This window comes from Lithobates pipiens, unplaced genomic scaffold (genome assembly GCF_037356315.1).
Source record: "Lithobates pipiens isolate NorthernLeopardFrog02 unplaced genomic scaffold, aLitPip1_a1.2 Scaffold_18, whole genome shotgun sequence".
NCBI classification, from domain to species: Eukaryota; Metazoa; Chordata; class Amphibia; order Anura; family Ranidae; genus Lithobates; species Lithobates pipiens.
In genome coordinates this window covers 123,372,264-123,516,442 of record NW_027507758.1, presented here as the reverse complement: position 1 = coordinate 123,516,442, position 144,179 = coordinate 123,372,264, and the positions used below count along the sequence as shown (strand labels likewise).

The 144,179-nt window shown below is 44.0% G+C and overlaps 1 protein-coding gene across 1 annotated transcript; it reads right to left on the bottom strand.

Annotated features, from left to right (window-relative positions):
* Positions 1-45,945: 45,945 nt before the first annotated feature.
* PAPOLG (poly(A) polymerase gamma) lies at positions 45,946-114,510 on the bottom strand. The gene is made up of 23 exons (XM_077486059.1): positions 114,311-114,510; positions 97,304-97,462; positions 97,078-97,144; positions 92,672-92,753; positions 92,460-92,569; positions 91,626-91,679; positions 83,022-83,133; positions 81,193-81,282; positions 79,515-79,653; positions 79,361-79,433; positions 76,326-76,446; positions 76,101-76,185; positions 74,540-74,593; positions 68,979-69,098; positions 62,039-62,148; positions 60,956-61,077; positions 60,316-60,491; positions 58,478-58,660; positions 56,483-56,562; positions 56,155-56,381; positions 53,845-53,913; positions 53,674-53,733; positions 45,946-47,711 (listed from the first exon to the last, which is right to left on the bottom strand). Exons 1-23 carry the CDS (start codon positions 114,322-114,324, stop codon positions 47,613-47,615), a joined length of 2,406 nt encoding a protein of 801 aa, XP_077342185.1. The 5' UTR covers positions 114,325-114,510; the 3' UTR covers positions 45,946-47,612.
* Positions 114,511-144,179: the final 29,669 nt, after the last annotated feature.

Below are 144,179 nucleotides of genomic sequence, written 5' to 3'. Positions count from 1 at the left end.
CCAAGGAAATCTGCATTGCCGCTGTAGTCGAGCCCCACGTGCAGTGGGGACTGGAGCCTGTAGGCAGGCTGATGACATCACTCAGCCAATCAGAGGAAGCTTTGTATTCATTCACAGAATACAAAGCTGTCTCTGAATGTCTAAGCGCCACTCAGACTGACTGTTTTGTTTTGGGTGTGAGACAGGAAGTCTCTGTCTCACAGCCAGAACTCAGCACTGTGTACTGTAAGCTATACAGCTCATACAGCACTTAGAGCCAATGGAGATCAGCTTTAAAATTTTGTGTACCCCCCATATATACCTTAGAATAACTATTTGCATTTATTTCCTTTAAGCCTGTGTCTACAATCCATCCTGCTTTCTGAATATCCCCCTTTGTAGCCACCCATTCAGATGCATTGAATGCAGAGAGTGTAAGGCACGATTCACATTAATGCATTTTTTTGATGTATGAGAAATGCATAAGAAATGCATGGAATGTTTTTTAACATGGTTCCTATGGAACACGTTCACATCAATGCATTTTTGTGCCTCTGCATTTTGGGAAAGGGTCAGGGACTTTTTTCCTGCAAACATCCGAAACGCAAGTATCGCGTTTTTAGTGCATTTTTGCAGCGATTTGCATTTTTTTACACTGTATTTAGCTGATTGCTAAGGAGAGGGCCGGCTTCCCCGCTGATAGCTGAATGTACAACAACAAAAAAAATTGCTGGCTAAAAAAAAAACTGTGAAAAAAGACAGAGTGGGGTCCCCCAAAAATCCATACCAGACCCTTATCTGAGCATGCAGCCCGGCAGGTCAGGAAAGGGAGGGGACGAGCGAGCACCCCCCCGAACCAAACCAGTCCGTATGCCCTCAACATGAGGGGGGGGGCAGGGGGCTCTGCTTATCGGAATCTGGAAGCCCCCTTTAACAGGGGGGCCCCAGATCCTGGCCTCCCCCCATGTGAATGGATATCGGTTACATCGTAGCCCTACCCATTCACCAAAAAAAAAAGTAGTGATTTGGGACAAAAGACAATAGACAGTTTTTGAAAGGGTACTTTATTAAAAATGTCTTCTTCTGCCCTGCTTCTTCCTCCTCCAGGCTTCTCACACTTCTTTCTCCAGTCTTCTCCTTCTTCCTTCAGTCTTTTCCTTCTCCCGATTCTTCTTCTGGTCTTCTTCTTTCTCCTGTCTTCTTTGTCCAGTGTTCTCCTTCCGCTGCCACTCCCGCAGAAGACCCTTCTCTGATGCCGTGTCACGCTGGTCTGTCCGCGCCAATGTCAAGCATTTCTTAGATAAATATGGGGCGTGGCCATCGGATTATGTCATCCAGAGGCCCCACCCCCTTGTGACTTCACCACCCTGGGGAATGATGGGTCCGTGACATCACGGGGGGGCCTCTGGATCATGTCATCCGATGGCCACTCCCCATAGTTAACTAAGAAATGCTTGACATCGGCCCGGACAGATCAGCAGGATGCAGCATTGGAGGAGGGTCGTTGGCGGGAGCAGCGATGGAGGAGGAAGAACACCGGACAAAGAAGACCGGAGAAAGAAGAAGACCGGAAGAAGAAGCAAGAGAAGGAGAAGACCAGAGGAAGAAAGAGAAGACTGGAGAGAAGCCCGGAGGAGGAAGAAGCAGGAGAAGCCCAGAGGAGGAATAATGCCGCGTACACACGAGCGGACTTTTGAACATCCAAAGTCCGACGGAATGATTCCGTCAGACTATTCGATCGTGTGTGGGCTGCAACGGACTTTTGATTCGCAAAAGTCTGACGGACTTTAGAAATGGAACATGCTTCAAATTTTTCCGTCGGAACTCCGCCGGACCCAGTTCCTCCCGAAAAATTCGCTCGTGTGTATGCTATTCCGACGGACTAAAACCGACGCTAGGGGAGCTATTGGCTACTGGCTATGAACTTCCTTATTCGAGTCCAGTCGTACGTCATCACGTTCGAATCCGTCAGAGTTTAGTGTGATTGTGTGTGGCCAAGTCCGCTCAGTCGAAAAGTCCGTCAGAACTCTGTCGGAACTCCGGCAGAACTCCTTCGGAAGTCTGTCGGACATAAGTCCTCTCGTGTGTACGGGGCTTAAGGGAATAAGACATTTTTAATAAAGGACTTGTCAAAAACTGTCTATTGTCTTTTGTCACACTACACTACTTTTTTTTGGTGAATGGTTAGGGGTACGATGTACCCGATATCCAGTCACATAGGGGGGGAGGCCGGGATCTGGGGGCCCCCTTGTTAGAGGTGGCTTTTAGATTCCGATAAGCAGAGACCCCCGGCCCCAAAGCACCCACCCCCCCATGATGAGGGCTTGCGGACTGGTATGGTTTGGGGGGGCACTCGCTCATCCCCTCCCTTTCCTGATCTGCCCGGCTGCATGCTCAGATAAGGGTCTTGTATGGATTTGGGGGGGGGGGTTTCCTCCAAATCCATACTAGACCCAATGGCCTGGTGTGGACCTGGGGTTGGACCCCACGCTGTTTTTTTCACAATTTTTTAGCTGTAAATAGCAACCAGCTATGTACAGTGTAAATAAAAAAACGCAACTCACAAAATCGTGGTATAATTGCGGTAAAAGCATGTGTCCAAAAACGCATCAAGCACCCCAAAAAGCACTGCAGAAATGCTCAAAAGCAATATGCAGTGATGTGAATCGAGCCTAATTGATGACAGGCGATGAGCATAAATGAAAGAACACATCCCCAACATTCCAGCATGTTTCTCACTGCTGGCCACTGGATGGTGCAGTGCCGATCAGTTGCTTGATTACTGTTCTAGATGTAGATCTGATAGGCTAGAATCAAGCAGCTGATGGGAAGACTTCACAGATACAGTAACTTCTATAGACCATTCAGTGGTCAGCCCACTCATTGGAACATGCATGTCTGAAGGGTGTCTCTTCAGACATGCATAACTAGCTAGCTTTTAAAATAAGCAGGAATACTAAAAAACAAAAAAACAGAACCTGCAGGGATGGGTCCGTGACATCACGGGGTAAACTATTTGATACTATTTGATAAACTATTTAATAGTAAACTATTTGTTAAAATTCTTACCCCAGCACTTGCAGTTTACATCCTTTAATGTTGCTGGCTCCTGTTCTCTCAGTCCTGCTACCCTGAACTTCCAGTCTTCATAGGAAAGAGTGGAAACCTTTTTTTTTTTCTTGTATTGTATTATATGCCCTTTTATGGACTTTTTACCTAAAAAAGATATGACCACCCTCACGGGGCATTATTCAGGGGCACTAGAGAACTTTGTTAGGAATATATTGAAGAGGCCATCAAGTACTGCTCAAATGTTTCATTTAGCTACATCAGCAAAATATTTTTGTTGCTTCTTTGAATTGCCTGGTTTGAAGTCATTAAAGGGGTGAATTTAAGGTGTATCAAAAGAACAGGGCTTACAACAGGGAACTGGAGAGGTTAGAGAAGATACAGTACAGAAGTCTAACGAGCAGAGACGCTGTCTTATGGAGGCTATATTGCCATTACTAAGGACTACCATATTTGTGTCAATTGCTAAGTCAATCCACAAGCCAGGAAACAGGTGACTTGGCAGGAGTAATGGATGCTCTGGTAGTGAAGGAGTGTTATGCTTGGTCCCTTCACTAGCAACCGGTTCCCTATATATTAGGACTGATCTCGCGGCACAGAGTACCTAGGGACCAAGCCTGGAGTCACAGAGAGAGATGTAGTAGGGGTCCTGACTCCTGGGAGGAGAACAAGCATGGAGTTATGGAAAAGTATGTTTTCTGCATCCATTTATAACATAAAGAACATTGTCACTGGGAGTGAAGTGATGAGATTGCTGGGATGGTGGAGACCAGTACACGCTCATCAATACCAGCTTGGAAATCCTGTACACCTGAGAAGAGCTGATCTCTAAACGAAGTTGTATCCACAGTGCATTAGTGGCACGTGGAATGTGGCAATGGTTGTTGGTGACAGACATGCTGGTCTGAGTATTTCAAAAACAACATGAAAGCATGGATCCATCCTGCCTTGTATCAACGGTTCAGTCTGGTGGTGATGTAATAGTGTGGAGGATATTTTCTTCGCACACTTTGGACCCCTTAGTACCAACTGAGCATCGTGTAAACGCCAAGGCCTACCTGAGTATTATTGCTGACCATGTCCATCCCTTTATGACTACAGTGTACCCAACTTCTGATGGCTACTTCCAGCAGGATAATGCACCATTTCACAAAGCTCAAATCATCTCATCACTGGTTTCTTGAACATGACAATGAGGTCACTGTACTCCGATGGCCTCCACAGTCACCAGATCTCAATCCAATAGAGCACCTTTGGGATGTGGTAGAACGGGAGATACGCATCATGGATGTGCAGCTGATAAATCCGCAGCAACTACGTGATGCTGTCATGTCAATATGGACCAAAATCTCTGAGGAATGTTTACAACACCTTGTTGAATCTATGCCATGAAGAATTAAGGCAGTTCTGAAGGCAAAAGGGGGTCGAACCTGGTACAAGCAAGGTGTATATAAAAAAGTGCCTGGTGAGTTTTTATAGGAGGTCGCATGGAATTGCTTTATAAACTACAACAAATCCACATTTTTTATAGGGTTCTGCTGTGCTTATATATCAAAATGTTGCATAGACTAACAACTGAAATTCAACATCATGTTATACACATAACGTTGCACCACTACTTACATAAGAATTTTTATATATATATATATATATATATATATATATATATATATATATATATATATATATATATATATATATATATCTATATATAGATATAGATATATATATATCTATATATATATATATATATATATATAGTGCTATCAATTAACAACATATTTTTTAATATGCTTTTAATATTTATTTTAAGAGAGACAATATAAGCCACCTGCCAAACATATTTGGCACACACATTATTGCACGTGTCTGCTGAGTTGTATACAAGTATTAGAAGCAGTGCACTCTTTCATTTTTAACTCACCTTTCTTGTTCTTCATTGGTTAGATAAAGGTCAAAAGAAAGCAACGCCACTTAGTAAGGTGTAACCTGCAGCGACCACGACGAGGCATCTTACATCACTGACTGTATATTACACTCACCTCACATTTATCCACCCACACGCACGTCTTCTGCACTGAACCAGAAGGTGACAGGGAAGACCTATAGTAGACGTCATCTTTCTGTGCAGAGTATGCTATAGGTACATGCAACAAGTCTAGCAAAGAAAGACACAAAGAAAAAATCTATTAAATGAAAGGAAAAGAATAAATAAAGTTTAGGTCTCCTTTTCTGCACACTTCCAACAACCTTCTTCCCCTATCTCTATGCATTTCTGCATCCCCAGCTTTGCATACCAGAGTCCTTGTTCATCTCCATGCAGTGCATAGAAATAAAGCAGACCTTCATCCATAAACCAGATTTCCTGAAAAAAAAAACAATAAAATACAGTTTTTCCTTTTTTAAATTTAGGCTTTGCTTCCTGCATCATTGTCTAGAGAAGGATGACGTATTCCACTGGCGTCCCTAGGGGGTGGCTTTTGGGGCTATAGCCTCGAATCTGGGGCCCATAGCCCCGAGTCTCTGCAGGGGTCCCCACGGGGAAGGGAGGCTCTCCTCAAGGACCCTGGATTCTAAGGAAGAGGCTCTCGGGGACCCTGATTTAAGGGGGAGGCTCTCTGGGGACCCTTATTTAAAGGGGGGCTCTCTGGGAACCCTTATGTAAGTGGGGGAGCTCTCTGGGGACCCTGATGTAAGGAGGAGGCTCTCTGGGGACACTGATGTAAGTGGGGGCTCTCTGGGGACCCTGATGTAAGGAGGAGGCTCTCTGGGGACCCTAATGTAACTGGGGGCTCTCTGGGGACCCTGATGTAAGGGGGGCTCTCTGGGGACCCTGATGTAAGGGGGGGTCTCTGGGGACCCTGATGTAAGGGGGGCTCTCTGGGGACCCTGATGTAAGGGGGGCTCTCTGAGGACCCTGATGTAAGTGGGGGCTCTCTGGGGACTCTGATGTAAGGAGGAGGCTCTCTGGGGACCCTGATGTAAGTGGGGGCTCTCTGGGGACCCTGATGTAAGGGGGGGTCTCTGAGGACCCTGATATAAAGGGGGCTCTCTGGGGACCCTGATGTAAAGGGGGCTCTCTGAGGACCCTAATGTAAGTGGGGGGCTCTCTGGGGATATACACACACACCCACGTATATTACTCTATATACATGTGTATGCCCGCCCAAGCGTATGACTTTCTTTACTATGCTGCTATAGGTTCTAGCCTCAGATCTTTTGTAGATCTAGCAATGCCCCTGGAGTATCCAGTGTGATACAGCAGGATATCCTGCAATGTAAAGTTATGCCAAGGGTCTATAGGAGCTGACAGAGACCTATGGCTTGTCTGTTCATGTGCAAAAGCCTGAGATCCCCCACACATGCACAGACATGGTCCCAGTCCTATAGACACTTGCTATCTGCGCATGCAAGGGGAATTTTCTGGAATTTGGGCATGCCCAGATATGGCGAAGATGCCAGGTCCAATAAACCTGGCAAGAGACCCACAGAGTATCTGCGCACACACCGGATGTTGTTCCAAGATGGTTGCACAGGAGCAAAGTTACAAATAGGAAGTTTGAGCTGGAAGAAAGACAAAGCTGGACTTTATGGGCTAGTAAGTACAGTGCCTTGAAAAAGTATTTATACCCCTTGACATTTTCCACATTTTGTCATGTTACAACCAGTAAGGTAAATGTACTATATTGGGATTTTATGTGATAGACCAACACAAAGTGGCCCATAATTGTGAAGTGGAAGGAAAATGATAAATGGTTTTAAAAATTAGTAAAAAAAATAAATATGTGAAAAGTGTGTGCATTTGTATTCAGTCCCCTTTACTCTTGTTAGGTGTGACCTCAACAAGTCACCTATTTGTCAGGTTATGTTACCGTTTCCCAATTGTTAGTTAGAGTTCTTATCTAAGCAAAGAGACACGGAGGTACTCAGTATTTCTGCTCAGAAGTCCGTGCTTAACTCTGACTCTGAGGTTCTTTATTACATCTCTTTTATAGACAGAAAAAGGCAAGCATCAGCAATGTAAAAAAAAACAACAATTTGCAAAGAAAAGGCAATTCTCCGGGTGTTATCAGCTGATAAGACAATCTTCTGGGCGTAGACTGCTTTTTAGGGCTGATGTGGCCTCTTCTTATGCGTACGTGACTAAAGATGATGAGTCCTTATATTACTGAGAAGGATAAAGATAGACAAGTATTTTAGTAAAACATACTGTCAACCATTTTGTTTCCACATACCTTGATCCTTACATTTCCCCCTTTGACATCACCCCTCCCTCTTGCCCTGGGTCCACCTGAACAAGTTCTAGTCGGCCTATATCCAGAGTACTCTCCCTGACCGCGAGTTGTCAGAGGGGTATACACCCATCCCCCTGGACAGTACCAACATCTAAAATTCAGGAAGAGTGGCTTTTCTGCAAGATGGGTGATGTCAAGAAACTAAATCCACCTATCTTATCCAACTTATCAACTTACAAAAGTTCCATCTTTTCTACAGCATTTACCTTGGCTTTCTTGCAAAAGCACATAAACAACTTAAAGCATGCATAAAAGAAAAATACGAATAAGAGCACCACTATAATCGTCATTGCTGCCTTCTTAACCCAAGAGAATAACCCTGAGAAACTAAAAGTTTCACCAAACGGATCCCAGTCGCGACCAATATTTCGGGCCTTCTCTTGTAAATTCTTTACTTCCGTACGGTGTTGTGCAATGATGTCATAATAATCAGGTACCTCAATGCTGGTGTTATGTATCCAAGTACAGCACTCATAGTCCTCAGTAGTTTCACAGAGTCCTGTCAGTGCTGCACTCATACTTTCAATTGCTAATTCATGTAATTCTAATTGTTGTCTGATGGCTCTGGTCTCCAGATTTAACTTAGTAATGTCATCAGAGTTTTTCTCCAAAACATCATTAATAATTCCTGTATAGTTATTTAGTCGTTTCATTAAGTCTATACCCCATCCTGTCCAGGACGGGAACCAAGCCCATGCCATGTCCTTCTTCAGGAATATTTCTCTTTTACTACGATACCTGAGGGGATACCTAGGGTGCATGCTAGCTTCTAATAGGTGATCACCTCGTTCATCACCTACTACTCCCATTACTGGTACTAAACTTGCGAGGTAGCACCATCCCTGAGCTCTTCTAGGTATCCAAGTATAACATTTATCCTCACAACAGATATATATATTATTTCCCAGTGCTACTGATCTACTACCGATATTATTTCTATAAAGGGAGGTGTATCCATAAAGAGATAGCTTACTCACTAACCACCTGGTGTTGTTGTCTGAAATATTACCGAGGAACTCAGCTAACGATTGGTGTGTGTGGGTTATACTAGGGTAGAAGACCGTGTTTTTCCCAGGAGTAGCTTCTGGTATGAAAATGGACAAGTTAAATTTGCTGTCTTGGCATTCTCCATTTCCTCCCGTTGTGTTCCCTAGGTTGAAACACCAATCAGGGGAAAAGGCGAGGCCATTTGACTTAAACATTACTGTCTCGCTGGTATTTGTTCTAATTATGTTAATGCTACTGTTAGCAAGATCAGTATAGTTTATAGGAACTGCCATCAGTGGTATACTTGCTGTACTGGGGTGTAATTTGCTACAAATCCAACATTTCTCATATCCTGACTTCTGGGCATAAGCATATTTAAACTTCAGTAATAACATTTTTTTAGAAAATCCTTCATCCTTGTGTATTTTATTCTGTGAGGTAACCAAACTATTAGCCAGGATTACTGAAACAAAAAGAATAAAAAGATACATGTTGTCATTTGCCAACTGGCTCCTTTTTACAATGAGAAGCGTGGATCCAGGTAGGTTTCCCTTCCAATTTCACTGAGGTTGCTGTAATCAATAGCACCTGGAAAGGACCTTCAAACCTTGGTTCCAGTGTCTTCCTGGTATGTTTCTTTACATACACATAGTCTCCTGGTTGTAGATCGTGTGTACCTGTGACAGAATTAGGGTCTGGAAGAGAAGAATACACACTCTTGTGGATTTTAGTCAGACGCTGTTGCAACTGTATTACATACGTAGTTAAACTATCACATTGCAATTGCATACTTTGAGGAAAATATAAACCTAATCTAGGTGCACTTCCAAACAGTATTTCATATGGGGATAACCCGGTTTTTCCTGTTGGGGTGTACCTAATAGAGAACAAAGCTAAGGGTAGGCACTCAGGCCATGGTTTGTTCAACTCCTGCATGGCCTTTTGTATTTTCAGCTTGATTGTACCATTTACTCTTTCTACTGATCCTGAACTCTGTGGGTGGTAAGGAGTATGAAAACTTTGTTGAACCCCTAACATTGCCATCACATTTTGCATTATTTCTCCCGTGAAATGTGTCCCCCTATCTGATTCTATTGTTTCTGGGAGACCAAACCTAGGTATCAGCTCAGTAATCAGTTTCTTGGCGGTGGCTTTTGCCGTAGCTGATTTTACAGGATAACTTTCGGGCCAGCCTGAAAATAGGCAGATGCACACGAGAACAAATTCAAAGGGGCCGCTCTTAGGCATTTGTATGTAGTCAATCTGCAGTCTCTGAAAGGGATATTGGGCCCGGACCTGATGTTTACGTGGGGTTTTCACTCTCTGTCCTGGGTTATTAATCAGACAGATTTGGCATGCAGCACAGTAGTTCCTTGCAGTACTACTGAATCCAGGGGCTAGCCATCCTTGGCTTACAATCCTATACATAGAATTGGAGCTGACATGAGTGGGTAAGTGGACAGCCGCTGCCATTGCGGGGTATAGAGAAGCGGGTAGACATATTTTGTCTCCTTCTCTCCATACATTGTCAAGGCCTGGTGCAGCTCCCTCCTTAACCCAACGGTCCTTCTCAATAGCCCCTGCTTGTTCCTGTAGTTCGATTAGCTGCTGCCATGTGGTTTCGGGCATACTCACCTGTACCGTGGCTAAGGTCTCAGGGCTTACTTCCCCTAGAGCTGCCTTCTTTGCAGTTAAATCTGCAAATGCGTTTCCTTTTGCCTCAGTTGTTTTTGCGCTCGTGTGTGCCGCTATCTTCATGATGGCTACTCTTTTAACCTTTTGAAGATTGTTCAGGACTCTTTTGATTCCTTCACCATGTTTAACAGGTGTGCCTGCTGCTGTAAGGTAACCTCTAGCTTTCCATATTTGGCCATAATCATGTGCAACTCCGTAGGCGTATGCGGAATCAGTGTAAACGTTCCCTTCTTGTCCCTCCAAGTGTTCTAAGGCTTTCTCCAGAGCGGTTAGTTCCGCTTCTTGTGCCGACATGTGTGCTGGTAGTGACTTTGCCTCAATTACCTGTGTGTCCGTTACCACAGCATAACCTGTGTGATATTTACCTTTGTCATCGGCAAATCTACTACCATCTATGTACAGTGTGTGTTCTGCATTTGCAATGGGTATGTCTGTGACATGTGGGAACCCCGTGGTTTCTTGTTCCATAAGTTGGAAACAATCGTGTTCATCAGATGTTATGTCCTGAAACGAAAGTGTGTCAGAATCCTGAGTATCTTGTGCTGTGTCTACACCATTATCATCATTACTCCCCCCTGTCAAATCTGTCTGTAATGGTAAAAGCTGTGCTAAGTTAAAAGAAGTGCATCGCTGAAAGGTAACATTGGGGGGTAGGAGCAAGGTGCATTGTAGACGCAGCTGCCTTGCCATTGATATGTGTTTTGGCTGGACCTGTGACAAGATGGCGTGTATGTCATGTGTGGTATGTACCACTACAGGATTGTCTAAGACAATTTCTGAGGATTTGTCAATGATAATTGACACTGCTGCAACTGCTCGTACACAGGACGGTGATCCTCTAGAGACAGGATCGAGAGCCGCCGAGAAGTATGCTACCGGCCTTTGTTTGATGTGTTGTTGTGTCAACACCCCTGTTGCGTGTCCCGTGATTTCAGCAATGTACAAATGAAATGTTTTGGTATAATCAGGGATCCCGATCGCAGGTGCCGAAATTAGTAACCTTTTTAAGGTGCTAAAAGATTCATGACCTGCTTCTGTGAGTACATAGGGTACTATTTTCAAGCAATCATATAATGGCTGCATCAGAGAACTGGCATGTGGTATCCATTGTCTACAATATGACACCATTCCCAGAAACATACGAAGTTGCTTAAAGTTGCGTGGGACATTCATTTGTCTTATGGCCTGGACTCGTTCTTCAGTGAGGTGTCGAGTACCCTGGGATATACAGTGGCCCAAAAAGACAACCTTTTTCTGACATACCTGTAACTTAGTTCTATTCACCTTGCACCCTTTTTCAGCCAGGAATTGTAACAATGATAGAACAAACACAATTTAGTAAATGCACCTTTTTAGTTCATTAGTACAAGTCTTGGCTCAGGTCATTTGCATGTCAATACAGTTTGCTTTACATTCTCACTGACCTGGTCAGAAAGAAGGGGGGGTCATTTGAATGGGCTGTCAGCAGCTGTGAACAAACTTCACAGGACACATCAGTATTGCATACTCCACACCCCCCACACTCACAAAATTAGGTCAAAGATGACCTCTAGATATGACACCTACTAACATGTTTTCTATCAGAACCTGTACTTCTTGTTAAACCCATAACGTCTGTTTGGTAAGTTTGAAATTCTTTCCGAGATCCATCCATTCCAAATTTCTTGAGAACCCTATTCGTGCCCTGTGCCTTGTCCTTCCCATACAACATTGTAATTATATCTTTAACAGTATAACATTTCTGAGATTCCTCCTGGGGTATACCATGTGTCTGACCCATTTTGACAGTCTTGCCTAGGTGGCGTTTGGATCACTTACTAAGTGTCTCGTTGCCTTCTCCTCCTAGGGTGCCAAAATACTAAAAACCTCTCCTAGATGAGATTTCTGAAATCGAATTACTTTATATGCTAGCCAACTGACAAATATTATGACCAGACTGACGGCTACAACATATACAAGCATTCCCTTTTGGTGGCCAAACACATATGACTAGGTCTCCGGGACTTTGTGGAGACCTTATTCCCTTCCCATTACCATGGAATCTCTCAGCATTCGTTTCTTATTCCTGCTTTATCGAGGCAGTCAGGACTTATACTTTCAACCCGTTTTTAGGCTTATGAATCAAAAGGCATATATCAAACGTAAGTGTCAGACCCCCAAAGTACTCTTACGAGTTAAGGGCGCATTCCGTTACCCATTGGGATGATATATGTTTCAATTCACACCATACAAACAGGGCTTATTTCATTCACAACAGACAGATGACAAGTAGACAGACAAGAAACAACGGTAACATAAGCCAAAATATTAAGTTCAAGACCCGCTTACTACAGAGGTTGGTGTTTACCTGAAGAACAATTCAGACAGATCAGGTGGGCACAAATCTAAGAAGCACAGAGTTTATAAGAAAATAAAGCTTTTCTTACCTGCGCAGGTTTTTGTCTGTGGTTCTTGATGTGCCCGACCTCTTTGTTCCGTCCTTATGTTCGTTCGCCTCTTGTAGTTTCTTTTAGCAAAGTCCCTGTTCGCGGCGCCAGAAATGTTAGGTGTGACCTCAACAAGTCACCTATTTGTCAGGTTATGTTACCGTTTCCCAATTGTTAGTTAGAGTTCTTATCTAAGCAAAGAGACACGGAGGTACTCAGTATTTCTGCTCAGAAGTCCGTGCTTAACTCTGACTCTGAGGTTCTTTATTACATCTCTTTTATAGACAGAAAAAGGCAAGCATCAGCAATGTAAAAAAAAACAACAATTTGCAAAGAAAAGGCAATTCTCCGGGTGTTATCAGCTGATAAGACAATCTTCTGGGTGTAGACTGCTTTTTAGGGCTGATGTGGCCTCTTCTTATGCGTACGTGACTAAAGATGATGAGTCCTTATATTACTGAGAAGGATAAAGATAGACAAGTATTTTAGTAAAACATACTGTCAACCATTTTGTTTCCACATACCTTGATCCTTACACTCTGATACCCCTAACTAAAATCTAGTGGAACCAATTGCCCTCAGAAGTCACCTAATTAGTAAATAGAGTCCATCTGTGTGTAATTTAATCTCAGTATAAATACAGTTGTTCTGTAAAGCCCTCAGAGGTTTGTTAGAGGACCTTAGTGAACAAACAGCACCATGAAGGCCAAGGAACACACCAGACAAGTCAGAGATAACATTATGGAGAAGTTTAAAGCAGGGTTAGGTTATAAAAAAAATATCCCAAGCTTTGAACATCTCACAAAACACTGTTAAATCTATCATCTGAAAATGGAAAGACTTTGGGGTCAATTCACTAAGAATTAAATAACAGCTAATAAAATGCAGTATAATACCGCATGCGGTAACAATTGTGCAAGTGTTCAATTCATTAAGAATTTTGAGTTAAATACTGCATGCAGTTCGATTTAGTGGTAATTATGGTCTTAGTTAATGCAGTAATTTACTGAATTGAGCTGGTTGCTAAGGAGCGGCCCGGGAAGCCAGCTGGACCCCCCCCCCCCCAATGCAAACCAGGCCCTTCGGGTCTGGTATTGGTTTTAAGGGAAAACCCCACGCCAATATGTTTAAAAAAAACAGTGGTTATCTAAGCATGCACCCCGGCAGGTCAGGAAAGGGGGGGCAAGCAAGCGCCCCCCCCCCTCCTGAACCATACGAGGCCACATGCTCTCAACATGGGAGGGTGGGTGCTTTGGGGTAGAATGGGCTCAGCCTTTCCTGACCTGCCAGGCTGCATGCTCGGATAAGGGTCTGGTATCGATTTTGGGGGGGACCCCACGGCGTTTAAAAAAAATAATACATTGACATGGGGTTCCCATTAACCACTTTCAGACCGGACCAATTTGCTGGTCAAAGACCAGACCACTTTTTGCGATTCGGCACTGCGTCGCTTTAATTGACAATTGCGCGGTCATGCGATGTGGCTCCCAAACAAAATTGACGTCCTTTTTTTCCCACAAATAGAGCTTTCTTTTGGTGGTATTTGATCACCCCTGCGGTTTTTATTTTTTGCGCTATAAACAAAAATAGAGCGACAATTTTGAAAAAAACGCATTATTTTTTATTTTTTGTTATAATAAATATCCCCCAAAAATATATAAAAAAACATTTTTTTCCCTCAGTTTAGGCCGATACGTATTCTTCTACATATTTTTGGTAAAAAAATCGCAATAAGCGATTATTGATTGGTTTGCGCAAAAGTTATAGCGTTTACAAAATAGGGATAGTTTTATGGCATTTTTATTAATAATTTTTTATTATTTTTTTTTTTTACTAGTAATGGTGGCGATCAGCGATTTTTATTGTGACTGCGACATTGTGGGGGACCCATCGGACATTTTTGACACATTTTTGGGACCATTGTCATTTATACAGTAATCACTGCTATATAAATGCAGTGATTCCTGTGTAAATGACACTGGCAGTGAAGGGGTTAACCAGTGGGTGGCAGTGTAGGGGTTAAGTGTTCCTAGGGGTGTGTTACTAACTGTGGGGGGGTTGGGCTTTCATTTATTGAACACTGATCTCTGCTCCAATCACATGGAGCAGAGATCAGCGTCACTAGTTGCTAGGCAGAATGGAGAAATGCTGTTTACAACGGCATTTCTTCATTTGGACTCACGGGGGTCCCGACCGATGGCAGGGCGGCAAATTTAAAGGGACGTACATGTACGCCCATTTGCCTACCCGTGCCATTCTGTCGACATACATCGTAGTGCGCTGGTCGGCAAGTGGTTAAAATCGATACCAGACCTGAAGGCAAAAGCTTTTTTAATGCTCTGGTCAGTTTGTGAATTGGACTTAAGAGCTTTTTATGCGGTATTTACCGCCACATAATTTTTTTCCGGTTTATACCGCATAATCAGTTTTTGTTTTTTTGTTAATTGGACTTAGTTTACCGCATGCGATAATGTATGCAAATTAGTAATATGATACCCTTATCACATGCGGTAAAGCTTTGTGATTTGACCCCATTGCCAAAAGTATTGGGACACCTGCCTTTACACACATGAACTTTAATGTCATCCCAGTCTTAGTCCGTAGGGTTCAATAATAAGTTGGCCCACCCTTTGCAGCTATAACAGCTTCAACTCTTCTGGGAAGGCTGTCCACAAGGTTTCAGAGTGTGTCTATGGGAATGTTTAACCATTTTTCCAGAAGCGCATTCGTGGGTCAAGTACTGATGTCTGACGAGAAGGCCTGGCTCGCAATCTCTGCTCTAATTCATCCCAACGCTGTTCTATCAGATTGAGGTGAGGACTCTGTGCAGGCCAGTCAAGTTCCTCCACCTCAAACTCACTCATCCATGTCTATTTGACGCCTTTAGAATTCCCTTTACTGAAACTAGGGGGCCAAGCCCAACCCCTGAAAAACAACCTCACACCATAATCCTCCCTCCACCAAATGATCTGGACCAGTGCAGAAAGCAAGGTCCATAAATACATGGATGAGTTTGGGGTGGAGGTACTTGACTGGCCTGCACAGAGTCCTGACCTCAACTTTATAGAACTCCTTTGGGATGAATTAGAGTGGAGACTGAGAGCCAGGCATTCTCATCCACATCAGTGCCTGACCTCACAAATGCTCTTCTAGAAGAATGATCAAACATTCCCATAGACACACTCCTAAATCTTGTGGACAGCCTTCCCAGAAGAGTTGAAGCTGTTATAGCTGCAAAGGGTGGGCCAACCCAATATTGGGAGACTGGGATGCCATTAAAGTTCATGTGCGTGTAAAGGCAGGTGTCCCAATACTTTTGGCAAAATAGTGTATATGATAAAAGTCAAAATTGTACTTCACTTAGTAGGGTTCATTATATGCTGCTATAAAAAGGCAGAAAACAGGATGGACAATGTGGCATTAGTTCCATCTAATTGGGAAGAGGTGTAGATTATTTGCATTAAGAGCGGTAAGCTGCAGACTATTTTACAACATGAAGTAATAATGGTTAATGCAATAGTGGGATTTAATAAAAAGATTATGTTTTCCTTGCAATTAGTTATACCCTAATCATTACTAAAGGCCAAGCACATGGTTGGTCACTGCTGTGTTACCAACTGCTGCAAGGACAAGCAAAGCAAGCAATTGCTTGGGGTCCCGAGCTGGCCTTGGGCCCCAGCCGCGCCGCTCGCCGCAGCTTCCTATAAGCTTCCTATAAGCTTCCTATAAGCGTGGCCGAGCTCCTCTTCCTTCCTCCTGCAGTCCGAAGATTCCGTTTCCTGTTCCCGGCCGGACTGACAGGAAGTGCACACACTGAGTGCTCACTTCCTTTCAGTTCGGCCGGCCGGGAACAGAAAACTGAATCTCCTGCCGCGCGGTACGCGGTAGGCAGGGGGGGTTAAAAAGAACACGGGGGGGAGTAGTAAGGGGGGGAGGCAGTCATCAAGACCCATTTAGTAATAAAAATATGGTAGCTTGCTGACCATAATAAAAACAATTATCAGAGCTTTATTTCCATTTTCTTTCTTTACCATCCCATTTCCATCTTATTGCTTCTTATTTGAATCGGGTAATATTTATTAAAGCTTTTTGCAAAAATTTACAAAGCAGAGAAAAGACTCTACAGTACACTGTGGCTAATGTTCAAATTTTATGCACATTATATGCAACAGCAGTATTTGCACTGTAAACCTTTTTTATTTCTATAAAGTGTTGGTGAACTTAAATTATGCTGTGAGGCTTTGCGTGCGTGCGGGGGGAGGGGGCCTCCATGTGCATTTTGCTTGGGGACCCCCAAATTCCTTCAAACGGCCCTGGCTGTGAGGTGCTTTAGGGGAATAAGGGGAATTAGGGGATAGGTAGGAAGTGAATGGGGGCAACTTGAAATGAATGTCAAAGTACAACCTTATTTGATCCCAGGTTAGGATTAAACCCATATCAATAGACTCCTCAAATTTGCTTCCTTTTGGTCTGTTCATTTATAGCATTGAAAGCAAACACAGAAATGCATCCGCTCAGGGCTGTGCACATGCCAGAATAACAATGCTTTGCAGCTAAAGCCAAAAAAATAGGATTTTTAAAACAGCTTGCCTGTAAAATCCTTTTCTTTGATGTACATCAGGGGACACAGAGCCATAGTAATAACTATATGGGTTATATCGGCGTATCAGGTGCCGGACACTGGCACACCCCTTAAGGTGTGAACTTCCCCCATATAACCCCTCCTACTACTGGGAGTCCACTTTTCCAGTTTTGTAGCCAAGCAATATAAGTGTATAAGAAGAAGGGAGGGACCTTTGTGTCCCCTGATGTACATCAAAGAAAAGGATTTTACAGGTAAGCTGTTTTAAAAATCCTATTTTCTTTTCTTACATCAGGGGACACAGAGCCATAGTAATAACTATGTGGGATGTCCCATAGCAATGGCAACTGAAGGGGGGGAGATAGAACAAAACATAGGAGGCCAGAGGACTTGTACTGCAGCCTGCAGTATATGCTGTGCCCAAAGGCAATATCCTCATGACCTTTAATATCCATTTGATAAAATCGGATAAACGTATGAACCGAAGACCAAGTTGCGGTCTTACAGATCTGAGCCATAGAGGCCTGATGATGCACCACCCAAGAGGCACTAATCGCCCTGGATGAGTGTGCTCTTAATATGAGAAGGAAGAATTTTCTTCCTTAAGCTGAAGCTTGAACAATCACTTTGACAAATCCATTTGGAAAACACATTTTGGACCCTCTGGCAGTACAAACAAAACCTGTGTTTTGCGAACCTGAGCGGTCGCCTTTACATGGACTCTGATCGCTCTTACTACATCAAGAGAATGTAGTGCTTTCTCTTCCCCAGATTAAGGCTCTGGGGAGAAAGAAGGTAGAATAATATCTTGGTTAAAATTAAAACCTGTTACCTCCTTTGGTAAGAATTCACCACTTCATCCTTATGCATGATGAAATATGGCTCTTACAAGACAGAGCCATTCTGATACTCTTCTAGTAGAAGAAATGGCAAGCAGAAAAGATTATCTTTCTTGTCAAAGAACCAAGGGAATTTCTTGTAAGGTTCAAACAGCTGATTCAGCAAGATAAGACCAATTTTAAATCACAAGGAATTAGAGGTGCCTTGATAGGGGGAATAAACCGTGTTACCCCCTGAGTAAGCTACACCCCAAGAGTGGGAAGCAAGAGGCCAAAGGAAAAATTCTTACAAGGCCAGGATCTGGCTCTGATAGAAGTCAAGTCCAGCTTCATTTCAGATCCTATATGCAGGACATCAGGAATCCTGCCTATTGACATACTTCCTGGGGTGCCAACCCCCGAATTCACACCAAGAAACCTATGCCTTCCAGACTCTAAAGTAAGTGAATTCTGGAAGCCGGCTTCCTGGCATTAGACAAAGTAGAAACTACCAAAGGAGATGACCCATGATCTTTTATAGAGTGGGATTCAACAGTCAAACCTGTTAAACCTTTTTCCCGTAAGGTACGATGAAATACCGGACCTTGTGTAAGAAGGTCTGCCTATAATGGCAGAGTCCGAAGGACTCCTTCTGCCATCTTTATGATCTCGGTAAATTAAGATCTTCTGGCACCTGCTGGGGCCCTCAGAATCACCTCCTTTTGTTCCTGCTTAATCCTGCGGAGAAGGCGTGGAAGTAATAGAACTGGAGTAAATACATAGATCAATGAAAACTGATCCCATGGGAAGACTAAAGCATCTGTTCCGCCTGCTAGCGGACCCCTTGTTCGACATTAAGTTGTCAGCCTTGTTAATGAATCTGGACGCGAATAGGTCCATATCCGGAATACCCCACCTGACATCTTGCTAGGAAGATGTTGGGGTGAAGAGATCATTCTCCCGGAACTAATTGTTGGCGTCTCAAGTAGTGCGCCTGAAAAATTAGAATTGCCGATAGGCAAGGAATGTTGTGTTCTGCCAAAGTTAGAACATTACTCACCTCTTTTTGGGCTGCATGACCTCTCATGCCTCCCCTGGTGATTGATGTAAGCCACTCCGTGGCCTTGTCAGACTGAATCCTGTCAGGACAGTCCTGTAGTCTGACTGCCAAGATTCTAGGGCCAGATGTACTGCCTGAAACTTCCAAAAAAAAGTTGATAGGCAAGGTCCTCTAACCTGGACCATCTCCCCTGGACAGAATCTTCTTCCAGGACTGCTCCCCAGCCTAGAAGGCTGCCACCTTCCAGAATAAAGATTTTCCCTTTTGCTGGATAAAAACCACCAATTTAGGCTCTGACCTATGTTGGGAGCCAAGCGTATTGGAAACAAACAAGGCCTGAATCTTCTTTATTGCAGACCGACGGGATGGTGTCTTGAAGCAGTCTTTGAGTAAAACTGCGCGTAAGGGATGGCCTTGAAGGAGGCCCCCTAAAAATCTCCTGCACAGCCGAATGAAGGAATTTTCCTTTGTTTTGATAAATTGAATTAATCCTACATAATCCTATGGAACCGATTCTCGTCTGGGGTAAGAATACCTTCTTCTGTATGGTATCTATAACCAGCCCCTGAGTACCCTAATCTCCTTGGTGGTTTTAAGGAGAATCTTCCTAGTTTTAGAATCCAACCTAGAGATTTCAGATATTTACGGCTGAGATCAGACTCTGGTTTTAGACCTGAGACTGAATGATCTATTAAAAGTAGATCTTCTAATAGGCTAGGACCGCTATGCCTTGAGCCCTTAACCTGGCTTAAGGAGGTGCCAGAATCTTTCAGAACTCGTGGTGCTGTGGCTAAGCCTAATGGCAGGGCCACAACTGAAAAAATAATTTAAAATTTTAAACCGCAGAAATTTCTGGTCAGTGGGAAACTTTGGCACATAGAGATATGCAACTCCGCTCCTTGCAGGATGGACACAGCCGATCGAATTATGAAAGGATCGGATGTTTAAGTGCCCATTCAGATCTTCAAGCTCTATTTGGCTCTGGCACCCTAAAATGTTTGAGCCAAAAAACCCCTGTTCCACTAAGGGAATCTCTGATATCACTGACTGGGATAACAGCTGATCCAGAGGCCAGAACGAGAGACTTCTCCTTTTTCTCTGGATCCTTAGGAACATTCTCTGAGGAGACAGAAAATCTTGCATAAAGACTGCCGCATCAGCAGCTCAAGGACTCCACAGGCAGCACCCAAACAGGGACCCGAATCCCGGACCCTCAGATCAAAAGCCAAATGAGCCATCCGGGCTCTTGGAACTCTAGTCGTAACCTAGAGAAAAGATTGCAGAAATCCCTCTGCTCTTGACATTGTTCCTGCCAGATTTTGAGAATTGCAGGACCTTTCCCCTCACCCAAACGAGTGGGGGTGCTCCTTCATAAGAAGGCTTTTATCATTCTGCTTTATGGGCTCTCTGCCCCCCAAGATCCTGGTGCTGCCCTTGGGAACTTTCTCCTGAACCTGATGAATGAGACCGTCGAGACTACCTAAAGGCAGATGCCCCAGGCTTAGGAGAGGCCGCAGAATAAAGGCGACATGTTTAACCTCCTTTTACTGGTAAAGAGAGCTTTACCCTTTTGGATGTACTTATCCACTCTAAATAGCCGTACCCCAGGAAAGGACACAAACTGGCTAAGGGTTTTCACATGCTTCGGCTGATCAATATTTCAGCCACGGACCTCTGCGAGAATGCACTAGTCCAAGTATAAGCCATAAGGCTTAAATGATCAAGTCCTTCATAGCATCTGTGAGACACAGTGCGTCAAATACACCAGCTCATTGCCGGGCCTGCCGATCAGGCAAAATTTCAGGTCTCTCACAACCTATTCCTTAACCCTTTGGAGTCCACATTTTTCAATGCATTAGCGTGACTCAAAATGTGCTCCACCAAAATATTGGAGCAGACGTTAAAGGGTTAATGGACTGAGATACTCCAATTGCAGCAAAAATTGCAAAAGACATCCTGTCTTTAAAAGGAAAATCCAACCTTAATTTGCTGGATCCTTTAACATCAGTGCATTATCCACCGAACATGTGAGACTCTGCTCACTGAGGTGATTGCAGCATTAATAGCTGGAACCCCCCATTTCTTCATAGAAATGTTCCCATTCAGAATACATAAGCTATGCATGAATAGGAAAACACATCCCCAGGTGGGGGAGGCTCAAATGAACCTTATTAGAGGTAGATACCTCAAAAGCCTGTGCTGCAGGTACAAAAAAACGGTTAAGTAAGGGAGTAAACAAACACCTGACTTGTGCGGTTACGCCCTCCCTGTTAGGATCCTCCGAAGAGGAAAGATAAGTATCTTCCAATATTTGGGAAGATTTACCTGATCCTCAGCCTCCTGCACCTCAACAAAAGGGCCCTGGGGACTGGATGGTAATCTGCTATGTTTAGTCCTACTATGGACCTCATAGCCCAAATTTTTTTTTAAATGGTAGAAGAAAAAACCCGTTTGTATGAAATACACAGGGGCAGAAGTGTTCTACCCTTGACGGCTCATCTGACTGGCTGTATACCTCTCATGGGAGGATGACATTCTTTTGGAAGGGTTTTTAGCTTGTTCTATACCATTAACCCCTTAGAACCCTTAGCCCTTGTACACACAGTCGGACATTCTGACAACAAAATCCGTCAGATTTTTTATGACAGATTTTGTCCGAAACTGGTGTTGCATACACATGGTCGGACAAAGTAGTCGGAAAATTCGATCGTTCGGAATCTGATGACGTTATTTCGTTACGAGGCTAGTAGCCAATAGCTTTGGTCTAGGAATTTGATCTTAGCATGCGTGGCACTTTGTCTGATCGGAATTCTCTACAAACGATTGGACAAAGTCCGATCGGATCATGTTGTTGGAAAATTTTTATATCCAGCACTCAAACTTTGTTGGTCGGACATTCCGACGGAAAAAGTCAGATGAAGCCCACACACGGTCGGATTACCCGACAACGCGGTCCGATCGGACATTTTCCGTCGGAATGTCCGACCGTGTGTAGAAGGGCTTAGAGGAGTTCCTGGTCCCTTTGCCACTCATAACTTACAGCACAAAGCAGAGGCACTACCAGCAAAAGAATGTAAAAACTTTCTAGGCTATAGTAGAGTACAATAACTGCTATTAATCCTAGCTATACAGTACAATGTTGTCAAAAGGGAAATGCCTGTGTCACCAAACCTGACCAGCCAACCTCTCTGCTCTGTCCCTCCACCACCAAGCAGCAGCTTCTCTCCCAGTGCACAAAACACTTCCTGCACGTGTGGCCGGCATCTGACGCCGTTAACCTTGCCCCCCCCGCGGAATACGGCCCCCCCCTCCTTTTTCAAAAAGGAACTACCCACGTGAGCGTCCTGCAGCATGGCGGGGGGGGGGGTAAATCCCCTGCTCTAGCGAGCGGCCAGCTGGTCTGGCATGCATATAAGAAAAAAATGCCAATCTGGGGACCCAGGAAGAGATCAGACCCCCCTTTCTCATACCAGAGGGTCTCAGCCGGCTTGAAGGAGAGGAGAGAGAAAGCTTTTGCTGTTTTTCAGCGTCAGCATGGTTAGTGCTCAATACAGCCCCCAGTGGTGACACATAGACATGACAACACAATACATAGAAGGAGAGATTCCGGAGAAAATCTCCCCTACCTTATCCTCGCAGCAGGGTTTTATCAGAGATAAAAAATCCAATCTTTGCCCTTCACGGTAGACACCGAGACCTTAAAGGAAACCTTCAGGAACCGGGGAACACTCAGGTTGACCCACAATCCTGGACCTGCGACAGGACCTGGCCAGTAAACTTTTATTGGCCTCACTACCAAAAAGTACTGGATCCCAGGGCCCAGCTCTCAAAGAGAAGCATCCGCAAGCAAAACCTAGTTTCTTCGGATTACGAGGCCTGGGTACCATTCATTTAGCCCATTACAAAGATATCAGAATGGATCCAGTCAGGATGGCTGACTCTCATCAAGGATTACTGCCCGTGGAGCTCAGTACAACACATCCTTACTCGTGCCCAACACCTTAGACACTGGCGAAAAAACTGAGGACTCCCGGTAGTGGGAGGGGTTATATGGGGGAAGTTCACACCTTAAGGGGCGTGCCAGTGTCCAGCACTTGATACGCTGATATAACCCATATAGTTATTACTATGGCTCTGTGTCCCCTGATGTAAGAAAATAAATAAACAGCATGTTGCATTCGGCAAGCGGTACCCGTCACCAAACGTGACTCATCCAAGTGAATGGAGCCATGCTGCTACTGCCCTGCAACCACCGGGTGCAAAAAAAAACAAAAAAAAAATGTTACTCATGTCAGAAATTCAGAGTTGTCCTGTGTTATTTCAAAGTGCCTAATTAGCCCTCCCAGTTCTTATTTTGGACTGTTGTCTATGTGGGGGGAATGAGGACAGTGGGAGGGTTTCAGCAGTTTATCTAAAGACAGCTGGGCAATGCTGACAACATTCAGTCTGCTGTTAACTGGTATTTTTCTGTACTCACAGTGTGTTTAACCTCTTGAGATCCGCGCTATAGCCGAATGACGGCTACAGCGCGGACCTCCTTTGCCGGGACGACGTCTATTGATGTCGTCCCGTGCATGAGCGGCCTGCGCGCCCCCTGAGGGGCGCGCGCGGCGCGCTCTGTGATCGGCGAGTCAGTGAGACTCGCCTGATCACCGATCCGAGCAAGGGGTCGTTCCCGACCCCTTACCACGTGATCAGCTGTCAGCCAATGACAGCTGATCATGTGACAAAACAGAGCCGTAATCGGCTATTTTTCCTTGCTGACAGCACGAGGAGAGAAAAAAAAAGCCGATCACCGGCGGCCGTGATCGGGACATCAGTCCCGATCATGGCCAGTGTATCAGTGCCCACCTGCCCCCTGCCAGTAACACCCAGAGCATTAATAAAGTGCCACCCAGCAGTGCCCATAATGCCACCCAGCAGTGCCATACATCAGTTCCCACAGTGCCCACAGTGCCATACATCAGTACCCACAGTGCCATACATCAGTACCCACAGTGCCACCTATCAGTGCCCACAGTGCCACCTATCAGTGCCCACAATCTGCCTCAACAACATTGCTGCACCTCAGTGCCACATATCCGTGCCCATCAGTGCCACCTATCAGTGCCCATCAGTCCCATCTATCAGTGGTACCTATCAGTGCCCCTTAGTGCCACCCATCCGTGCCACCTATCAGTGCCCATCAGTGCCGCCTTATCTGTGCCCATCAGTACTGCCTTATCTGTGCCTATCGGTGCCACCTTATCTGTGCCCATTAGTGTCGCCTTAACTGTGCCTAATAGTGCCCACCAGTGCCGCCCATCAGTGCCCACCAGTGCCGCCCATCAGTGCCCACCAGTGCCGCCTCATCAGCGCATTTCAATGAAGGAGAAAAATGACCTGTTTGCAAAATTTTATAACAAACTATTAAACATGATTTTTTTATTTTTTTTTATTTTGCATCTTTTTTGGTTTGTTTAGCAAAAAATAAAACTCCCAGCTGTAATTAAATACAACCAAAAGAAAGCTCTATTTGTGGGAAAAAAATAATAAAAATTTCATTTGGGTACAGTGTTGTATGACCGCGCAATTGTCATTCAAAGTGCATCAGCGCTGAAAGCTGAAAATTGGTCTGGGCAGGAGGGGGGTTTAAGTGCCCAGTAAGCAAGTGGTTAAAGGAATAAGACATGAGCTCTGTCACAGAGATGTACTGCACTATTCTTTTTTTTACATTTATTTTACCCTGACACACTTTAGTCCTTCCCCTTTTGGCTGCCAGGGCTCACATCTGTGGTTCAGCTGTAGTTTGATCTAAATATTCCAGAATTATATCAGCTGTAAGAGACTCTGCCAAACAGGTTACATTGATTGCATTGTCCTCAGGTGGCAATCAGAACATCTAAATATGGGTGTACCACATCCTATGTAAACTATAAATGCTAAATGGAGGAATAATGGACTTTGTAGGCACATATAAAAAAAGATACACATTTTATTAATTCACATGAAATACATACATATACAACACAAAATTTATGTTAAAGCTATATGGGACACAGTGGTTGATCCCGGAGGTGGCGCTACGAAAATATTTCCTGTGTGGCACTATTGGAAAAAAAAGCCCACACTGCGATGTAGCGTCCCTCTTGGTAATTCCCTCCAGTCTAGATGAATGTTGAGACGTTAAGCACCATATTTTTGGTACGTTCACATACATACACACACCTGTACTACCATTGTAATCTTGTACCTTTTTAGCTTGAGTGTAATTCTTGAAATAGAATTACTGAAGCTCCTGAAGAAGCGCTAACAGGTTGCGAAACATGTAGAGCGAGCAATTTTTTCTAATCTACGAGGACTGTGGGAATTACCAAGAGGGATGCTACATCAGTGTGGGCATTTTTTCCAATATTGCCACACAGGAAGTATTTTCGTAGTGCTATTTCTGGGATCAAACACTGTGTCCCATATAGCTTTAACATAAATTTTGTGTGGTATATGTATGTATTTCATGTGATTTATTAAAATTTGTATATATTTTTTATATGTGCCTACGAAGTCCATTATTCCCCCATTTAGCATTTATAGCTAATAGGAAAAGGGTTTAATCAATTAGCCAGAAGTTGAGTTGCCCATCGTAGCCAATCAAAATCTAGTAGAGGTTTCCAGGGAGCTGAATGGTTGAAAGAAGGCAAATCATCCCCCCAGAATGTAATAAACCCAATTAATTAATTAATAATATAACATTTTTAGATTTATCTACTTTCTATAGTAAAAAAAAAAACTTACATTTTAATTGCTGTTTGTTTTACATTCAAAAAAATTGCATACGTCAGCTCTAAAAAAAAGTTCCAGTTGGTAGGAAATTCCAAATATTTTGTTAGATATGAAGAAGAATAACTATTAGGAGGAGGAAGTTTATACATACAATAAAAAATAAATAACAAAAACCCCCAAAAAACACGAACGACATGGCAGACTAAATAAAGGCTTGTAGAGAAAAAGATTACATGGGGTTATTTTATGTTAAAAAGAGTTCAAACTTTTGAGAGATTACTGTCTATGAATTAATGTAAATTATTCATGTTAATGTTTTAAAGCAGTGTTTCAATTTCATTGTTGTATAAAAATAGAAATACACATTAACTACTTAAGGACCGGAAGGTTTTTGCCCCCTTAACGACCAGGCCATTACTTGCGATACAGCACTGTGTCGCTTTAACTGACAATTGCGCAGATGTGCGACGCTGTACCGGAATAAAATGTCCCTTTTTCCCACAAATAAAGCTTTCTTTTGGTGATATTTGATCAACTGTGCGGTTTTTATTTTTTGCGCTATAAACAAAAAAAAGAAACAGTTTTGAAAAAAAAATATATTTTTTACTTTTTGTTATAATAAATATCCCCCAAAAAATGTAAAAAATGAATTTCTTTCTCAGTTTAGGCCAATATGTATATATACATATTTTTTGTAAAAAAAATCACAATAAGCGGGTATTGATTGGTTTGCACAAAAGTTATAGCGTCTACAATATATGGGATAGATTTATAGCATTTTTTTTTTTTACTAGTAATAGCGGTGAACTATGCTTTTTAGCGGGACTATGACATTGCAGCGGACAGATCGGACATTTTTTGGGACCATTTATACAGCGATCAGAGATAAAAATAGCCACTGATTACTGTATACATGTCACTGGCAGGGAAGGGGTTAACACTAGGGGGAGATCAAGGGGTTAAGTGTGTTCCCTGGGAGGTGTTGCTAACCGTATGGGGGGGGTGGGCTGACTGGAGAAGGAGAGAGATCGTCTGCTCCTAATTACTAGCAACAGACGATCTCTCTCTCCTCCCCTGACAGAATGGGGATCTGTTTGTTTACACTGACAAATCCCTGTTCTGCCTATTTCTGGAGCGATCTGGAGCTGGTTGGCTCCCCTGCTCACGAATGGGCATGCGCACCCACAAATCACCATGTATGCGCCCGATGTACAATGGCGCTGATTCGCGCTGGGGAGCCAACCTGCCGCAGTACAACTGTGGTGGCAGTCTGTAACTAGTTGAGGCAGTATTAAACCCAAAAGCAAACATTTATTATATTGCAGTTTACCAATTCTTAGATGTGGTTGCTGCATTCATTTTCTTTTTTTAGGTTTTCTTTATTTTCAACTGGTGATCCAGGCAGTAAGTCTGTTGCTCTACAAAAGAACAAGCTCTCCTGCAGATGTAGCAGTTACAGGGATGAGAAAAAACATTTACCACTGACAGGGTTGCTTACAGTGATCGGATTTTATTTATTTATGTGTTCCCAAAAGGAACAAGAACTGTTTGCTGTAACTGATTATAAAGTGTTAGCTGTAGTTTGATTTTAATTTGTTGGTTTATTTAAATCTGCTAGTCCATCTAAAGGGCCTTATACACAGGCCATAATAGATTAATTAGTTTAATAAAACCCGGCTGACATTCAGCCCATTTGTAAGGCAGCCGGTTCGGATTCTGTAGAAGGGGCGGGGCCACAAAAGGTCTGCTGGTCGGCATCCGACCAGTGCTCTCAGCCAATGGTGGGAGAGATAGCACAGTGGGGGAGATTGCTGTACTAACATCAGACTGTTAGTACAAGATCTCCTCCCGAGCTCTTCCGTCTTTTTGTTTTTTTCGTTCAACCTGCTGGGGTGTACCAGGCACAGGCTTAACACTACCCTTCTCCCAGACAGACAATGCTGCTATCCAAAGGTTTCTCTGTTGCTCCTTCATCTAGAGTGGAGGCACTCTAATACAGGAGGTGTTACTGGCCAGATCATCAGGTGAAAACAGAGGGGGGGAAAAAAAAGTCTAAAAAAATAAAAATAAAATACAGCCACCACATCTAATGATTGGTAAGCTGCAATATATTAAATTTTTGGTTTTGGGTTTAATATGGCATTAACAAAAGTAAAATAAAACACGAAACCCATAGCCTTTCTTTTTGAAGTATAACGTTTTATTTGATTTATAATGATGACAATCACACAGATTTGACAGTCCATAGGGAGTACAGAGACAAAGAACTAGCCACTGTGGTTTTCCATTGAAATCCCTTAATCACAATGTGCACAATGTAAGTAAATTGTCACTACCCTTGGTATTGAAGCCTTGTCAGTATGCTTCATAAATGAGTAGTGCACAGGGTGTGAAATCATTTTTAGGCTCCATTCACACTTGTGCAACTTGTCATGCAACTTTGGACATCAAAGTTGCATGACAAGTCATTCCTCATGTTGTCCAATGATACCCATTCATATATGCACGACTTAAAGTTGCAGTAACTTCAAAGTAGTTTATGCACTACTTTGGTCGGACTTTCATGCAACTTGAGGACCATGGACTTCAATGGTAAGCCCAGGGCCGACCCTACAATGGGTCCCAGTGAGTCCATTGGATTCGGGCGGCAGTTTCAGAGGGGTGGCACATTGATGCCAAAGAAGATGGTGGCAGAACTCCCACCTGCTCGCTCCACTCCGTCCGCCCTGCTACTTATTTCACTGTGAGGGTGGCCTGGTGCCGCTGCTGTTAGAGGTAATGGCAGAGCACTCACTGCCATACCCGCACAGCAGACAGAAAGCCTGCCCACCATCTCCACGGTTCCCCTCATTGCTGCTGACGGATGCCATGTCGGGACATGAGAAAGTCAGCTGACTGCCAACAGCCTGAAGGGGCAGGAGCTGTTGTGCATGGAGAAGAGGCATCGCTGAAGACACAGCTGACACTGAGAGTAAGTAAGTGCCAGCGCCATTGATCCCATCTCCACCACCTCTGCCTGTGTCTACTCCCCACCACCCCAGTCTGTGTCTAACTCCCCCACCATCCCTGCCTGTGTCTAAATCTCCCCACCACCCCTGCCTGCGTCTAAACCCCCCATCATCCCTGCCTGTATCTCAACCCCCCCAACACCCCTGCCTGCATCTAAACCCCCCCACAAACCCTGCCTGTGTCAACCCCCACCCCCCCCCCCCACCATCCCTGCCGGTGTCTAAACCCCCCTGCCACACCTAATAAAAATAAAACCTGTCTCTCTCCCCTCTAAGCCCTCGCTAGCTATAATCTTCCTTCCATATCCGATCCAAAATCAGCCAACCACCTTCTCCATATAATCTCGAACTTCCCTGAGCAGTCTCGATGCAAAAACACATATTTCTCTTTTAGCAGACTTTCGCTAATTTGTGTTCTCCACTCTTCCACTGTTGGGGCGTATATTGATATCCATTTTTGAGCTATTAATTTACGCGCCTGAAACAGGCTTCCCAATATTGTAATATAATCACCATTCGAGATCCCGACTTGTTACATCATATTTAACAGGCACAAACCTGGATTTAGTGGCAACTCCATTCCTAACAAGCTGTTAATAGTCTCAATTACCCCCCGCCAGTGCCGTTTAAGTTTAGGAAATTTCCATAACATATGAATGAGGTTCGTTGGTTCGCCCTTGCATCGAGCACAGAGAGGGGAGTCCCTTAGTTTCCATTTAAATAATTACTATTGATCATCTGATATTGGACCCAGATCAGGTACCATTAAGCCCTTGATGGTATAACTACTAGTTCTTGAAATTTATTACACAGTACTCCATATAGTCGTGATATAAGTCCTTTTCTATGTACCTTAGAATCTAATAACAAGATGATTGTTGACTTATTTAATTTTAAAATAATGTTTTGAAAAAAAAAAACTTAAAAAAATGTACTGAAAAAACGTATTCTTCGGGATTTCATATTCTTTCATTATTTTAAGTAAGTATCCTCCTGAAATAGTTGCCTCAGGTACCTTACCCCGTTTTTGCCATAAATTGAATCCTTCCAGTTTTCCCAATTCCTCATAATATGTATTTCCCCATATTGGGCTAACGGATGTATACCCTTTCATATTGGTGATAGTTTTAATTTCAAGCCATGTACACTATCAAATAATTTGCCCATCATAAACCCTTTTACCCTTCGAAAATTCCCTGCCAAGTGAATAATCCCTGCGTAATGGCAGCAACATGCCCTGTATAGGGTCAGACTCCGATATTTACATCCAACCCAAGAATTGCTGTAATTTCGAGGCTAAAAAATAACTTTTTATATGTGGAATAGCGAGCCCTCCTGCATCTTTAGCTAGCATTAGCGAGGTTCATTTTATACGAGATTGTTTTTTCTGCCAAACTGGGGAATTATGAAGGCTATAGAGTAGCTACAGGGTCCAGATCATCTTAATAAGGTTTGCTCTGCCTACCACTGTCAGTGGAAGTTCATACCAATTCCAACATTTATCCCTAAATTTGAGCATTAATGGTTTAAGATTCAAATCAATATAATCCTTCAAATTTCTAGTAACCTCAACCCCCAGGTATTTAACCCTATGTTTTATTTGTATTTGTATTAATTAATTTGGAGGCCCGAGAATGGCCCAAACACAGAGATGAGTGTCATTAGTTCTACCAGAGAACCTGAGGTATCTCCCAAAAATATCAAAGCATCATCTGCGTAAAGGGCAATTTTGTCCTCCCTGCCTGAGCGACAAAACCCTGCTATCCCTTTTGCCACTCTGATGGCGATAGCCAAAGGCTCTATAGCCAATGCAAACAGCATAGGGGACAGAGGACAGCCCTGTCTGGTTCCTCTAGATCAGTGGTCTCCAAACGGCGGCCCAGGGGCCAGATGTGGCCCTTTGTTTGCTTCTATCCAGCCCTCAGGACACTATTCCTCCAACTGACAACAATGATGAGGCACCATTCCTCCCACTGATACCATCAATGGGGCACTATTCCTCCTATGAAGACCAATGATGGGGCACTATTCCTCCTACTGACACCAATAATTGGGCACTATTCCTCCCACTGACACCGTCTATGGGGCACTGCTTCCCCTACTAGGACCAATTATGGGGCACTATTCCTCCCACTGACACCATTCACGGGGCACTGTTCCTCCTACTATGACCAATGATGGGACATCATTCCTCCTACTAAGACCAATGTTGGGGCATAATTCCTCCCACTGACACCATCTATGGGGCACTGTTCCTCCTATGAAGACCAATGATGGGGCACTATTCCTCCCACTGACACCAATAATTCGGCACTATTCCTCCCACTGACACCGTCTATGAGGCACTGCTTCCCCTACTAGGACCAATTATGGGGCACTATTCTTCCCACTGACACCATTCACAGGGCACTGTTCCTCCTACTATGACCAATGATGGGGCATCATTCCTCCCACTGACATCATTGATAGGGCACTGTTTCTCCTACTAAGACCAATATTGGGGGCATCATTCCTCCCACTGACACCATCAATTGAGCGCTATTCCTCCTGTTAAAACCAATAGGGGAACAGTTTTTATTTCCACTGATGCCGGGACTATTTCTATTCACACTGGCCAAAGTCCGGCCCCCCTGAAAAACGAAGAACAGTAAACTGGCCCTTTATTTAAAAGTTTGGAGACCCCTGCTCTAGAGAATGGAAAGAATGGGGACATTGTATTATTGATTCTCAACCTTGCCTTAGGATCCTTGTACAACAATCACAGCCAGGCTAAGAATCCCAGAGGCGATAATACAGACTGTAAATATTAAAAAATAAAATCAACTACCAATATCAAAAGCCTTCTGGGCATCCAGACACAATATGGCACTAGTCCCGCCATTATCCCTGGGTAGTTGCATGTTTAAAAAACCTCTGCGGATATTTATTGAAGCTTCTCTAGTGGGGATGAATCCTGTTTGTCCTTATAAATCAAAGAATTCAAAAGAATCCCAGAAACAATACAGACCGTAAATATAAAAAAATAAAATCAACTACCATATCAAAAGCCGTCTGGGCATCCAGACACAATATGGCACTAGTCCTGCCATTATCCTTGGGTAGTTGCATGTTCAAAAAAAGTCTGCGGATATTTATTGAAGCTTCTCTAGTGGGGATGAATCCCGTTTGGTCCTTATGAATCAAAGAATTAATGTACATAGTCTATTTGTGAGTACCCTAGCTAAAATATTAACGTCAGAGGCAAGTAGAGAAATAGGATCAAATCTTACAGTCGAGACCCAAGGGACAATAATAGATATCAAATAAACCCATATCAGAAATTACAATACAAAAAAGTCACCCAATGTATCAAAGTCACATCCACTCGTAGAGTGGTATAAATCACACTTGTTTAACCACTAGAGACCACGCTATAGCCGAATGACAGCTACAGCGCGGACCTGCTTTGCCGGGACGACGTCTATTGACGTCGTCCCATGCACGAGCAGCCTGCGCGCCCCCTGAGGGGCACGCGCCGCGCTCTGTGATCGGCGAGTCTGTGAGACTCGCCTGATCACGGATCGGAGCAAGGGGTCGATCCCGACTCCTTACCACGTGATCAGCTGACAGCTGATCATGTGACACAACAGAGCCAGTAATCAGCTATTTTTCCTCCTCGCGCTGACAGCGCAAAGAGAAACAAAAAGCCGATCACCGGCGGCCGTGATCGGGACATCAGTCCTGATCACGGCCAGCTTATCAGTGCCCACCTGCCCCCTGCCAGTGCCACCTAAATAATAAAAAAGTACCCCCCAGCAGTGCCACCCATCAGTGCCCACAATCTGCCTCAACAACAGTGCTGCACCCCAGTGCCACATATCCGTGCCCATCAGTGTCATCTACCAGTGCCCATCAGTGCCACCCATCAGTGCCACCTATCAGAGCCACCTATCAGTGCCATCTATCAGTGCCCATCAATCAGTGGTACCTATCAGTGCCCCTTAGTGACACCCATCCATGCCATTTTATCTGCGCCCATCAGTACTGCCTTATCTGTGCCTATCGGTGCCACCTTATCTGTGCCTATTAGTGCCACCTTAACTGTGCCTATCAGTGCCCACCAGTGCAGCCTATCAGTGCCCACCAGTGCCGCCTCATCAGCGCATTTCAATGAAGGAGAAAAATGACCCGTTTGCAAAATTTTATAACAAACTATGAAACCAGATTTTTTTATTTTTTTTATTTTGCATCTTTTTTTGTTTGTTTAGCAAAAATAAAACTACCATCTGGAATTAAATACCACCAAAAGAAAGCTCTATTTGTGGGAAAAAAATTGAATTTGGGTACAGTATTGTATGACCACGCAATTGTCATTCAAAGCGCATCAGCGATGAAAGCTGAAAATTGGTTTGGGCAGGAGGGGGGTTTAAGTGCCCAGTAAGCAAGTGGTTAATAATAAAAGTAAAAAGAACAAACGTAGTCAAAACATAGCCAAAGTTCAGTAATGCCGCGTACACACGATAAGACAAAGTCCGGCGGACAATCCGCCAGACTTTGCAGCGGAGGTCCGCCGGAATTTCTGAACGAGCGGACTTGCCCACACATGACCGGACTTTTCCGGCGGACAATCTGACGGACTTTTGGTGGAGGTCCGCCGGACTTTAGAAATGAACGGACTTGCCCACATACAGAGTAAAGTCCGTTCATTTTGCACATGACTCCATGTAGACGGGACTAGCGAAGGAAGTCAATGTCGCCACCTCCTTCGGAGAGATTGACACCTCACAAGCCCCGTCGCCTGGTATGGATTTAAAGGGGAACCCCTACGCCTAAAAAACGTCCATACCAGACCCTTATCCGAGCACGCAGCCCGACCGGTCAGGAAAGGGGGTGGGGACGAGCGAGCGCTCCGCCGATCCGTACCAGGCCACGTGCCCTCAACATGGGGGGGGTGAGTGCTTTGGGGAAGGGGGCGCTATCCGGGGGTCTTCTTCCAACTTCGGGGGTCTTCTCCCAACTTCGGGGGTCTTGTCCCGCTCTTCGCTTCTTTCGCCTCCGCTATCTTCTTACAGCTCTTTTGGTAGCGTTGGCCTGGTCTTGTTGCTGTCGCCACCTTCTTCCTCTCCTTCTGATGTTGACACGACGCTCTCTCCTTCCACAATGCCAGGGACGCGTTGTGCGGTGACTTATATAGGCATAAGGGACGGGGTCACAGGGTGATGTCACATGGTGACCCCGCCCCTTATGTCGTCACTGTCCCAGCATCCACCTAGCACACAGACGTCCAGCCAATTTTGAGTCAAGAGTTCTTTCTAAGTCTGCCCAGGCCTTACAAATACGTTATTAAAATCTCCTATAAGAAGCATTGGGGTAGCCGACCATTGTGCGATTTTTTTAAACACTATTTTCAATACATCATCTTTATAAGTAGGAGGTATGTAAATATTTACCAGTAAAAAAAAAAATTCCCTCCAAAGTACACAGAAGCATTAAATAACAACCATCAGGGTCTTAAATGCTCTGTATACATGCAAATTGGAGAGAACTAGAGATCAGAACACTTACTCCTCGTGAATATGTAGAATAGGTGGAATGGCAGGGGTGTGGCCTGGAGAGCAATGGAGTAGGACGTGGATAGCGGGTGCCCCTCTTGCCGTTTCTCCTGCCTAACATCCTGACCACAAATCCGGATATCTACCTACATACAAAGCCTTCTACAGATACGGGGAGCAAAGGACATGTTGCCGCCGAAAAAGGTGACGAAAATGGTGGATATTAGCTAAATATCGCCGCCAAGACAAAGACGTGCAGGCCAAAGATGGTGTCGACACATGTCCAGATGAGGAGCGCCATACAGCAGACACTGCTAAAGTGCTGGACGCAATAGCCACGCTTCAAGGCACCCTTACAGCCAAAATTGATGAAGTGAAGATTGATATATCACTCCTGCGGCAGGACCTTTCCAAACTTAAAAATAGGGTTACCGAGATACAAACCCACATTGGCACAGCATGCCACCGAAGACATGAAAAGACAGATTCAACAGCTCCACTCACACCAAGATGACATGGAGAATAGAATATGCAGATGCAATCTCCGGTTCATAGGATTGCCAGAACGTATGGAAGGTAAAGACACGGCCGAGTACCTAGAGAACCTCCTTATAACAAACTATGGCAGGGAGGGCTTCTCAGTCATGTTTGCGGTAGAGCAGGCACACCGAATACCGGTAAAACCTCCGCCAGCAGGAGCGTCCCCCCGAACTTTTATTGCTAAATTCTTGAATTTCAGAGACTGGGACAAAATCATAAGGCTCACCAGAGAAAAAGGTAATATACAAGTGGGCAACAGCCACGTGGCGGTCTTTCCTGATTTCACTAATGAAGTGCAAAGGAAGAGATCACAGTTCCAGGATGTCAAACACCACCTCCAAATATTACACCTCAAGTATGCCATGTTATTTCCAGTCTCAGAGTGGAGGAGGACAGCCGGGTACAATTCTTTGAGGATCCAGTCATGGCTGCGGCCAGGATAGATCGACGGGAGAGGAAAAACCTAGCTGATACACAGAATGAACATCCCAGTAAGTACAATTGCTGCACCCCCCTGAAAGCTGGTATCCCCACCCCCTTGATGCACTGCGTTTTATCTCTCCTCGTTTGGATATGGAGCCAGAGAATCCTATACCACATAGCCTGTGATACTCATATAAACTATGTGTGCCTTCATTCTTGGACTGGTGGAGCATCTTTCGGTTCTTCCCTTTATGGTTTCTTGCCCCATGCTGATACAAACACTAAACCTACTGCCAGGCTTGTCATACTGCATCTTTCATTTTGGAAGCAAGAGAGCAACAGACTCCCAAATAGCATTGTTCTCCCCCCACTAATTTACCACGCACTGTGCAGCGAAGAATCACCGCCCCCCCCCCCCAGAAACTAAGCTTATTATTGCTCTATACCAAATACCTGTTTTAACCACAAGCCGTTGTCAGCCTAAGAACCAGAGGTCTTTTTACAATTTAACACTGCACTGCTTTAACTGGTAATTGCGCGGTCCTGCAATGTTGTACCCAAACGAAATTTGCGTCCTTTTCTTCCCACAAATAGAGCTTTATTTTGATGGTATTTGATTGCCTCTGCGATTTTTATTTTTTGTGATATAAACGGAAAAAGACTGAAAATTTTGAAAAAAAAGGATATTTTCTACTTTTGTTATAAGAGAAATCTAATAAACTCAATTTTAGTCATACATTTAGGCCAAAATGTATTCAGCCACGTCTTTAGTAAAAAAAAATGTCAATAAGCGTATATTTATTGGTTTGCGCAAAAGTTGTAGCGTCTACAAACTAGAGTACATTTTCTGGAATTTACACAGCTTTTAATTTATGACTGCCTATCTCATTTCTTGAGGTGCTAAAATGGCAGGGTAATACAAATCCCACCCCCCCCCATGACCCCATTTTGGAAAGTAGACACCCCCAAGGAAATTGCTGAGAGGCATGTTGAGCCCATTGAATATTTTTTTTTTGTCCCAAGTGATTGAATAATGACAAAAAAAAAAAAAAAGGTTTACAAAAAGTTGTCACTAAATGATATATTGCTCACACATGCCATGGTTATATGTGGAATTGCACCCCAAAATACATTTTGCTGCTTCTCCTGAGTACGGAGATATCACATGTGTGGGACCTTTTGGAAGCCTAGTCGCGTACGGCACCCCAAAAAGCAATCACCACCTTCAGGATTTCTAAGGGTGCAAATTTTTGATTTCACTGCTCACAACCTATCACAGTTTCGAAGGCCATAAAATGCCAAAATTGTACAAACCCCCCCCCCCCCCCCATGACCCCATTTTGGAATGTGGACACCCCAAGCTATTTCCTGAGAGGCCTGTTAAGTCCATGGAATATTTTATATTTTGCCATAAATTCTGGGAATATTACAAACTTTTTTTTTTTTTTTTTGCACAAAGTTGTCACTAAATGATATATTGCTCACACATGCCATGGGCATATGTGAATTTACACCCCAAAATACATTCTGCTGCTTCTCTTGAGTACGGGGATACCACATGTGTGGGACTTTTTGGGAGCCTAGCCACATACGGGACCCTGAAAACCAATCACCGCCTTCAAGATTTCTAAGGGCATATATTTTTGATTTCACACCTCACTACCTATCACAGTTTCAAAGGCCATAAAATGGCAAAATAGCACAAAACTGTTAAAAAGGGTCATTTGGGGGGGGGGGGGGGGGGGTTTGAACTGTCCTGGCATTTTATGTACAACATTTAGAAGCTTATGTCACACATTACCCACTCTTCTAACCACTTGATTCTGGGAATATTACAAACTTTTTTTTTTTTTTTTTGCACAAAGTTGTCACTAAATGATATATTGCTCACACATGCCATGGGCATATGTGAATTTACACCCCAAAATACATTCTGCTGCTTCTCTTGAGTACGGGGATACCACATGTGTGGGACTTTCTAAGGGCATATATTTTTTGGCACCCCAAAAAGCAATCACCACCTTCAGGATTTCTAAGGGTGCAAATTTTTGATTTCACTGCTCACAACCTATCACAGTTTCGAAGGCCATAAAATGCCAAAATTGTACAAACCCCCCCCCCCATGACCCCATTTTGGAATGTGGACACCCCAAGCTATTTCCTGAGAGGCATGTTAAGTCCATGGAATATTTTATATTTTGCCATAAATTCTGGGAATATTACAAACTTTTTTTTTTTTTTTTTTTGCACAAAGTTGTCACTAAATGATATATTGCTCACACATGCCATGGGCATATGTGAATTTATACCCCAAAATACATTCTGCTGCTTCTCTTGAGTACGGGGATACCACATGTGTGGGACTTTTTGGGAGCCTAGCCACATACGGGACCCTGAAAACCAATCACCGCCTTCAAGATTTCTAAGGGCATATATTTTTGATTTCACACCTCACTACCTATCACAGTTTCAAAGGCCATAAAATGGCAAAATAGCACAAAACTGTTAAAAAGGGTCATTTGGGGGGGGGGGGGGGGGGGTTTGAACTGTCCTGGCATTTTATGTACAACATTTAGAAGCTTATGTCACACATTACCCACTCTTCTAACCACTTGAAGACAAAGCCCTTTCTGACACTTTTTGTTTACATGAAAACATTTAATTTTTTTTGCAAGAAAATTATGTTGAACCCCCAAACATTATATATATTTTTTAAAGCAAAGGCCCTACAGATTAAAATGGTGGGAATTAAAAAATTTTCCCCACACAGTATCTGCGCAGCGATTTTTCAAATGCATTTTTTTTTTTTTAAATACACTTTTTAAAATTTTAATGCACTAAAACACTATGTTGCCCACATTTTTGATGAAATAAAAAAGATGATCTTAGGCCGAGTACATGGATACCAAGCATGACATGCTTTAAAATTGCGTACAAACGCGCAGTGGCGACAAACTGCATACATTTTTAAAAGCCTTTACAGGTTACCACATTAGACTTACAGAGGAGGTCTACTGCTAAACTTACTGCCCTCGATCTGACCTTCGCGGTGATACCTCACATGCATGGTGCAATTGCTGTTTACATATGATGCCAGACCGACGCTTGCGTTCGCTTTTGTGCAAGAGCAGGGGGGACAGGGGTGCTTTTTTTTTTTTTTTTGCTTTTTTTAATTTTTAAACTGTTCCTTCCATTTTTTTAATTTATTTTTTATCATTTCTATTGTTATCTTGGGGAATGTAAATATCCCCTATGATAGCAATAGGTAGTGACGGGTAATCTTTTTTTGAAAAAAATTGGGTCTATTAGACCCTAGATCTTTCCTCTGTCCACCGTTCTGTGTGATAAAATGCTTTCCCAATTGTGCTGTTTATATCCGGGAGGGGGGACATTTCCTCCCACTGCTTGTAAAAGCAGTCTAGAGGTTAATTAGCCGCTAGGATTGCTTTTACACGAAAGCCGATCACTGGCTTAAAAGAATGATACCAAGATGATACCTAAACCCACAGGCATCATTCTGGTATAACCAAACTCCAGCAACATACCAGTACGTTGCTGGTCCTTGTTGGACATATATTGTAATCTTTTTTTTTTAATGCAGCCCGTTGGCTGAATGAAAAAAAAGAGATTGATCGGTGGGTATGCCCACCATTAGAATACCTCCCTTCATCCACCCACTTCTAATGATGGGCATACATGCAGCATTTATATATTCCGAACCATGGGGGCATCATCCCACAAAAAAGTTATGTCGCGTACACATGGTCGAACTTTTCCATGGGCAAGCCCTCCGTTGGAATTTCGACCGTATGTACACGGCATTAGGAGAAAAATCACTCCTCCGCTCCTGCTGCACCTATGCTTCGGCACATATGCTCTTTTTATTTTTTATTTTTTTAACTGTGGTGGTGAAATCACCTCCTACAGTGTTGGAGTCACGGCTTTATGTATCGTGGGAGCAAACGCTGTTGCTGTCAAGATAAATAAATCCACGCTGCAGCTGAATGGCGCACCTGAAAACCAAAAATGGTTAACAATAACACACAGTAAACGGTAAAGTATAAATAAAAATGACGAACTTGAAAAGCAAGCATGATAAACCATAAAATATTGCAGAATACAGTAATAAAGAGCAACAATAGAGAGAAAATATAGAGAGAACAATAAAACTACAATTATTTTTGGTTTTCATATTTTATGGTTTTTTTTTTACACTTTTTTTTGTAACTGTAACAACTGTAGCGGTTCGGGTCTCTCAAAATGGGATGGCATCTTTGGAGACCCTGTGTAAGTGTGTCCTAGCCTGTGAAATGCTGTACCCTATGCTAAAACTTCACTAGTGTGTGGTAGCGTTCAAAACATTCACCAATGCAAAGACCAGGATTGCCAGGACAGCGTGGACAATAATAACGGGTGTCATGCCTATATCCGCGCTTGGTACAGACACATCTTCTTTGGGGGTTCGTTGGGTAGGGGTACTTGGGATGACATATGGAAAATGCTTCTCCTGCAGCCAGCTTACTGCATTTGGTTGGGAATGGTGAGGTGCAGAGCCGCCTGGATACAGAAGGTCTGTAACAATATCTTTCTGGAATAAAAGAAAGGATAAAGTCCCACCTGAAGCTCTGTATAGCATATGAGCGTTCAGCAAAGCCAATTGAAATAAGTAAACAGACAACAGACTTTGTACAAGCGTCTGGCCTTATGGGCAACTAGATACGGCACCAACAATTGGTCATTGAGGTCCACCCCTCCCATATTTTGGTTATATTCGTGGACACAGAGGGGTTTCTCCACAACACCAGTCGTCGTAGTCATTTGGACTGTCGTGTCTGCATGAAGGGAGGTAAGAACGAAAACATTCTTATTATCCCTCAACTTCATAGCAAGCAAGTTATTACACTGCAAGCAGGCTCTCTCCCCCAGTCTAAGATGAGAATCTACAAGCCCCTAGGGAAAGCCCCGCCAATTAGGTCGCACGGTGCCACATGCTCCAATCTGCTGATCAAACAAATGACTAAACAGTGGTACGCTTGTGTAATAATTGTCCACGTACAAGTGGTACCCCTTTCCGAATCAGGGTGACACCAAGTTCCACACTATCTTGCCAGCTCTCCCTATGTAATCTGGGCAGTTCTCTGGCTCTACACAACTATCTTTTCCCTCATAAACCGTAAAGCTCCATGTATAGCCTGTTGACCTGTCACAGAACTTATAGAGCTTGACCCCGTATCTGGCACACTTGTTGGGAATGTACTGTTTGAATGACAAGCGGCCACAAAATTGAATCAGTGACTCATTAACGCAGACAACTTGATGGGGAATAAACAAGGCTGCAAAACGTTGGATGAAGTGGTTTATGAGGGGCCGAATTTTGAAGAGCCGATCATATTCAGGGTCTCGTATCGTTTCCTGGACATGGAGGTAGAGAAAACAGGCATATGGTCAATTGGATGCATGGACCAATACATCCGCAACATCATGAATTTATGTATGGCCATGTTGAGGGAAAGGCCCAGACAGGTCTTAGATTCGGAAACGGTAATTGGTTTCCAATCTCTGGCAAGGGATGGCAACTGGGGATTAGCGGCGATTAGCCAGCATATAAATTAGTTTGGTTCACAATAGATCTATAGAGATCTTCCGTGAAAAACAGCGAATAAAAATCAAGTGGCATAAAATCAATGTTTCCACCCGAATACCGGGTTAGTCAGTGAATGGGGGAAGTACGGGTTCTGCAGAAGAGGTGGGCATCCAATCAGGATTGGCGAATTCTGCAGGAAGGGCACTATGGGAACGACGGGCCTGCCTTTGTCTTCTTCTTGGTGGCAGTGGGACACTACTTGTGCTTGCCACCTCGCCAGCTTGAACTGCACTTATGGGACTCGCCACGTCACCACGTGTTACTGCAGTGCTGGATGTACATCCAGGGTGTACTAGGCTGCTGGTGCTTGCCAGAAGGATGAGCGGCGCTAGTACTGGCTCTCTGCTCCATGCGAGGGATCTGCGGTTCTTGCACAACATCATCAGAAGATCGGGGTCTGGTATGCTTGACCTTAGCAGGGACCTCACCTTTTGTCGTCAGAGCTATCTGTCATGGAGCCGCTGTCCTCTACAGGATCGTATTCTGAGCCTGAATCCGCTTCACTATCTGTCATGCTCAGAAACGTGTAGGCCTCTTCATTAGTGTACCTTCGATTTGCCATTTTGGGCTCTAAATTTAGTAGTACACTAGCGAGATTCACAGGTGAAAAAGCACCTAGGCTGCCAGCGACTGTATAAAACGCTACCAAAAAAAAAAAAAAACTGTTAGCGATAGGAAGGATCAGGCCTGACTCTGCGAACGCTGCAGTTATGTGTGTTGTGTTTTGTAAGTGACAGTGATCGATCGATACTGCACTTGGGTGGGCTGGGCGGAGGGGCAAAACGCAGGTGCTAGCAGGTATCTGGGCTGATCCCACTAACAATGCGTTTTTTGGAACCTGAAACTGCTGGGGACGCTAGTATAGATCTGATCAGATCAGATACTATGCCACTAAGGGAGGTGTATGCTTTGCGCGTTGGTGTTAGCGGTACTGGTACTAACCTGGGGCGACGCAGACCCTAAAACCTAATTGATATCACCCGCCGGGCGATAAGGGGGTTAAACCTTTATTGGGTAATAAATGGCAGGTGCCCTGATGCTATAGAAAGCAAACTAACTAACCAGCGTCACCCATAACACTTATACTGTGATCACTGGTGAAAAGGGGGTTAACTAGGGGCAATCAGGGGGTTAAAACCTTTATTAGGTAGTATATGAGGGTACCTGACGCTATATAAAAACCTGACAGGGAACATAACTAACCAGCGTCACCAGTGACTCTTATACGGAGATCAAAGGTGAAAGGGTTAACTCTAGGGGGCAATCAGGGGGTTAAAACCTGGCGGTGAACCTAAAAAAATAAACGAAACTAGCTACCTAGCGGCACCAGTGACACGAAAACAATCGCTTAGTGACTGGCAAAAGGGGGTGAAAGGGTTACCTGGGGAGCAATCAAGGGGTTAAACCTTTATGGGGGGGGGTAGGGGGCTACCCTGGACCTAAAGGGGCCTAACACTAACTGCCCTGACACTTTTTACAGTCACAACTGACACTAAATGCAGTGATCAGTAAATAAATGACCACTGCAATCAGTGACCATGTAAGGGGGGGGGGGGGATTGGGCAGGGGGGGTGACTGGGGTGAAAAGCGTGCCTATGTGTTAGTGTAGTGTTGGTGCACTTACTTGGATGTCTTCTCTCCTCGCCGTCCAGTCAAAAAGACCGCCATGAGGAGAGTGACATCACTTCCTCCTGCCTGTGTTTACACTACACAGGCAGGGGAAGCTTCTCATTCAACAGGAACAATCGCGAGGGGGTGGCCAGAAGCCAACGGCCATCCCCTCATCACGGATTGAAGCCAAACGTACTGCCACCGCCAGCAGGAGAGGATGCGATCAGACTCCACCCGCTGGAAGGCAGGCACGTGGTTGTGCCTGTCCGTGGCATTGTGCCGACATATAGCTACAGGCAGCGGACCTTAACTGGTTAAGATATGCACTTCTAGTCAGGATAATCTGCTGGATGACCGTTCTCATGTTTGTTTTTGGGTACAATATGCTCTAACCAAGTTGGGGAGGTGTGGAGCTGGGAGGGAGGGATGTTGCCCAAGTACGGGACCAAAGTTCTGGAACGATCTGTAACATTGAATGCAAGTTATGATTTTGGGATGGACTTTTAAACGAATATGGGTACAATGTATATTTTATAAGTTTTAGAAATTATGATATGATTAATGCTGCCTTCCTGGTCTGTTTCTCTATAGGTGACCCACACTGGAGGATATTTTCGAAGGAGTCAAGACAGCATCCCCTAAACTCTCAGACAGACTGACACAACTGTACATAATACACCGTGCAGATCTAACACCAATGCAACTAGCCAAGCTCCAATGCACAAGAACTACAATGCGCCTCCTGTGTGCACTGGCCCCTGGCTCATTTTACCATCTGATATGGAGCTGCCCAAACATACTGGATGCAGGTGGTGTGCTTTCTCCATGGCAATACGGGCTACCAAGTGGTCCTTGACCCAAAGCTATGCTTGTTGGGTATACTGCCTGACACGGAAGTAGACAAATACCAAGCTATATTTCTATAGGAGACCTTATTCACAGCAGGAAAAGGTATGGCTGCAGGCATTACCCTCTACAATCCAGAGATGGAAGAAATTAATGATGCCCTTCCATATAGGAAAATTATATATACTCAGAGGCTGTACACAAAAATACTCCAGAGTTCGGGATAGAGGGGTGGAGGACAGTGAAACATGTACCTAATCAAGCCGCACCTAGGTGTGGGGGAATATAGCAATATGGATACTGTAAAGCTTATATACCTATTACACAAGCTGTATAGTTTAGTAAATTTACATTGAATTCACTCATGTTTACATCTCAATAAAGCTTTTTTTTTTTTTTTTTTAATTGGGGGGGAGGGGAATAGGTGGCATGAGTCTCCTGCAAACATACTATTTCTGGTTTATATAATTCAATTGATTCCAATACTGCTTGTTTATTCCTGTCCCCCAAGCCTCTCACATCCCAGGACATCAACATTTTACTTGATGTCAGTATCTTCTAGCAAACCAGTGGATCCTTGGTCACAGGTACATCCCTGCATTTTATGGAAAGAGCCAGGGACCAGCTAGTTTTGTTTTTGGTTCCATAAACTTCAATGGATCAAAAACGTGTATTGAAAAACGCAAAATGCACCTGAAATATGCGTCAACTGCAACGGTGTGAATCAGGCCTTAGAAAGCACACAAGACACTTTTGCAAAATCTGTGCCAAGGTCTCTCTGTACACCAAGATAGTTGGTATTGTTTAGCTCCACTTTCATAAGATAGCAACTGTTAGTATTTTATTTTAATTTGACACAAGCGTTGTGTGTCACAATGTAAAAGTGGCACATTTTAGAACTACCTAAACGAGCCAGAAGCAAAACTGTTGCAGATGCAACATGAATATGGAGCCCATTAACAATAGCAATGAATACAAGAAAAGTGGTACAGCAGCTTTACTGAATTTGTCACCCATATTAGTTTGCAACTTACAATTGAGTAATACAGAGTGTGGCCATGCTTGCCTGTGCAAAGGAGGAAGTGGTTGGACCACACATTAGGTTATCCAGGAAGTGAAGATTATGGAACACTGCCACCCTGTGGGGAGGAGAGGGTAAGCTGTGCAGTGAAAGCTGCCGTTTCTATATCTGTATAGGATTAGAAAACATTGGAAACTGGTAAAATTGGAGTCAGGCTGTAATTTTAAGGAATTTGCTTTGCCTACTAGCAGGTTTCTGCTTCCAGCTGCAGCACAGCATTAACCGGCATAGAGATAATTGTTTCTGCCTGTGGATAGCCAAACATTGATCTAAATCTAGGTCTTGGCTGATAATGTGAGAATAGACAAAGTCCATATGCTACGTACGGTCTTCATTCTAAATACTAAGAAATACAACAAAAGCAAAGCTTGGACATAAGAGGAGGGAGGGGAGGGAACTATCCTGCTACTTGACTCATGCACGCGGTGCCTAAAGTTGATGTTCTGAAAAGCTTATAGTTATTGCATTGCTGCTTGCCCAACCCCTTTTGCATTTTCTACTGCAACACTGCATTACTGCCCATGAACCTAAACCTTCCAGTGAGATAGTGGATAAATCCATCTACAGACCTTCTGGCTAAATATATATTTTTTATAATAAAAAGGAATGCCGAGAATGCCATCAGATGAGCGTGCTCTCAGCCTTAAAGGGTCACCAAATCCACATCATAAAAAAACAAATCAGTAAATGGTTGTACATGCTGTTCATACTCGGTCACTATGAATTATTTTTTTTACAGAAAATTAAACACCTGGTTGGTCCTGCTGTTCTCTAATCGCCTTCAGTTCACGTCCCCAGTGCTCATCTTTAATTTGCGTTTCCATGCTGGGCATTTCCTCCCCATCACATCTGAGCAGCCCATGTGGGCATATACGGAGTGATAAATGGGACAGCCTACTCCCTCTTCCCTCCTCCATGCCCACTAACCAGCTAAACACAATAGGGGTGAGATACTACATGTAGATTGCTAAAAGGCTTCACCCCTCCTGCTTATTCTTAGACACAGGCTGGAGTGGCATGACACCGCCTGCGACTGGCAGAAGCCTACCCATACCATGTTATTAGCAAAAAATAATCATTTTATTTCAAATATATATTTGTATGCCAATTTAAAAATACAGAGTATAATACTATTTTGAACATGTGACCAGCAGCAGAGGACTAGAGGCTCCTCCTGTTTCCCTGCAGACAGTGAAAGACCCAGGTCATGTGATATCAATTAGGAAAGAAAAAAAAAAAAATAGTACTTTGATTTTTTTTCTAAAATAATTGCAGTGCCATCATCCATTTACAGAAAGAAGAGACAAGGTAAATTAAACAGTGTGCATTTTGTATCACTTTAAAATCTCCTACAGAGATGGACTGTATTCGGTCTGCCTCTTGCCATTCCCAACAGGACTCCACCATTTGATTTATATGATCTAGCCACTGATGTTTCTAGGTTAGAGGTCTACTATACAAATGTTACTACTGAAAGCTCATGACCGTGGATTATATGGTTTTACCACAAGGCATTTTAAATGTTAACATGTAAAATAAAATATAAATATGTAATTTATCACTAAAAAATAAATAAAAACACAACCAAAAGTAGGGGGGAGTAGTTTATTTTTATTGTCATGTTTGAAAGATGGATATACAAAAAATAGACTGAATATATGACTTACATTATAGTAGGATTTATTTGGCAGTACATTAGGACATGACATACAGTAGACTTACAAAATAGTTCATATGGGTGATGGGGTGGGGGGGGAGGGGGAGAAGAGCTCTAAAAATAAATGAAAAGCATAATAAAAGATTATCAGCACAAGACGATTTTAATTCTGAAGATTTTAAACGGTTCCTGAGGCAATTATGAAAGAATACTTTTTCTGACAAAAAAAAAAAAGCCTGAACTTTAGCAGCCATAGGATTTTATGCAATAGTCAAAAAAGATTAATTGTTTTTGCTTCAGAATACCTTCTCTGAAATAAACCTACACCCACTCTCCTACTTGCTGTGTAAAATAAAAGATGACTAAAGTCATTCCATATTGGATAGGCCATCAAATGATTTTTCTTGCATGTTTGTGCCTATAGGGAAGGGAGGTAGGAGTTGTGCAGGTGCTGGCTGTCTCAAATAAAACAATGAATGGCCAGAAAAATCCATCCTGGCCATCAATCTTTCCCTGAGCAGGCTTAGCCATGGTCATGAAGGTGCCTAAAATAGGAACATTCCCCCCCAATTTGATCATGAATGACTGGGCCAAGCAGATGTTCCCCTAGGTCTGTAGGTCAGAGAGGTACTTGTGTGAACCGATATCAGTTTTCACCTGCAGATGAAACTGGAAACGAGGGCTTCGGTTCCATGAGGAAATGCAAACTGGTGTGCAACTATCAAGATTAGGAGGAAAGGGGTTTTGAAATTTAAATTACGTAAACCCTATACCTGTGGGAATAGGTTTTTTGTTTTACTATTGGCCATTTTAGAGGTCACATCTGTATGTTATGGACACAGACATAACATGCCAAGACATTAATCTATAGTTAATGGGATGGATGTCCCAATCTGAATTTATATTTAGAGTTTCCTGATAAATTAAGGGAAGTTGGGGATCTATCCAAATATTGTTCTGAACATTAATGGCAACTTACCCTTTAAGTCTCCACGGGAGACAGTTTACCTTTGTATTCCAGATAGAAATTAAAATCTTTATCTGCGTTGAAAGCAGATTATGAAGTGTTGGCAAGCCCACAGAAAACAAGGCTTTAGTTTACTACCCAGGAAAAACTAACAACCCAGATAGTGAGGTAAATTAAATCAATACAAGTTGGAACACAAATCTGATTCCAGAACAAAAAAGGACACAGACACACAAAACAAAAGGCTCTCAACAGCTTTGCATACAAATACAACATAATTTTTCTTTGTTTTTAAATATTTTAAACAATTTTGAGAATACACTGACTGAAAAAAGAAAAACAGAACACAACATCATAAATGGAAAAAAAAAAATATTACAATTACTTTTTTTTTACTTTTTACGTTTTTTTGCAAAAAAGAAAAGTGAAAGGGGACTTTAAAAAGACTAAAATTGTGTGCAGAAAGTGTTGGCAGTACACCGCTTTGGGCTGGAAACAGGAGGTGGTTTGCATCCCTACCATTCTTCGATGATGCATACAAACCAGCATGTATAAGCAGCTATGCACGGGCATTTGTCAAAAAAATACCTTGTGAGCTGCTCGGTTATTGCTTCAGACATCCAGAAGAGTGGAGTTACCGGTTTAATGTAAGTCTAATAGAATTTTTAGCCAATCGCACTCTACTGGTTGGTACAGGTGAAGATGCATCAGGCAGCTCGTTACTCTGTAGCCTCTAAACATGACGGAAAGAAAGAAAGAAGAAAAAAAAAAAAAGTTACAATGGTAGATTACACAGCATTTTAAAAAGTTACTGAACTGTATACTTCAGGAGTCTATATGTAACAAAAGCAGGGGAATCGCTGTTCTATTAGAATAACTAAAGTCAAACAGTTTCAAGTTACAGTAGATCCAGTAAGCAAATATTGTAAATCTGTTTATTAAAAACTGAAAGACACACGCTTTTACTTCTAAAATCATTTTATACTCCATACTCATGACTACCTGGGCTGCCACCTTTAGGTGAATGGACACCATCCCAAAGAAAGGCAGGAGCCCTAACCTAGGCATAACCGCTCCCAGATCAGCCAAGCCTCAGTTTTGTAGCAATGAGAAGATAAAGGGAAGGGATTCCCCATTGTCCTTTGCTGTACTCGGATAAGGATTTTACATGCATACCAAAAATCATACATCACAGGATACTAAAGGACTTAATATTCATGACTACCTGGGATGTCTCAAAAGCACTGAGCATGAGAAGTGGGCAACAAGGTCAAACACACCCACAACTCAAAAATCGAACGGTGGGATCCCACTACAAAGCCATCAGAAATACCTTTAACAAAGATAAAATATATTGTATAACTGGTAGAACTTAGTAAGTTTTAGAGAAGACCAGGTAACAGTCTTAACACTTGATCAGAGGCTTGATGCTGAAACAACCAGGAAGCACTGACACAACTGACGGAATGGGCCTCGACCAGGATAACAGACCTAGGAATCAGCTGCCAAATCTACCTAGAAATAGTGGATCAAGAAGCAGGCTGACTTGCAAGGAGAACAGGGAATCAGACTGTCAAACACAAAGCTGAGGACTTCAGATAAACTCAAATATCAGAGTGAAGCACCATCTTTGGATTAGGACAAAAAGATGGCAACACAATGTCCCGATTTAGCTAGAAGAAACCACCTTCGGTAAGAAAGGGATAAAAGGCCTCAATACAACATTATCTTGATAAAGAACAAGGAATGGTTCCTTGTAGGAAAGCACAACCAGCTCCAAGGGATCATGCAAGCTGAAGTAATGGCAAACGAAAGATAACCTTGCGCAACAAGGGAATCTCTTGGAAAGGTTCAAAAAGCAGACAAGAACAAATTAACTTCCCATGGAGACAAGGAGGGTTGCGTATGCAGAGAAATCTGTGTGAAACGCTGTATAAAGGCTTTTTACCAAGAAACTAAATGGGCTAGGCCTTTGAAAACAGAACGTCCCCTGAAAGTAAGCATTTTCTTGTCCAGAGGAGGGTAAGGATTACAGTTAGAAGCATCTCTATGCCTCAGGCTTCAACAGCAATGCTGTCAAGGCCCGTGACCATGAAAAGCAGGATGAAGGATGGGAACCTGCAACAGCAAATTTGGGTTTATCTGCCAAAAGATTTAGTATGTGTATACCACGTTCTTGACCAAGCAGGTGAGAACACATACTTGAATGCCCTCAACCTTACCATGTACAACAGGCGAGGAAGAAGCTGCAGTGGAGGAAAGGCAGAGAAAAAACAATCCCAAAGAGTCACCAGGGCAGCTACCACATGTATGTGGGGTTCCCTGGTTCAGGACACAACCCTATTCAGTTTGCAGTTGAATCTAGACACCAACAGATCCACAGCTGGTGTGCCCCCCAAAAAAAATAAAAAATGTAATTAAATCTGTCAGAGAACTTGGGAGGTCAGTTGTTCTTATGGCACTGGGACTTAGAGCCTTAGGGTTTGCTGCTTACGAAAGAAACTACTTTGATTACGGAGGAGTCAACTCTTTTACCCAATGTCACCTTCTGGATGATGGTATTCAAAGATGGCTCAAATAAGAATCACTCTCAAAAGGGCAGGCTCTTGTTTGTTTCTTGCAGAAAAGTTCCTCCGACCAACACTTGAGCCATAGGTTCCTTCTCGCGTGGACAGATATGGTGTCTACCTGTGAAAGTTGTTTATAGAATCTTCCCAGGCATCCACTGAGAAACTTGATGCGGTCTGAAAATCTTACAGAACTGCCAGGTGGCAGGATTCCTCCGGGTTTGATTCTTTGGAACAGAGCATACGCTTAACCCAAACATTAAGGGCTTCACAAACTTAAAGAGGGTCTCTAATATCTTACCCGTGGCATCTTTAACCACCTCACGCCCGCCGTCACATGACGTGACGGACTTTGAGCAGGGATATCTGAATGATGCCTTTACTAGACATCATTCAGATATTGCCATTTTCACCTGCCGATTCCCTACACCACAAGAAGGATCATAGTGGCCGTTCCGCTGTTTAATCGTTCTCTTACAGGAGGCGAGGGAGGACATGCCCCCCCCCCCCCCCGCCCCCCCCCGCCCCCAACTCCCTCTGGTGCTTCTACCGGCTCACCGCTATGATCGGTGAGTCGGACACAGGGTCTGCTGGCCCAGAATGTTGATCATAGAGATTGGAGTCTCTATATCGGAGGAGGCCGGGCGCGATGTTATGATGTCAAGCCCAGCCTCTGCATTCAAAAAAAACAGCTTATTGACCACACATCTCACTATAAAGAGGACCTGTCATTACAAGGGATTTTTACACATTCTTTGTAATAGGAATAAAAGTGATAAAAAAAAGGGTCAAAATATAAACAAGAAAGTATAATGAATGAAAAAAAAAAAAAAAAAAAAAAAAAAAAAAAGAAACAAAAAAAGTAAGATGATTTTTAGATGTAGGAGAGAAATGTCAGAATTGGCCTGGGTGGCAAGTGGTTAAAGATCGGGACCTTCAACCACCAGGTCTGTTGGGGTCTTATTCAAATAGGAGTCAAAAGCTGGAGAACCCAATTTCTTGTAAGACTCCTGCCTGGGGTACTGCTGAGAAAATTGTGTCAAAGGTGAAAATACCTTCCCTAGGTGAGCCTAATCAACATACACCACATCCTGCAAGCCAGGGTGAATGGGAAACTTCAAGTTAGGGTGCACCCTGTCTGCAAGTAAGCCCACAACAGTCTTCTGTGTCAGACACAGCCCCAGACCTTGAGATTTCCCCTGGGAGGACACTTCCACAAATTATTTCCGATATTCCCCCTGGAAGCGTAGGGGCTCCCTGGCAAAGCAGATTGCCAATAAGCTGAAAGGGTAGGGTGAGGTACGTACACACCTTGAAAGTCTTCCTGAGTGAAAAAAAAAAAAAAAAAAAAAAAAAAAATAGATACGATAGCTACCATGCAGAAGTTCTGGACTCAAATTAAGACATTTGGAGGTTTGTGATCTAGAATGGGGCAAATGCATCCTTTGAGATTTGGAACAGAGGATGAGAGAGTCAGAAAATATCTGGTATACGAGATGCTTCTACACAGGTTTTTTTTTAAGACATGCAATCCAGTTTTATATTCACTGGACATAGAACGAGCATTAACGCCTAACGCTGCACTGATGATCAGCACACTCACACCACTGAAAGAGGGGCAAGCGCACATCAGTCAATAGTTTTGAATGGGCATGACCAGTGCTGAACAGAGTGGAGTCGGTTGTGAAGTAAAAAGTAAATGTGTTGCTGGGGATGAGATGGTCATCCGATTTTCCAGCCTGCATCCCTTTTGGCACTTTTCTATGCGCCAATTTGTGCAAGAGCTTTTAACTAATGGAATAGAAGTATGTCAAGAGGAAAATCCACCGTCAGGTGCTTTCAGGAAAAAGTTATTCTGATTTCACGGCACTGTTCACGATGAAAAAATTATGAATAGGAAATTGCACCCTTTTTGAAGTTATTTTGACTAATAGAAGTGTGCCATTGTCGGTCAAACACACCAAATAAAAAATGACTTTGGTAATCACTGTAAAATCCTTTTCTCAGAGTTTGAGGGATACGGCAATAAAATAAAACAAGGTTATATTGCCACATATTGCCAGACTAATGAACACTGGGCACATAGAAATCTGAAGGCTAGAACCCATGAAGCTTTAACACTTCTCAGTTGTAGCAAGCAGTTCCAAGACAGAATCAGAGAATGAGGAAGGGAGCCATATTCCTCAATATATACCGAAAAAAAAAGGAGCAGGGATATGCAATTAGCGGATCTTCAGCTGTTGCAGAACTACAATTCCCATGAGGCATAGCAAGACTGACAGCCACAAGCATGACACCCAGATGCAGAGGCATGATGGGACTTGTAGTTTTGCAACAGCTGGAGGTCCACTAATTACATATCCCTGCACTAGAGCAAGGCCACTTTTAGAACCTTCTGACCAAAAACTAGCATCTACAGAGGCACACACACTGATCTGTAAAACTTGGAGAATGTATACCTTTCAGATCGGAGACAGAGGCCAGATGATGAAAAGCCCAAGAAGCACTCCCTGCCCTAGTAAGGTAGGCTTTAAAATGGGAAAGTTAGCTTTTTTATCCCACAACTCATTGGCCTGCACAGTCATAGGCCTGATCTGTCAAATCCACATATATAAAAATAGTGGCAATGGAAGCTAGAGAACCTTTTTTTTTTTTATTTTTTTTTTTTTTTATTTTTTTTTAGGGACTTCTGGAACAATCAGGGATTCAGTTTGCCTAAAAGTTGCTGAAAAGTTAACCCCGATTGACCCTCACCACATCCAGCCAACATGGGGAGCAAAAATGCAGACTGCTTAGAGTAAATAGGAGGTCCTAGGTCTCAAAACAACTGACTTTATGCAAGATGAAATTGAGCATCTTAAACTCCTAAACCCTTCTGGCTGAAGCAATGGTCACAAGCAAGCTACCTGAAGGGATATCAAAGAAACGTCCTGAATCTATTCGTATGGGGGGTCTTTGTAACACCGATAATACTAGATTTAAAACCCTGAAATAAAAGGCCCAACAGTGGGAGGTCTGTGTGTAACCCTTTGAATGGACGTAGGAGTCAGCAGAGGGGGTGGGAGGAGGAGAACAAGACCATCCAATTCAACCCATTAAAACAAACACTACACAGTATACCCACAATCGATCCAGAGGAAGGCAAATATATCCCCCCCCCCCCCAAAATAAAGCATGACCCAATTTGCTGCAGTGGGGGAAAAAAATAAATAAAAAAAATTCCTTCCGGATCCCCCCAGAGGCATTGGAAAAGAATTCAGGGGGTCTTTAAAGAAATGAACTGAGATGGCCAGAACCAGCTCCCAAGGAAGTCTATTCCACATTTTCACAGCTTTTACTGTGAAGAAGCCCCTTCTTATTTCGAAGTTACATTTTTTTTTTTTCCTCCAGACGTAGCGTGCCCCCTTGACCTAATTCCACACCAAGTTCATTATAAGGACCACTTATTTGTTTACCGTATCCCCCTTAATCTCTTCTCAAGAGAATACATTCAGTTCCTCCAATCTTTCCTCATGGCGGAGCTTTTCCTTGTCTCTTATCAGTTTAGCTGCCCTTCTCCAGTTCCTGGCTATCCTTTTTGTGAACTGGTGCCCAAAACTGAACTGCATATTCCAGATGAGGTCTTATTTGTACAGGGGCAAAAATTACCTCCCTCTCTGGAGTCCATACCCCTCAATAAAAAGGAAGGATTTTGCTCGCTTTGGAAACCGCAGCTTGGCATTGCAGGCCATTAAGCCTATGATCTACCAGAACCTTCACCATCGATTCCCCCCCGTTGTATTCCACCTAGTATGTATGATGCATGCATATTTTATACTCCCACGTGCACAACTTTAAATCTCATTTGCCACACAGTTGAACAGTGCACTGAGGTCGGCTTGTAAATTGAAGACATTTTAATCCCAGACCCAATATCATTTATAAAGTTAAAAAGTAAGGGTCCCAATACTGAACCCTGGGGTACACCAAGGTACACATTTGATGACAAACCTTGCAGGAAGTATATTAAACTTTAAGCAAGGTTGCGATAACTGAATATTAAACTCCCCTGTCTCAGAACCTGGGTTTCAACAGTCAAGCTGCTAAAACCTGGCACAAAGGTGTATAGCCAGCCTTAATGAGCAGTACCTGGGATCTGCCACGTTCAATAGTCGGAATTGGCATAGCTTCTGTAGCACCTAGTCTTTCCTACAGAAGAAAGAAAAATCAATGGCAGTGAGAAGTAGGTTTATGCTACTAGGGAAAAAAAATAAAAAAAATTAAAAAAAATTAAAAAAACAAATTCAAAATCGGTCTTACCACAGATCTCCGTTCGTCCTGCTCGGGGAAAGGCGGCTCCACAAAGGCAGAATCTGACAATCCTGGAATCTAGAGAAGATACCAAGGAACAAGATCAGGACACAGTAACTTCAAAGACTTCTGCTATACATGGAAGTCTGTAGTTATTCCTTTGCTGCTATGTTAAGGAAACTTTTTTTTTTTTTTTTTTTTTAAATAAGGTAAACCCTAGTCAGGATGAAAACTGCTAGAAAAATTATGCATCTGATTATATGTCCTTGAATTTTGTTTTTAAAAATTTTGAAAGACGTGCATCTATGCCCGGAAGTGGGAGCAAAATACCTGTATTAGACAGGCATCTGCTCTCCCCTCCCCCCTGAAAGGTGCTAAATGTGACACCGGAAAAGGGGGGCTCCAAAAAGCGGAAGTTCCATTTTTGTTTAGAACTCCACTTTAACTGCTTCATCAGTGATTTATGAATGAGTAAAGGATGAGAGAGATGAGAGCTGAAATCAATACCAACCAATTATTTCGATTTTATTTTTTCGTAGTTTTAATATATTGGCTTGTATACATCTATATTCAATTTTTTTGTTCTCATTTCATTTTTACTTTATTCGTCAGTTTTTTTTGTTCCATATTTAGTATTTTTCACATTTTCTAAAATTACGCTTTTTTTCCATAAAAAAAAAAAAAATCTTGATATTCAGATTGGCAACATTTACAATCCTAACTTTATAAATTTGATTTACACTATATTACCAAAAGTATTGGGACACCTGCCTTTACATGCACATGAAATTTAATGGCATCCCAGTCTTAGTCTGTAGGGTTCAATATTGAGTTAGTCCACCCTTTGCATCTATTACAGCTGCAACTCTTCTGGGAAAGCGGTTCACAAGGTTTAGGAGTGTGTCTATGTGAATGTTTGACCATTCTTCCAGAAGCACATTTGTGAGGTCAGGCACTGATGTGGAGAAGGCCTGACTCGCAGTCTCTGCTCCAATTCACCCCGAAAGTGTTCTATTTGGGTTGAGGTCAAGACTCTGCAGGCCAGTCAAGTTCCTTCACCCACAACTCACTCATCTATGTCTTTACAGACCTAGTTTGTACACTGGTGCGCAAGCCATGTTGGAACAGGAAGGGGCCAACCCCAAACTCTTCCCACAAAGTTGGGAGAATGAAATTGCCCAAAATGTCTTGGTATGCTGACGCCTTAAGTATTCCTTCATTTGAACTAAGGGGCGAAGCCCAACCTCTGAAACCCCCCCACACCATAATCCTCCCCTCCACCAAATGATTTGGACCAGGGCACAAAGCAAGGTCCATAAAGACATGGATGAGCGAGTTTGGGGTGGAGGAACGTGACTGGCCTCCACAGAGTCCTGACCTCAACCTGATAGAACACTTTTGGGATGAATTAGAGTGGAGACTGCAAGCCAGGCCTTCTTCATCCATATCAGTGCCTGACCTCACAAATGCGCTTCTGGAAGAATGGTCAAACATTCCCATAGACACTCCTAAAACTTGTGAACAGCCTTCCCAGAAGAGTTGAATCGGTTATTGCTGCAAAGGGTGGGTCAAGTTAATATTGGACCCTACGGATTGGGATGCCATTAAAAGTTTGTGAAGGCAGGCGTCCCAATACTTTTGGTAATATAGTGTACATCTTGTGCACACATTTTTGTAGTGTCAAGTTATAGCAGCGTTTCTCAAACTTTTCCAGTCAGGGCACCCTTGAAAAGTATTTTCAGCCTCGAGGTAAAGCTTGGTTCACATTACGGAGTGTAGGGGAGCGAGAGCAAAAATTACGTGGCTTCCCATCAGGCAGACAAAACACACTGCTCTTCAGCAGAAGCACAGAGGTGTCATTAATTTATCGGTACCCCCATGCATTAGCAAACACAGTGCGTTTGCTGTACGGCGCAAGTTTAAAAAACAAACGCATGGTTAGGGAACTAGGGTCTGGTTCTGACATCAGCGTCATTTAAGTTTAGTCCAGGTGTTTTATTCCTTCTGACAGTCTAAAAACCAAACTAGTAAGTTGACTGTTTTCTTCCCCGATTGAAGGAGAAGCTAGATTATGAATTCATTTTGGGGAGAGTGGATCGATTCAAATGTACCGCGGTGTAGAATACAGGTCAACACTAAATAATTGCAGGAAATGAAAATTATAAACGAATGTGCCACTAGAGAGCTATGGAACAATTCATTCACTAATTCCGAGTCTCCTCTCGAAGACTCCAAAAGAGTTAGGGACTAGAAAAGAAACAAAAAAAAAAACAAACACACACACACACACACACACACACTTTATAACTGCATGCAAACCTTCTGGGTGTCTTTTATACGCTTTGGAGAAAGCTCCGGAATTGGAGAATGAGGCCTTTTCGATGCAGAATTTGGGCTGATATTTAGCACCCCATTGTGCAGAGGTCCCTGAGAAATTTCTGGAGAAGCAATGCGACGTGAAACAACATTTAGGCCAACTACTGTAGGAATACTGTAACCAGTCGACAGCTGAGTCTTCACTGCCACAGCAGGATCAAGATCAGTATCTAAAAATACAAGAGGGGAGAAAAATCAATTTCTCTTGTGCCATACAGTCTTTCGCCTGGCAAATAACACATTCTGGATACAAGACATTGTAAATGCTTACTTTTTCCAAGGACAGGAATGGACTGCCCTCGATGGGTTTCTGACGGGACACTTGGTGCAGAAGTTTCCAATTCAGGGTTCCTGAAATAAGACATGAATGTATTAATGCCTGGGAACGGCTCAAGTTAATCTCTGCTATTGTTGGTAATCATTACTGTAAATCAGACTACACATTTACCAACATCGAGATAGTGAGAATACACACACACACACACACACACACACACACACACACACACACCTCTCAAATCTACTTTGGTAAGATCATTTTCTTAAAAAGCAAGAAAACAGACCATTTTAGAATCAGAGATTAGAGCTGTAGGAGATGAGATGCAGAGTTTTTTTAGCACAGGCAGCTGCATTAACAAATTTCACTTGATATATTGACAACACCAAAAAGATCAGCGATTGTGTGAGTACTAAACTTTGTGGGTTGGATGCAACTTTCTCCTCCTCGTTGATGCAGGGGTGGGGGTCCTGTTTCTGAATGACATCACAACCCCCCCCCCCCCCACGCTGTGCGTGTTACGTCATCACCTATGGCTTTGTTGTGCCGGCGTAGTGATATAAACATTGGTGGGTACACTAGGGGACATGCTGCTGGCTGGCGAGCATTCCACACTGCTCGGCTGTTGGTGTCTTCCCTCCCTTGATCACAGTGTGACGTTCGCCCCCAGTCACACTGGAGTACATGTAATCCAACATACCCAAGGAGGCATTCTAGGGTCACTTTCCTGTGGACATTGTGCACTACTTGGACCAAATTGTTCACACAGGAATTGTAGGTACTCTTGATAGACTTTTTACCACACTAGTGTCTTTCCCCTTGCACTTTGCTTAGTTCTTTCTACCTCACATACTGGTAGTCACTCCTGACCTGTGCACACCAGTATGTTTCCATTACTCCATCCACACTATTTACCCATCATCACCTAGGTCAGTGATGGCGAACCTTGGCACCCCAGATGTTTTGGAACTACATTTCCCATGATGCTCATGCACTCTTCAGTGTAGTTGAGCATCATGGGAAATGTAGTTCCAAAACATCTGGGGTGCCAAGGTTCGCCATCACTGACCTAGGTGGACACATTTATATACCATATCATGAAATAATTAGTCACCAAGTTGTACACCTTATGTGATATTTTATATACCCAATTTCATTACTTCCTATAGATGGGCCATCTATGTGACTCACACTACCCCTCATTATCCATGGGGATTTTGTCCCTGGATTTTCCTTTAGTGGTCATTCCATTGGTGTTGTGGGGGTTGCCACCTCCCGGAGCTGATGATCCTCAACTCTCCATGCCCAGGCTCATATTTGGTTTATAAGTATGAGTGAGGGGACTGGCTCCTCTATATCAATTTTTTTCTAAATAAAATTACCTAATTTAATATCCATTTAACATTTTATAGTCATCTACCCTGCAGGCACTGCAGCCACGAAACGCGTTGAGCTATTAGACGCTCCACCGCTCTACATCTTACAACTGTTACCAATATTATGTTTCATTGGATCATACCAATTTGTATTATGCTTTATTGCAGAGATACACAGCAATTAGTCTGGCGTTTTTATTATGCCAATATGCTATCATATTACCATGCATTATGTCATGGAATAAAGCTTTCCTATGTTACTAATGTTGGATAATATGTTAAGATATATGGTCATAATCCATGATATATTCACCAGACACTACTATGGCATTATGCTGTGATGCCTCCCTAGCCGCATGTTTCATATAAAGTCCCAAATCTTGCTCCTTTATATTTCAAAGTATCGGGGATGGAGGTACATTCATTTGGCCTCATATAAAGTCCCAAACTCCTTTTCCCTTTTTTGGATGTAATGTAAATTAAAATGAGCAGGGGGGAATGGGATCCTGCTGATGTTTACAGTATGGGGCAGTTCAGATCAAATATGGGGTATATCTTTTTTTGCTGGAAATGTTACTTTTTCATAAAATAAAGCAAGGGTGGTTGTTCTGACCTGTGTGCTTCTGGCATTAAAGGGCTGTTTGATCTAGATTTCTGAAAGGATGCAGTGGTCTGGTAATGAACTTCAGTATCTATACTGTCCAATCCTCCGGTAGTTATGGAAGGCACACCTGTACAGACTATCCTCTGAGTTGATGGACCAATGGTTGCTGTAGAGTCCTCTGGTATGGCATTCCTGAAACAGGTCATTTAATGTTAAGATGTATAATACAGTGGGGGGGAATGATCAAAGAAATGATCAGTCTATAATTTTAATGGTAGGGTTATTTTAAAAACCGAGACAAAAAAAAAAAAAAAATTATATATATATATATATATATATATATATATATATATATATATAATTTCAAAAAAGTTATAAATTCATTTGCATTATGGAGTGAAATTAGTATTTGACCCCTTCACAAAACATGACTTTGGTGGCAAAACCCTTGTTGGCAATCAGAGGTCGCACGTTTCTTGTAGTTGGCCACCAGGTCTGCACACATCTTAGGAAGGATATTTTCCCATGCCTCTTTGCAGATGCTCTCCAAGTCATTAAGGTTTCGAGGCTGACGTTTGATAACTCAAACCTTCAGCAGCTCCCTCCACATACTTACTATGGGCTTAAGGTATGGAGACTGGTAAGGCCACCCCAGGACCGTAATGCGCTTCTTCTCGAGCCACTCTTATGTTGCCCTGGCCGTGCGTTTTGGGTCGTCATGCTGGAATACCCATCCACAACCCATTTTCAATGCCCTGGCTGAGGGGAGGAGGTTCTAGCCCAAGATTTGATGGTACATGGCCCCGTTCATCGCCCCTTTGATGCAGTGAAGTTGTCCTGTCCTCCCAAGCAGAAAAACACCCCCAAAGCATAATGGTTCCACCTTCATGTTTGACAGGTGTTCTTTGGGGTCATAGGCAGCATTCCTCCTCCTCCAAACACGGCAAGTTGAGTTGATGCCAAAGAGCTTGATAAAAAAAAAAAAAAAAAAAAAAAAAAAAAATTTCACCCAGTTCTCCTCTGAATCATTCAGATGGGCTTTTACATGCTCTCTTGAGCAGGGGGACCTTGAGGGCACTGCAGGATTTCAGCCCTTCACAGTAGTGTGTTACTAATTGTTTTCTTGGCGACTATGGTGTCGGCTGCCTTCAGATCATTGACGAGATTCTCCTGTGTAGTTCTGGGCTGATTAATCACCCTCACCATGATCATTGAAAATCCATGAGGTGAGATCTTGGACTGAGCCTCAGACCAAGGAAGATTGACAGCTATTTTGGGTTTCTTCCATTTGTGAATAAATCACACTACCCTCTCACAAAGCTGCTTGGCGATTGTCTTGAAGCCCATTAGAGCCATGTATAGGTCTACAATCTTGACCCGACATCCTTGGACAGCTCTTTGGTTGCTTTTGTGGATGTGTGTCTTTTATATAGGTAACAAGCTGAGATTAGGTGCACTCCCTTTAACAGTGTGCTCCTAATCTCAGCTCGTTACCTGTATAGAGGAAAAAAAATAAAATAAAAAAAAAAACAAAAAGACACCTGGGAGCCATAAATCTTGCTGATAGGGGATCAAATTCTTATTTCACTCATTAAAATGAAAATCAAATTTAGAACTTGAAATGCGTTTTTCTAGATATTTTTGTTATTCTGTACCTCACTAAAATAAACCTACCATTAAAATTATAGACTGATTGCCCTCTGAAAAAGAAACTAACGTACAAAATCAGCAGGGGATCAAATACGTTTTCTCTGTACTACATAAAAGTTTGTGGCTCAAATAAGAGAAGAAATTGATTTCAATTATGAGAGGTGAAAAATGTAATTCCAAATGGGAACTGTACTGACCTCTGGGCCTCGTAGAAAGTTGGACTGTTTGATCTAGAGGATTTGTGGCAAGATGCAAGAAACTCCAAATTTGAACCAGAGTCTGTATCCTGAGAGCTGTCCAGGCAATTGCCATCCAGGGATGAACGTTTAGATAACAAACCAGAGGAGGATTTACCGATATCTGGAATACTCTGCTGCAAAGAGGAAAAAATAAAAAATTATGTGAGCATCATGGATATACCATGGACTGGTAACAGAAAATAAATTGGTCCATTTAAAACTGGAATTTCATTTTTAATAGGTGGCGCAGATAAGAATCCCCCATTATCTTTATAAATTTCCAAGACGCAGTACATGGCTTGTCAGCGCCACTTTCCTGAATGTTGGGGGCGGGGGGAGAGGGGGTATGGAGGTTTTACTTAACAGTGTAGAACAAAATTCTGCAACAGGTTTTATTTTGCGGTTGTAGGAGGTATGCAATTTATTGTGGCTGGTGAGGGTGTAAAACTGTTGTGTCCTGTCATAGTTGCGGGGAAAAAAAAAAAAACTCTTACAGGCAAACCAGCCTACCAATATTTACCCATACATGAAATCTCAGTTTTAAGTGAACTATTTAAAAACAGACTTTATGTTCACACGCTTAATGTAAATCCATTACTTTCTTTCTCTTCTGCAGCACTTCTGGAGGGAGGTACTTATAGAGCTGTTTCCGCCTCACATGTGTGGCTTCAATCTTCACATCCTTTTTCAGCATATTTATGTTATGTGCCTGTCTGTAAACTGCAATGCAAAAGATACTTCAAATTTAATCACAGGATTCCAGCACAGCTAATCACAACTGTGGAAATAAAATCAAAACAACAAAAAACTGTTTAAAACCCAAAACCCAGGTAAACAAATACACAATCAAAAATTTTATCTTTTGGAGACGTTTTACCTGCCAAGGATTTGTATTTCTGTCCAACCAATTCTGAGATTTACATTGCCCTGCATGCTTGGCGACAGGCCTTTGTCATTAAAAGTTCAGCCCCCTCCTACTTCCCCACCGTCGCCAGGCCAATTTTCAAAGCAGTGGGCTTTGTGCAGTAGGGAGCCAGCTATGAAGCTGCAAGGCTTCACTGCCGTTCCCCTTACAAGAAATAGCAGCAGCAGTACCCGAGAGCTGATTGAAAAATTGGCTGGGGTGCTGACATCGTGGGATCCCTGGACAGGTAAGTGTCCCGATATTATAAGTCAGCAACTATAATATTTGTAGATGCTGATTTAATTTTTTGGTGGGGGGGGCTGGAGCTCTGTTTTAAGTGATAAAGCCTGGCCACTTGTCATGGTTGCAATAGCAGCTGTGAGCTGGTTTTATAACGCATTTCTTGGCTTCAAATGTTATTGCTAAAGCGATCAAAAAGGCTATAATGCCAGCTGATGATTTTATGCTGAGGAAGTGCTATCCCCGCCAACCACTGTCCGGCTGACCAACGAGGAGCATGGAGGATAGATCTGCTGCCCGATATCTCCTCTGTGCAAATAGCTCGAAGCACCTGGCTCCAAGCACTTCTGGGTATACAGCTGTAACATAATAGCAGGCAGTGACTATGTACACTTCCTGTACTATCTGCTAAGGGAAAGTGCAGGAGACATTAGGGGACAATTAGTACTAGACATGCATACAATACAGAACAGGGCTGTATAAAGATCACAACACACACACACACACACACACACGCTAAAAGCATTAAGAACTTACCAGTATCTGTGAATAACTGAATGTCCTGTGTTAGATCAATGTTTACACTGTCTGTGTTCTCCACCTTCTTAAAGATTATTCCAAGAAACCACATGGACAAGTGCTCATCACTGGAAGATATACATTTTGACCACAGAAGTGTTACTATTGCATCCTTTCCAAACATACAAAGACAGAATTCATTTTCTTAATCTCTAAAAGTAGCGAACATGTTACGTGTTCCTTTGCTGGAGTACAAAGCAGTCAATTCACAATGTGCTCGCATGAAAAAGCGGTTGTTGCTCCCACTGCTTAAATGGGGGGGGGGGGGGGGGGGGGGGGGGTGGGGTTGACAGGGGTACTTTTTTTTCACTTATTGCTGTCACAAGGAATGTAAAACATACTTTGTGACAGCAATAGGCATGTGACAGGTACTCTTTATAGAGATCTACTAAGACCCAAATACCTCTTCTGATTTGATCACACCAAGATCAGCGTTTTCAAACGCTTTTGATTTTTGAACATGGCGCTGTTGATGTCTGTGTAAACCGGAAGTGCTGTCAGGTCATTGCTTCCGGGTTATCATAGCGGAGCAGGTCTTTATTTGGCCCTCCGATCAGCTGGCGGAAGTGCCGGCCGATTGGAATCCACAGAATCTATCCATCCACACATATTACATTTAATAGATCTCCGAGGGTACTAAAATTTTAAAATAACCTTTCCACCCAGCTATAAAAGTACAGGTTGCATTGTCTTGGTGATTAGAAGAGTTGTGTGTAAGTATATGGAGGGGAAGGAGGTGTCGGGGGAATTTTGGTATTGCTAAACAATTGAAAAGGATTGTTCAGTAAGAAATGTTATTTTTAAAAGCAGACCATTAAAAATTAGAAAGAAAAAAAAAAAAAAAAAAGTGCTTTGTACACAAATGATCCATCATATGTCCCTGTGACAAGGTAATAGAAAACAAAAATTTAAAATGACAAGCATGCAATATTTCAATGAATTACAGCAGCCCCCTTCGCTGGACAGGCATATCTACATCCAGAACCAGTTAGCCTTGGGGGTTGCAGAATTGAGAAGGCACACAGAAGAGGGGTTACTACAATATCTACGACTGTAAACGTTGATATTGATAAGATGACAGGAGTGACAAATTGTATATTAATCGTGTACTTTCTGAACATTTGTGATGTATAAGAAGTTTATATAATATGCAGGGTGACAAAACCAAGTAAAAATTCTCCCAACCAGTCCAACAAGGGGTCTACAGCAACATAGTTACTTACCACCTACTGTTTATATTCTCCCCCCTTTAACTGGGTGGGAAGTAGGCCTATCGTCCTGGAAGGTTTGTAGAAACACTGTTACCGGTAAGTCTAAACATAGGTTTTCTCCTCTCACCTTCCAGGATAGCAACACCCGATAGGATAATCAGGTACCACGGGCCTACCTTGGGGTGGGACCACTGCCTGTAGCACTTTTCGGCTGAAGGTTAGGTCTTGCTACAGCTCCTCCACCCGGTAGGTGTCTTGGCTGGACCAGGTAGCGGTGCTGTGAATTTGCTCCCAGGTGGCTCCCGCTTTTTCAGCCCAGGAGGTTGCCAGGGCTCTGGTCGAATGTGCTTTCAACTTTGCTGGTCCAGGGATACCTGAGCTCTCACATGCTTTAGTGATGGCTTGCCTGATCCACCTGGAGACTGAAGCTTTAGAGGCTTAAAGTCCCTTCCTTGGTCCAGAATAGAGGATCAAAAGAGGATTAGATCTCTTAAACGCTTTTGCCCCATGCAAATAATTGGAGGCATCGCCTAACATTTAAACAATGAAAATTTATTTTCCCCTTCATTCCCAGGGTTATCACAAAAAGATGGTAGAGTTATTTCCTGTGTCCTATGAAAAGATGACACCTTGGGCAAAGGATCTTGCCTGAGGGTGATCCTATCTGATAGGAGCAACAAAAAGGGTTCTTTGAAGAAACCCAGCATGTCCCCTTACCCTTCTAGTGGTGGAAATCGCCAACAGGAAGGCTAAACTTTAAAAAGGTCAAGAACTTAAAAAGAACCTCCTCTATAGGTTCACAAAGGTGTCTCGATAAGGCCTCTAGCACCCTAGTCAGGTCCCAAGATGGGAACCTCTCTTGTGACAAGGGTAGCCCACCAAAAATCTTTTAACTAAAGGTTCTTTCGCTAATCTAGCATCAAGAGAAAACGGAAAGTGCTACCACTGATACTCAAAGAGTGTTGACTGCCACACCCTTCTCTACCCCAGCCTGAAGAAATTCTAGGATTACAGGAACAGAGGTGGAAGCAACCCGCTTTTGTGTACACCAAGTAAAAAAAAGGTGTAAGCCAACAAGAACTGCCACCTTGGGGCATCCAAGCCCTATGACTCTTTCCTAGGAGAGGGAGGAGAACTTCCTTACCTGATCCTGAAACTGGAAAAAAAAAAAAAAAAAAAAAAAGTTCAATTTCTGGGCAGAAAAACATCTGGGACTATTGCCTGAAATACCTTTGGGTTCAACTCCCATTCTCCCTGTCCAATTGGTTGGCGGCTGAGGAAGTCTGCTTCCACCTTTATATGGACTACCGACAACGAGAATACCCCGTTTTCGTCCCAGACCAAGAGCTCCTTTTCTAGGTCTAGGAGGGGTTTGGACCTGGTCCCCCATTGATGGTCCAGTGCTTGCATCTGTGGTGACTTTCAGTGGATCCCACTGGGCACAAGATCTGCCCCTTTTTCCAGATTGCTTGGGGCTGACCACCATTTCAGCGAAGACTTTACCTGAGGACTATACTTTCAGCCAAGGACTCGTTCTTTGTCCCAAGGGGAAAAGTGGCAAAATTAAAAAGAAGGTCTCTTGAATGCAGTTGTGCCCAAACAAATGCTAGGATGCTGGCTGACATAAGCCCCAGGACCCAGAGGTTCTCCTGGGACACGAGGGGGCTCTCATTAACCTTTTGATGGCCACAACTACTTTCTCCAGCTTCTCATGGGAGGAAGAGCTTTTGTTGCCGTGAGTCTACCCAGTAGCCTAGATAGGTTTGGACCTGAGCTGGTTCCAGGGACGATTTCTCCATGCTCACCAGACAGCCCAGCATCTGCAGGACTGAAGTTACCTTTTGGTTATCTGGTTTCACCTGAGCAGCCGACGGGCCAAAGGTCAGTAGAACTTCCAGATAAGGTATTAGTGCTATACCCTGGAAACGCAGGTAGGCTACCGCCTCTGCTAGAATCTTTGTGAAGGTCCTTGGACTGGCCACTAGTCCAAAGGGGCGAGCCCTGAACTGCCAATGGAGAATCTCCCTCCTGAGTTACCACCTCAAATCTCAGGAATGCCTGGTGTTCCGGGTTGGTCGGGACATGCTAGTAGGCATCCTTCAGAATCAGATGTCTTAACAAGTTTTTGCACAACAAGTAAAAATACTCGCCATGGAAAACCTCTTGTATTCTAGGAATGTATTTAAGTTTCTGAGGTTTATGATAAGGCAGCATTTCCCTGAGGGTTTGGGTACCATGAACACATGGGAGTAAGGGCCTTGGTATAGCTGACTTTTTGGTACCGGAACTACCACTACTTGTTCCACCAGTTCCTGAATCCCTACTAATAGGGCTTTCTTTTTTAGTGCATCCCTGGGTGGATAAGTTACCATAAACATCAACGGGGGCTTGGATGAGAATTCTAGGCAGTAGCCTTCTCTGATAAGTTGAGCAATGTACAGGCTGAGATTTCCTCCCACTGGAAAATGAAATGAGACAGCCTGCCCCCACCATGATCCTAGAATCATTTGGCATCTTTGGTCCATGAGCCTGGAGAGGGGAAGAGCAAATGACCTTTTTGCCTACCTCTGCCAAACCCCCACCTCCTACTGGATTCCTTCTTTGCTTCCCCCCCCCCCCCCCCCCCCGATTTTGTCCAGGAGGTGCCACGAAAAAAAAATTCCTGCATTTTTCCCCCCACTTTGTCTTGACAGGAAATTTCTTCCCTTTCTCGGACCAGAACCTTTTCCAGGCCTGGACAAAACAGCAAGGACCCTTCAAAAGAAAGACCACACAGTTTATTCTATGAAGTGAGATTGCCTTCCTAAGCTTTAACTCAGATTGCCCTCCTTGCCGAATAAGGGCACCCGTTTTATCTGAGGCGTTTACCGATTCATCAGCCCCATCTGCCAGGAAGGCTACAGCCTTCCCTATAACCGAAAGGGAATCCAGCACTTCCTGAGATTTATTTACCTCTGAAATGTGTTTTGTAAGTCTCTAGCCAGAAGTATGAATTCCTTGCAACGCTGGGGCCATGTTGGAGGAACTGATGTCCCACGTTTTCTTCAACCGGGACTCTGACTTATGGTCCATGGCGTTCCTGATGCTGCCTGTATCCTCAAAAGGAGAGGTCAGACCCTTTAGTCACTTGGGATAGGGTGGCATCCAGCTCAGGGACTTTTAGTAATTTTTCCACACCTTTGGTCTGCCCAAACTCCTTTTAGGAACATCCCACTCTTGAAGAATTAGATTCTTCAAAGACTGACGTAAAAGGAATACCTTTGACTATTTAACCAGCCCCCTATAAGTCTCATTTTGTGCTGAGGTTTCTTTAGTTGGTTCAGGGATCTCTTCAGTGGCATAAATAGCTTGAAGGAGTCCTTCCAAGTCATCCAGACCAAAGGAGATGTCCGTTTAACCTGGTCCCTTACGCCTCACTATCCAGATCAACCTTTTCCCCTGAGATGGGTTTAGATTTTGCCTGATTTTCTTCATCCTATATTACTTCCCCTAGACAAAAGTTCAAAGTACAAACACACATGCTCGGAAGCAAGGACGAGTCAGAAGCAGTCAGTCAGTCTTGTAAACTAGCGTTCGTAATGCAGAACATTCGTAACGTGGCAAAATTATGAAATCTCAAAATGCAGCGCACATTCTCTTTAATGGGATAATAATGAAGCTGCTTTGCTGGCGATACGGATGGCATTATTGCAAACAAATTTTCAAAGGCTTTTTTTTCTAGTGATAAAGATGATTATGCTTTTTTTTTTTTTTTATACAAGTTACCACGACACAAAATATCATGTATTGTTTAAGATCAAAGATATAACTTTGTGATCCTTGTTAATGTTACATTGTATTTTTTAAAATGTAACTATCTACTCCCAAACTGTCATTTGAAGTACAACACATGTATTACAACATAGGTAATTATTCTCCACATTTTTTTTTATTGTGCATTAAAAAAGGAAAACAAAATACAATGACATGCTATCTGCCAATAGAACTTAACCAAAAAGTGCATTCTATGCATCCAAAAATCTACCAAATCAAATCCTTATTCAACCAAAAAAAATAAAAGCCTAATGCATACGTGCTGCTTCTTAATATAGGGGGGTCAAGAATGCCAAGAGCAGGTGAAAGCAGGGGTCTGTCATCAGGAGATAATTCTGAAAAACATCTGGATTATTCTCCTAGAGCTCCCACAGCAAAGGCATATGACAATTGGTCATGATTAATAAAGCAACCCATTTTTGGTCCAAGAAATCCTCCTCCTGTTCCTGGACTGGACTTGGGTAAAAGCAATAGCTCCAAGGCCAATAATAAATATGTTATCTCCTCTGATACCGCAACATGGCTGGTTGACGAATGGCTGTTCAGAAACTAAATGAAAAGTGAGAAATGAAAAGTGCGTAACACCCAAACTTCTACTAACACAGAATTAGCAGGAGCGCAAAGGGTGGCGGCTGGCAATTTAACATTCTCTTTTGGTCTCGTAGTACATCTAGTACGTCACTATGTTCGTGTTTGTTGACAGACAATTGTGTACCATTTATATGCAAGACAAAATCCAGGCAGACGTCTTCAGACAACAGTCGAGGTTTTGTCTGCGGAAAATCTGATTGCGTGTACAAGGCTTTAGACAAGCTCAGTGGCGCTAGATCTAGCGGCTGTAGAGGGTGGTTTTGTCAGAGAGCTCCTGGGTTCCACTTGGGGACTCTGCAAAAGAGGAAAACATCCAACCTTCCTCGTCCATGAGGTGGGTTCCAGCAGTCTTGGTGCTCCTTGCAGCTCTCGAGCCGTTCACCTTCTGCCACACCGGTCCAGCGTCTTCTCCGAGCTTTGACCCTCTTCTAGGTTGGGCCGTGCTTGCTCTGCCTCTTCCCTGCTCTGGCTGAAATTTCCGGTTTCAGAGCAAGGAGGAGGATTGCATCGATTCCTCCCCGTCAATACTTGCATCATCCAGCCAGTCCTTCGCAGCATGGAGCTCTCTGCATGCAGGAAAGGAAAAGGAAAAGAGCCAAGCTGCTGGGCAACACAGTGGCAGCACAGTTGTGTAGTGGTTAGCACCCTCACCTAGCAGTAAGAAGGGTCGCTGGTTCGAATCCCAACCACTACACTACCTGCCTGGAGTTTGCATGTTCTCCCTGTGCCTGCGTGGGTTTCCTGGGGGTACTCTGGTTTCCTCCCACAATCCAAAGACATGCAGGTAGGTTAATTGGCTTGTGGGCTCCTTGAGGGTAGGGACCGACATGAGTGTGCAATGTACAGGGATAGGGACAATTGTAGACGCTCACTCAGGTTGAACTGGATGGACTGGTGTCTTTATTCAACCTATGAAACTATGAGTAGTGTACACTGGCGGTGGATCGCAACTCTATGCCCAAACCGACTGTACAGCAAAATGAGGCGACCTGCGACAAGCACGAGGCGTGCGGCCCTCACCTTGCGTTCCTAACCTGCCTCACAGGGGTACCATCCGACTCTTGGTCTTCTGGTCAGAAAAAAGAAAAAAAACGTTTCACTGTGGGGAGAAACATAATCCATACTGAGGGACAAGGGGAAGGGTAGGGCCCTTTTAAGCAGCTGTAAAAGGATTGTGTTTCTTGTAGGGAGGAGCCTCTCATCTCAGGTGTTGCTGTCCTGGAAGGGGAGGAGAAGAAAAGTAACATTCATGATATTTGCTATACAGCAGCTTAGACACTTACTCTTTACAGAGCTCTCGATCCCCAGGAAAAGACTGTGGACTAACATGGGCGAGTGTAATGAATTCATTTCTTTCCAAATTTCCCACAAGGACACGGATTTTGGATTCTACCAAACCAAACCTACAAATAAATGAAAGAACTCTTCATACATCTTAAAATGATTCATCTAAACAATTTTTAAAGCAAATTACTTATTTTATTGCTCAGACTAGCTAAACAAATTTAGCTTGCCCCCTTATAACACTACCTATCCCATTCTCCTAAAAAGGTAGCAGAAACACAATGCCCATCATTGGTGTACTCACTCCAAATACCTAGGCACACACACAACTCAAAATGACCCCCTTTGTTTAGGGAAATACGCTCCCTCACAAATCAGTCAAATGTCTATGACATCTTTTTATAGTAGGATTAACATACTAAAAATGTCCATCTTACTGAAGTTGGTGTATCTTTGAGACCCTGCCAGTCGCTGTACCCAAATCCCAATTACACTCTACAGTGTCGCCTTCTTAACTTTATCTGGCGTAATAAAAGACCTAGAATAGGAAGAGCTGTTCTTTTATCCCATAGAACTAGAGGGGAGCTTAGTTGCCACAGATTATCTAGCCTCCCACCTAAGGCAGATTTGATCATGGACGGTTAGGATTCCAGGTAACAAAGGAATACTGCGTTTGTGTAAAAAAGCTCAATCAATTGCAATAGTGAATAAAAAAGCAACAATGCAGTGTGAGATATGACACAAAGATAATTGAAGAAAAAGTTGTGCTAATTGTGTATAAAAAATAAAAATAAATAAAAAAAAAGTTCAACAAGTGATCCGAATGGTCAAATTCAATCAAAAATAGGTGATGCAGTTAACAGCAAAAAGGTATCCAGTGAATCCTCCACCAAGTGACATCACCAACATTTAGTCAAGATGTGCTCTTACCCACATGGTGGACCCTCTAATTATGGAAGGGCAATTTCGCTTAGGATATATCTGCTACTATGATATCCAAAAGGAATATAATGTAGGCAGTCCACGTCACTCCAGCCATTCCTCCCGCACTAGGAATGAATGACCTCCGATAGTGTAAAACCTTTGAGGTATTTGCACAGCCAACAACCAAGGACATTGGAGTGCATAAAAATTAAAAAGCTGCAGTAAACCTAAAAAGGTTAAATAAAAAAGTAAAAAATAAAATATAAAAATAAAAAAAAATGTGGTAGTCTCAAGGCGAACGCTCGCCAGGATGAAAACAAAATGGATCTATATTTAAAAAAAGTTACATACCACACAGCTTGAATGTGGACTGGGACGTTAATCGTTTTGTGAACAACTCATGAGTTTTATCCTGTTTGCCAGAATTAATTTAAAACCTTTAGTCATCTTTCTGTGGAAAATTTAGATTGTGCAAGATTAGAATAATTGCATCAATGACCATGCCTTGTTTTTCTCAGATTTTTTGTATTTTAAATATATACTTTAATTTTAGTTTTATGCAGTGTCCCTTCGGTTATTTCTCACTTCGGGGGAACACTATGGCCATTTTTACCCTCTTGAAAGTGGGAGAGTCTGACCATTTAAAACGTTTTCCTTCTTGCTGCTTTAGATGGGAGCGGGAACTTCCCTTCTATGATGAGATATCACACCTTAATGTGATGTTGAGGCTTGGATCAATGTTTTTTGAACAAACCACGGAAATTGTCGGACTCAAAACGAGTCTTGGCTTCTATTGTATAAGCCTGCGTGTGAAAAACGAGGCTTGGGTCGGATAGCTTTGTATTTATTGCGGTGACAGGAAGTGTTTCCTATGCCCGGGAAGAAGTCCTATCATGACGAACCCGGTTGAGCTAGGAAACACTACCTACTTCACTGCAATTTTTTTTAGCTTTGTGAACTTTAACCTCATGTTTGCTTCAGCTTTTTAATTTTTTGCACTTGAATGTCCTTGGTTGTTGGATGTGCAAATACCTCAAAGGTTTTACACTATCGGAGGTCTTTTTGTTTTATAAAATTTTTGGGTACTACTGGGCTGCCATGATGGTGCATTTCTAGTGCAGGAGGAATGGCTGAAGACACGTGGACTGCATGCATTATACTCCTTTGGACACCATAGTAGCAGATATATCCTAAGCAAAATTATTAGCTAACCTTCCATAATTAGAGGCTCCACCATGTGGTTAAGAGCACATCTTGACTAAACGTTGGCAACGTCACTTGGGAGGAATTTACTAGATACCATTTGCTGTGAACTGCATCACCTTTTTTTGATTGAATTTGACCATTTGGATCACTTGGACTTTTGTTTATATCTATATTTTCTAAACACAATTAACAGCTTTTTTTTGGTTCATCCCAGGAAACTGCTGGGCAGAAATTGAGGCAGTTATTCTCAATTCAGCTCCTTTATTAAACTCCACTGATATGACATCCAAATTGATACCACATACTAACCTACTGAACCCTATGATTTTTACAAGAAATATATGGCATGAGTACTTTCACTTCAACACAAGCATGCCCTTATTTGACAAAGGTCTTCTATAATCCTGTCATGCCTGGCAGCACGTCATACTCAAATCATGCCTTGGGCACAAGGAGGAATTTTTCAATTTACGTCATTTAAAAAAGGGGAAAATAACCACGTAATGGCAGCTGCATATCGGACACTTTTTGGTATCACATCTTGCCTTTTAGAATGCCTGCTCTTCTTCCTAGTCATTGCTGTAGGGCCCTGAAGATGCTAAACAAACAGCAACTTTCTGAAGTTGCCATTTGTACAGGACTAGGCATGCACCCCAGGGGCCCGGTTTGAGAGGTAAAGATTGGCAATTACTCATTTACACATTAAGCCCTTGTGTAGGGTTGATTATGCAACCTCTGCATACCAATATGTTCAGGATTTTCAGGGGGCTCTGAAGTACAAGGGAAGTGGACAGGCATACTGAATGGTGGCCTTCTTGAATCTTGCATTTTTTTTGTCCGGTTTAGACTGCTGCTGAAGAGAATTCCCTTAAAAGCATTAAAGTCTGCCTTGTGATTTTTACCTACAGGTAAGCCTATAATAAAATGAATATCACCTAAACACTGTTTAAAGATATTCCCTCTTTTGGCAGCCAGCAATATCACCAATATGTGCGCTCTGAAAGAATGGCATACCCATACTGTTCCTTTAGAGCGCTTTGCTGTGGCTGTGACTCGCGTAGTCATTGTGGCTTAGCCATTCAAGTTGCTGGAGCCCGCAAACTCGGAAAGACCAGGTGAAGATGGAAGCCCTGTCAGTGGTGACAACGCACTGCTGGAGGACTTCATTCTAAAAAGTAAAGTATTTATTTAAAAATCCACTGCAAGGCAATGGCATATGCACTAGAATCACATACTAGCACATCATGCCATTGCCAAGCAATTTATTTATTTTTTCATTTAAATGTCTACTGCTGCTTTAACTAAGCACTCACTGTTTTGCTGTCCCAGTGGAGTTACATAAAGCTCCGAAAACCTTACAAAAGTTCTAACCCCCGCACAAAAAAGGGGAAGGAGAATGGTTTAGTGCTTGTTGTAGATTGCATTTCCTTGACATCCCATCACCAGTACAATTGGGAAATGTCCTCTACAAGGAAGCAGTAATATAAGCATGGCCAAGGTTCTGACATTTACCGATTTGTACCTTCAAGGTAAATGGTCATTGTATACTACAAAACGAGCCATCTGTAGGCTCCAGTAAGTGCAAACAGCGCTTCAGTGCCTAAAGTATAAAAGTGGTGTTGCGCTCCTTAATTAGCTATATCAATAAATATGTGAAGTACACAGTGTACAAAAAATTAAAAGTGAATATTCCTACAAATGCTTAACTATAAACACATAATTTAACATCCAAAAAGGTGCATTAGATAAAGTGCATTTAGGTGCCAGGGTAGATATATAATGTATCCAAAGTGCACAGATTGCAGTGATAACAGGATCTACAGCGTGACTAAGAACACTCGATAATGTAATATCCAAAAGGTGCAACAAAGAAAAAAAAAAATATATATATAGCAATAAAAATATAAAAAAATATAAAAAATATAATAAAAAATATTATATAAAGTATATTCCACAGTCCGTATTGAATCATGCACTGAAAGAAATCCACTCTGTGTGCAAATATCTGATAATCCCGTGAGTGAATCGTTATTCCATAGGTGATAGCGTGCAAGGTGTCCACACACTGGTAGCAATGGCTACCTTACCTTACTGCTGTAAGGTAACAGCATATATCCTTTTGAGCAGATGGTAGATGTAAACAACAATGGGTGCCCCCCTCTCTAGGTCCTCAGTCACAGGTAGCATATACATCCATAGGAGAAGAGAAAGTGCCAATAGTGAAGTATGTAATACAATCCGAACTTTATTTTTAAAAAGGACACAGTCCAGGGTACTCACATTTTAGCATAAACCATAAATGCAAAAAAACTTTACACGAAGCGACAGCATCAAACGAACGAGCAGGTAGTGTGTACTACGACCGTCACTTCCGGTATCCTCCTAGTCCAATCCTACGCGTATCGTCACTTGGACATGTGACTTCATCAGGGAATAAACTATAGGAGGAAGCTGCCCCTTAAATACCGGGTACAGATCGCGGCCATTTTCTTGTAGCCCGCTAACTACTATAATTGCATTTGAATGGCAAACACCTTCGGCCATCTTGCTGTAGTCCGAAGGTGTCGTAGTACACACTACCTGCTCGTTCGTTTGATGTATATGCTACCTGTGACTGAGGACCTAGAGAGGGGGGCACCCATTGTTGTTTACATCTACCATCTGCTCAAAAGGATATATGCTGTTACCTTACAGCAGTAAGGTAAGGTAGCCATTGCTACCAGTGTGTGGACACCTTGCACCCTATCACCTATGGAATAACGATTCACTCACGGGATTATCAGATATTTGCACACAGAGTGGATTTCTTTCAGTGCATGATTCAATACGGACTGTGGAATATACTTTATATAATATTTTTTATTATATTTTTTATATTTTTTTATATTTTTATTGCTATATATATATATTTTTTTTTTTCTTTGTTGCACCTTTTGGATATTACATTATCGAGTGTTCTTAGTCACGCTGTAGATCCTGTTATCACTGCAATCTGTGCACTTTGGATACATTATATATCTACCCTGGCACCTAAATGCACTTTATCTAATGCACCTTTTGGATGTTAAATTATGTGTTTATAGTTAAGCATTTGTAGGAATATTCACTTTTAATTTTTTGTACACTGTGTACTTCACATATTTATTGATATAGCTAATTAAGGAGCGCAACACCACTTTTATACTTTTGGTTTTTACTCACTCGGGAGGGTTTGAACCCCTGTCGGTGCTTTGCTGCAACCATAATCCTTTTTGTTTTTTTATAAATTTTGTGTACTTACCTTTTTTCTATAATTACTGTGGCGCGAGGGTAATCTTTCTTTACATATAGCGCTTCAGTGCCTGCCTACACTCACATAAAGCAAGGATGTGCGTTTACAGAGGCCAGAATATAATCATTGAAATAACAAAACAAATGAAAAATGACATACCATTCAAGATGGTGCTCTTCTGAAGCTGTGGTGGCAATCAGAACAATGTAATGCCTAAGCAAGAAAAAACAAAAAAAAAAAAAAACATAAATACTCATATCCATGTACAGTGGTTTATTTACATACTTGTGTAGAAGACCCTGGAACATTCTAGAATAGCTGAATATTCCCCAACCAGATAAACTCTAGTAACAGCACCCAGTTAAAGCAGAAGTTTCTGTGAATTAGGGGGCTCAGTTGATGGGCTCCTGTTAGCATCAGGTTTTGCATTTGAATACAGGTCTACAAAAATGAGAAACCCACTTGATGCAGGTCAGGAGGAGGCCAACTGCACAATTCAAACTCTGTGGGATCCCAAGCAGCATCATAAACTGATGTCAAACTGATGCCATGAACAGTGGCCCTAAAGCAGCTGCAGGACCATAACAGACAGGGATACATAGGACATAAAGAATTGGAATACAGCTAGCAACAAATCACTCTGAGAGGGGTTCTTTAATGAACGAATTAATGCAAGACTCTGCAGACACCAGTATTGTAGCTTTCCCTTAGCAGCTGCTGTAAGATGCAGCCATTTAAAATTGAACAGGAACTGCAGTCTGCTCACATAATTTGTAATAAAAAAAAAAAAAATAATAATAATAATAATAATAATAATAATAATCTTTGCCATTCTGAAGCTTCCCACCAACCACTTTGCATATTTTATAAATACTGGGATTCTGTACCTGCCAAATATGCTGCAGAAATCTCCCTTCACCGAGTCTGGCTGCATTTTAACTGTGGGCAGCTGAAGCTGCTGCCTTGTTAACTTCCTGTATACACACACACACACACACACACACACACACACCTCCAGCTCTCATTGGCCCTCCCTGGCAAACTTTCAGGGGAGTGAGAGCTGTGCATGATGTCATAAGCCTAGGCATTTTACCAGACAAGAAACAGGAAGTGGGCTGTATAAGGTATTTAGTGTAAAAAAAAAAATAAATAAAAAAAAAGTTTTACTATCCAAAGTAAGGGCAGAGGCTTCAATAGATGGAAAGTTGAAAAATAAAAAATGACTGAAGTTCCACTTTAAGGTTTGGTTCACACTGCTGCGGTGTGAATTACATTCATTTGAGTGTGATTGCGATGCAAATTCATAGTGCTAATTGTGTGTCAAGTCTGATTCTAATGCGGATGTGATGTTAATTGAAGTCTATGGAGCCGAATTTGCACCACTCTGGATCAAACTCCCACCGGATCCTTTTTTTGTACCTGCGTCAGAATTACACCACATTGATGTTATCGGCTTTTATTGAAAACAATATGGTTTCAGATGAAATGCAAATCTATGTATTTGGAATGGAACAGTGTGAACCGGGCCTTAAACTGGAAAATAAAGTAACGCGAATCAGTTACTAAAGACAACTCAATTGCTTAGTCTAAAAGTTGAAGAAAGGTTTTGCCAACAGGTGTCAGAGATTCAGAAAGATGCTTTGTACGACTTCTCTACATCATACCAGTAGGTGATGCACCTGGAAAAATCTCTCAATTAGTCATAACCAGCATGACTTACTTGTATTTTTGAAAAAAGTTGGGTGGTTCAAACAGTTTCATCCAGTCTGCTTTGCCTTGAAGGATTTCATAAGTGACAGCAAGACCTTTAAAAGATAAAATCCATAATCTGTTTCTTTTCACCATTTGTCATTTTAGTCAAGGGTCAATAAAATACAAAATCAGGTAACTGATCCAATCTGAAGTGATACACGCAAACATATTTTATCTCTCTCTATAATCATACCATGCCTGAACTCCTCCATCATAACAGCACGCGTTGAGGTAGAGGTGTTAAATGTAGAGTTCTGCTGAGGATATGCAGGAGTAATTATAGGCATAAGGTGATAGCGGTCAGCTGGGTTTACCTAAAATATAAAAGAAAAAAACACAAACCCACACGTTAAAACAATACATTCGTTTTGTTAGGGAAATCTTACATAGATGGGGAGATTCAAATGGAACATTTTAGCCTTCTGCTGTGAACTCAAAATTTTGGCAATGTTTATAGTACATTAGCACTTAAAAGTGATAGTTTTTGTGTTTAAAATCTGCTGACAGGGAGGCTTTTTTATTTATAACAGAAGAGACCCTAGAGCAGTGATGGCGAACCTTGGCACCCCAGATGTTTTGGAACTACATTTCCCATGATGCTCCACTACACTGCAGAGTGCATGAGCATCATGGGATATGTAGTTCCAAAACATCTGGGGTGCCAAGGTTCGCCATCACTGCCCTAGAGGTCCGTCAGCGGGTAATCAGAGCCATAAAAGCGCAGCTCAGATCACATTTACGGCCTGCTCTGTGTGCTGCAGCGACGTAACTCCCGCGTGCATGCACGGATGTGAAGTCACTGCAGCCCAACCACTCAAGTGGCCATAGATAAGAAAGCTGAATGGAAATGCCAGGGAAGCCGTGACAGTGCTCCACTGGAGGGCTCAGTTTGCACAGTATTTGATGCATACTAGTACATTATGACTTAAATCTGCAGGGAGACCAGCTTTTTTTATTTTAACCACTACAATACAGGGCACTTTCGCCCCCTTCCTTCCCAGCCCAATTTTCAGCTTTCATCGCTCTCGCACTTTCAATGACAATTGCACGGTCATGCTACACTGTACCCAAATTAAATTTTTATAATTTTGTTCGCACAAATAGAGCTTTATTTTGGTAGTATTTATTCACGACTCCGGTTTATTTTTTTGCGATAAGCGGAAAATTTGGAAAAAAAAAACAATATTTTCTTTTTTCTATTTTAAAAGAAATCCAATAAAATCAAATTTTGTCATAAATTTAAGCCAAAATGTATTCTGCTACATGTTTTTGGTAAAAAAATTCCGTTAAGTGTATAATAATTGGTTTGTGTGATCACGGACATATGTACGCAAATGATCACGGACATGTGTGCAGATAATCATTGGAACATGTGATTTTAGTGGGACATATGTGGGGGACATGTGTTTTTTTATTTGGTGACATGTGTGTTTATACTGTGTGGTGTGTTTACACTGTGTGGTGATTTGGGTTTACACTAGACTGGTGATCAGTTAGTAAAAAGCTGTAAAAACCGCTCATACTCACTGATCACCAGCCGGCTGCAGCGATCTGCTCTCCTCAGCGATGACTTCTGTGTGAGGAGAGGAGGAGCCGATTGCCTAGCAACCGGCTGTTTAAATCACATGACGGCTGTGATTGGACATGGCCGTCATGTGATCAGGAGGGCCAATCACAGAGCCCTCCTGCCGATCCGAGATGCGCCGTGTCCGGGTGACACGAGCACATCGGGATCGCGCCGCTGCGCGGGCAATCCCCCTCCTTCTGAAGGACGTTCCTGAACGTCCTATCAGAAGTAGACGGCTTCCACCCGGCCGTATATGTGCATTGGCCGGGTGGGAAGTGGTTAAGAACTGGACTTTACTACTGCTTTATTGGATTATTCCAACAGCTGTATAGTGTGAGGGCCTGCCTTAGCAATGCTTTATTTGTATCAAATTAGGAACTTGGCTTATACGGACGTTGGCATATCCAAAATATTGTACAGATTGGAACACGTGTGCCTCGCTTTAATAGGAAAAATACGACCATTGCTGGCCTCCTGAAAATACTAGCAGCCTGGCTTCAATATTACCGAGTCACAGACCTGAGGGCATAACATGGCCTCAGACAGATATGCTAAAGGTGTTTCTGCCAGCTTAAAGCTGTTGTGAAGCCCGATTTTTTAATATTTTTATTAAAATTAACATGCAAAAAAGGTACTACACAGAGCAGCCTCCATCTTGTTTTCCTGGGATCCTCCACGGCCAGTACTCTCCAATCCTCCTTTTCTCCGAGAGCCACAACAGCATGTCGCTTGCTCCATAGACATACACAGGGTGGCTTGGCTCGGTCTCCTGCTCCCTCCTCAAAAGGACTTGATTAACAGCAGGAGCCTATGGCTCTCATTGCCTCTGTGTCCTACAAATAGGAACAGAGCAGTGCTGCTGCAAACGGACACAGCACTGAATTGAAGAGGATCCAGGTAAGTATTTGAGGAAGGGAGGGGGTGGGAAGGCGACTCGGGGGAGCTGATCACGCAATTTTTTACCTTAATGCAGAGAGGGCATTAAGGTAAAGAAAACCTTAAAGGGGTTGTAAACCCTGATGGTTTTTCACCTTTATGCATGAAGGTGAAAAACCTTCCGTAGTGCTGTGCAGTGCCACCCCCCCCCCCCCCCATTTTACTTACCAGAACGTGGTCATCCTCTGGCCGGGAACGAGCACACCAATGGCTCCCACTGCTGTCAATCAAACCAATGACATGGCGATGATTCCTGCATTCTGTGTGAATGGACACAGATTCAGGACTGCGCCTGCATGGGTGTCCTCATTAGGAGAGCCTTCTCCAACTTGGACACTCAATGTGGAGAGGAACCACCAGCGCTGCCGAGGGACCCCAGAAGAAGCAGATCGGGGCCACTCTGCAAAACTAACTGCACAGTGGAGGCAAGCATTAGCCAAAAAAAAATAAAAACACAAAGGGTTTACAACCCCTTTAAGATTTTAGAGCCACTTTGACACTCAACATACAATTAAAGGCTAACTGGAGTTGACAGCAGATTAGGGCCAGATATCAACAGCGCAGAATTCAATTCCAGTTCTAAAACCAGACTCTTCAATAAATATTAAACTCAAAAAACAGTGTACACAAATCTGGTCATTAGAAAAAAACGGTCTATTAATCAAATTTATTTTTTGTCTTAGGCTTGTCAACAGCTGGAATAGTGGATATTAAATATTACATACTCTTGGATCCCAAACTGGTAAATTCAAATGGCTTTCTTCTGGATGCTTCAGTAACACTGGATTAGGCCATTCCCTGTAGGGATATGGAAATGCGTCATTAGAGAATATTTGTGGCTTCAGTGAAAATATTCTGAGTACTTAATTTAACACTCACCATTTAGAAAAGACAAGAAAAAACTTGTGGACAAGAGTGGATGCTGCAGCATTTGGGTACAACTGGCAAGTCCTCGCTACCAACATTGCCCATGAAACACCACCAAGAAATCCCAATATGTTTGAATAAATGCCACGCTCTTAAAACAAAAAGAAAGATCACTTTCAAACTCCATTGTCAAAAAAAAAAAAAAAAGGGGGGGGGGGGTTTAGCCCTATGAAGAAAAGCAGTGACATCTAATTGTCATTAGATGCAATTGCTACCTTTGGGCCATCGCTAATGCTTTGAATCGTACAGTGTGGTATAGCATTTTCCATTTAGAGCTGGTTCACAACACAATGCATTTCCCATGCAGCATTCAAAACTCACTGGGTGTGCAATCTGCTGCAGGTGTCAATATATTCTTAACACCTCAAATGAAAAGTAGTGTATGCACCATTTGTCAGCCTTGGGGGGGGGGGGGGGGGGGGTCTGATTAAGGAGGTGGTCAATAGGTGCCGAGATCGCACCTTCATAACCTGGCTGAGGGTTATAAATTTATAACTCCCATGCTGTCAAAAATAAAAACACACAACAAAGCTAGACTACTACACTACAGCAAACACCTGGTTAGCTGATCCTTAACAGATAGAGGAGGTAAAAAGAATGAATATTGGTGTTTGCACTGTGAAATTACTAAGTGAATAAAGTGCTAGTGCAATGAGAGGGTATAGACAGTAACAAATTGCTGGGTGCTAAAATACCAAGTGAAGATAAAAATGATTCCTATAAGCAATGAACAGCCATAATCATTAGTGAAATCTTAAATCATAAAAATCAATAGAATATACAAATTGTGAATAAAAATGTAAAATAAAAAACGTCAAAGTCCAATGTGAGTTTCTGAACAAAGTGTCTTGAATGTATAAATGAAATCCCCCCCCCCCCCCCCCCCCAAAAAAACTAAATAAATAAAAAAAAAAAAAAAAAAAAAAAAAACACTTGCATTTAAATGCCCATTAATGCAGCATTGCAAGTGTCATTTGCAGCCTTTTCAGTGTCTTTGCCAGCTTGCCATTTAAAAAATGGTGCCGTCGAGATACAGAGCGGATGTCCTGTGTATCACGGTGGCGCTCGGTGGCTTTCCGAGAGCGGAACGAAAATAGCCGAAAGTTGCCAATCGGCGGGGGATCGGCATACAACATTCACCCACGATTATCCAGATTTTAAGGGGAAAAAAATAAAGTGTTATACGCCAATATGGTAATTCAAAAGTAATGGATCACTCACTCCACCGTGAAAAAAAGATGGTGTCTGGTCAGTCCTCAGTGATGACACCTGTGTGTGTACACAAGCCTCACCCTACTGCCGTATTTGGCATTTTAGCACCCAGCAATTTGTTCCTGTCTATAGCCCTTCATTGCACTTTATTCACTTAGTTATTTCACAGCACAAACACCAATATTTATTCTTCATAAACTGGCTGTTATTGTCAAGGACAGATTCTCTGTGTGCCGAGATGATCAGCAGAGAACATGTTCTTCGCTAATCATCTCAATTTCATAAACCGCTAATGATCTGAGATGAGATCATTCACAGGCGATTTCATAATACTCAATCATCTCACATCATGCACAATTTGGTAGCTAGATACATATAGGATTATACTCAACCACCAACTTAAAAAAGCCAAACTTACTCTTTGCCCACAACTTGATAGCTCTCAGGGTTATTCTGAAATTGTTTCTGTTTGGCACTAAATGCAAAATTTCATCTGTAACTCTGCAACCTGGGAAAAAATAAATAAATAAACAACCCATTCAAGCTGAATGACATTCACACACACCCCTTAAAAATGAGAGGCATTTTCTTATAGTATCACATGTGGAATGTCCAAAGCCTCAAATTATTAATGCAAAATGCTGATATATCAATGTTAAAGTAAAACTAAAGGCTCATATATGGCAGTCTAAATGCAATATTGTACAGGCTTCATAAACTTAAAACACACTTCCCTGACTGAGCAAATTGCTCCTTCATTTGTGTCACACACCACCCCCCCTCCCACGCACTGCAGATCAGTGGAAGGGTTTTAGCTCCAGGCACTGCTGCCAATTCAGAAAGCAATGGGCAGAAGTAGGTGTGGCCAGGTGCCAATTAACAAGCTACAGGCTTGTGAAACAGGGACCATGCCAATAGCCATATACCCTGCAACATTTTCTTGTCCCACTGTATTACAAGTGGGCACAGCCTACTTTTATTGTGGCAACTCTGCTCTGAATTCAAAAATAGTGCAGGATCACTGGAAGGATCAGAAGGTATTTGTGGGACTTTGCAGAGGGCTCAAGAGAAAACCGTAAAGAGCACATACACTTATGATTACATAAACTGCATCACTTTTTTCTAAATGGGAGGCCATCGATTGTAAGCGCCAAGCAGGGTTCTCCGATTCCTCCTGTATGGAAATTTTACTGTCTGCCCTCGTATTGTAAAGTGCTGCCCAAACGGTTGGCGCTATATAAATCCTGTATAAAATTTTTATTATATAGGATTTATATAGCACTAACATTTTGTGCACTGCTTTACAATGCAGAGGGGGGACAGAAATTACAATACAGAAAGGACATGAGGGCCCTGCTTATAGAGCTTAGATAATTTTTCTAGACTATAAATTTTAGGGGGTTATCAGTGCATCTGTGCCAGAAGTCTGGCACAGAAAACCTGGGCAGACTGGCAGTAACCCATTTATCATGCTTATTTTCATAATTTTTCATGAGCAACCACTGTGCCAGAAAGTGAAAGGTCACCATTTGAGACATTTTGGCCATTTGTTACAGTTTCTACGCCAAATTAAGTTCAACTGTGCCCCAATTCACTAGTATGTACTTCACCAATCTTGACCTGGTGGAGATCCTAGCGACTGTGGTTTTAAGTACCGTCTGCATCAGTGGTGTCAAACTGGCGGCCCTCCAGTTTTTTGCAGAACCAAGTCCCATCATACCTTACAATGCCTTATGGGACTTACGTTCTGCAACAGCTGGAGGGCCGCCGGTTTGACACCTGTGGTCTACATCGTCAAAAACAAAACTACGACTACACAGCTTAATATTTGGGACTGCTTTATAAATAAATTTAACTGAGCACAAAAAAAATAAAAATAAATGCCAGTTACCATTCACAGCTGTACCCTCCAGTTTTAGTAAATCAACACCTGTGACTGTTCTATATATGCAAGGTCAAACATTTATTTTTATTTATACAAAGTGCTTCAGAACTATATTGTATTTTAATGAAATGCACAATATCACAGTCTGTACAGATTAACAAACATTTGTCACATAGAAATGTATGTAAACCCTCAATCTCTATTTTCAGGAAGTTTGTTTGACCCAGGAAGAAAAAAAAAAAAGAAGAAGTACGCATTGCAACTTACCAGCCCTTATGCGATGGATGCTTTAGGGGGTTACCCTCTACTAATACAAAGCAACAATCAATGACAAAGCTCCTACAAAAATTTTGCCCACTTACCATTCAAACTCCTTATGCATCTTATATCTACGTTTTTCAAATGTGAATCATCACGCAAGTCCATATTATCAGGAATACATTGCAAGGGAAGCCTAGCAAAAACTAAATCAATCTAAAGAGGAAAGAAAATATATATATTTACAGTCACAAAATCTAACGTAACAGCAAAATAAAAATAAAAACAATAAAGAACCCATGTACATTTGGCAAGATGCTTTACAGCGAATTCATAATGAACATTATTATGCCAGTATCAGACTGACTCGCACATTGCGTAAAAATAGGATTTTTATAACAGCTTACCTGTAAAATCCTTTTCTTTGAAGTACATCACAGGGCACAGAGCCATAGTAATTACTATGTGGATTATAGGCCACCTTCAGGTGATTGACACTGGCACACCTTAAACAGGAAGTTGCCTCCCTATATAACCCCTCCCTCTACTGGGAGTACCTCAGTTTTTGCCAGTGTCTAAGGTGCAAAGCAATACAAGTGTATACCAGAAAAAGGGGAGGCACCTCTGTGCCCCGTGATGTACTTCAAAACAAAAGGAAGTTACAGGTAAGCTGTTATAAAAATCCCATTTTCTTATTGTACATCACGGGACACAGAGCCATAGTAATGTCCCAGAGCAATGCCAACTGAGGAGAGACAACAGAATTAGGGCAACATGAGACTAGAGGAGTTATACTGCTGCCTGCAGCACACGACGCACAAGGCGATATCCTCATGCCTTTTTACATTCATCTGATAAAATCTGGTAAATGTATGGACTGAAGACCAAGTTGAGGCTTTGCAGATTTGAATCATGGAAGCTTGGTGATGCACCCCCACGAGGCACCAACAGTCCTAGTGGAATGCGCTTTTGATTTGAGAGGGTGGAATCACTCTTTAATCCATAAGCCTGAACAGTTACTTGCTGAATTCATCTAGAAATAGTAGATTTCGATGCTGCCTGTCCTCTTTTAGGACCTTCAGGCAACAAACAAAACATCAGTTTTTCGAGGTGAAGGTAGAACATCCTGGTGGTCGTTGAAACAATACCAATAAGGCCAACACCTGGCCTTTGAAAGTAATCAAGGCCAGCTTCATTTCTAACCCCATCTTCAGAAAGTCAAGGATTCTACACATGACCTGCCTCCTGGGGTTCCAACACCTGGATTTAACCCAGGAGACATATGCCTTCCGGACTCCAATATGTGGTTCTGGAGGCCAGCTTTCCTTGCATTAACCAAGGTAGATACCACTGAACTTGACAGCCCATGTTTCTTCAGAATGTGGGACTCAATAGCCAAACCATTAAATTTTGTGTTTGTAAGGTAGGATGTAATAGTAGACCTTGCGAGAGAAGGTCTGGACGTGGTGGTAGGGTCCAGACCCTACCGCCATCCTTATGATCTCTGCATACCAAGATCTCCTGGGCCACAAGAATTACCAACTTCCCTTCCTGCTTGATCCTGCAAAGAAGTCATGGACGCAGGCAGAATAGGAGGGAATGCATCCGCATGCTAGCGGATCCTTTGACACAGAGTTGTTTATTTCTTTGTTGAACCTGGACGCAAACAGATCTACGTCTGGGGTCCCCCCCCCATCTTTGACAGGAAGATATTGGGGTGAAGGAACCATTCTCTCGGGAACCACTGCTGGCAACTCAAGTAGTCTGCCTGCCAATTTTCTATTACCAGAATGAAGGCAGCCGATAGGATACGATTCACCTTTCTGGGCCGCACAACTTCTTGTGCCCCCTTGGCGATTGACATAAGCCATTCCTTTGGATGCTCGGATTGGATCCTGGCAGGACAATTCTGTAAACTGAACATTCAGGCCCTCAGGACCAAGTGCTCTGCCCGAATCTCTAGAATGTTAATAGGCAAGGCCATTTCTGATCTGGGCCACTTTTCTTGGACCGCTGCCTCTTCCAGAACTGCTCCCCAATCCAAAAAAGGTTAGTATATGTTGTTATCACTTCCCAGGTAATTGAAGAAAAGATTTTCCCCTTTGCAGATTTTTGGTTATTAACCACTTCAATACAGGGCACTTTCGCCCCCTTCCTTCCCAGCCCAATTTTCAGCTTTCAGCGCTCTAGCGCTTTCAGTGACAATTGCGCAGTCATGCTACACTGTACCCAAATGAAATTTTTATAATTTTGTTCGCACAAATAGAGCTTTATTTTGGTGGTATTTATTCACGACTCCGTTTTTTATTTTTTGCGATACAAGCGCAAAAACAAAAAATCGGAAATTTGGGGAAAAAAAAAAAAAAAAAAAAAAAAAAACCACAATATTTTCTATTTTAAAAGAAATCCAATAAAATCAAATTTTGTCATAAATTTAAGCCAAAATGTATTCTGTTACATGTTTTTGGTAAAAAAAATTCCGTTAAGTGTATAATAATTGGTTTGTGTGATCACGGACATATGTACGCAAATGATCATGTACATATGTGTGCAGATAATCATTGGGACATGTGATTTTAGTGGGACATATTTTTATTATTAGGGACATGTATGTTTTGGGGACATGTGTGGGGACATTGTGTTTACTGTGTGGTGATTTGTGTGTACACTAGTGATCAGTGAGTAAAAAGCTATAAAAAAAAAAAAAAAAAAAAAAGCTCATACTCGCTGATCATCAGCCGGCTGCAGCGATCTGCTCTCCTCTCCTCAGCGATGACTTCTGTGTGAGGAGAGGAGGAGCCGATTGCCTAGCAACCGGCTGTTTGTTTACATCACATGACGGGCGTGATTGGACACGGCCGTCATGTGATCAGGAGGGCCAATCACAGAGCCCTCCTGCCGATCTGAGATGCGCCGTGTCCGGGTGACAGGGGCGCATCGGGATCGCGCCGCTGCGCGGGCGCGCGATCCCGCTCCTCCTGATGGACGTTCCTGAACGTCCTATCAGGAGTAGATGGCTCCCACCCGGCCGTATATGTGCATTGGCCGGGTGGGAAGTGGTTAACCATAAACTGAGGCTCCGGCGCACTTTTGGAGTCAGACACATTGGGAAATCTAGAGCTTGAACCCTTTGTTTCCAAGCCGATATACTGTTTTGCAACAGTCTCGAATGAAACTGAGCATAAGGAATGGCCACAGATGAAGCCACCATCTTTCCAACAACCTCATGCAAAGCTGAATAGAAGAAATCATCGTGCGTCGACCACCTAAATCACTTCCTTTATGGCGCTGATCTTTGCCTGGGGCAAGAATACCCCTTTCTGGGTGTATCTATGATCAAACCCAAGCATTTTAGCCTTCATGGTTTTAAGGAAGATTTACCTAGGTTGGATTCTCAACCTAGGTAATCCAGGTAGTTGAATGTGGTGACCATACTTTGGTCTAAGCGGGCTACTGACTGGTCTATCAAGAGCAGATCGTCTAGGTAAACTATAATCGTTATACTTTGGGCCCTTAATGTGGCTAGAGGAGGGGCCAGAACCTTTGTAAACACTCAAGGTGCAGTAGCTAGACTGAAAAGCAGAGCTACACATTGAAAATGAAGATTTTCTACCTTGAAAAAAGTAGATATTACTGGTGAGCGGGGGAAATAGGCACATGGGAGGTATACATCTTTGATGTCAATTGACTAGAGGTCGACCGATATGGGTTTTTCTCTGGCCGATGCCGATATTTAGAAATCATGGCGGCCGATAGCCGATATATGATGCCGATTTTTTTGGGCCGATATGTTAGGCCGATTTTATTTTATTTATTTATTTTTAATCCCCCTTGATCTAACACACCTTTCCCACTGGGGCGTTTTAAGGCGCTTTTGGGCTAAAAATAGCGCCTGTAAAATGGCTCCCCTGCAGTCTGTGTGAAAGACAGAGTGCTTTCACACTGAGGCGATGCGCTGGCAGGATCTTAAAAAAAAGTCCTGCAAGCAGCACGTTTGGAGTGGTGTATACCGCTCCTCCACCACTCCTGCCCATTGATATGAATGGGCACCACTGCCGAAGCGCATGCAATGCGATTTGGCAGCGGTGCTTCATGGGCGCATTTAACCTCTTCCTTGGCCGCTAGCTGGGTTATATGTGCCCCACTAGCAGCCAAATAGCACCGCTAAAATGATGGTAAAGAGCCGCTAAAACTTGCGTTTTACCATCAACGCCTGTCCGCTCCAGTGTGAAAGCGGCCTTCATACGTGATACAGAAAATTTCTTACACTTAAACATTTATTAAACAAAACAAACCTCCAATCAGTTTACTTGTATGTATGATTTAGATAAAAAAAAAAAAAAAAAAATTATATATATATATATATATATATATATATATATATATAATAAAAACAGGTAGTCAAAAAAAAAAAAAATGGGCTAACTTTACTGTTTTTATTTTTTAAATGGTGTATTTTTTTTCCCCAAAAAAATGCATTTGAAAGACCTCTGTGCAAATGCCGTGTGACATAAAATATTGCAACAACCGCTATTTTATTCCCTAGGATCTCTGCTAAAAAAATATATATCCTTTTCGGGGGTCTAAGTGATTTTCTGGCAGAAAATACAGGATTTTTTACTTGTAAGCAACAAGTGTCAGAAAAGATTTAGTCTTTAAATGGTTAAACTGAGAACTTCTACACACAGAGATGACTTAATTCATTCAAGTGTAAACATTGTATCTTTCTGTTCTTTTCTTGGCAGCCTGCCCAGAGTGGAGGAAAGGGTTGCTATGACGATTCAGTCAACTTAGACCATTCTATACAGAAGTCATTTCAAAGTCCCGCTGTAGTTCTAAATCGGCTTTTTATCAGCACAAATCGGCCGATGCCGATTATTTAAAAAACGGCAAATATCGGCCGATATATCGGTCGACCTCTACAATTGACCCCAGAAGTTTTCCTCTTTGTAGGATGGAGATAACTGATTGGAGTGACTCCATGCGGGAAAAAAATAAATAAAAAAACCCCAGATATTCAGGAATTGAATTCGATTTTTGAGATCCAGAATGTCCAGTTGGTTTTGGTGAACCAAACCCCAACCTCTGCTCTTACATGGGGACCACCATGATCACTTTTTGCCAAAAGATGGTCCAATGCTTGAAAGACAGACTTTTTCTCTGGATCCTTGGGAAACGTTTGATCTGAGAAAGAGGAGAACTCCTGGAACTCCAGTTTGTACCCTGGAGCTATTGAAGTCCACCATCTGTCTCGACACTCTTCCTACCAGACCCTTGAGAACTGCAGAAGTATTCCCCCTACTCGAGCGAGTAGGGGCGCCTCCTCATAACGAGGCTTTAGTATTTTGTAGGTTTCCTCCCCCAAGACTTTTGTCCCTGGGGTTGACCCATAGGATCTTTTGAACTTGACGGTGGAGGCCGTCATGACTGCCTGGAGGCTAATGCCCCTGGCACAAGAGAAGGAGCTTGTTAAAACGAAACACTTTTACTCCTTTTCATAAATTGCAAAAGGGGTACTTCTTCCACTAAAATTTCTTTGGCTGTATTCCCAAATCCCCAAACAGCTGTTTCACTGCAAAAAATGTTTTAGCCCCCTTTGGGGGTGTTTCAAATCTCCCTTCTGACTTTAGCCCGATGCAGAGTTTTTAAATATACTCCCGTGCTGGACATGGGAAGACGCCAACGCCGTGCTTTGCCCGTCCCTTCCATCACAGTCCCCCCCCCCCCCCCTTTCAACAGTGTGTATTCCCCCGCAGGCATCCGACAGGATCGGCGTGTTGGATAGTGAGGAGGAGACCTGTAACAAGCCGCTGTGCAGGGGCGGTGGAAAAAAAAAAAAAAAAAAAAACACGGAGCGGCATTGATCGCCTTTGGCTTCCCCCTATGGAGGGAGAGCTTTGTCCAGGTGGGGGGTGTTTCGTGGAAGAAAATCCCCCCAGTGGGGACTCTTAGGCATGATATTTACTTTTTTTAAAGGAGACATTTCAAAAGAAAATGTAAAAAATCCCTTAGAAACCTCCACTTTCCCTGCCGTAGGGTTTTCTGTGGTAAAAACCAGACCCAATCTGCTCAGCACAGCTTTACTCGTGACCAACACTTTAGATACTGGCAAAAAAACAAAACAAAAAAAAAAAACAAAAAACTGGGAGGTACTCCCAGTAGTGGGAGGGGTTACATTGGAAGGCAACTTCCTGTTTAGGGTGTGCCAGTGTCCATCACCTGAAGGTGGCCTATAACCCACACAGTAATTACTATGGCTCCGTGTTCAGTGATGTACGAGTAAGAAAGTTCCAGGCCATAGTCTAAGTATAGCCTGTAAGGCTCGGATCACACTGGGGCAAACTGTCAGACGACTTAATCGCCTGACAAGTCGTGCTCCATTCAGTGCAATGGAACCATTCTAAAAATCAGAGTGACTCAAGTCGCTCTGACTTAGAAAAAAGGTTCCTGTACCATTTGGGCGCAGCTTCAGAACCACATGTATAGACTTCTATTACAGAAGTCATTTGCAAGCCTTGCTAAAGTCACACTGTACAGGGCTTCTGCAGAGTCGGGCAACTCTGAAGCCGCCCCAGTGTGAACCGAGCCTGAGAGGATGGCCGCTTCCATTCAAGGCTTCCAAGCTCTTGTACACACAGTCGGAATGTCCGAAACTTGCATTGCATACACACGGTCAGACAAAGTTGTTCGTACGTAATGTGACAATGTTATTTCGTCATGACGGGACTACGTTCAGGCTAGTAGCCAATAGCTTTGGTCTAGGAATTTGATCTGAGCATGCGTGGCACTTTGTCCGATCGGAATTCTCTACACACAATCGGGCAAAGTCCGATTGGATCATGTTGTCGGAAGGTTTTATAGCGCAGCTCTAAACTTTTTCTGTCGGAAATACCGACAGAAACAGTCCGATAGAGCCCACGCACAGTCGGTTTAGCCGACAACACGGTCCGATCGGACATTTTCCGTCGGAATGTCCGACCGTGTGTACAAGGGCTTAGACCGGTAATTTAGCTGTATGACTGGCTCCTTGCAGAACAGTGGTTGGTCCAAAGAAAAGAACAAATTCTTTAGTATACTTTGAACACCACCTAAATTAACCGTGCCCTAAGGTTAAAGCTGAGATCCACCCATAAAATGAACTTTACAAAAATACTCAGCATTCTCCCTCAGCAACTTTTTTTACTCACCAACTGCTGTTGCTATATGGTTCCTTCTATTCTGCCATTTCCAGTCCACAGCGATTTAGCTCATTTCCCTCAGCGCCTGTGCTCCTGGGAGATGTGCGTCATCCATTCCCAGGAGTCAGTGGGCAAACGCCGAGGGCTAGCATCGCTTTAGTTAGAAGATTCCTTTCCCTATATGGCGCACGTGTGAGATCAGGAGGTGCAGGCTGGGGTATTCAGCATCACCATATCCCAGAAGAGACTGCTAAGTGAGCTTCACTTCATTTTTTAATAAATCTTATTTTAGATAGTTTAGGGGAGCGTTAAAAGCATCGTCCGGTTTTGCCACCCGTGTCTCCTTAAAAAGTTACACGCATATAGTATAGAGGCAGCTGCCAGTTTATGCCAACAAAATTCTGTATTTTATATTGTGAAAATCATATTTATCAATATTGTGAATGAATGACACTCGGCGTCAGCAGGCACAGGAGTGTTTGGTAACTAGTGAATACATTTCTTTAGTTGATCATGGGTGATTCCTCTATAGATACATCACACATCAATACAGCAATCTAGAATCCTTTGATAAAATGGGTTAGTTTAAAGGGTTTGTTTACTTCATATAATCTGCTTCGTCTTTCAAGGATAATTTCCTCCTGTGTGTGTGCACGCTGTATAAAATAAAAAGTGCCATATGTACATCATTTGTGAGCGCTGACGAGATGTGCCGCATCTCTCCTCTTCCCCCGTCTGACAAATACAGTCAGAAGTCCAGAGATTCTCCTGCCGACGTCAGCCTAGAGGAGAGGAGAGAGCCAGCGCGTCACGTGGCCGCTGATCAGCGCTCACAAATATAGTATAGGCGGGGTTTTTTCTTTTTTTTGTTTTGTTAAAATACAACAAACACACGGGAACATATCCCTAGAAGACAGCAAATTATATAAAGTAAGACATATTACAGCGGCAGGAGGGAGTATGGCAGGCCCTGACACAGGAGCCGTCAGACGGGGAAGACAGGAGCAGAGGAGAGCCACCAGGGCTGCGGATGACAGAGGCACGTAAACCGACCACGGTGTCGGGGCTCAGCAGCCACGATTAACGCGGTCAGTTTACAGAGAAACTGTCAGGATCAGCCAGGTTTTTTTGGCGTTACGGGGGTCCAAAAGATACAGCACAAGCACTGTCTTAACATGATTTAAAGGATCAGGAGACATTTTTTTGGGTGTGGTCAACATACGCTTTTAACCCTTAAAATGTGCCCCAACCCCAATTTTTGCCATCCTTACTTTGCACAGGCAAGCTTGTTAACCAGAATAGGCCCAATCCCTGATCACGGTAAATACTGAGGGATTACTGCACAATACCCTTCCTGGTTGCCAGTTTTCTGGGCCAACCCTCATAATGCACGATCACCCACAACCGATTTCACCTACTTATACCAGAAAAATACAATAAAAAGGGGGTGAGGGAAGGGAGGGAGAAGGATCCGATGTTAAACAGTACTCATTTACGAAATGATAGAACAATTTACACGGGGCCACATACCTCTATCTTCAAGAACTCAAATTTTATAACGGGTACAAAAGCATCTTCCACGGCCTAAAAAAATAATATTAAACTTCCATGTAAAAAAATGAAACCCATCACCACTAATTTAATGCATTTTAGTACAGGAATTTATTACTTTGAATAGCAGAAAGACTAAGCATATTTCATGACCAAAGAGTACAGAGGCGTTACTTAGCCAGGTGTTGGACGCCACATCTGATGCAACAATACCAATGGACCTAGTTCTGTGGGTTTTTTGATGAATAGTCTAATGCTATTGGTAGAATAGGTGGTGTGATAGGTTTTAAGGCAATATTGCTGTATTATGAATAGAAAACGTATTATTGTTAATTTGTAGCTTTTGTAATAAAGCTTATTGAATTTTAATGCTATTGTGGTCTATAAAGTCCATCATCCATTTCACATTTTGTCTTGCAATTATATTGGGACGGGACATTTTGCATTTTCTTTTGTATACACAGTACCACTCTGATGATACAACTAAAACCCTTGAGTCTGTTTTATTTCCTATAGAAAAAGAGGAAGCCTGAAAAGCCAACACTGACACTATTGTTCATTTCGCTTAAAAGGACACCCTCTAAACTGTAGAATAAAAAGGTGTTTAATAAAAGGGTTTGTACTAATTTTAGAATATATTATATCAGGTCAGTACGTTTACAGAATTTACACAAAACTACGCAGAAATTAGAATATCTAGTCAAAAGGAGGAACAAGTTTGAACTGACTACTGAGCCTTTAACTTTCTGCTTTTCCAATAGGCAAGTAGGCTGCATGGAATATAGCAATCCGACATATAACGCATCCACATACCCGGACATCCCTTATCCCATCCTGGAGCTTTAGTTTTTCAACAAATGATTGAAAGAAATCTGATCGCTCAACATGCCTCGGAGCAACACACAGAGCATCAATATCAGAACCTTTAAAAAAAAGAAAAAAAAAAAAAAAACAAGGCATTTATTATAAGTGTCAAAAATCTACATATAGGAGTACACAACCAACAGGAGAAGATGTCAGCAAACCTTTAGTGTGAACTCCAAGCCGATAAGATCCAAATGTGAAGATTTTGCCTCCAGCTGAGGATATTACAGTGGGTGGAAGGCTCTGAAAAAAAAAAAAAAAAAAAAAAAAAAAAAAAAAAAGTCATTTTTGCTGGCATAAAACCAATGTAAAATTATGACATTCATTCCGTGTAGGTCTGTTTATAGGCAAGAAACTTGTTTTCATGCTTTTTCTCACCTAGGACTATTCTCTTCTACAACTAAAATTGACATGTGAAACTGATGGGTACTGATCTAAACAACTGAAGATAAAGGCAATAAAGAAAATAAAACCATGAATCATTTTACGTCAGTGTTTTTACGATGGAACTGAGGAGTTGTGCGAAAGCACTTTAGTGAGGCCCCTTTCACACCAGTGGACAGGCAGACCCGATTGGGCTACCCATTGTGCTCTATGGGGCGAATGCCAGCAGATGTGTCCGCTGACACTTGCCGGGCATCCGATCCGACAAAAGCTGTTGGGGGGGGGAAAAAAAAGACGTATGGCGATATATTCAGATGGAAACAGGAATGCAGTCCCATAGAGGAGAGCGGACACGGATTTGCCTTCTGAGCAGGTGGATTCCGCGCCGACAGACCCACCCAGTAAAAGGGGCCCATTTAAAAATATCTATATCTATATCCACACACACTATAAAAAGTCTACACACCCCTGTTAAAATGTCAAAGTTGTGTGAAAGCACTTTAGTAAGTCCCTTTCCCACCAGCGGTGCAAAAATAAATACACTAAAATAATGCAATCGCATAATGCAGTAGCATTAGAGTCAGTACACACCAGCCATCACTTAAAGTGCCTCTGATTAACCCCAAATAAAGTGCAGCTGTTCCAATAGGTCTTTCCTGACATTTTCTTAGTCTCATCACAGCAAAAGCCAAAGCCTGCAGAGAACTTTCCAAGCATCAGAGGGATTTCATTGTTAAAAGGTATCAGTCAGGAGAAGGGTACAAAAGAATTTCCAAGGCATGGAGCAGAGTGAAGACAGTCATCAAGTGAAGAAAATATGTCATAATCGTGACATTACCAAGAACTGGACGTCCCTCAAAGTTTATGAAATATTTATGTTTCTCTTCAGCTAGAACAGGGGCCTTAGTCATGGTAGAGGGAATTATGAACAGTTCCAAATACCAGTCAATATGGGCACAAAATCTTCAGGCTTCTGCTAGAAAGCTGAACATGAAGAGGATCTTCATCTTTCAGCGTGACAATGACCCAAAGCAAACATCCAAATCAACAAGGGAATGGCTTCACCAAAAGATTAAAGTTTTGGAATGGCCCAGCCAGAGCTCAGACCTGAAGCCAAATTAAAATCTGTAGGGTGATCAGAAGAGGGCTGTGCACAGGAGATGCCTTTTTGCAAAGAAGACATACCCTAAAAAGAATGAGTGCTGTAATAAAATCAAAAAAAAGGTGCTTTAACAAAGCATTAGTTGAATGGGTGTGCACAGTTATGCAACCATACATTTTATTTTTACTTCCCTTCACCTAAAAGATTTCCGTTTGTTGTTCAACCGAGTTGTACAGTTTATAGGTCACAGTAAAAAAAAAAAAAAAAAAAAAAAAAAAAAAAAAAGTTCTGAAAGAATTTATGTTTGTTTTTTTGTCTTTTTTTTACCACCACAGAAGCCTGACATTTTAACAGGGGTGTGTGTGTGATCGGGAGTAGAGGTCGACCGATATGGGTTTTTCTCTGGCCGATGCCGATATTTAGAAATCATGGCGGCCGATAGCCGATATATGATGCCGATTTTTTTGGGCCGATATGTTAGGCCGATTTTATTTTATTTATTTTTAATCCCCCTTGATCTAACACACCTTTCCCACTGGGGTGTTTTTTAAGGCGCTTTTGGGCTAAAAATAGCACCTGTAAAGTGCCTGTAAAATGGCTCCCCTGCGGTCTGTGTGAAAGACAGAGTGCTTTCACACTGAGGCGATGCACTGGCAGGATCTTAAAAAAAAAAGTCCTGCAAGCAGCACGTTTGGAGTGGTGTATACCGCTCATCCACCACTCCTGCCCATTGATATGAATCGGCACCACTGCCGAAGCGCATGCAATGCGATTTGGCAGCGGTGCTTCATGGGCGCATTTAACCTCTTCCTTGGCCGCTAGCTGGGTTATATGTGCCCCACCAGCAGCCAAATAGCACTGCTAAAATGATGGTAAAGAGCCGCTAAAACTTGCGTTTTACCATCAACGCCTGCCCGCTCCAGTGTGAAAGCGGCCTTCATACGTGATACAGAAAATTTCTTACACTTAAACATTTATTAAACAAAACAAACCTCCAATCAGTTTACTTGTATGTATGATTAAGATAAAAAAATAAAATAAAAATATATATATATATATATATATATATATATATATATATATATATATATATATATATATATATATATATATATATATATATATATATATTAAATAAAAACGGGTAGTCAAAGCTTTTGGACAAAAAAAAATGGGCTAACTTTACTGTTTTTATTTTATTTTTATTTTTTAAATGGTGTATTTTTTTCCCAAAAAAATGCATTTGAAAGACCTCTGTGCAAATGCCGTGTGACATAAAATATTGCAACAACCGCTATTTTATTCCCTAGGATCTCTGCTAAAAAAATATATATAATTTTTGGGGGGTCTAAGTGATTTTCTGGCAGAAAATACAGGATTTTTTACTTGTAAGCAACAAGTGTCAGAAAAGATTTAGTCTTTAAATGGTTAAACTGAGAACTTCTACACACAGAGATGACTTAATTCATTCAAGTGTAAACATTGTATCTTTCTGTTCTTTTCTTGGCAGCCTGCCCAGAGTGGAGGAAAGGGTTGCTATGACGATTCAGTCAACTTAGACCATTCTATACAGAAGTCATTTCAAAGTCCCGCTGTAGTTCTAAATCGGCTTTTTATCAGCACAAATCGGCCGATGCCGATTTAAAAAACGGCAAATATCGGCCGATATATCGGTCGACCTCTAATCGGGAGAGATAGAGAAAGAGATATATAGATATACATACACATTATATGTAACCAAGAGATGACCACATCTGTAATCTGCTCTCAGTGGCAAGCTCAAATACTTGGATTAGTCAAATAAAGGGCAACATTTTGCTTAGTGTTTGGCAGAGGTGTCTAACAGGATTACAGATTTGTGGTGGGAAGGTTGGTTCACTATGTGGTGAACGGTCCATCTAGCCATATACCTAGAAAGTTGAGTATTTTGACAAAAAAAATAAATAAATAAAAAAAAGCAGTAAAAACCATCCCTATGCTCCTTAAAAACACTTTTTTTTAAATTTGGATATTGTCAATATTTTGCTTGAACTGTTTACTTGCCAAATCTCCAGTTTGCTTGTTCCTGATGAAATGCTGGATGATGCCTTCTTAGGCGAGGTCATCTGAGGCAGTTGCCAGCGAGTTCTGGGATGTAGTGCAGCTGGTTTACCCAGCATGCACCTCCCAAATCGAACTTTCAGTTTTTTGCCAAAGCTTCTAAACTTAACTCCATAAAAGCCTGTGTCCATGTACACAGTTTTTTTTTTATGAGAGTTTAAAAGCTGCTGGAGGTTAAGGGAGGGTCAACCTCCCTTTCCTGAACACGAACACGTTCAGTATAGGAACGTTTTAACAGCCTTCCTCTGCAAACCGCTGCATTGCCACGGTCAACCTAGGCCAGTGATGGCGAACCTTGGCACCCCAGATGTTTTGGAACTACATTTCCCATGATGCTCATGCACTCTGCAGTGTAGTTGAGCATCATGGGGAATGTAGTTCGAAAACATCTGGGGTGCCAAGGTTCGCCATCACTGACCTAGGTTGTGTGTACATGAAGCCTTTGGCTACCCGAAGACTCCTGGGATTGAGGTTGATATCCCAGGGAATTGCTCAATGATCTAATTACCTAGGCAGAGGGAACAGGAAGTGCTGGCAAACTGCATTAAGAAATAAAAAATAAATAGACAATATCTATTTCGCACTGCATATGCCCATAAGAGGATAACTGAAGAAAAGCCGGCACTCTGGATACATCATCTGTGGTCTTTATTGTATCATGACAAGTATAAAGCTCAGCTCAGAGCTGTGAACAAGCCAAATGCGTCCGCTTGTCCTTTTTATACTTGTCAGGATAGAATAAAGACCACAGATGATATATCCAGAGTGCCAGCTTTTCTCCAGTTATTTTCAAGTTTGCCTGTTTGGATGTAAGGAGATCTTGAGCCTCAGAGCACCTGGATTTTGGGTGTGCCGAAGTTACCAATTATCTGCTTTTCAGATATCGTAGTTCAGAGTGGTGTTACTTTGTGTTGTCATAAGAGGAACAAAAAAATAAAAAAACTATGGGTGAAGCCCCCCCCCCCCCCTTAATACGGTTACCTTAATTTCTCCTAGTTCTGCAATCCATTCTTTGACCAAGTTGTTAAGTTTTCCCAATACAAACATTCTGAAAAAGGAAAAAGACAAGACAATTATTAGCCCTGAATGCACAACGCAAGCCTTTGTGTACATTGTTCACAACATTTCACAAAATGGAAACAAATTTCAAGCTGCCTGTTAAGCAAACTTGGCTTCTCGGGGTCACTTGGGCTTGAAGAGTTCTAACCTGTGACTGAGCTCCTCATCGTCTTCAAATATTCCAAAAGGCTGCAAGGCCTCAATCAGCTTCTCAGTGTAGATGTGATCGCTTTCTTTGGGACCAGCCCAACTAATTGGGGAGGTGATGCCATAACATTTTTGAGATTGAACCTCTTGGTGGTCATTCCTGGCAGAGAAGGGAAAAAAAAAAAAAAAAAAAAAAATTTATAGAATTTACGGTTTATTTACCATGCCTCAAGCAATTCTATGCATTTCCAACTGACATGGTATATTAAAGCAGGAGTTTAATCTGCTTATATAAAGAAGGGGAGGAAATGAAAGGAAAGGCAAGGGGGAGCAGAGATCTGACACAGGTACCAAAAAAGTGGAGGTTATCTAACAAAGTTGTTTGGAATACAACAACACCTACGCATAGAGGTAATGTGACCTTTGACAAGTGTTAGTCTTAGAGTTTCAAGTGTAGTGTACCTGGTATTAGATTTGTGATGAAGTGTATGGAAGAAAGGACTGGATCTGAACTGGTGCTGAGAGTGAAAGAAATACAGTGCAAATTTCATAATAAAATGTAACCCCTATATTCTACCATAAATTATATTATTAATAATTGGGGTGAGCATCCTTGTAGTTTATAATATATGTATGGTTACTGTAAACCTAGCTTATACTAAGCCATATTCATTGATCTTTGTTATAACCGTTGTTTTCTATGGCTCACAAGCTGCACTCTGTACCTTTTTACAATGTTGATTACACTTAAACATTTGTATGGTTTATATCATTTTTATGGTGAGGGGTTTGCATTTTAGGATGTTTTTTTTTTCCCCAAACACACACACACACAAAACATTAGAATATTGTGAAAACGTTCATTTATTTCACTAATGCAACTTAAAGAGGAAGAAGTAAACCCTGATGGGTGTTACTTCCCCTTTGTTTCCCTGCAAAGGTAAAGCATAATGGGCTACTATGCATAATAGGGCCGTGAACTCCGGCTCTGACTGGCCGGAGTTGCTTGACGTCACTCCCACGCATGTGTGAGAGTGCCGCCTTTAACGGCATGACCCAAGCTAGAAACTGTAGTGTGCCCTTTCTAACTCCAGCGCATGCACAGAAGAAATCGCCGTACAGCGATTTGCAAATATCTCCTACACCGTGCAGGTCTGGGAGATATTTCAAGCACCTACAGGTAAGCCTTAACCACTTAAGGACCGCCGCATGCCAATGTACGTCATCACAATGGCATGTACAGGCACAAGCACGTACTACATGTACGTGCTTGCCTTCCAGCGGGTGGGGGTCTGATCGGGTTTCGCTTCAGGAGCAATCCGGGATGAGGAAATGGCCATTGGACTCTGGCCACCCCCTCTCGATCGCTCCTGACGAATGAGAAGCTTCCCTCGCTGTGTATAGTAAATACAGGCAGGGAGGAAGTGATGTCATTCTCCTCGGGGCGGTCTTTTTGACCGGACTACGAGGAGAAGAGTGAAAGTAAGTGTGCATCAACACTACACTAACATGTAGGTACACAGGCACACAAACCCCCCCCCCACCGATGGCCCCACCCTCTCCCTCCAAGTCACAGTGTCACTGATTGCAGTGATCATTTATTTTCTGATCACTGCATTCAGTGTCAGTTGTAAAAGTAAAAACTGTCAGGGCAGTTAGTGTTAGGTCCAGGGTAGCCCCTACCACCCCCCAATAAAGGTTTAACCCCCTGATTGCCCCTAGAGTTAACCCTTTCACCACCTTTTGCCAGTGTCACTAAGCGATCATTTTTCTGATCGCTGCATTAGTGTCACTAGGTAGCTAGTTATTTTTTTAGGTTCACCACCAGGTTTTTATAGCGCTAGGTACCCCGATATACTACCCAATAATGGTTTTAACTCCCCGATTGCCCCAAGAGTTAACCCTTTCACCAGGGATCACCGTATAAGTGCCACTGGTGATGCTGGTTAGCCAGTTAGTTATTTAGGTTCCCCGTCAGATTTTTATATAGCGCCAGGGACCCCCATTCACTACCTAATAAAGATTTTAACCCCCTGATTGCCCCTAGTTAACCCTTTCACCACTGATCACCGTATAAGTGTTACGGGTGACTCTGGTTAGTTTGCTTTTTATAGCATCAGGGAACCCACCATTTATTACCCAATAAAGGTTTAACCCCCTGATCACCCGGCCATGATATCAATTAGGTTTTAGGGTCAGGGTCTGCATCGCCCCAGGCAGCCCTAGGTTAGTGCCAGTACCGCTAACACCCACGCGCAAAGCATAAACCTCCTGTAGTGGTATAGAATCTGAACAGATCAATATCTGATCTATACTAGCGTCCCCAGCAGTTTAGGGTTCCAAAAAACTGCATTGTTAGCGGGATCAGCCCAGATACCTGCTGGCACCTGCGTTTTGCCCCTCCACCCAGCCCACCCAAGTGTAGTATCGATCACCGTCACTTACAAACACTAAACACATAACTGCAGCGATCGCAGAGTCAGGCCTGATCCCTGCGATCGCTAACAGTTTTTTTTTTGTAGCGTTTTATATTTAAATCCTGAAGGCGTGCTTGGTTTTCGGGGTCCAGTACGTGGCTAGACTCCCAAAAAGTCCCACATGTGGTATCCCCATACTCGGGAGAAGCAGCAGAATTTATTTTGGGGTGTAAATTCACTTATGCCCATAGCATGTGTGAGCAATGTATCATTTAGTGACAACTTTGTGCAAAAAAAAAAAAAAAAAAAAAAAAAAGAATTGCAATATTCCTGCAACTTGTGGCAAAATATAAAATATTTCATGGACTCAACATGCCTCTCAGCAAATAGCTTGGGGTGTCTACTTTCCAAAATTAGGTCATGAGGGGGGGGGGGGGGGGGAGGTTTGTGCTATTTTGGCATTTTATGGCCTTCGAAACTGTGATAGGTAGTGAGGAGTGAAAACAAAAATTTGCACCCTTAGAAATCCTGAAGGCAGTGATTGGATTTCGGGGTGCCGTACGCGGTTAGACTCCCAAAAAGTCCCACATGTGGTATCCCTGTACTCAGGAGAAGCAGCAGAATATATTTTGGGGTGCAATTCCACATATAACTATGGCATGTGTGAGCAATATATCATTTAGTGACAACTTTTTATAATTTTTTTTTTTGTGTGTGTCATTCAATCACTCGGGACAAAAAAATAAAAAATTCAATGGGCTCAACATGCCCCTCAGCAACTTCCTTGGGGTGTCTACTTTCCAAAATGGGGTCATTGGGGGGGGTTGTACTGCCCTGCCATTTTAGCACCTCAAGAAATGAGATAGGCAGTCATAAATTAAAAGCTGTGTAAATTCCAGAAAATGTACTCTAGTTTGTAGACGCTATAACTTTTGCGCAAACCAATAAATATACGCTTGACATTTTTTTTTTTACTAAAGACATGTGGCTGAATAAATTTTGCCCTAAATGTATGACTAAAATTGAGTTTATTCGATTTTTCTTATAACAAAATATATTTTTTCCCCCCTCAAAATTTTCGGTCTTTCCATTTATATCGCAAAAAATAAAAATCGCAGAGGCAATCAAATACCATCAAAAGAAAGCTATTTGTGGGAAGAAAAGGACGCAAATTTCGTTTGGATACAACATTGCATGACCGCGCAATTACCAGTTAAAGCAGTGCAAAATTGTAAAAAGGCCTCTGGTCTTTAGGCTGTTAATTGGTCTGGGGCTGAAGTGGATAATCTAGGCTTACCTGTAGGTTGAAAGTGGTTGTAAAGGGTTTACAAAAAAAAAAAAAAAAAAAAAAAAAAAGTGAGCTATAAGATAGATGCATTACATGCAAAGCAAGACCTTTCAAGCCATGATTTGTCATAATTGTGATTATTATGATTACTACAGCTCATGAAAACCCCAAATCCACAATCTCAGAAAATTTGAATATTGTGAAAAGGTGCAAAATTCTAGGCTCAAAGTGTCCAACTCTAATCAGCTAGTTAAGCCATAACACCTGCAAAGGGTTCCTGAGCCTTTAAATGGTCTCTCTGGTTCAGTAGGAACCACAATTGTGGAAAAGACTGCTGACCTGACAGATGTGCAGAAAAGCATCATTGAAACCCTCCATAAGGAGGGAACGCCTCAAAGAGGCAATTGCAAAAGACGTTGGATTGGATGTTTCCAAGGTGCTGTATGAAAGCACATTCATAGAAAGTTATGTGGAAGGGAAAAGTGTGGAAGAAAAAAAGGTGCACAAGCAGCAGGGAGGACCGCAGCCAAGAGGATTGTCAGGAAAAGGCCATTCAAAAAAGTGTTGGGGACTTTCACAAGGAGTGGACTGAGGCTGGAGTCAGCGCATGAAGAGCCAACACAGACAGACGGAACCTGGACATGGGCTTCAAATGTCGTATTCCTCCTCTTGTCAAGTCACCCCTGAACAACAAACATCAGAAGCGTCTTGCCTGGGCTAAAGAAAAACAGACCTGGTCTGTTGCTCAGTGGTCCAAAATCCTCTTTTCTGATAAGAGCAAATTTTGCATCTCATTTGGAAACTAAGGACCCAGAGCATGGAGGAAGAATGGAGAGGCACACACTGAAAGATGCTTGGAGTCCAGTGCGAAGTTTCCACAATCTGTTGTTTTGGGGAGCCGTGTCATCTGCTAGTGTTGGTCCACTGTGCTTCATTAAGTCCAGAGTAAACGCAACTGTCTACCAGGAGATTTGGGAGTACTTCGTTTCCTTCCACAGATGAGATCTGTGGGGATGCAGACTTCATTTTCCAGCAGGGCTTGGCACCTGCCCACGCTGCCAAAGCAACAAAACCTGATTCAATTACTGTGCTTGATTGGCCAGCAAACTTGCCTGACCTGAACCCCAAGAGAAAGACGAGACCCGAGACCAAAACAATGCAGGAAATCTGAAGGCCGCTATCAAAGCAACCTGGGCTTCCATAACACCTCAGCAGTGCCACAGGCTGATAGCTTCCATGCCACGCCGCATTGAGAGGTCCGATCTTGTTCTATGTACAATCCTTATTTTATCGATTGCATGTAATATTCAAATTTTCTGAGATTATGGCTCATGAAAATCCACAATCACCACAAATCTGACAAATCAAGGCTTGAACTATCTTGCTTTGCATGTAATGAGTCTCAGTTTCACCTTTTAAGTTGCATTAGTGCAGGGATATGCAATTAGTGGACCTCCAGCTGTTGCAAAACTACAAGTCCGATCATGCCTCTGCCTCTGGGTGTCATGCTTGTGGTTGTCAGTATTGTTATGCCTCATGGGACTTGTAGTTCTGCAACAGTTGGAGGTCCGCTAATTGCATATCCCTGCATTAGTGAAATAAATTAACTTTTGCACGATATTCAAATTAAAAAAAAAAAAATATATATATATATATATATATATATATATATATATATATATATATATATATATATCAGTGTGTTGGTCAGTGCCGACTCTTTTGGTAATGCATTAGGGGCAATACCTGGCAGGAGCCCTGGTTGAGACCGGCATTCACTTCACCACTAATGGGGTTGCATTAATATGCAGCCTTTACACAATGCAGGCACAGCATGGCTGGCAGGGTGCCATACATCTTCCTGAACACATCAGGGGCCCCTGTCTTATAACTTAAGAGCCCTCAGCCCTGATGCAAGCAGTGGGTTTGCAGAAAGTGTGGAAATGTCTAAATTCTTTGATGGGCAAGTCTAATGCCCCTCTCACACAGGGTGGAGCCGCTCAGCAGACTACACTAGCTCAGCAGGGGATCGCTCCGTTCATCCCCGCTGAGCATGCAGATGACAGGTTCTGTCTCTGCTCACTGTGCAGGGGCAGACCTGTTAGAGCCCCGCTGTTCTCTATGGGAAGAGCAAAATTAAAATTGCCCAACATTCGGTTTCATCCAATCAGATGGATGGAGGGCGAACATATCCCAATTCGTCCGTTTCCAGAGGATCTTGACAGATCGGTTGGCAGACGTCAGCGGACACATATCCACGACACACGCCTGCCCATACAAGTCAATGGGTAGCCCCGCTCAAATCCATCTGAAAAACAAACAGGTGGATCTTTGCTGGCCGATCATGTGAAAGGGGCCTAAAGCCTCGTGCACACGATCGAATTGTTGCCCAAGCATCATTTGTCCAAAGGGAGTGTGCCTGGATTTTGTCTTGCATACTAAAAGGCACACAATTGTCTGCCAACAAACACCAACGTAGAGACGTACTACGAGGAATTTCAGCTCTTGAGCACCACCCTTTGGGCACCTTCTGCTAAGGTCGTGTTTGGTGAGCATTGATTCCGAGCATGCACATTTTTACTTTGGACTTTTGTGCAACTCACGATTGATAAAAATCTGACAACGCACCGCTGCTCCCCGAAAATGTACTTGCCTGCCCTCCAACATTTGTTGGTGGAAAGTTGGCCAACAAGTGTCTGATGGAGCATACCAACGGTCGGATTTTAGGCAGTCTGTCATCACACAATACCCGGACGAAAATCCAATTGTGTGTATGAGGCTTTAGTCTGGAGAAATGGGCATTCTTAAGCAGACTGCATGTGCATGAACACCAGTCTAAATAACACCTACATGTGATCCCAAGCCTCCATGGGCTGAAATCCAAAGAATGAAAGAAATTGGCCAGGGACAGTCAGGCTGGGGAAGAAAGACCTGATGCTGGAAGTTCTCCATACAGGAAATAAGGAGGGCTCAATCTGACTTGCTGTAGTATCTAATGCACACCGAGTAGATCAAAGTACGCTACCAAATCAGAGTAAGCAATTTCAGTAAAGGAGAGGAGCTTGTAATTTTCTGCAAGAGTTCAGCTTTATATGGGAATCAAAACAGAAATTGGAATACACTTTCAATATGTCAAGTAGCTAGTAAAGGGAGTCCTCTACATCCCATACAAATGGCCAGATACTGCCACATTCCACCGAGGTGCTGATAATTAATCTACTGTTATACTAGTACCAAACACGGTACACCCTGGATGCAAAAACATGGGTGCAGACAGGTTATTCTTGTGTTCTCAAAGTGGAGCAGCTGCGCCAAAATTAATTTACCCATGTATAAATTTTACTTGAATTTAATGTACGCTGGGCCACTTTTACAAGATCCGTCTGCACCAGGGTTTCTCTCTGTACACCAAAAGAGTCCGTCTTAATTAGCTTCACTTTCATAAGATATGAACGGTCAGTATTTTATTATGGATTGGGCGCAGGCATTGAGCTACAGTGGTGCATTTTAGAATTACCTGAATTAGGTGCTGGTTACTGTCAGAACAAAGTGTCACAAAAGGTTTCACGAATTTGGCGCAGCACAACAAGAGTGAACACCACCACAAGAGTGGCACAGCAGCTCCATTGTATTCCCCAATAATGTTTAAAGAATTCCATGCATGCCATGTTTTTACATCATTACATTGTTCCAGCTTGGACCAATGAAACTACTATATATATATATATATATATATATATATATATATATATATATATATATATATATATATATATATATATATATATATCACACGTCCTGTGCCGAGTTGTGGGCGTGATGCATTGTAAATACAGGAGGTCGCCTGCCCAGCATGGGTGCCATTAGGAGAATGCTTTTCATTTTCAGAATGGATACAAAAGCATTCTCTGATCAAATTAGGTGAGGTGACAATATCACTCTCCACCTCATCCTATCAGAGAAAGTTTTGATTTCCATAAGAAAAATAGGATTTTTGTACTCGCCGTAAAATCCTTTTCTCTGATGTTCATGGACGGACACAGCACCTTAAGCTTGACCTTAGGGTTATATCTAAGGTCAAGATTAAGGTGCTGTGTCCGTCAATTAACAAAAAATGCAAAAGCATTCTCTTATTGGTCCCTGTACTGAGAGAATCCGACCGCCTGTGTTCAGAATGCAGGAGACCAGCTTCTCATCACAGGACCCAGAAGCAAGTGGAGACCACTGGAGTGGTGGTTTCTACTACAGTGATATGCAGCTTCCAGGGGCATCAGCCAGGTATGAGATATAATTTCTATCTCTCTATACACTGGGCCAATGTAACTGGTACAAATACCATATCTGGAACTCTTTAGGCGTACACAAACAAGATAGCACATAGAATTACTGCATTGCTATACAAAGAAAAGTTTCAGACAAAAAAAAAAAAAAAAAGTAACGTGTCCTACATATCTCAAAAGGAACACAGGGGCTGACTTTGCTCTGGCTTTCCTGATCTGCCTGCTAGCTCAGTCAGTAGAAGCAGCCAGGCAACTAGCAATTCCAGAATGTGGTCAGGAACTAAAGCCGCCGTCTATCATTCAGCACAGGTTCCCTTTAATAGCACTACATAGCATATTATAGATTTATTTTATTTTTTTAAAAGCACCCTTCACTTTTTGTGATCATTTTTAGGCGATCTTAAAATACATGTGTGCCATGTTATAATTTTGAAAGAAATCAGACATGACATTTCTTTGAATAAATCATTACTTGTAATATATAATTCACAGGCAGAAAAGACAACTGCATCAGAAAAAAGGGAATATGTATCAGAAAGATGAAGACTGAAGATGTCCAAAGCAAAATAATTCAAATACTTGGGAATATAAAACAAAGTAAACGGACATTGTATTGCTTCCTTCTCCAACACACAAAATGCACATCTCCCAGGACATGCAGGTGCTATATGGAGTAATGCAAGTTTTTAAATAGACTGCTCCAGTCCAACACATCTGTGATTTTCAAAAATAGACACAAACTTCTCCCCTCCCCCGCTCACATGTGACTATTTATGTGAGCAACCCACCTCTGGAAATCAGCTTACCATTTGTTTCATTGGGTGCACGGCTGTTTTATTGCAGAGGTTTGTGCGTTTTAACCATGTTTCATACACAGTCCCATAGACTTCTATTAGGTTGGGCGTTTTTGTTGCATTTTCTGAAAGTGCACTAAATGTTCTCTCTAGAACTTCCTTCCTTGTTGCTTCCCCTGGTTCTACTTCCTGCGACGTCAATGCTAGTGTTCCACATCAGACCTGGCCGTCTTCCTGGTGGCCACAGGAAAAGATCGCACATCTGGTCTCCCACAACCATCTCCCTGTGGATTAGGATGGACCAGCCACTGGACTGCACCTTGTGCCCACAGCACAGAGGAGCCCGATTTTATTCACCTTCCTGTAAGTGCATTTATTTCTGTGTCATTAAAATCTTACTTAACCCTTTCATGGCTAAGCCCATTTTTGACATTTGGTGTTTAAAAGTTAAAATACGTATTTTTTGCTAGAAAATTACTTAGAACCAAACTTTTTTTTAGCAGAGAATCTAGAGAATAAAATGCAGATTGTTGCAATATTGTGTCACACTGTATTTGTGCAGCAGTGTTTTAAACACAACTTTTGGGAAAAGGGACACTTTCATGAAAAAAAAAAAAAACACACAAACAGTAAAGTTAGCCCAATTTTTTTGTATAATGTATAAAGATGTTACACCGAGTAAAATAGATACCAAACATGTCACGCTTTAAAATTGCACGCACTCGTGGAATGACAAATGACAGTACCTAAAAATCTCCATAGGCGACACTTTCAATTTTTTTCACGGTTACCAGGTTAGAGCTACAGGAGGTCTAGTGCTATAATTATTGCTCTCCCTCCGACAATCGCAGCGATACCTCGCATGTGTGATTAGAAGAACATTTACATATGCGGGCACGAGTTCCGTATGAGTTTTCTTTGCTGCGCGAGCTTGTGGCAATAGGGGCGCTTTAAACAAAAATTCTTATTTAAAAAAAAAAAAAAATAATAAATAAAAAATGTATAACTTATTGTGGTCACAGAATGTAAACATCCCTTGTGACAGTAATAGGTGGTGACAGGTACTGTTTTTGGAGGGATTGTGGGTCTAAGACCTCTACTCCCTCCTTTGCACGTCAAAGTATTCAGATCGCCGATTCTGAATACTATATATATTTAAAACTGGCGCCATTGGCAGCTGAGTAAATGGGAAGCGATGTCACGTTGCATGTATAGCGGTACACATCTCTGCGCTTACAGTTTTCCTTTTTGTATAATGTGAGCTGAAGGCTCAAGGAAAAGGCACATTAAAGTGGTTGAAAACCCTTACAAACCACTTTGACCTATAGGTAAGCCTAGATTAGGCTGGGGGACAATTGAGCAAGAGTTAAATTTTTTGGTGGAACTCCACTTTAATTGATCGCAAAGCAAGCTGTGGCTATGATCGAGTTGATTAAAGTGCTCATCATTCAGATAGATAATGGCCCCGTGTAGGGGTGCAACGGATCAAAAAAAAAAAACTCACGGATCGGATCGTTCCTCTGATCATAGCCACGGATCGGATCCGCAAATAATTGAATTGGCAAAAACCTGTGAAAATGCCACCACCATGTAGTCCCCAGTGCAATATACATCTCCCCCAATGTAATATTGGCTGAGCATGGATGGGTATGGCTGGGTATTGGCAGAGTAAGTATTAGCAGATTATGTATTGCAGGGATGGCTGTGGCTGCCTTCCAATTTCTCCCCTCCACTGTACAGATCAGTACAGAGGGGAGAGAGAAACCGGCCTCATCATGACGCCGGTTTGTTTACAGGTGATCGCTCCGTCACGGAGCGATCACATTGTAAACGCCGATGGGTGTACCAAGATGGCCGCCGCTCCGGAACTAGGTTGTAGCCTTTCCTAAGGCTGAGACCGCGGAGCGCTCCGCGGAGCGCGGCGTGTGCCGATCCGAGCGGGTGACCCGTTCAGATCGCAGATTGGTGCCGATCTGTTGCACCCCTAGCCTTGTGTGTAGCCACAATAACAGGATTTCCTCTTTAGGACTTGTTTATACAATGCCTTGAAAAAAAGTATTCATACCACCTGAAAATGTCCACATTTAGTCATGTTACAACCAAAAACAAATGTATTTTATTTGATAGACCAAAACAAAGTGGCACATAATTGTGAAGTGGAAGGAAAATGATAAATGGATTTTTACAAATAAATATCTGAAAAGTGTGTGCATTTGTACTCAGCCCCCTGTACTTTGATACCCCTAACTAAAATCTAGTGGAACGAATTGCCTTCAGAAGTCACCTAATTAGTAACACTGCAATCCATTATCCGAGAGTAAGGCACAACTGCAAACTGACCAAAATATGGCCATCCTCCTAAAATGACAGGCCAGGCGAGTAGAGTATTCATCAGAGAGACAGCCAAGATGCCCATGATAACTCTGGAGGAGCTGCAGAGATCCACAGCTCAGGTGGGAGAATCTGTCCACAGGACAACTATTAGTCGTGCATTGCACAAATCCTGGCCTTTATGGAAGAGTGGCAAGAAGTAAGCCATAAGAAGTGCCGTTTGCGATAAGCCATGTGGGGGACACAGCAAGACGGTGCTCTGGTCAGACCATTTAACTTTTTGGCATAAAAGCAAAAACACTATGTGTGGCAGAAAACACTGCACATCACCCTAAACATACTATCTCCACCGTGAAACATGGTGGTGGCAGCAGCAAGTTACGGGGGATGGTTTTCTTTAGCAGGGACAGGGAAGCTGGTCAGAGCTGATAGGAAGATAGATGGAGCCAAATACCGGGCAATCTTTGAAGAAAACCTGTTAGAGTCTGCAAAAGTCTTGAGACTGGGGTGAAGTTTCATGTTCCAGCAGGACAACAACCCTAAATATACAGCCAGAGCCAAAATGGAATGTTATAGGCCTCTTTCACATGGCTGATCTGTTCAGGTCCGCCTGTCAGTTTTTCAGACGGACCTGAACGGATGCTCCATAGGCCTTTATGGAGCATCGGATGTCAGCGGTGACACGTACACCGACATCCGACCTGATCCGATACGAAAGTGTGACAGAGGAAAAACCTACTTTTACATCCATCATCGGATCAGGTGGCGGACTCTGCGTCGTCACCTAATCTCCCATAAGGAAGGCTCGAAAGTTCACAGTATTAAAGTGGTTAATAATTTAGCTTATTCAGCATGAAATGTAGCTTAGTTATATAGCATTAGGCTGTATATTCTGCAATATTTAAAATTTTTGGTAAACTCATTCAATGAATCCAAGCTTCGCAAGCTGAGATAACATGCACTGCATTGATGCAGTTAAACAATGTCGCTGTAGATCCAAGGGGCCCGGCAAGGAAAAAAAAAAAAAAAAAAAAAAAAAAAAAATTATATATATATATATATATATATATATATATATATATATATATATATATATATATATATATATATATATATATATATATATATATATATATATATATATATATATATATATATATATATAAGCTTGCACATGATTGGATAATAAGATCAGCAGAGCTTCCCCTCATTTCAGATCTACCCCTTAGATTTAGAGCCAGTGCAAAGTGGATTGATTTGCCTTTCGTAAATAACCCTCAATGTTACAGTAACCAGGAGATAAACCAAAGTCAGGAATATTCCTTTATCCCATTGTTTTGCAAATCTATGTACACTACAAACTGTATGATTGAATGTCAAATCTGATATCGCCGTTTTACTAACCTGACAGCTTATTACTCCAAATTGGAAAACTTCATTTTGTTTGCAAATATTAAAGATTCTAACTACCAGCAAAAATGAATCCTTACATGTAAAGAGCACCTGTCACTTCAGAACCATTATGGCAGCACCTGTTAGCATGCATCCACTCACCTGCTGCCACCACTTCCCTCACCACCAGTCGTCCCATTAATGTGAATGGGACTGTCAGCGAGTCAACAGCGGGTCAGACAGATGACAGTTGCTCTTTAAAAATGATTTAAAATCAAGTCTATTTAAAAATCAAGCCTTTTTACTAGCGGTTTAAATCAAATTCACCCTGGTCCAATCGAAGTCCAGACCTAAATCCAATTAAGAATCTGTGGCAAGACTTGAAAATTGCTGTTCTGATACTCTCCATCCAATCTGACAGCGCTTGAGCTATTTTACAAAGTAGAATGGGCAAAAATGTCACTTTAGATGTGCAAAGCTGGTAGAGCAGGGTTTGACAAATTTGCTTTGAATCTAGGAGTCAGTTAAAAAAAGTTAGGTGCCAGTTATTTTTTTTTTTTAGAGTGGTATGGATTGTCAGCTCCCAGGGTAAGGCCAGTAATTTTCTCCCCCTAACTCACAACGGAGCACCCAGTCAATAACTCCAATGTAACGCTGTTACATCAGGGTTATGGGCTGACCAGAAAGAGTAAGGCTGGCAACAGATGGAACTGGTTGGCTTAGGCAGGTGGCACTGGTTTGGAACTAGGAGGTGGCACTGGCAGGCGACACTGGTTGGCACTGGTTTGGAACTGGCAGGTTTCACACTGAGCACTCAGTGTGAAACTGACAGGTAACAGAGAGGAACTGTCAGAATTGAGCTTAATGTCGGGGTGGGAGGGAGCAGGCAGCTATCAAACTCCAGCCAATGATTGGGCTGCTTAAGAAAAAGGGGCAGAGCCACATACACGTAGTGGCCCGCCAAGATCCCATTGGCTGGTGTTTGATAGCTGCTGGGTCCCACCCACCCAACATCAAGCTCAAATCTGACAGATCCTCCTCTCCGAGTTGCTTGTCAGTTTCACAAACTCAGCAGCTCTGGCAAGCATCAAGCGCCGCGTTGAGTGTGGAGAAGGGAGGAGGCCGGTGGTCAGTGTTAATGCACTGCATGTCTGGGGCATCGGGAGTTATAGTGAAAGGGCTGGTGGCAGCCTAGGGCCCAGGGTGCGATTTCTGGTCGCCATGGCGACCTGGCACCTAGGGTTTGTTAAGCCCTGTGGTAGAGACATCCCCAAAAAGACTTGCAGCTGTAATTGCAGCAAAAAAGTGGTTCTACAATGTATTGATTTCAATATTATGTGCCACTTTGTGTTGGTTTATCACAAAACCCAATAAAATACATTTAGGTTTTTGGTTGCAACATATCAAAAACGTGGAAAATGTCAAGGGGTATGAATACTTTTTCAAGGCACTGTACCTGCGCTGGTCTTTCAACCGTGATCTGCGTTGATTGCTTTTTAAAACAGGTGCACAAGTGGAATTGACAGGCATTCAGAAGGTGACACTGCCACCTCCTGAACAGCTGCTTTTTTTTTTTTTTTTGACAGCCAAATGGACTTCTTGAATGGGAATACTGCATTACAACTGCGAGCCTTGAGTTTAGCTTATGGCATAGCCCCTTCACTTGAACAATTCATATTCAAGTGCTGCAATGCCAAAAAAAAAAAAAAAAAAAAAAAAAAAAAACAGTGATCATTTTTGTCAGCCCAACACAGCATCGTGGCCAAGGAAAAAAAAAAAAAAAAAAAAGGGGGGGGGGGCTCAAATGCCCATTTTTACTGCCCCCCCTACAACAAGCTTTATCCTTTTTAGCACTCTGGATGCTGGAATCACTTTTAGGGTTTTGCTTGAGGCATACTCTAGTTTCCACCAACTCTCCAAAGACATGCTGGTAGGTTAAATATCTCCTGTCTTAATTGGGTCTAGTATGTGTCTATTATCCCACGTTCACATCAGGCCGATTTGACAGGTCAAATAGCCTATTGCCTACTCAAGACCATCCAAATAGGTGCAACGCCGACTTTTGGGGTGCCACGCCGATTCCCAAAAGGCGACTTTGTGGCGATTTGAATAGACATCTGTGCATGAACCCACACAGATGCCTTTCAAATCCCCCCCTGAAGTTGGACTGAAATACCAGTTTGAAATCGTGCGGTGCGAGTTCATCTGAACTCACACAATTTCAAACCGGCCCTCAGTGTGAGCAGGGGCTAAATGTGAGTTAGGGACCTTAGACTGTAAGCTCATTGAGGCCAAGGACTGATGTGAATATATAATATACATGTAAAGTGCTATGTGAATTGATGGTGCTAAGAGTACCTGTAATTAATACATGTGTAAATAAAATATGTTTTCATTGAATGGAAATGCGTCAATATACTTCATGATGTATAGCGATGACTGACACACATCAAATCATGCTGATGTACGTTATGACATGCATTACAATGCATGTTGGAAAACGCATTAAAGCGGAACTAAACCCAGTGATTTAACGGTTCCCCAAAACAGTTTTATTCAAGGCATTCCGTAAATGGAAACAGTTTAATTCCCGTAAGTTTCAACTGAACTGTCAAACCATCAAATGGCTGGAGTCATAACTGATCACATGTGCAGCGCCATGGCAACTGCAGATCAAATAGAGGCTTCTCTCAGGTCCTCCCCCCCTGCTGAGTGCCCCCATAGCAAGCCGCTTGCTATGGGTGCATTCTTGCTCCCAAGTCCATGAGACACACAGAATGGGGCTTAGCCCCACCCCACCGTCACAGGCTCTGACAGCAGTGTGAGCCAATGGTTCCCGCTGCTGTATCTGAGCCAATAAGTAGCGAGAATCTCAACTCAAAGGAAGCTGCTTGCGGAAGGTTAAAAAATACAAATAAAACCCCCCCCCTCTTCCATCTTTACAACCACTTGCCTACCAGACACTTTTAGCCCTGTTGCACTTTGAATGACAAGTGCACGGTCATGAATTGCTGTACCCAAATTCAATTTTTATCATTTTTTGGAGACAGATAGATAAGGCTTTATTTTGGTCATATTTGATCACCACTGGGTTCTTTATTTTTGGCTAAACATATCCCAAAAATGATGGGGGAAAAAAAAAAAATACGTTGTTTCCATTATAAAATTCTGCAAATAAGTAATTTTTCTCCTTCACTGATGTGTGCTGATGAGGCGGCAGTGATCATCAGAACAGTGATGATCAGTGCCCTAATTATCAGTCCCCTGTCACAATTACCGGTTACCAGCTCTCCTCATGCTGTGATTGCATATGAGGTGAGGAATGCTGATAACCAGCAAGTGGGTTTACAGGTGATCTGTTGTGATTGGACACAGCTCACATGGTAAAGGGCCACTGTGATTGGCCCTTTACCCTGATCTTAAAATCGGGCTGACCTATCTACCGTCCAACTGGCTCCCCCTTAAGCTGCAACCAAGGATGTACATATACAGCAGTAGGAATTATTCCTGCTTGTGTTTGGCTGGCACTGCCACCCAACGAACACATGCCATTCAAGTGAATGAGGCTGTGCTGCAACCATCCAAAACTCTGTTCAAAACATGCAGCTGTGGCATTGTAGTGTGGCATTTAGGAGTTTAAAACAGACGGTCCCCACTGCCAAATGACTCTGTTTTTTTTTTTTTCCAGACTCAGAGCATCAGTCCCTTGCCATTAGCATAATGATAGAAGATTCATTCTGTTTGTCTTGTTTACCATCACATAGAAAGTAAAAGGAAATCCCAAACTCATATTTGTCATCAGAGCAGGAAAAGAGGGGAATCTTGCAATGGGGTTGTTCTGGTTCCAACCAGGGATGCTCTCATTTCCTGTTTTGGCTCCGGAACAGGAAGTGAAAAGAAAATATCCCTAATCAGACAAACACAGTTGTCAAAAATAAAAGTGACAGGGGTCATGCGCTTCCACGCATCGCCCCCCCCCCCCCCCCCCATGCGCACCGTCTCCCCCTCCATTACACTTCTATCTACTGTCTCCCCCTCCATTACACTTCTATGTACTGTCTCCCCCTCCATTACACTTCTATGTACTGTCTCCCCCTCCATTACACTTCTATGTACTGTCTCCCCCTCCATTACACTTCTATGTACTGTCTCCCCCTCCATTACACTTCTATGTACTGTCTCCCCCTCCATTACACTTCTATCTACCGTCTCCCCCTCCATTACACTTCTATCTACCGTCTCCCCCTCCATTACACTTCTATGTACTGTCTCCCCCTCCATTACACTTCTATGTACTGTCTCCCCCTCCATTACACTTCTATGTACTGTCTCCCCCTCCATTACACTTCTATCTACTGTCTCTCCCTCACATGATGTAATGTCTTCCTCTGATATGAGGCCGGCACTCCATAGACTGAGCACAGCTCCGCCGCTGTAGAATACAAGCCCCATTGGGGGCCCCTCCCAGTCGGGCCCGGCTGGGCCTTGTAGAGCGGACACACTCACGTGAACTCTCTCATGGCTCCTCGGGTGAAGTCAGGACTCAGATACCAACACGTCAATCACCCCCTGAGATCAAAGAGTCCAGGCAACCATCCAATACACCGTTCGCCGATCTTTATTTATAAGAGACACAAAGCTACCAACATGGCGTCAGACTTTCATAGACTCCCCGGCGGCTCTCTGCCTTTCCCAGCCTGCACTGCGCCTCGGATATCGCCAGCCTTCCGCCCATACAGCTAACTGGACTTCATGAGGAAAGAGCGCAGCTGCCCTCTAGTGGTGGGAGTCTGGTATGAGCGGTGACTGGAGGACATCACCAGAAGATGTTCTCCAGACATCTCAGTTGATAATCCTGATAATGATAGTTGTCTGACTCATGCTGGCCCCTTCTCACTCAAAACCAGGAATCAGAGACCCAGCAAAAGATCATTAGGACCTCTGACTTTCCTGGTCTGCATACCACACATGGGTCAGATGACCTACATAGCTTACAATGGGTCAGAGATCATACTTGCCCACATACATTATATTACCAAAAGTATTGGGACACTGCCTTTACATACACATGAGCTTTAATGGGATCCCCATCTTAGTATGTAGGGTTCAATACTGAGTTGGCCCACACTTTGCATCTATAAAAGCTTCAACTCTTCTGGGAAGACTGTCCACAAGGTTTAGGAGTGTGTCTATGGGGATGTTTGACCATTTTTGCAGAAGCGCATTTGTGAGGTCAGACACTGATGTTGGATGTGAAGGCCTGGCTCACAGTCTAAGCTGTAATTCATCCCAAAGATGTTCTATTGGGTTAAGGTCAGGATATTGTGCAGGCCAGTCAAGTTTCTTCACTACAAACTCGCTCATCCATGTCTTTATGGACCTTGCTTTGTGCACTGGTGCTCAGTCATGATGGACAGGAAGGGGCAATCCCCAAACTGTTCCCACAAGTTGGGAGCATTGAATTGTCCAAGATGTCTTGGTATGCTGATGCCTTAAGAGTTCCCTTCACTGGAACTAAGGGGCCAAGCACAAGCCCTGAAAAATAACCCCACACCATAATCCCCCTTCACCAAATGATTTGGACCATAAATACATGGATGAACGAGTTTGGGATAGAGAAACTTGACTCTCCTGTACAGAGTCCCCATCCCAACCCAATAGAACACCTTTCGGATGAATTAGAGAGATGACTGCAAGCCAGGCCTTTTCATCCACATCAGTGCCTGACCTCACAAATGTGCTTCTGGAAAAATGGTCAAACATTCCCATAGACACACTCCTAAACTTTGTGGACAGCCTTCCCAGAAGAGTTGAAGCTGTTATAGCTGCAAAGGTGGGCTAACTCAATATTGAACCCTACGGACTAAGACTGGGAGGCCACTAAAGTTCATGTGTGTGTAAAGGCAGGTGCCCCAATACTTTTGGTGATATAGTGTATTTCATCCCAGTTACTAGGACCAGTAATGAGCCGTCGGACAAGGGTGTAATCCCAGCGCTCACGTTCCTGTAGAAATGGCTGTGTATCTGGGTGAGTGCTGTAGCTACCAATGACTGGATCCGTGTCAAGTCAAAGCAAAAAATGTCACCAGCACACCAAGGATCTCCAAAGTGGGTCCAAAGTTTTAATTAGTAATCACATCCTTACAGCGGATTGCAACATTTTGGAGCCTCGCAGGACCCCTTTATCAGGCATGTGATGTCACATGAAGGGGTCCTGCGAGGCTCCAAAACATTGCAATCTGCTTTAACGATGTGATCACTAATTAAAACTTTGGACCCGCTCTGGAGATCCATGGTATGCTGTAGACATTTTTTACCTCGGACAAGGATCTTAACCCATGTGTTCAAGCCCACCAGAAACCTGTATTGGTCCAGTCATCTGGAGGCCCCCTCGATTATGTGCCACTGCAAAACAGGGAATGGCTGGCCACAGGTGATTGCTCGTTACTGGTGACAGCTTCCTGGTGAGCTCACACACATGGGTTTAAATCCTAGTCTGAACAGGGGCGGACTGACAACTCATGGGGCCCCCGGGCAATAGGAGATTATGGGGACCCCAGGCAATCAGAGATTATGGGGCCACACAGTAGACACAAACACACACACACAGTATACAATGACACAGTATACACAGACATGTTTCTATTGGCTGAGAAGGTATTGGAGAGGTGGGGCAGCTATAATCTCAGGATTTTTAGACCAAAAGGATGTTGGTAAGGGACATTTCAGAGACAGATGTAAAAAAAAAAACACAAATTTTTACATAATGTCCCTGGTTTTACTGAGGCTGGCAACCCTGATGGGGACCCCTAGTGGCATGGGGCCCTCGGGCAGTGCCCGAGTGGCCCAATGGTCAGTCCACCCCTGAGTCTGAACACACCCAAGCTCATTACCCAGCACACTGCCAGCTCCCTGCCCACTGCCCACCATCCAAGTGATCCCACTCAGATCACACACACTTTATGGGCAGCCCCCCCCCCCCCCCAATAATGTGGGAATTGCCCACTCACAGCTGTGAAGTCTGTGACGGACCCCATCACAATGTCCCCAGTTAAAGTGGCTGTAAACCCTTACAAACCACTTTGACCTACAGGTAAGCCTAGATTAAGGCTTACCTATAGGTCCAAAAAATATCTCCTAAACCTATACAGTTTAGGAGATATTTACAAAAAGACAGCCACCGCTGTCTATGGCGCATGCGCTGTAGACAGCGGTGCACCGGCGCACTGGGCAGGCCGCAGATCACGGCGATATGCCACGAGTGTTGCGCATGCACGGGAGTGACGTCATCACTGCTCCAGTGAATCACAGCGTCAGAACAGCGAGACCCAGAAGTCACTCTGGGATCCATGGCAGCAGCGGACATGAAGATGGAGTACCGCTTTGGGGGCTTCGTTCTCAGGTAAGTTATTCATAATGAGCTAGTATGCTATGCATACTAGCTCATTATGCCTTTGCCTTGCAGGCTGCTTTTTTTTTTCCCCCCATGGGTTTACAACCACTTTAATACCCTATTTATAGGTTAATGTGCATGTTCAGTCACTCAAAAATGGGTGATGCTGTGATCCTGAGGCTCATCGGGACAGAGCACCTTAATGCAGGACTGTCCCAGCCAATCTGGTTCAGTTGACATTCATGCAAAAATTATTAACCACTTGACCTCCGGAAGATTTACCCCCCCCCCCCCCTTTATGACTAGGCCATTTTTTTCAGTACAGCACTGCATTACTTTAACTGACAGGTCCGCGGTCATGCGGCGCTGTACCCAAATAAAATGTATATCTGTTTTTTTATTTTTTGGGCTATAAACAAAAAAGACCAAAAATGAAAAAAAAAATGTTTTTTTACTTTCTGCTATAAAAACATATCCAATAAAATAAAATAAATAAAAAAGCATATTTCTTCATCAATGTAAGCCAATATGTATTTTTCTACATATTATTGGAAACAAATATTGATTGGTTTGCGCAAAAGTTATAGCATTTACAACCTATGGGATTTTTTTTTTTTTTACCAGTAATGGCGGCGATCAGTGACTTATAGCACGACTGCAATATTGCAGCAGACATTCTGACACTAACTGACACTTTTGACAATTTTTGGGGACCAGTGACACTAATACAGTGTTAGTGCTAAAAAATATGTGCTGTCACTGTACTAATGGCACAGGCTGGGAAGGGGTTAACATCAGGGATGATCAAAGGGTTTACTGTGTGAATAACCACTGTTTATATGTACAGTAAGAGGTGCTTTTACTAGGGAAAGACATGGATCCTAATCCCTGCTTTGCAGAGACACAGGATCCATGCCTTCCCTCCTGTGAGAACGGCGATCTGCCTTATTTGCATAGGCAGACCGCCGTTTTGCCTCTAGATAACCGGCGAGTGCCGGCGGACATAGAATCCGCGGTACCCACTGTGGCTGTGCTGTGATTTGACACAGCACAAGCCAATCAGCTAACAGATGTCCACCAGCACCTAATTGGCGAGGAAGAGACACAGAACGGACCTCTGTCTGAATGGGAAAAATAATTATTTGATCCCCTGCAGATTTTGTAAGTTTAACCACTTACAAATAAATTAAGGATCTATAATTTTTATCATAGGTGTATTTTAAATGATTGGGAAGGAATATCAACCAAAATTCCCCCCCCCCCCCCAAAAAACACAATACAAATGTTATAAATTAGGTTGAAGTTCAGTAAGTAAAATAAGTATTTGATCCCCATGCAAAACGTGACTTAGTACTTGGTGGAAAAACCCTTGTTGGCAAGCACAGAGGTCAGACGTTTCTTGTAGTTGGTTACCAGGTGTGTACACATCTCAGAAGGGATTTTGGTCCACTCTTCTTTACAGATCTTCTCTAAATCCTTTATTTTTATTTTTTTATAATTGTCAATTTTTATTGAGTTTTAGCGTTTTCAATACAAAAATATAAAACACAGTTGAGTGAAGAAAAAGAGGAGGGTAGTAGAAACAAACATCTCCGGTAGGGGCATAAATTGTCTCAATACAACAATTCAAACACAATGTCCAGTGGCATAGTTAGCTAGATGACATCACTACACAGCCCCCCCAAAAAAAGGGAAAGAGGAAATGAGAGTGGGAAAGTGGGAAAGCAAAATGAGGAGGAGAAAGATGTGGAGAGAAGGCCCCAATGGGCTCATCCCTCCTGGGTCCCAAGTGCACATGGTATACAGAGTAGGGGATGGGGTCTCATAGATTCAGGGTGGCTCCATCTGTCGATGCCAAGGATCCCATGTAGCAGAGTGTAGATCTATTCGGTCTCTCAATCTAGCCGACATGGACTCCATGACCGCCACATCCTTGATCCTGGCATAAAGGTCAGAATGTGTTGGGGGATTACGTTGTCTCCATTAAAGGGCCAGTAGACATCTAGCTGCTGTTACTATATGTGTGGCCAATTTTTTTAGCCAAACTGGGCAATTTAGGGGGGGAGGCCTAATATGAAGGATGTGGGTGAGAAGAGAATATCCACCTCAAACAGCCGATGGAGAAGCTCCCTGACCGATTACCAGTAAGGTTAAAGGACTGGGCAACTCCAGTACATATAATCCAACGTGCCCGGTACTGGAGACATCTCCAACAGCGATCCGAGGACAATGGATATATAGCCTGTAGACAAGATGGTGTTAAATACCAGTAAAAGAGCACCTTGTACGTATTCTCCTTATAGAGCGTGCACATAGAGCTCTTGGCCACCCAAGACCATATAGTGGACCATTATTCGGAAGATATTTCCTATCCTAAATAATCCTCCCATCTACGCATGTATCTATGTTTCCCCTGAGGGACCATATCATAGGAGTTTAAAAGTTTATATCTGTCAGAGTTCAGTCCCTTTTGGGTGGGGCTGGATAGGATTAAACATTCAAATGATGATAGCTTGGAGAATTCGAGGGTTGGGGTGAAGGTAAGTGCGTAGTGCCGAATCTGGAGGTAGCCAAAGAAGGCACTACAGGATAGGTAATGCTTAGTTCTGAGTTTTTCAAAGGGTAGTAGGACCCTCAACACTGGATCCAACAGGTGTCCATAGTGAAAAAGCTTCCTCTGTAACCATGGAGCTATCATCTGGAAGGTTAAGCTGTCTGGCAGTTTAGGGTTGTAGAGGAAAGCCGTGAGTAAGGAGGCCTCAGATTGAAGGGGAGTCTTGTGGTTTAGTTGTCTACAAATGGTTCTTAACAAGTTCATGGTATGTAGTAGGGGAGATCGGCATTGGAGTTCCACAATAGATTGTTTGGGTGGATGGGAGCCAACCATAATCTGTCTATTTGGGTCCACCGATTATAAGCCAGGATGGTAACCCTGGATCTTAATTGGGCAGTCCGGTAGTAACGGTGGAGGTGTGGGAAGGATAAACCCCCTTCTTTGCGGGAGGCAAATATGACGGTACGGGCTATTCGGTGAGGTTGATAGTTCCATGTGAAATTTAGGAGGTCAGTCTGGAGTTTTCTGAGATGAGCAGATGGGATTGGCAACGGAAGAGTCAGAAAGCAATACAGGAATTTAGGCAGTATTGTCATTTTGACCAAGGCAATGCAGCCAAACCAGGATATTGGAAAATGTCTCTATTTAGATAAGAGGGACCGTATAGACGCGAATAGGGGCCTGAAATTTGCATCGTATAGGGATTCGTAGCAGGGAGTGAGATACACTTCCAGTTCTCTAAATCCTTAAGGTTTCTTGGCAACTCGAAGTTTCAGCTCCCTCCATACATTTTCTATAGGCTTAAGGTATGGAGACTGATTAGGCTACTCCATGACCTTAATGTGCTTCATCTTGAGCCAGTCCTTTGCCTTAGCGATATGTTTTGGACCATTGTCATGCTGGAAGACCCACCCATCTTCTGTGTTCTGGCTGAGGGAAGAAGGTTCTCATCCAAGATTTTACAATACACGGCCCTGTCCATTGGGCCCTCAAATCGGCAAAGTCGGCCTGTACCTTTAGCAGAGAAACAGCACCAAAGCATCATCTTTCCACCTCTGTGTTTGACTGTAGGGATGGTGTTCTTAGGGTCATAGTCCGCATTTTACATCCTACAAACATGGTGAGTCTAGTTAATTCCAAAGAGCTTGATTTTGGTCTCATGTGACCACAGCACTTTCTCCCAATTCTTCTCTGAATCATTAAGATGTTCATTAGCATTACCGTATATGTGTCCTCTTGAGGAAGAGGACTCGCCGTGTTTGGAGAAAGAAAAATGCTGACTATGAACACCATCCCTTTAGTCAAGCACAGAGGTGGAAATATTATGCTTTAGGGCATATTAAGCACGGGCGCTGCCCCCTAATCCATGCGCCCGGCCCCCAATCTACATGGATTGTTTGCTCCCCCCCCCAAAAAAAATAACACCAGCCGCCACTGCTCTAGTGATGCATTCTAGAATTCTATTCATTTTCCCCACTGCCTGGTCACACTATTTGCTCATTTTGCAATCATCTGAAATAAGTACCCCCAAATCTTTTTCACAAATGTAGGGGTAATAAGCTGAACTAGTTGCTGACCGTTGGCCGTCAAATGACGGCCAGGCGGCGCATCACTTGTGGCGGGAGGGCGTCATATGACGTTCTCCCATTTAAACAGGGAATGCGCGCAATTGTGCGCGCGCATCCCTGTTCCTTCGGTGGCGGCGTGTCATGGAGACACCGCTTGGTGGGGGTGGGGTGAACAGCCATTGGGCATGGCCGTTTACCACATGATCAGCCGTGATGAAGTCACAGCCGATCACAGAGGGTTACACCCCCACTGTGCACGGCGCGTACGTGCGATCGCGAGCGTGCTGCGCGTGCACGTCAGTGGCGGCATGTTCCCGGGAACACTGCTCGTCACTGACGCTGGTAAACAGCCATTGGCTGGCTGTTTACCCACGTGATCAGCTGTGATCCTTTCACAGCCGATCACTAAATGTAAACAAACTGCGGTAACGAGATGTTACCGGGTTCTCCTCCTCACACACCGATCGTGTGTGAGGAGGAGATTGCGGTAACATCTCATTACCGTTTACTGTGTACACACCAATCCCACTGATTGCCCCCCCCCCCCCAATAAAGAGGACCTGTCACCACCCATCATAGTACCTGTCACTCACAGTCCATCAGAGTACCCGAGTACCTGTCACAGTCCATCAGAGTACCCGAGTACCTGTCACAGCCCATCTGAGTACCCGAGTACCTGTCACATTCCATCCGAGTACCCCAGTACCCGTCACAGTCCATCTGAGTACCCGAGTACCTGTCCTAGTCCATCTGAGTACCCGAGTACCTGTCACAGTTCATCTGAGTACCTGTCACAGTCCATCTGAGTACCCAAGTACCTGTCCCAGTTCATCTGAGTACCTGAGTACCTGTCACAGTCCATATGAGTACCCGAGTACCTATCACCGCCCTTCAGAGTACCCAAATACCATTCACCAGGCCATCAGAGAACCTGTCACCAGGCCATCAGAGTACCCAAGTACCTGTCACCAGGCCATCAGAGTACCCGGGTACCTGTCACCAGGCCATCAGAGTACTCAAGTACTTGTCACCAGGCCATCAGAGTACTCAAGTACCTGTCACCAGCCCATCAGAGTACGAGAGTACCTATCTGCAGCCCATCAGAGTACCCGAGTATCTATTTGCAGCCCATGCCTCATAGAATATACGTTGGGGTGTTTGCTTTCCAAAATGGGGTAATTTTGTGGGTAATTTCACTGTCCCGGTGCTCCAGGACCTTCAAAAATGTGATGGGTAGGAATGAAATGAGATGTGTAATTTATGCTCCTACAACGCCTGAAGGTACTACTTCAATGTTCGACCTCTCTATGTGACCAGGCTGTGTAAAAGTCCTACACATTTGGTATTGCCATACTCGAGATGGGTAGCAGAATGTGTTTTGGGGTGTAATTTTTGCTATATACATGCTATGTGTTAGAAATATCTTATAAATTGACAACTTTGTGTAAAAAAAATGCGTTTTCATTTTTTTCCACATTCTCCAAAAACTTCTGGAAAAAAATGAACTGTTCAAAAGACTCATTATGCCTCACAGATTATATGTTGGGGTGTTAGCTTTCCAAAATGGGGTCATTTATTTATTTATTTATTCCATTGTCCTGGTACCCCAGGGACTTCAAAAGTGTGAAGCCCCATACACACTATCAGTTTTTCTGCTGAGTTTTTCCCTCAGATTTACCAAAACCATATAATATGAGGTCAAACCTTAGGAGTTCCAATGTGTATGCAATCAGGCAGGCCCCTCTACTACATGGTTTTGGTAAATCTGAAGGAAAAACTCAGCAGAAAAACTGATAGTGTGTATGAGGCTTAATAGGTGGCTGTGAAATGAGATATGTAATTTTTGCTCGTAGAACGTCTGAAAGTGCCACTTCAATGTTGGTGCTCTGTAAGTGGCCATGCTGTATAAAAGTCTCACACATGTGGTATCGCCATACTCGGGAAGAGTAGCAAAATGTATTTTGGGGTGTAATTTGTTGTATGCATATGCTGTATGTGACAAACAGGGCCGGCGCTACCACTAGGCAAACAAGGCAGCCGCCTAGGGCGCACTGCCGCCTAGGGCGCCCGGCCGCTAGTGATCGTACTCCCTCTTTTCCTCAGCAATTAACTTGACAAGCAGCCTCTCTGCTCCCGAGTTCCTCCATATAGTATCAGAGGTGCCAGTGCAGCGGCCGCGGGGTACTGTATCCATTATAAAGGAAGTAAAGAAAACATCCCCTGCGCCGCTGCGCGCCCCTGATGATCACAGTGCCACTGCCAGTGAGTGTGACCTGTCTCTGTACCACCACACGCGGGTCTCTATTGTTCCCTAGCGGCGGCGGCGGCAGTGAGAAGAGGAGGGGAGGGAGCTTGGACAAAGAGCAGAGCACCGGCCGGCCCTGAAGTGCTTGCCTGCAGTATACATGGAACCGGCCGGATGAGATGGAAGCCCCCGGCTGCATGTAAGTTCGGGATTGACGCGAATTTCCCCACCCTCCTTCTCCTGGACTGTCGGGATAGTTTGTGAGGACAGGAAGCAGCGCCGCTCTGCTTGGAGTGAGGTTACCATGGCGTTCGCACAGGCAGTGAAAAAACAGCACCCAGTAACCTGAATTTAAAAAAAAACTTTTACTGCTGTCAGGTTCATATTGCATTATGTACAGAGGGGGACAGAGTTGTGTGTGTGGGGGGGGGGGGTTAGAGGGACAGGACAGAGGTGTGGGGGTGGGTGCGTAGAGGAACTGATGTGCTTGGGGGGGGGGGGGGGGGAGAGGAGAAAAGATATGTGGGGGAAGGGGTTACAGAGGTGGGGGGGTACAGAGGAAAACAGGTGTGTGTATGTGTGTGGGGGGGGGTTACAGAGGAAAACAGGTGTGTGTGTGGGGGGGGGGGGGTTACAGAGGGGAACAGATGTGTGAGGGGGGCAGAGAGGAACGTGTGTGTGGGGGGAGGAGGTTACAGAAGGGAACAGATGTATTGGGGGTCAGAGGGGAACAGATGTGGGGGGGCAGAGAGGAACAGATGTTTGGGGGGGCAGAGGGGAACAGATATGTGTGTGGGGGGGGGCAGAGGGGAACGTGTGTGTGGGGGGGAGGAGGTTACAGAGGGAAACATGTATTGGGGGGGGTCAGAGGGGAACAGATGTGTGTGGGGGGGCAGAGAGGAACAGATGTGTGGGGGGGACAGAGGGGAACATATGTGTGTGGGGGGTTACAGATGTGTGGGGGGGCAGAGGGGAACAGATGTGTGGGGGGAAAGAGGGGAACAGATGTTTGTGGGGGGGGCAGAGGAGAACATGTGTGCGTGTGTGGGGGGAGGAGATTACAGAGGGGAACAGATGTATGGGGGGGGGACAGAGGGGAACAGATGTGTGTGGGGGAGGAAAAGAGGTCAACGTGTGTGTGAGGTGAGGAGGTTACAGAGGGAAACAGATGTGTGTGGGGGGGACAGAGGGGAACATGTGTGTGTAGGGGAGGAGGTTACAGAGGGGAACAGATGTATGGGGGGGACAGAGGGGAACAGATGTGTACGGGGGGACAGAGAGGCACATGTGTGTGGGGGAGGAGGTTACAGAGGGGAGCAGATGTATTGGGGGGGCAGAGAGGAACAGATGTGTGGGGGGGGGGGACAGAGAGGAACATGTGTGTGTGTATGTGTGTGTGTGGGGGAGGAGGTTACAGAGGGGAGCAGATGTATTGGGGGGGCAGAGGGGAACAGATGTGTGGGGGGGGGACAGAGAGGAACATGTGTGTGTGTGTATGTGTGTGTGTGGGGGAGGAGGTTACAGAGGGGAACAGATGTGTGTGGGGGGCAGAGGGGAACAGATGTGTGTGGGGGGGCAGAAGGGAACATGTGTGTGGGGGGAGGAGGTTACAGAGGGGAACAGATGTATGGGGGGGGCAGAGGGAACAGATGTGTGTGTGTGTGTAGGGGGGGGCAGAGGTCAACGTGTTTGTGGGGGGAGGAGGTTACAGAGGGGAACAGATGTGTGGGGGGGGAGGGGGGGACGTGTGTGTGTGGGGGAGGAGGTGACAGAGGGGAACAGATGCATGGGGGGGAAACAGAGGAACATATGTGTGTGTGGGGGAGGTTACAGAGGGGAACAGATGTGTGGGGGGGGACAGAGGGGAACATGTGTGTGAGGGAGGAGGTTACAGAGGGGAACAGATGTATGGGGGGGACAGAGGGGAACAGATGTGTGGGGGGGACAGAGGGGAACAGATGTGTGGGGGGGGCAGAGGGGAACAGATGTGTGGGAGGGACAGAGGGGAACATGTGTGTGTGTGTGGAGAAGGAGGTTACAGAGGGGAACAGATGTATGGGGGGGGGGCAGAGGGAAACGTGTGTGTGTGTGGGGGGGGAGGAGGTTACAGAGGGGAACAGATGTATGGGGGGGACAGAGGGGTACGTGTGTGTGGGGGGGGGAGGTTACAGAGAGGAACAGGTGTGTGGGGGGTGATTACAGGGGAACAGATTGTGGGATACAGTGGGGAACACAGGTGCAGGGGGGGTACAAAAGATAAACAGAGGTGCGGGCAGGGTACAGAAGTGCAGGGAGGGTAGAGAGATAAACAGAGGTGCGGGCAGGGGCGGATCCAGAGTCTAGTCTCGGGAGGGGCACTGCTATAAAATATGTTTTTTTGGGGGCAATTTATATGGGAAATGGCTGGTATTGGCACTTCAATCATTACGGCACCATGGTTGTTATGGTGTCAGGATGATTGAAGCGCATTATTTCTATTAATACATTGTAATATAAAATGAAATGGTTCATCTCACCATAATGCAGAATCAGTGGGAGCCCTGAGGATGTCACTTGCCATGTAGCCTGCCACCAAATGTGGATTGTCACTTGCCACGTCACCTGCCACACATTGCGGATTGTCACTTGCCACGTAGCCTGCCACACATTGCGGATTGTCACTTGCCACGTCACCTGCCACACATTGCGGATTGTCACTTGCCACGTCGCCTGCCACCAGATGCGGATTGCCACGTAGCCTGCCACACATTGCGGATTGCCACGTCACCTGCCACACATTGCGGATTGTCACTTGCCACGTTGCCTGACACACATTGTGGATTGCCACTTGCCACTTCACCTGCCACACATTGGGGATTGTCACTTGCCACGTCACCTGCCACACATTGCGGATTGTCACTTGCCACGTTGCCTGCCACACATTGCGGATTGCCACGTCACCTGCCACACATTGCGGATTGTCACTTGCCACGTTGCCTGCCACACATTGCGGATTGCCACTTGCCACGTCACCTGCCACACATTGTGGATTGCCACTTGCCACGTAGTCTGCCACACATTGTGGATTGCCACTTGCCACGTAGTCTGCCACACATTGTGGATTGCCACTTGCCACGTAGTCTGCCACACATTGTGGATTGCCACTTGCCACGTAGTCTGCCACACATTGTGGATTGCCACTTGCCACGTAGTCTGCCACACATTGTGGATTGCCACTTGCCACGTAGCCTGCCACACATTGCGGATTGCCACTTGCAACGTAGCCTGCCACACATTGCGGATTGTCACTTGCCACGTCGCCTGCCACCAGATGCGGATTGCCATGTAGCCTGCCACACATTGCGGATTGCCACGTCACCTGCCACACATTGCGGATTGTCACTTGCCACGTTGCCTGACACACATTGTGGATTGCCACTTGCCACGTCACCTGCCACACATTGGGGATTGTCACTTGCCACGTCACCTGCCACACATTGCGGATTGTCACTTGCCACGTTGCCTGCCACACATTGCGGATTGCCACTTGCCACGCCACCTGCCACACATTGCGGATTGTCACTTGCCACGTTGCCTGCCACACATTGCGGATTGCCACTTGCCACGTCACCTGCCACACATTGTGGATTGCCACTTGCCACGTAGTCTGCCACACATTGCGGATTGCCACTTGCCACGAAGCCTGCCACACATTGCGGATTGTCACCTACTGTGTCACTTTTCTGCTAAGGTGGTCTTTTGTTGGGTCCCAGAGTGAAGATAGGCAGCAGAGAGATGATGCAATCTCTCTGCTGCACACAGCTTCCTACACAGTGAGGGCAGGACTGGAGGGATGCAGGGCAGTGAGAGATGATGTCATCTCCCTGCTCCCCTGCCTGCTGGGTGCCTGATTGGCCAGCAGCCCTCCTAAGCTGCCCAGCTGCCCCCCCCCCTCCTCACCCATCCACTCAGCGCGGGTACCCGCGGAACCGGCCGCGCGGGTACCCGCGGAACCGGCCGCGATTGGACCCGCGGAACCGGCCCGCTGGTACCCGCGGAACCGGCCGCGATTGGACCCGCGGAACCGGCCGCGATTGGACCCGCGGAACCGGCCCGCGGGTACCCGCGGAACCGGCCCGCGGGTACCCGCGGAACCGGCCGCGATTGGACCCGCGGAACCGGCTTTGCCGGTATTCTCGGAGGGGGCAATTGACCCGTTGCCCCCCCCCTGGATCCGCCCCTGGGTGCGGGGAGGGTACAGAGGTGAAGTGGGGTACAGAGGTATGGGGAGGCAACAGAGGTGCGGGGGGCACAGAGAAAAGCAGAGGTGCGGGGAGCGTACAGAGGTGCGGGGAGGGTACAGAGGTGCGGGGAGGGTACAGAGGTGCAGGGAGGGTACAGAGATAAGCAGAGGTGCAGGGAGGGTACACAGGTGCAGGGAGGGTACAGAGATAAACAGAGTTGTGGGGGGGGGGGTGCAGCGAGGAACAGGTGTTCAGGGGATTGATGAAGCAATTGGGGTGATCTGAGGTGCTGAAAATACAGGAATTGGGGTGATTTGAGGTGTGCAGGTTCAAGTTCACCTTTGTGAAAAAATAATAAATGCAGATCTTTTTGCAAAAAGGTAAAAAAAATGTGCATTTATTATTATTTTAGTCATTGTCAGTGTATCTGTCTGCTCGTACGGACAGGCAGTTACACAGTTAGCCTGGTGTGGGCCTGTGCTTCACGGGCTGAAGAAAAGGTGGAGAGGTGCTGCAAAAATCTCCCCCCACCATCTCCACCATATACATGGGCATTGAAAAGGGGTGGGGTCAGGGGCAGAGCTAATGGGGGGGTGCCAAAATGAGGTTTCGCCTAGGGTGTCAAAAATCCTTGCACCAGCCCTGGTGAGAAATAACCTGATAATATGACAATTTTGTAAAAAAAATAATAATAATAAAAAAAATCTTCATTTTGCAAAGAATTGTGGGAAAAAATGACAACTTAAAAAAATTCACCATGCTACTTACTTAATACCTTGGAATGTCTACTTTCTAAAAAGGGGTCATTTGGGGGGTATTTGTACTTTCCTGACTTGTTAGAGTCTCAAGAAATTAGATACACCTGATGTACTGAAGGCCTGATCAGATGTGATCAATTTTCAGTGATTGGCACCATAGTTTGTAGACTCTATAACTTTCACAAAGACCAAATAATATACACTAATTTGGGTTATTTTTACCAAAGATATGTAGCAGTATAAATTTTGGCCAAAATTTATGAAGAAAAATTACTAATTAGCAAAATTTTATGACAGAAACAAAGAAAAAGGCATTTTTTTCACAACATTTACGTTTTTTTAATTTGTAGCACAAAAAATTAAAAACCCACTAGTGATTAAATACCACTAAAAGAAAGCTCTATTTGTGTGGAAAAAAGGACGCAAGTTTCATACAGTGTAATGAAGTGTACAGTGTACAGGGTACAGTGTTGCATGACTGAGTAATTGTCATTCAAACTGTGAGAGCACTGAAAGCTGAAAATTGGTCTGGTCAGGAAGGGGGTGTAAGTGCACTGTATTGAGGTGGTTAAAGTGGTATTAAACCTGAAATCAAAAATGTATGGTATCACAGCTTATCAGTTCTTAGATGTGGTGGCCTCTTTTAAATTCTTTTTTCTTTTACGTGTAGCACCCTCTACCATAGGTATTGCTAAAGGTATATTATTGTAGGTTCTGTCAGTACAGGTAAATTTAAGCAGGCCTATGCTGCAAGCTAGGCCTGTTTGTTTTTGATCTGGGGGGCAGGGAGTGGTTAGTGTAGCAGTGGGTGTGACCACCTGTAGAACTGTAGTTCTGAGGCGCCTCCCCTGCTTCCAGGGAGAATCTTCTGGATGAGGGGCAGGGCCTAGAACTGGAGTGGCAGGCAGCTCATGTGAGGGGCCCTGACCAATCCCCAACTGGAATTGGCAGGGGGCAGGAATCCCATATAAGCTGAGGTAACAGGCCACTATGGGGGGAATTGTCAGCCAGGAGAAGTGGAGAATGGAGTACTAGACAGCAGCAGGAGGGCACCCCCATCTGGGGGGGAGTGCGCTGATAGCGGGAGGAGGCCCGGGAGCTGTGAGGGAGCTTCACCCTTACCTGGTCATGATAAGGAGTTCCTGGAGCAGAGGGGCAGGAGAAGCTGTCGGAACGTACGGTCCACCTAAGTTCTCCATGAACCCAGGGCAGAGAATGGTCGGTGAGTGTACCACAGTGGAGTGCTGGATGTGGAGACATGCCAGGAAGTCTGGGAGGGAACCTCATCCTTAAACGTCATGGATGACATGGTCCTCATCTTTACATGGTCATTGATGAGGAATCCTGGAACAGAAGAGAGACTGTGGGGAATAGTGTCAAATCGATGCAGCCCGAGGGCGCAGGATTTGCAGGTTGGACTAGCTGGGAACAGTAGTCCACCGTTCAGCACATGTTACTAAACTACTAGGCCTCTGGGGAGAGGCACTGCAGACCTCTGGCCTAGTAGAAGCAACCAATCAGAGTCAGCATTAGAGACTATTCAGAGTGGGTTCTTTTGCATATAGAAGAGGATGTGACAAGAAACATAATGTGCTACATAATAAGATTGTGGATTGTGGAAGGGAAGGATTCCTGGGAGCAATAGTCTACAGGAGTTATGCAGAGGAGGAGCAATAATCTGCATGGTGATGCAGGGAAGATTGGCCCGATGAAAGAGCGCGGTCGTCGTCCCACCTCGACCCGAACGCTCAGGAAATGCGTTGCCCGCCATGACGACATAATTCCGCGACCCGCGTGTCACAGCAAACCAAGCTTCGTTTTGGAATAACATCCCCTGCGTCCGCCGAGCCGGCTTCCTTTGAACAACTAACCAGTGGTAACGCCAGGAGAGAATAACAGGACACTTGCGGACCGGAATAAGATTGACGGACTGAATCAGATGACCCCTCTTATTCTACATGCTTACTTTTATTATGGAAAATGTGAGTGCAAAATCTCTCTGCTTTTAGAAGGAATTGTGAATAAACTGCCTTTTAAAAAAATCTACACCCAGAGGCGCCCCCTTCTTTTTTTCCTTGTATCTCTGTAATAATCTAGGAGCCTGGTTTCAGCTCCCTGCGGTGGCAGCCCTGCGTGTTGAATTTCCACTCCTAAGGAATTAAAGACATTTTACTGGGACTTGATAATTGAAATATCTCATATGTACCATCGTTTTATATTATTTTATACAGACAGCCTTTTCTTTGAGCATACTATTATGTGATGTTTGCGCCTTAACTTGTTGTGTGATGCAGGGAAGAGACTGTAGATGTTATACATGTGCATCATTTCTTCAAGGCTCAAACGAAGTTCTAATTTATAAATATGACGGCAAAGTAATTCAATCTATGGGCTTCCCATATATCCTTTCCCCCATACTCCCCCAATAAATTAAACAAAATAAAGCAAAAGACTGTTTATTGTCTACAAGTGTGACATATGATGTCTGGCAGCAGGGTGAATATGTGTGGATGTTTGTTACTAGTGGCAACACACCGCTACATACGTTTCTTTATTTTAACCCCTTCATGCCTAAGGGTAAAGCTAATTGTATTGCCTAAGCACCATTTTGCAACTTTGACATGTGTTAGTAAAACTGTACATATGATCACAACTACTTTGTGTATCCAGCTGGATTATACCTTGTTTTTTTTCAGGACAAATTGGGCTCTCATTTGGTAGTAAATAGTTATGGGTATCGCCTGATTTTTAATTTTTTTTATTATCAAAGTAAATGTGAATTTGTTTTTAAATTAACTACTTCCCGTCCACGCTATAGCTGAAAGATGGCTACAGCTACAGCATGGGCCTTAATTGCCAGGAGGGCATCAATAGACATCCTCCTATGCATGAGCTGCCTGTGCACCCCATGGGGGGCGTGCGCGGAGCACTCTGTGATCACCAAGTCAATGAGACTCGGCTGATCACAGATCGGAGTAAGGGGCCGTTTCTGACAGGGTGAACAGAAAATAAAAGCCGATTACCGACTTCTGTCAAAGGGACATTGGTCCTGAACAGTGAGAGCCACCTCCGCCTCATCTGTGCCCACTAGTACCACCTAATAGTTCCTACCAGTGTCACCTATCAATGCCCACCAGTGCCACCTATCAATGCCCACCAGTGTTGCCAATCAGTGCCCATCCATGCCACCTATCAGGGCTGCCCATCACTGCCACCTATCAGTGCACTTCCGTGCCACATATCAATGCCCTTCAGTGCCAACTCTCTGTACCACCTCTCAGTGCCCACCAGTGCCACCTACAGTGCCTTGAAAAAGTATTCACACCCTTTGAAATTTTCCACAGTTTGTCATGTTACAACCAAAAATTTAAAAGTATTTTATTGGGATTTTATGTGATAGACCAACACAAAAGGGCACATAATTGAAGTGGAAGGAAAATGATAAATGGTTTTCAAATTTTGTTTACAAATAAATATCAGAAAAGTGTGGCGTACATTTATATTCAGCCCCCTTTACTCTGATACCTCTAACTAAGATCTAGTGGAACCAATTGCCTTCAGAAGCCACCTAATTAGCTAATAGAGTCCACCTGTGTGTAATTTAATCTCAATATAAATACAACTGTTCTGTGAAGTAGGTTTGTTAGGGAACCTTAGTGAAAAAACAGCATAATGAAGGCCAAGGAACACACCAGACAGGTCAGGGTTAAGGTGTGAAGAAGTTTAAAGCAGGGTTAGGTTATAAAAAAAAATCCTAAGCTTTGAACATCTCACAGAGCACTGTTCAATCCATCATCCGAAAATGGAAAGAGTATGGCACAACTGCAAACCCACCAAAACATGGCTGTCTACTTAACTGACAGGCCAGGCAAGGAGAGCATTTATCAGAGAAGTAGCCAAGAAGTAACTCTGAAGGAGCTGCAGAGATCCACAGCATAGGTGGGAGAATCTTTCCACAGGACAACTATTAGTCGTGCAGTCCACAAATCTGACCTTTATGGAAGAGTGGCAAGAAGAAAGCCATTGTTTAAAGAAGGCCATAAGAAGTCACGTTTGCAGTTTGCGAGAAGCCATGTGGGGGACAGAACAAACATGTGGAAGAAGGTTCTCTGGTCAGATGAGACCAAATTTGAACTTTTTGGCATAAAAGCAAAATGCTGTGTGGTGGAAAACTAACACTGCATGTCACCCTGAACACACCATCCACTGTGAAACATGGTGGTGGCAGCATCATGTTGTGGGGATGTTTTTTTTCAGCAGGGACGTGGAAGCTGGTCAGAGTTGATGGGAAGATGGATGGAGCCAAATACAGGGCAATCTAATGCCACGTACACACGTAGCAGACTATCCGGCGGACTTTCCGCCGGACTGTCTGCCGGACTTTGCGAACAAGCTACTTGCCCACACACGGCACTTTTTCAGCGGACTAATATGGCATACTAAGTCCGCCGGACTATCCGCCGTACTTTTGAAATGAATGGACTCGCCCACACACACAGAGGAAAGTCCGCTCATTTTGAGCGGGTCTCCAGGTAGCCGGGGCCAGCGAAGGAGGCGTCGCTGGCCCCGTCACCTGGTATGGACTTAAAGGGGAACCCCTACGCCAAAAAATCGGCGTGGGGGTCCCCCCCCAGGTCCATATCAGACCCTTATCCGAGCACGCTACCCGGCCAGCCAGGAAAGGGGATGGGGACGAGCGAGCGCCCCCTCCTGAGCCGTACCAGGCCGCGTGCCCTCAACATGGGGGGGTGCTTTGGGGAAGGGGAGGCCGCGCGGCCCCCCCACCCCAAAGCACCTTGTCCCCATGTTGATGAGGACAAGGGCCTCTTCCTGACAACCCTGGCCATTGGTTGTCGGGGTCTGCGGGCGGGGGGGCTTAACGGAATCCAGGAGCCCCCTTTAATAAGGGGCCCCCAGATCCCGGCCCCCCACCCTATGTGAATGAGTATGGGGTACAATGTACCCCTACCCATTCACCTGTGAAAAAAAGTAAAAAAAAAAAACACAACACACAAGGGTTAAAATAGTTTATTGCACAGCTCCGGGGGTCTTCTTCCGTCTTCGGGGGTCTTCTCGCCGGACTCTTCCGCTATCTTCTACTCTTTTGCTAGCTCTTTCACTAGCAGAGGAGCCCGGCTTTCTTCTTCGCCGCCACCCTCTTCTTCCGAATTCGGGGGTCTTGTCGCCCAGGCCAGGTAGCATGCTCGGATAAGGGTCTGATATGGACCTGGGGGGGCCCCATGCTGTTTTTTCGGCATAGGGATTCCCCTTTAAGTCCATACCAGGTGACGGGGCCAGCGACACCTCCTTCGCTGGTCCCGGCTACCTGGAGCCGCTCTCAAAATGAACGGCCTTTCCTCTGTCGTCAGTCTCTCAAGTTACTGGGTCATCTACCATGGGACACCCCTAGACGTGAAGTGAGGAAAAAGAAGGTAAGCGCAAACTAACCAGCAGCTCCTTGGGGTGTTAGTGCTACACTAGCACCCTAAAGCCCTATACACACTATCAGATTTTCTGCAGATTTTTGTCTTCAGATTTACCAAAACCATGAAGTGCAAGGGCCTGCCTGATTGCATACAAATTGAAACTCCTAAGGTTTGACCTCATATTATATGGTTTTGGTAAATCTGAAGGAAAAAAATCAGTGTGTATGGGGCTTTAGTGTTCACAAGTTGCTAGGTTCCCGTGCTGCCATCTTGGATTTGGGGTTCCAGCTGTTATTTCCTTATAAACCAGCTTCAAAATGCTCATGTGCAAGATCAGCCAGATGCCGTTGATTGGTCCTGTAGCCTCCTGCGATGTGTAATGTGATCAGTGGGTGTGGGAGAACCTAGGCTAAATATAAGGAAGTGGGAGCAAGTACCCGCTAAAGTGGGTACTTGCAACAAAAAAACCAAAAATAAAAAAAACAACCTATTTTATATATAAAAGGAGGTAGGGTTAGAAGGAGGCTATAAAGAAATTGTGAGTGAAGGACTGCTTTAAGCATTTCAGTTGGGGAAATAACAGCACTGTGCAATGCTGAAATGCCTGATTGGCTCACAGCTGTGCCCCTTCCTTTCCCAGTCCCATTATACATGGGATCAGATAAGTTGTAATCTATAGTGTTCCTTTAGGGTGCATTCACGCCTGAGCGTTTCAAAGTCACGTGTTTTTACCGCGCTTTTGTGCAGATCACCGATAAAAAAAGCAGAAAAACGCCTGTAATCTGCCCCAAAGAAGCTCTTGTTCTTTTTTGAGCTTAAGGCCTCTTTCACACGGGATGGATCCATGATGATCCACCCCGTGGACCTCTGCTTGCTCAGCGGGGATCGCTCCATCGATCCCCGCTGAGCAAGAAGATGACAGGTCCATCAATGCACACTGTTCAGGGACGGACCTGTCAGAGCACCGCTCTCCCTTATGGGAGATCGGATGGCGATGGACCACAGAGTCTGTCGTCACCCAATCCGATCCACAGACGGAAGGAAAAGTAGGTTTTTCCTCTGTCACACTTTTTCGGATCAGAGCGGGTTGGATGTCAGCGGACATGTCACCGCTGACATCTGACGCTCCATAGAGGTCTATGGAGCATTCGTTCAGGTCTGTCTAAAAAACTGACAGGCGGACCTGAATGGATCGTTCATGTGAAAGAGGCCTAAGGCGTTTTGCTTCAGGTGACAAAGCGCTAAGATGTGAACAGGTGCCTTTGAAATGACTGGGATTTTGCTTGTTGGGCGCTTCTCAGGTGTTTTTTCGCCTTGTTTTAGGGGGTGAAAACACTCAGTTGTGAATGCAGCCTTAAAAAAGCAAGTATGATTTTGACAAAATGACCTTTGTGGCATTCAGTGTCTAGCTCTGATCCCAGCACATTTCCTAACTGGCGAATGGCTGCGGCACATCATGCCACTAGCATTCGCCTTTAGGGCATCAATAACAAACCCTCTCCACCTATCACTGATAATCAGGGGTTCCTAACGAAGCAGCACACAAAGCCCAGTGCTGAGATTCAGAGAGCCCTATCAGGCAGCACAGTCAGCACGGTGACCAGACTCCTTCCCATCCTGGTCTTTGACTGGACAGTAAGACTTCATTTAGACGTTCGGTTGGGGGGAAGCAAAAATTTACAGATTTTGTTCTGGGAATGGGATGGAAAAATCGAAATCCATAACTACCCAATTTTTCAAAAAATGCAATTGTAAACTTTATTGCAAAGTCAAATCAAAATGCTAAACATACCAGCAACACCTAAGCTGCTGGTATGTGCTACAAAGAGTTTCTACAAGCCTATACAAGGCTTTACTTTACAACGAGCAATTTAAACATTTTACTATAGCTTTTTTCCCACATACAGTACTTTCATTTTCCTAAGCAAATTAGATCACTCTAATCCCATTCATGATTGGGTGACATTGAGGCCTAGATACCCAGACCACAAATTTAGTAGCATCAGTGTGTATTGGTTAACATGACAATGACTTACAGCGGATGGAACGCCTTACGGCTGCTTTGGGGGAGAGAGAGGAGGAGCAGGGTGCGAGGTGGATGCACTGGGAACTGTTTAGATACTCAGACAATTACAAGTCCTACACTTAGAAAGGCAGTCTTTGGGCAGATTGGGCCTTGGGTCGGCGGCCCCCCATTGGTGCTTCATCCTCACCCCCTCCCCGCTTACTCCCCCACCCTTACTACCCTTTCTCGCTGCTATTTCTTTTCCCTCACGAGACACCATGGGTGTCGCCCATCTTTCTTTCCCCTAAAAGTGAAAATACTCTAGAATGCATCACCCCAGATTAGCGCCACTCCCATATCTTGCGGAGTGAGAGCCAAAGCCTAAGTAAGAAGAAGACGACTAGTCCCAGTTGCTTAATTCAAGCTGTCTCATAATCTGATCGACTGCGCAAGACTAGCCTTTCCCCTGGGGGGTTTCCACCCACGATAATAGCGCATTTGCAGCGCAGGTTGTTAGGCGGAGTGTTCCGGACACCTTGATATTCCCTCCCAGGCAAAGGATGGCCTTGCTTGCTCTGGTTGCAATCCTAGATAACTATAATTAAAATCTTTTAGTCACAGCTACTAGGGTGACAAGCATGTTTAGATGGATGGTCATAAATGTATACTAAAGCCCCGTACACACGAGAGGACTTATGTCCGACAGACTTCCGAAGGAGTCCTGCCGGAGTTCTGCCGGAGTTCCGACAGAGTTCTGATGGACTTTTCGACTGAGCGGACTTGGCCACACACAATCACACCAAACTCCGACGGATTCAAACGTGATGACGTACGACTGGACTCGAATAAGGAAGTTCATAGCCAATAGCTGCCCTAGCGTCAGTTTTAGTCCGTCGGAATAGCATACACACGAGCAAATTTTTCGAAGGGACCGGGTCCAGCGGAGTTCCGTCGGAAAAATTTGAAGCATGTTCCATTTCTAAAGTCCGTCAGACTTTTGCGAATCAAAAGTCCGTTGCAGCCCACACACGATCGAATAGTCTGACGGAATCAGTCCGTCGGACTTTGGATGTTGAAAAGTCCGCTCGTGTGTACGCGGCATTAGAGTTGCATAGGTTTGTGGGAATATCTATTGAAAGTTACAGATGATTGTCTTGTCGTCTACTGTTTATATCTGTATATTCAGCATTCTTTAAATAAAAAAATAAAAATAAAAAAACATGACAATGACTCTAAATAATACCTACCTAAATAATGTTTGCATTTTTCAAAGACACAAAAGGGTTTTATTTAATACAGTGTTTTAAAGCAGAAATAATACTAGCCATAAACTTAGATTTTTCTTGTTTAGCCTGTGGTCATTCAGCCACGGTGAGTGAAATAGCTGTGGTCCTGCGCGTTCCAGTAATTGATAATTAAACTGATAATTAAAAAAAAAAGAGTGACGATTTTAAAAGAAAACTGAATATTTTTTACTTTTTGCTACAATAAATATCCCCAAAATTAAAAAACAAACAAAAAACAAATATATTCCTCAGTTTAGGCCGATATGTATTCTTCTACAGAATTTTGGTAAAAAAATAAAAATAAATAAAAAATAATATGTTATGCCATTTTTATTATTCACTAGTAATGGTGGCGATCTCCCATCTTTATCGGGACTCCGACACTGGACACTTTTTTGGGACCATTGCCATTTACACAGCGATCAGAGCAAAAAATAGTCATTGATTAAAGCGGTGTTCCGCACCACCCCAAAAAAAATTAAAAGCCAGCAGTTACACATACCGCAGCTGCTGGCTTTTAACAATAGGACACTTGGCTGTCCTGGAGTCCAGCGATGTCGACACCGCAGCTGATGTTTCCATCAGCTGTCGGGTGCTGCCGCCACAATTGCGGGTAAGGGTGCCTGGCAGTGTAGCCTTATGGCTGCACGCTGGAAACCCTAATGTGCATTTGCAAGGCGCCGCTCCTCTCTACTACTGGCCTGGCGATAGGGAGAGGAGGAGGGAGCCCCACGGCCCGGATTCCTGGAAGTATTTCTTGGAGTGGGTACTATTTTCTGACAGGTTCCTACTCCCACAATCCTCTCCTAGATGAGAAATGCAGAAGTTGAGATCCCCCCAACCCTCAACACGTCACATGTCCCAGGAGGCTGCAGGACCAGTCTTAAAGTGCAGCTTGTCCAGGGCATGCGCAGTAGAGAGGTTGCTGTGAAACAGCAAGAAAGTCATAACCGGTTTTGTACAGCCAAGGTGGTGGTGCCGGGGGATCAAAAACTGGTGGAGTACCGGCCCAGGTGAAAACAGCACACAGACTCCTGGCCTGGTAAGTGCATTTATATTAAAGTGGCTGCAAACCCAGTTACACCACTTGTACAGGGGAGCCTATAATAAGTCTTATAGGTAGGTAGGTACTCCACGTGCAGAGCCTGCCAGGAAGTCGGCGCAGCACTGCGCTAATCACAGGCAGTGAGACATTTCCCGACGCTCGGCTGCTGAGATTGGGAAATGTCTCACTGCCTGTGATTAGCGCAGTGCCGACTTCCTGGCGGGCTCGGCACGTGAAATATGAGAACACGCCGGAGCTCATCCCTACTGGAGACATCGCTGGTCACAGAGGTGCAAGAGGACCGCTGCAACAGCTTTGATCTAAGGTAAGTAATTTCATAATGAGCTAGTATGCAATGCATACTAGCTCATTATGCCTTTGTCTTACAGGGTTCTTTTTTGGGGGGGTTTACAACCACTTTAAAAGTCAGCCGCTACTGTATTTGTAGTTGCCATCTTTTTTTTTTAAAGATAGAAGTTCCTCTATAACATACTTACCCATCCAGCATTGTCTGTATGCTGAGTACCGTGCTACCCTCTTCCCCTCTGACATCAGACAGCCGGTTGTTTCTTTGTGGTTCTTGCAGCTGCCTGTTGCTCCTCTATGAACGCCGATGCCTAGCGGGATATCTAAGGCTGGATTTACACCTATGTAGTTTTAGTGCTTTTTGCATTTTTCAGATTTGCAGTACAGAACATGTTCCATAGGAAACCATGTTAAATGGACTGTAGTGCAAATCTGCAAAATGCAAAAAGCACAAAAAATGCATAGATGTGAATCCAGCCTTATGCAGACACCCCAAGAGGCTGCAGCAATAAAACATGTTAATCTGGCCTAGGCAAGAATGAGGGTAGGGGCCGATGTAGTAACATTTTCTGCGACTCATGCAGAAAGCAAACCCTGTCACTTCCAGTGAGGCTCCGTCACTGAAACAGCTGACGGCGGGGCTTTACCACACATGCGCCACTTCACTGCTATTAACAGCTTGGAGAGGGGAGCACGCCCCCTGCATAGCACTGAGTACAAGTACAGTACATTGTTCTGCCAATAAATACGCTGCCACTGTGTCCAGCAAACGCCTCACTGCGCCCAGCAAATGCCTCACTGTGCCCAAAAAAATTCTACCTCACTGTGCGCCCAGAAAACACCTCACTGTGCCCAAAAAATGCCGCCTCACTGTGCCCAGCAAACGCCTCACTGTGCCCAGAAACCACCTCACTGTGCCCAGAAAATGCCTTACTGTGCCCAGCAAACACTGCCTCACTGTACCCAGAAATTGCCGCCTCACTGCACCCAGAAAACGCCTCACTGTGTCAGCAAACGCCACCTCACCGTGCCCAAAAAACTCTTTACTGTGCCCAGCAAATGGCGCCTCACTGCGCCCAAAAAACACTGCCTCACTGCGCTCAGAAAATGCCTCACTGCCCCAGCAAACTCCTCACTGTGCCTAGATAACGCCGCCTCACTGTGCCCATCTAACGCCGCCTCACTGTGCCCAGAAAACGCCACCTAACTGTGCCCATCAAACTCCTCACTGCACCCAGAAAACGCCTCACTGTGCCCAGCAAACACCTCACTGTGCCCAAAAAATGCTACCTCACTGTGCCCAGCAAACACCTCACTGTGCCCAGCAAATGCCGCCTCACTGTGCCCAGCAAACACCTCACTGTGCCCAGCAAATGCCGCCTCACTGTGTCCAGAAAACACCATAATGTGCCCAGCAAACGCTGCCTCACTGTGCCCAGAAAGCGCAGCCTTACTGTGCCCAGAAATCGCCGCCTCAGTGCGCCCAGAAAATGCTTCACTGCACCCAAAAAATGCCACCTCACTGTGCCCAGCAAATGCCTCACTGTGCCCAGCAAACGGAGCCTCACTGTGCCCAGCAAACACTACCTCACTGCGCCCAGAAAACGCTGCCTCACTGGGTGATCTGTCTATCAAAGTGCACGGACAAGGTAGAGGGGCTGTATGTGACGGCGCGCAGCGGGGGAACACAAAGCTGTGATATTCCCGGCGCTATAATGAAACACGCGGGTCGGCTCTCCTCTTTTCTATGATCTAGGAAGCCCCGATAGGCGGCACCAGGGGCGGGGGGCTGAGCCCCGTCCCACCCAATTTTCCGTGCAAGTATCGGCAGGAATTCTCTTTCGGCTTTTTGCCAAAAGGGCCATTTTCAGCCGATATGTTTCGGCGGTCGAAATTTTGGTGCATCCCTAAAAATAGGTATCCCCAATTAATGCAGGCTGTGAAATTAGGTGTCACCCCTTATAATGCAGGGTGCCTGTGCCTCCCTGTGACATCCAGGCAGCCTGTGCCAACCATTGTGTGCCTCCTGTGGCATGCAGCCTGTGGCCCCCCCATGACACCCAGCCAGTGTAGCCTGTGGCCCCCCCTGACATCCATACTGCCCTCCCATGTGACATCCAGACTGCCCTCCCGTGACAGACTTTCCCCCTGTGACATCCAGACTTGCCACCGCCCCCTGTGACATCCGGACTTGCCCCACTATGACATCCAGACTGCCCCCGTGACAGACTTGCCCCCCGTGTGACATCCAGACTTGCCCCCCCATATGTGACATCCAGACTTGCCCCCCCATATATGTGACATCCAGACTTGCCCCCCCCATATGTGACATTCAGTCCAGACTTGCCCCCCCATATGTCACATCCAGACTGCCCCCCGTGACAGACTTGCCCATGTGATATCCAGACTGCCTCCCTGTGACATCAAGACTTGTCACGACCCCCGGGTGACATCCAGATTTGCCCCCCCGTGACAGACTTGCCCCGTGTGACATCAAGACTTGCCACCCCCTTGTGACATCCAGACTTGGCCCCCCAGGTGACATCCATACTTACCCCCCCGGTGACATCCAGACTTGCCCTAACCCCTGTGACAGACTTACCCCGTGAGACATTCAGACTGCCCCCCCATGACAGACTTGCCCTGGGTGACAACCAGACTTGCCCCCGTGACAGACTTTCCCCCGTGACATCCAGACTTGCCCAGCAAACACCTCACTGTGCCCAGCAAATGCCGCCTCACTGTGCCCAGAAAACGCCTCACTCTGCCCAGAAAACACCATACTGTGCCCAGCAAACGCTGCCTCACTGTGCCCAGAAAGCGCAGCCTTACTGTGCCCAGAAATCGCCACCTCAGTGCGCCCAGAAAATGCTTATCTGCACCCAAAAAATGCCACCTCACTGTGCCCAGCAAATGCCTCACTGTGCCCAGCAAACGGCGCCTCACTGTGCCCAGCAAACACTACCTCACTGCGCCCAGAAAACGCTGCCTCACTGGGTGATCTGTCTATCAAAGTGCACGGACAAGGTAGAGGGGCTGTATGTGATGGGGCGCAGCAGGGGAACACGCAGCTATTGAAATGAAAGCTGTGATATTCCCGGCGCTATAATGAAACACACGGGTCGGCTCTCCTCTTTTCTATGATCTAAGAAGCCCCGATAGGCGGCACCAGGGGCGGGGGGCTGAGCCCCGTCCCACCCAATTTTCCGTGCAAGTATCGGCAGGAATTCTCTTTCGGCTTTTTGCCAAAAGGGCCATTTTCAGCCGATATGTTTCGGCGGTCGAAATTTTGGTGCATCCCTAAAAATAGGTATCCCCAATTAATGCAGGCTGTGAAATTAGGTGTCACCCCTTATAATGCAGGGTGCCTGTGCCTCCCTGTGACATCCAGGCAGCCTGTGCCAACCATTGTGTGCCTCCTGTGGCATGCAGCCTGTGGCCCCCCCCCATGACACCCAGCCAGTGTAGCCTGTGGCCCCCCTGACATCCATACTGCCCTCCCATGTGACATCCAGACTGCCCTCCCGTGACAGACTTTCCCCCTGTGACATCCAGACTTGCCGCCGCCCCCCGTGACATCCGGACTTGCCCCACTATGACATCCAGACTGCCCCCCGTGACAGACTTGCCCCCCGTGTGACATCCAGACTTGCCCCCCCATATGTGACATCCAGACTTGCCCCCCCATATATGTGACATCCAGACTTGCCCCCCATATGTGACATTCAGTCCAGACTTGCCCCCCCATATGTCACATCCAGACTGCCCCCCCGTGACAGACTTGCCCATGTGATATCCAGACTGCCTCCCTGTGACATCAAGACTTGCCACGACCCCCGGGTAACATCCAGACTTGCCCCCCGTGACAGACTTGCCCCGTGTGACATCCAGACTGCCCCCCGTGACAGACGTCCCGTGTGACATCAAGACTTGCCACCCCCTTGTGACATCCAGACTTGGCCCCCCAGGTGACATACATCCATACTTACCCCCCCGGTGACATCCAGACTTGCCCTAACCCCTGTGACAGACTTACCCCGTGAGACATTCAGACTGCCCCCCCATGACAGACTTGCCCTGGGTGACAACCAGACTTGCCCCTGTGACAGACTTTCCCCCGTGACATCCAGACTTGCCCAGCAAACACCTCACTGTGCCCAGCAAATGCCGCCTCACTGTGCCCAGAAAACGCCTCACTCTGCCCAGAAAACACCATACTGTGCCCAGAAAACGCTGCCTCACTGTGCCCAGAAAGCGCAGCCTTACTGTGCCCAGAAATCGCCACCTCAGTGCGCCCAGAAAATGCTTCACTGCACCCAAAAAATGCCACCTCACTGTGCCCAGCAAATGCCTCACTGTGCCCAGCAAACGGCGCCTCACTGTGCCCAGACATCACCGCCTCAGTGCGCCCAGAAAATGCTTCACTGCACCCAAAAAATGCCACCTCACTGTGCCCAGCAAACGGCGCCTCACTGCGCCCAGAAAACGCTGCCTCACTGGGTAATCTGTCTATCAAAGTGCACGGACAAGGTAGAGGGGCTGTATGTGATGGCGCGCAGCAGGGGAACACGCAGCTATTGAAATTAAAGCTGTGATATTCCCGGCGCTATAATGAAACACACGGGTCGGCTCTCCTCTTTTCTATGATCTAGGAAGCCCCGATAGGCGGCACCAGGGGCGGGGGGCTGAGCCCAGTCCCACCCAATTTTCCGTGCAAGTATCGGCAGGAATTCTCTTTCGGCTTTTTGCCAAAAGGGCCATTTTCAGCCGATATGTTTCGGCGGTCGAAATTTTGGTGCATCCCTAAAAATAGGTATCCCCAATTAATGCAGGCTGTGAAATTAGGTGTCACCCCTTATAATGCAGGGTGCCTGTGCCTCCCTGTGACATCCAGGCAGCCTGTGCCAACCATCGTGTGTCTCCTGTGGCATGCAGCCTGTGGCCCCCCCATGACACCCAGCCAGTGTAGCCTGTGGCCCCCCCTGACATCCATACTGCCCTCCCATGTGACATCCAGACTGCCCTCCCGTGACAGACTTTCCCCCTGTGACATCCAGACTTGCCGCCGCCCCCCGTGACATCCGGACTTGCCCCACTATGACATCCAGACTGCCCCCGTGTGACATCCAGACTTGCCCCCCCCATATATGTGACATCCAGACTTGCCCCCCCATATGTGACATCCAGTCCAGACTTGCCCCCCCATATGTCACATCCAGACTTGCCCCCCCCCCATATGTCACATCCAGACTGCCCCCCCCCGTGACAGACTTGCCCATGTGATATCCAGACTGCCTCCCTGTGACATCAAGACTTGCCACGACCCCCGGGTGACATCCAGATTTGCCCCCCCGTGACAGACGTCCCGTGTGACATCAAGACTCGCCACCCCCTTGTGACATCCAGACTTGGCCCCCCAGGTGACATCCAGACTTGCCCTAACCCCTGTGACAGACTTACCCCGTGAGACATTCAGACTGCCCCCCCATGACAGACTTGCCCTGGGTGACAACCAGACTTGCCCCCGTGACAGACTTTCCCCGTGACATCCAGACTTGCCCCCCCC

Bases quoted from the DNA above. Each gene is read 5' to 3' on its own strand.
- PAPOLG (XM_077486059.1), bottom strand. The intron at 56,382-56,482 runs GTAAGCATTTAC...TTGTATTTTTAG, and splicing joins CATTCCTGTCCTTGGAAAAA to ATACTGATCTTGATCCTGCT. The intron at 53,914-56,154 runs GTTTGCATGCAG...TATCTTCTCTAG, and splicing joins GTATAAAAGACACCCAGAAG to ATTCCAGGATTGTCAGATTC.